Genomic DNA, 117,341 nt, shown 5'->3' with positions numbered 1-117,341 from the left:
TATATATATATATATATATATATATATATATATATATATATATATATATATATTATTAGACAATCTGAGGAGGATGAAATGATATGTTCAGTTTGGTTAATACTGACCCCTCTGGAGTTAGGGGCATTGTTAAAAACTCTTTGGAAAAGTTGTTTTATCAGGTTAAACAAACTTTTGTGTTTTAATGGACTGCTATGTGAAACAAAAACACAAAGTAATGCATAATTCTGAAGTACAAGGACAAAAACATGCATTTTCAAAATAAAACCTTTTGCATGTCAAAATTTTAATTTTCCAGATATGTCCAAATCTCATAAATCCAAATATTCATAAATCCCCCCAAAAACAATTTTAGAAGTCACCTTATTCATAAAGAGAGTCCACCTGCTTTTAAATTAAAGTAGCGTAATTATAACATAAAATATTTTGAACAAATTCAGTGGATAGCAATACTTTTTTTTAAAGAATTTGTAAATGGAATGGTTGCACAGATATGCCACAAAATCACACGGAAGTGTGAGGGCAGAATACAGTAGTGGAGATATGATTGTGGGTAAACACTGGAACTGTAAACCCAACCAATGCCCAGATCTGTAAAATTAAAAACTCTTAGGACATCTACATGCCGTCTTTTGCAAATGTACTCATTTTAAAAATTATTCTGATCATTGTTTGTCTCATTAAGAATATAATTCAAGGCAGTAACAATAGTTTCTTGAAAAGGCAGTCCCAGTCTCAGACTGTGACACACCCCGCATCACTAGGAGGTTTTGCTTTGTTTGCCGTTTAACATGCTTTCTGTCAACAAAGATGCTGCAAGATGAAACATGTGCAACTTAATAACCTTAATACCTGAACTTTAACTGAAACCAGATGAGGAGGGGAGGTGTAAGCTTTTCCACCTTAAATGCAAAAAAAAAAAAATAATAATCTTAAATTTTGTCTCATCTTACATTAAAACCAAAAGAAACAAAACTTTGCTTTTGTTTTCTTAACGTTTATGTGCATTATAGCTTCAGATGTGCACGACATGTTTTGAAAGGAAAGTAAAAGCTTTGACTAATGTGTCTTTGGGCTTATTAATATTTAACTTACCGTTTGCCTTATGTGCAAAAATCCCTGTTTTGGTCCTGCTTTATTCCCTGATCATAAAGAGGAGCTTTGTTGCAAAGATTGCATTGCTATTAAAATGGTTGCAACAACTTGACTTGAAAAAAATTCTGCTAAAAAAAGGGCTCCACAACTCACAAGGTTTCTTCAGGAAGCTACAGAGTATTAAATGTGGAGCAGTACAAGTACACCAACAGGTTAACACTACTAAGCTGATTATTCTTGAATCCCAGCATGTCTCGTGGTTGCTGACACCAATGAAATCATTTCCAGACACTAATACTGACATCATGAGAGTAACCGGGAGCAAACATCCTGACAGCTGGTTTAGTAGACACACTGCAGGCACTTCACATCGTCTTGCTTATTAATGTTGTACTGAGGTTCCTTTAGGCTTTATTTTTATGCCATAAAGGTGACATGAGTTGAAAAGATGTTGAGAATGTTTCCAGTAAGATTGTATTATCACCAGAAACAACTTTTCCTCCCCTAGGAAGTGGTTTTTATCTATAAAGATGTCCATGAAAAATGTGCAGCAAGCCCTATTAGAGAGAAAATAAATGTCACTGCAGGAAGTGAATTCCTCTTTGGGTTAATGAACTCTTTTTGGTACTGAGTGGAAGCCAAAATCTCCTGAAAAAAAGTTGAAGCCGTTTCAACAAAAGAATGTCAGTAACTGAAACATAACTTCGGAGAAACAATGTATTAAATGACTTCAAATTGTCTATATTGTACTTTGTAAGAGAAATAGAACCATTTTGACATTTGCATCTTTACAGTCTTGACAGGAGTTAATGATCAAGGCCTGTTTTACTTCTAAGGAAGCCGTAAGACCATTATAGAACAATACCCTCATTCGTACAATAGTATCTTATCTGTGGGAAAGACTGAAGGCTCTTTATTACATACCTCATAAGTTTGCATTTATTTGTGTTTAAACCTCTGAACAAAGACAACGCCCAGGAGATTATTTGTTTTTCTATCTAAACTGATACCATCACCAAAGCAATAAGATTATCTTGTTTTTCAGAGATAAGACTCCTTTTGATTCTGCTCTATAGTTCCACAAAAAATTATTTCATATGATTAGACTACTGTTTCTCATCACGAAGGGAAATGCTGAATCTGAGTCAGACTTCTATCTGAGACATGTCATTTCTTCTCAGAAGTTTCCTAGTTGTGAATTACTCACTGCATGAGTGAAAGGGCTAAGATTTTGCTGTCTTTCAAAACCTATGTAACCAACCATTTCAAAACACTGAAACAGACAGAAAGAATAACATGTTCATGCCTGTGCAGGCTCATACGCACACAGTGAGCTGACTCATACCATTGCGTATGGGCAGATCCTTGACACACCTGTATGAGTTGTTAGGCAGTGCAATTAGAAGGTCTGAGATGACAAATAATATGATGTCTAAAAGTAACTGTCCAACGGTTGCTGTTTTTTGCAATCATGCAATTCCCTTTGACAATAAAATATGTTACACCACCCAGAAGAATTATATAACAGACAATATTATTTAGAATTATGTTTCATTTTTCAGACATAGCTGATCATTTATTTCAAAAGCCACAACAATATAATAATTTTATTGAATTTCTTTATTCTTTTTTTTTCCAGAATGGCAGAAACAAAAAGCTGCGCAAAATGAATTACCATAGAAAAAGTTCACAGACAAGCTCAATTGGCAAGTAGGAGTTACGTTATTCGCCAGCAGGGGTCACCCGATAATAAGACATGCACCTTGTTGCCAAAGACATTGGGTGATTTGCCTTTGCACACATATTAACGATCCAGTTTTATTACTAAGGCGTTGCTATGGCTTTTGTCTTATCTTTGAAGCTATCAAAGCTATCAAAGCTACCAGGTTCACTAGGAAAGCTCTATAAAAGATTTAAAAGTGTTAGCACTTAACAAAAGTTTGTTAACATTTCTCTGCGACAACATTTGTGAGTCAGGCATTGATCTTTGACTAAATGTCCTGGCTCACAGATGCCTTTAACTTCATCCCAAATGTCTTCTATCAGGTTGAGGTTAGAACTCTTTGCAGGCCAGTCACGTTCTTCCACACCAAACTCACTCATCCACCTCTGTTTGAACCTTACATTGTCCACTGGTGAAGAGTCATGTTGGAACAGGAAAGAGCAATTCCAAATGTATTCCCACGCATTTGGGGAATTAAATTGTCTAAAATCTTGTTGTTTGCAGAAGCATTAAGACTTTCACAAAGGAACCTAAGAAGCTGTGCCCAACTCCTGTAAAAACATCACCAGATTATCATTTCCTTCTACACAGGTTACATGTGACACCATGTAGTCATGCAAGTGCTGTTCTCCTGGCAACTACCAAACCCAGTCTGGTTCACTGGAGTGCCAGAGAAAGAGGAGTGATTCAATCCTCTTGTGAACAGGTCTTCATTTTCCTGGATGCTAGTGGTTTACAGAACTGTGTCTGAGACATTACTTTGAACTGGGTGATGTGAAGGTTGCTTAGCCATGAAAACCAATTCAATTAGACCCTCTAGATTAATTTTTAACCAATCTGAAGACCACAAGCAATCTGAAAATCTGTGGCAATTGAAGTTGGTTATCTCTGCACCTCATTATCCTTTGACCCCTTTCTGTGATGTAGCCTAGCCTGCCGGCTGGGTTGCTATAATCCCCAATGTCTTTACTTTTTTATAGAAACACTGACTGTGAGGAATTTTTTTTACAACTGGAACTACTGCACAGTTGGATTCCTATCATGGTATTTTGCTGGAAATCAATGAGTTGTAGAGAACAACCCATTTTTTCAAAAATGTTTTACAAGCCAAGGTGCTGGATTTTGCACATTTGGCCTTTGAAGTGACTGCAACACTTGAATTCAGGGATGTGGATGTGTGGCGTAATATTTTTTGTAACGTAGAGTAGACTACAAATGCAGCATCTGTTTTTCAAGCACTTGCTCAGGCGGTTTGTGCAGTCTGGATTATAATCACAGAATTTTAGTATTATTATATTATATATATTATATTTATTTTCTAAACGCAATATTTTAAGGAAATTATAGATGGACATTACATTCAGGTTTAGTATTTATACAATCGTGGCGAGTGTTGTTTATAATTGCCATAAAAAACTAAACTGAAAAATAAGTGTGCATTACTCTGAGTGGACTTCAAGTTAAATACATGTAATTACATTCAACGGCCAGGAGGGCGAAGCATTACTAAAAGCATCTTATCCATGGTGAAAATCTTTCACATGTTAAAGCACCGTGATAAAGTTTATTGAGGTTTCAATCAAGCAAGACCATTTTAAAACTCCAGGTTTATATCTTGATCCTTTTACCTATTTTATGTAAAACATGCTTTGTGTTGATGTTCTGCTTATTGGTCTTTCCAAAGCAGTGTATTATAAGAAAAATGTTTTTTAAAATGTGATTAGATAGAACTGAATTAATGGATACAGTGTTAAATTTAAATTTAAAATGAATAAAGTGGTATAATCCTGCAGTAAAAACGATGTAGAGAAACCTGAATATTATTAGGTGGAGGGAAAGATTCCACATAAAAATAAATAAATAAATAAATAAATTAAAAATTAAAAAAAATTTAGCTTCCAATCAAAAACCCTTAACAATTTCTGTAAAGTAAAGGCAATTGAAGCCTCTTTAAATGTGTTATTGTGACCTTTCTTAGAACAAAGTATGAAGAAACTTTTCTTCCTGGGTATAAAAAGCAAATGACAAAGGTCACAAGGCCTTTTGTTCTTTTCCACTCTTCAAATTGTGCCATTCAAGCAAGGCAGATGTGCATTGATGTTCATATGTAAGAAAATGGTTACAATATATTCTTAAACTTGCCCATTTATATGATCAGAACTACAACACAAAGAAATAACGCAGGTGGAAAACAAAAAATGTCCAAATTTCACTATTGAAGTAATTTAGCATAAAATGTCTTGTGGTCACCAAGTGTCCATTACAGTCATAATTTCACTTGTTATTTTGGAAACCTATTAGGGAAAAAGTACTTCCTGCCCTACTGTCACTAACACAAGCAAGCAGATTACTCTAAAAATTACTGAGACTACACCCTATAAAGGTATAGATATTTGGAAAAGAATCATAAAATAAAATAAAATAAAAAACTTGACAGTGCCTTGTGCTAAATATAGTGGAGAATCTATGATGCTGTGGGCCTGTTCATCTTACAAAGGCATTGTGAACCTTAATAAAAGTTATCTTGGAATTCTTTTAAATACCAGGACATTTAAAATAAATGTAGTTTGGCAAACTGCATTATGAATTAAGTCATTGTTCAGCAGTCTGATAGTCCAAAACAAATGTCTAAATCAAGACAGAAATGGTTCATCAGACAAACTAGCGAGCCTTACTTTGTTGTCATTTCTGTCACTAGACTTAACCCTTTAACTGTCATGTGTCCGATTGACCCATTGACCTGCATGTGACAGTATTTGGGGTGACAGTTAAAGGGTTAAGCCCCGTGGAAAACTGAACTGATTAGAGGAGTACATATGAGAACTCTATCGAGGTTGTCCAAAGAGAAATGGTCAAAGATCCCTTTTCTCTGTGTGCTCCAACCGGATGAAATGTGAGATATTCTTGTATCCATCCTCTGACTTGTACTTTTCAATAACTTTTTCTCTGTTTTGCTTAGAGTGTTCTTTTGTCTCTAAGCAAAAGAGATAAAAGAACAGAATGTGGTGAAACCATTCCACCACATGGTTTCAGGTGGTGGAAACCATGAATACTGATTAGTCATTGAAAGAACCTTCTTTCTCGTACTTGGCCATGCCTCTTTAGTGTCTCTTTGCACAACCCACATTGGGGAAATTTCTCAAAACCTGTCAGGAGTGGGATTGTGTTTTCACATGGCGGTCTAGTTACACGCACTCCTTGTGTGTAACTGACCACAGTTGCATGGAGGCAACCAGCCTGAGACATTGCTGAGCACTGGCTCAAGCAGCATCCACCCAAGCTTTATATTGACTTTGCTATAAAGTCTTCCCATGCAGATGTGGCTATACCTGATGTACTTTCTCAACATGTTTTCCCTCCACTCAACTTTTCCAAAAATATGCTTGAATTCAGCCCTCTGTCAACAACCAGCTCATTTAGCAATTATCCACTGTGGCCTAGCTTTCAGTAGGACTTGCTGGTAAAACCACATGACAACACACAACAGAAGAGGGTTATTAAACTGTGTTATATAGTCTCATAAATCACATTAACCACAATTTAGAGAAGTATCATATAGATAATCAATCTGATAATAGCTAATTTATATTTTATGCGCACCATTAAAGCCTCTCCAGTGCAGAAACTGTTGCGTGGGATCAGCTGCTCCATCAACTGCAGAGCTCCACCTGCGCCACCTGCTTGTGATCATGTGATGAGTGATGACATGGTGATGTATAAGAAACTTGCAGCCATAGACTATGTTATAGAGTATGTCAGTTTTTAAGAAAAAAAATTACATTCGCAAAAAAATGACATACTTATGTCTATTTTAAATAGGTAGAATTTCTCTGAAACTGTCAGAAATTGTGTGTCATTTTCTGGGGGCACCTGTATATGTTGGAGAGTAATGACTCCTCAGAAATTTCTGTTGGAAGAGGGTGACCCCACCACGATTACATGTTTTATCTTTCCAGAATGGATATATTGATCAAGCGTTACCGTTGTTTTGCCACAGTTAGTTTTTCTCGATAAAATTTCATCCCCCCAATCAATCATATGATGGCGAGGACATTCTTTCTGCTGCACTTTGTTTTAATGCCAACTGGACCCTGTCATGAAAGTTACTATGTCACCTTTTAATGCACAGCAGAGATGCCCCTGAGGTGGATGTGAATCTATCCTTAACATCAACATGACAAGGTTCTCCTTTGCAGAGTAGTTTGTGTCTCCACCTGCTTTCTGAAATGGGGTTTTGACAGTGAATCTGAAGTGGTAATGTATAGTGTAATGGATTGTTGTTGGTGAGGAGCTTTGGATTTAATGGTCTACTTTGTTTTGACTCCCATAACACATCTTACCTGGCAGGAATGTTGCAGTTTTAAACAGGGCAGGCCACAAGTGGTAAGTTTTATTGACCCTGACAAAATCTGGGTGAAGCCTTGTTGGCCTGCACTAGTACTTTAAAAATATTTAAAATGCCTATTTTGTTGTTGTTTTTTTTCTTTTAACAAATGCAGTTATTGAGCAGCTTCCAGGAACCACAGTTTCTAAGGTGCACTCAGCAAGAAGATGGAAGTGGAACAATGAAGAATTTAACCAAAAAAAAAAATCATAAATACTAACTACTTATTATTTGCATAGATGTTAAATTCATTTGTTTTTATTTGGGTTAACACAAGTTCTAAAACAACTACTGTTTTTAAAAGTAACAGTTCTACATTTTAGCATTCAAATGTTCTATGGAAATGGAAGTGCTTAATAAATTTGTTTTATGGCCTAAAATTTTTTTTAAGCTAATTATTAAAGATTTAGAAGGTATTTTATGAAAAAGACTTGTGGGATATTTAAAAATATATTTTCATTAATAAAAGAAGTTCAAAGTAATGACATACACCAACCTAAAGCACTACTAGTTTCTGTGGTGCACACAGCAATGCAACAGAGGTGCAATCAGAAATTCAACCAAATAAAAGCATACATACAGATGATTATTGTATTTTCACTTTAACTGTTTTATATATATATTTATTTATTTATTTTGAAGTAGCATAGTCTCTTAGCATGTTACATGCAACTTCATTACATAATATATATCAAGTAAGAGCTTCAATTAATGAAGCTCTTATACTAATTATTGACATATTTATAAGGTGTTACGGAAAGAGTTTTAATATATTTAGAATATGTTCCATTTTTAATGCGAGTCCAAGTAAAAGATTCAAAATACACTCAAAATAAGATTAAAATATATTTTCCATCCATCCATCCATCCATCCATCCATCCATCCATCCATCCATCCATCCATCCATCCGTCCATCCATCCGTCCGTCCATCCATCCATCCATCCATCCATCCATCCATCCATCCATCCATCCATCCATCCATCAATTCATCCATCCATCCATCCATCCATCCATCCATCCATCCATCAATCCATCCATCCATCAATTCATCCATCCATCCATCCATCCATCTTCTTCTGCTTATGCGAAGTCGGGTTGCATGGGTAGCAGACTTTCTTCTCCCCACCCACTTGGGCCAGCTCCTCTGGGGGAACCCCAAGGCGTTCCCAGGCCAGTTGAGAAACATAGACCCTCCGTGTCCTGGGTCTTCCCCGGGGCCTCCTCCTGGTGGGAAGTCCTCGGAACACATCATCAGAGAGGCGTCCAGGAGGCATCCTAACTAGATGCCCGAGCCACCTCAACTGGCTCCTCTCGACGTGAAGGAACAGTGACTCTACTCTGAGTCTCCCCAGGAAGACTTAGCTTCCCACCGTATCTCTGAGGGAGAGCCCAGACACCCTACGGATAATACTCATTTTGGTCACCATACGTCACCTCCTTCTTTCGGCCATGATCCAAAGCTCATAACTACACATGAGGGTAGGAATGTAGTTCGACCGGTAAATCAGTTTTGATTCAGCTGTCTCGTCACCACAACACAATCTGTTTTGTCGATCTCCCATTCCATTTTTCCTTCATTCGTGAACAAGATCCAGAGATTCTCAAACTCCTCCACTTAGGGCAGGATATCCTCTTTGTAAAATGTTTTATTCTAGAATAAAATAAACAAAAATCCGAATAAAGACATAAGTTGTAGATTACTTTAAATTGAATTTAATTATTTAACTTCAACTTAAATGTAGCCTACAAAGTATGAAATAAGTTGTTTCAAAATGGCAGGCCTAAAATCCACTAGATTTTTCACATGGAGGGTCTAGTTACACTCACTCCTTGTGTGTAACAGACCACAGTATTACATAGACCCGTAATTTCCGGACTATAAGCCACGAGTTTTGTCTCACGCTTTCGACCCTGCGGTTTATACAACGATGCGGCTTATTTATGATTTTTTTTCTAACGGCCAGTAGGGGCGCTAGAGCAGAAAAGGTAAGAGTGAGACAGCTGGAATATATATGTACAGGAAGACTAATGTAACATCGTGCTTTATGCATGAATAAAATTAGCTTGAACAGACCCTCATCATGGAGAATGCAAGGAGAAATGCATATGATGCAGCTTTCAAGTTAAAAGCAATCGAGCTGGCCGATAAAGAAGGAAACAGAGCTGCTGCACGTAAACTGAAGACTTCCATGGTTTCAGTGCACAGGAGGAAGAGGATGACGGCTCTCCGTGACTTTTAACCGTATGTTATTTAACCAGCCCTGTTAGTGTTGTTTTGCTATATTGCTGCTGTTCAGAAAGAAAAGCTACAGCATATTATTATCCGTTTTATTTAAACCAACCCTGTTAGTGCTGTTTTCTATATTGCTGCTGTTCAGAAAGAAAAGCTACGGCATATTATTAAAACTTTAAAAACACCTTCTGTGTACCATCTTTCTTTGTAAATATCTCATGTTTCAATGTAGGCACATGCGGCTTATACACCGGTGCGGCTTATGTAGGCTATGTACAAAATGTGTTTCCTTTAAAAATGTAGGGGGGTGCGGCTTATAATCAGGTGCGCTCTATAGTCCGGAAATTTTATATATATATATATATATATATATATATATATATATATATATATATATATATATATATATATATATATATATATATATATATATATATATATATATATATATACCCCTGTAACTATATAAAAACGCTTTATGGTGAGAAATAAGTGAATAAAACAACAAATAAAAATGGTGGTTGCTTCTCTCAGTGTATAAAACAGTAGGCTACTTGAGTGAGCGTATTTAGAAATTTGAGAAGAACACCTCATCATTTACTGTTTGTTTGTGATATTGTTTTTCCTGATGTGATTATTCAGATAGTTCTGTCATTCTCTGTTAAACAAGGCAATACTGTATTCTTGTTTGCTTAGTGGGCGGAGTTATTACAACATCCTTCTTTTCGCTCGCCTATTCCTTGAATACATTTTATCCCAGGGCTGACGCGTATTTGGCATGCGGGTAGTCTGAATATTTTAACGTGTTACTGTTGCAAAGTTCCGATTAATCGAACTATTTTGACATGTAAGCCTCTCTCTGGAGTGCTAATGTGATTAATGTGATAAAAAAATGTTTAGTCGACTGACATTCTATTTTTAAAATTTTATGTAATGTAGTCGTTGGTATTTTTTAAAATAACTTTTTTTAGAAAATACCAGCATATTTATGTAGTAAGTAATTATGAAAAGAGTTGAACGTGGAAATTATATTTGAATGTGGCAAGAAAAAAAGACGATTGGAATATTACCGACTTATTTTTGTTTGTTTATTTATTTATTTATTTATTTATTTATTTATTTATTTATTTATTTATTTATTTATTTATTTATTTAGCTGTCTGTTGTTACAGGTAGCCAAGTCAGCGTCAGTAGGACTACCTTTGGCAGGTGTGTTTCCTGTGACTCCCACAGGAAGCACTTCGCTTCACTTAGTCTGCCGCAACTGAGAAGTAGATACTCGTCGGGCGGAACGATGTAAAAAATTGTCATTACCTAATGGTAATCCGCTTTTTATTTGGGAGCTCATAGGTCCCGCACGGCGTACATATATATATATATTCTTTTTAGGCGGCAGACTGACTGAAAGAGGGAAGTGCTTCCTGATAATGAGGAGGTGCGTCTTATTTCCATTCCAGTGATTGACTGCGTACGGCTTCCACCGCCAAGAGCTGCGAGCATTGACGCATTGTGGAGTCGACAACAGGGAGGGGGCGAGCACTGCAAACCCCCGGCTTCGCCACACATCGGAGGCATCTATCGGCGTAACCACCGCGATGGCCGTGGTGCAGCTCGAAACGGGGGACCGCCAGCCGGAGAACGGCTTCGTGACCCCCGAAACAGGGACTCCGGAGCTGCTGACTCGCATCGACGAGTCTGTCCTGCCTTCTCTCGGGGGGTTTGGGAAATACCAGAAACAGCTGATCGTGCTGACATGGATCCCGGCGTTGTTTATTGGATTCAGCCAATTTTCTGACAATTTTCTTCTCGCGGAGCCAAACATCACATGCACCAGCCAGCCCCTGGCTAACGCAACTAGGCACACTGCGAACCTCCAGATGAACATAAGCACCGGGCCAGCTCTTCATACCGGTGGGGGTCCCAGCGGCCACAATGACAGCACGCAGTGTCAGTACAATGAGTCGACATTCGACCTGCATACAGGGCTTGAACAGAACGTGGTTACGAAGGTAAGCTGTTCTTCTTGAGCATAGGTTCCTTTCTGTAGTGTTATGCCATGATTCAGTGATGTCCTACCCTCTTTCCTGTAATTGATTTATACCAATAAGCCGACAGAGCGACATTCGAGCACCTATTCACTCTAATCATAAATAAGCATTTTTACCATCAAGCTGCAGCATAGCAGCTATTGACGCTTTTACTGTGGTGCAAGTGGTCATGCCACCATATCGCATAATTTCCATATATTGTAGTGTGTAGGATCAGGCATTTCACATGCGATGGTATTCACAGAGTACAAGGATTTGTGGGGCATGTGTTTTGCTGACATTGAGTCATCCAAACAGCTGACACAATGAATAATCTGGGGCATAGATATGCTACCACTATTGAGCAAAACTGCAAAGGAAAGTTTAACCTTGTGATTATAGTAATAGCAGACACGTTTTTTGTTTTGTTTTTTTAGAGCAAAGGTTGTGAGTGTTCTCTGTAGAATGATGGAGCTCCGTCCCACGCCAAACATCACCCACCCTTCTGCTAGCCTAACCAAACAACAATTAGATATCCCTGCAGATTTCAGGGCGTATAGGTCTTGATTTTGAAGTATGGGTTGGATTGGGAGCAGTGTTACTTTTTGACATTTATAGGGTACAGCTAGAACTGGAATATCCAGCAATTTTAATACACATTTAAATAAGAATTATAAAGAATGATGATTCTTCTAGCCAGTTTGACAATAAATTATTAGAGATGCACCAATCTTGTTTGCCTTGATTGGCACTAATCCTTAAACTTTAGCAAGTTTAAGGATATATTGATATGCACATTGGTGTAATCTTTTTATACCTTAATTTTCTGCTGCTTTCAAAACTTCTAGCTTTCTCAAGTCTGTTTTGGTTCAGTAAAGCCTTGTGGAAACACTGGCCAAAATGAAAAAAACAAAAATATGACTCATTTAATTTTTATTTAACAAATTGATGATTGAAGTCTTCATATATCAAAACAATAGGAGATTTCAGTTTAAATGCATATGATGGTGAGGACAAGAAAACCTTTTTTTCAGTATTTGAGCAGCAGTTTAAATAAAGCAAAATTATCAGACTACAAACTAACCACTTGGTTTGTGCTTCTTCATAAATAATCAATACAGTTGATATAATAAAATAGCAAAGAGAGGAGTGTCATATTTTAATTTGTTACCTGATAAGAGAATGGCAGATTTTCCACACTTAGAAGAATTACTACATCACTTTTAATTTGAACTACGCAGCCTGGAAAATATGAAGGGTACCTTGGTTTGCATTGAGTGTAAAGCCTATTGTAGTCCATCTGTCTACAGCTGATATTGTCCTTGTTGAAATAAAGCATAGAAAATGCAGCTCTGACATTTTAATTTACTTGTAGGCACTCGCACAGTTTATTAGTTAATTTTATTTACCATCTAAGGGGGATTTTTGCTGGATAAGGATGTATAACTGGCAAGGATTCTAAAGCTCGACAGGTTTTATTTCTTCTAAGTCGCCATTGACAATGAAGTCAACGGTACAGGTAAATTGATTGAGGTGATCTGTATAATTAGCATACAGTCACTTTGTTATGTATCTAACACAAAACAAGATTTCCCTATGAAGGCTGAGGTATGGAAACATACCTGTCACTCTGGCTCCGTAACATGTAGGTACTGACGTTTGTGTTGTGTTTGCACTCATATTGATGTTGACATTGCTAACATTGCAAACAGATGACAGGGCTGAACGGTTTGTTAAATTGTGTGGTACTGCTAGGGTTCCATGGCCCATCGCCTCTGCTTTCTGACAGGTCTCGCTTGGACTTGTGAGAAATGGAGTCGAATGATATGCAGCTAAAATTTATAACAGTACCCTGCATGGAAGCAAAGTTGACTGGTGCACATGTCACTGGCCTTGTCTGTTTGGACAACCTGCCTTCCTCCTGCTGTCTTCCAAGATTCTCTTTTTTTTTGCCCACCACAGCACAGGAACTAGGATGTGATACTACAGCAGGAAGTGATGACCTGGCATTTCCCCTTCTGTTTGGACTACATTGACATAACTGCACATGAGTGGCCTCAGCTCTCAGTGACACACAATCCCTGAAAAGCATAGTGGCTGATGAAATGAGTCAATGTCTGTTAAAGTGAATCAACACATCTAACCTCACAATGATATGTTAATCCCACAGTAAAAGTTCTCTATTAGCTTTTTTTGGTCTAAGGGTGACACAGAAATGAGGTTGGCATGGAGGCAGCAGAGGCAGATCCAATGTGGTTAATGTTGAAACCCATCCTAATTGAGTCAGAGCTCTCCTAGGAGTCCCACTTAATTGAACTGCAGCTAAGAAATGAGAATGTATCATTATCCAGAGTCAGTCTCTGTACAGCCCTGGTGCTGAGCGCCCATTCGGATGGGTAGCAAGTTTCCTGAAATAGTGACCTGGGAATCTCTTGGAAGCCCATATTGACCTCTTTCCTAGAATTTAGTATTTGCCACATGATCAGATGTTGTTTGGTTGCCAAAGTATAGTTATCAACTTTTTAAAGTTATGACTGATATTGAGGAGAAACATTAAAGTTTAGCCTCTAAAATGAAATAACTTTCAAATTGAAAGTATCAGATAGGCATCTAACAGTAACCGTTGTAATTTTGGGGAGGATTCTGTAATGATTAACATCACTTTTTAACTTAAGATTTGTTATAAGTTTGTATTGATTACTTTGCTGAATTTCAACTGATGAACTTGATGAACTTCCATGTTAAGTATTATTTTCTTGTTATATTTATCTGAATGTAAACATTTTGAAGATGCTAGCCTTTCCCTAAAGACGAAAAGAGAAGCTGGCTGACAAATGCACCATGTGACAGGGTTGTCATAACAGCAACACCTCAATGTTATTGCTGTAACAAAGAGAAAGGAGTGAATTCATACAAAAATACTTAGTTACAAGGACTAAAAAGCTAATGTAATGGGTTAAGTGACGTGCCAAAGGTGTGCTTACAGGTCTGAAATGGAAGTAAAACTAAGTAACAGTTAGTTTTCTAGTCATTAGCTATGGATCTTTTAAGAAAATGGAAAACTGCATCTTCTGTGGTGGTTCCGTTAAAAACAATGTGGGTTTTTGATCACCTGGTATTTACTTAGGTGATGTATATTATTAAAACTCTGAGAAGCACTTTGCTGGGAAATGCACTCAGACTTCTGTTTTGATGATGCTAGCCACTTTAAATTTTATCTAACGTAAGATATGCTACAGGCAGTTTTAAAATTGAATACAAATATTTAATCACCACAAAGACAAAGACTCTGCATTAAGACACAATTTTATTGTATACTTTTCAAGGAGAAAGTCAGACAGCCAAAATTGGCTTTGGAATGTCAAATCTTTGCAAAAACTGGATATCTAACATTGTCCACAAAATTCTAGTTGGTGCACCTCTATAATTCCTTAACGTATTTTCCCAATTGCTCTAGCTTACATATACAACTGTGTTTCACCACCATATAGAATTTTGACAAGTTCCTTTCGTGAACATGTTTTGAATGAAAGCATTCAATTACTAGATATGACATGGAGAGGGTCAACCTGTGGCTATATGGGCTTATTTCTTCCAAATATTGTATCTAGTGGACGGGGGAGATAAACTGTGGGAGCGCACTGGTGGGTACACCCGGCCCCAGTAGATTGCACACCCATGGATCTGAAAGATGATACTGTAGGTTGACACCCTCTGAGGCCTCTCCGCTCTGTGTCCCTTGTGCTGTTTACGCAGCTGGTTGACTTCTTTTGCTGACCCTGGATCAGCTGAGACTGAGGCCTTTGAAAAGGCCTCAGTCGTGGAAAGGTGATGACCCCGCCGCAGTTACCCAGCCACCACACAACGACGGACTCTCACTGTGTCAGCTGTAACGGAAAAGGCATTTTTGTGACCAGAAGATAAAACCCCTGTTGAGGCACCATGTGTGTGTGTGACAAGAGTGTGTGCTGTGGGCCTGGTTCTGATAAGTGCTGTTTTGTAACAAGCAGGCATGAACATTGTGGGGTCTGACCCTTGACCATGGTATAAGGTTGTTTTTGAAGATTGTGCAATGGAATTTAGATTGTTTAATTTCTCGTAAATCTTGTTGGTAACAGTGATCTGTTAAACGCAACAAACATCAGCAGAAAGGTCTAAGCGTGGAAATAACAAAGGTTTATTGTTTTTTTTTGTGTGGTTTTTTTTATGCCATCTGTTACAGCTGATAGCAAGAAAATCTAGCTGTCATCAGACAACCTTCTTTAAAACACATGCCTCATCAGATGCTCATGTTTTGTGACAATATACCGGTACTTTCCTTTTTCAAAAGGTAGTGCTCAGGAATAAAAAAGGGAAAGTTTTATTTCTTTCTTCCACTTAATATAAAATTGTGATCATCTTTTTGCTTTGCCTTGCAAAAGCAGTGAACATTTTCTGCATTGTCATACAGCTAGAATCTTCAGTTTATTTTATTGTGCTTTGGTAAATAGTGCTCATGGTTGTAAAATATAAGGAAAATTATAGAAATATATTTTTACAAATAAATTGAAAGATAATTCTGGCACGCATTTGTATTCAGAATATCTTACTCTGTTACCACTAAATAAATTCCGTACAACTAGCCCTCTTCAGAGACAAACTCCTAAATTGTGTACCTCAGTGAAATATAATTATCTATTTGTGTGTTTATGAGTGAGTAAACAAGCCATTTTTGAAAAAATAAAAAATCCATATGAAGTCCTGTTAAACATTTGCCATATCGAGGGCACCGCACACATGTAGCAGAAGGTGCTCTGATCAGATAAGACCAAAACTGAATGTTCTGACCTACATTTAAGACTCTCAAGTGTGACATAGAATGAACACTTAGCATCACGGAAAAAAAAAAAAATCCAATGGTGATGCATGGTAGTCGCAGCACCATGCTGGTTAGATGTTTTTTCTTCAGAATGGGACGGGAAAGTTGAACAATGCAAAATAAAAATTATAATAAAAAAAAAAAAAAAAAACCCGGAAGAAATCTTTTTTTAGATGCAACAAAATACTTGAGACTGTGGTAAAGGTTTACTTTCTAACAGGACAATTACTTTAAACATACAGCTAAAGTTACAATAGAATACTTTAAATCAAGGGTCCTCAAATCCAGGCCTTCAGGGGTGGTGGTCTGTAATTTTTACATGTGTCCCGGGTCCACACACCTGAATCAAATGGCTGAATTATTTACCCCCCTCAGAAGGCAGTCAAACTCTTCAGAGTAAAGACCTCATTATTGTGTTGAAGCAAATACACTTCCAGAACGTCTAGGACACCAAACCTTGAGGCCTAGATTTGAAGACCCCTGTTTTAGATGGCTAGAATGGCCAAAGTAAGCCTTTGATGGATTTGTAAATGAGAAAAAAATGACAGTTGTATTGGTCTACATTCAATCTGACTGCTCAAAATCATTTGTAGATGATCTAGGTTGGTAGAGACGTATGTTCCAGGAGATATGGTTTTATAAAGTGGTGACCCAGGAAGGCTATACTGACTACTTTTGACCACAATTTTTTCTTCTTCATAAAAAAAAAAAAGCTTTGTCATTTTTCTTCCATTTCACAACATTGTGCTACTTTCTATTTGTCCATTCTGAAATCTGAATAAAATATAGTTTGTAGTTTTAATATGAAAAATGTAGTTAAGGTCAAGGGTATGAATACTTTTCTATCTCTACATTGCACATATGCTGCCACCATATTATGGGATTCCAGTCCCTCCATGGCAGCTGTGCTAAAACTTGCACTTGGAAGCAGATTGAGTCAGATAACCTCTGTTGCCAGGCAGTAACTATGCAGCAGTCTCCTCGTTTTCTGCCTTTTCTTCACAACTAATTTTAAGCATCTCTTTTCCCCTCATTGTTTCCTTTTCAAATTTCAGAAGCACTCGCATAATTTTTTACAAGTTACTCATCCTTCTACAAGTTTGTTTGGCCCTTTTTGTTCTCCTTCTTGCTGTGCTTGCCTCTTTTCTCTATCCTTCCTTCCCTCCAGGCCTGCTCTTTCTCTTCCTAGAAACCTCCACCCACCACTGTGTAGTTCAACGAGTGCACAAATGTGCAGCTGTGACATAAGGATTAGGCCTGTCACGAAAACAAATTTTGCTGAGTGATTTATTGTCTCAAAAATTATTGCGATAAACGATAATATTGTTTGATGACTTTTGTACACTGATTTAATGGAAATTATGTAATAATGCATGTGATTTCCTGTCAAAGATAGATACACTTTATTTTCAAAAGAACACTTAACACTGGAACTGATAAACAAAATAAGCAAAACAACCAAAAACAGATGACACGTGGAAACAAAATTAATGTTTATTCAACATGTCGTGCAAAGAATATAGAAATGACAAGGAGAGCAGTTGGAGCGAAATTGTTATGGCAGTTGATAAACCCGGTAACTTTTCAGCTGTTCTTTGTTAACGTGACATAAATAGGTTATAATGTCATTCAGTCAGGACTGACACTAGCCACATGCATTGCAGGTAGATTGTAGTAAAGCATTGATTAATGCCTGGTTTTAAAACTAGTTAACTGAACTTGTAGCCATTATTTTGTGCCCATTGTTGGAGACCACACGGCACAATGGAACAGATCGAACCGTTATACCTAGGATTTCTGTCGGCTAATGTGTGATCTCTCAGGTTTTGAAAATGGGCCGACAATCGGCCAACAACTCTAAGATTGTGTAGTGTGAGCTGGGAATTACACTAAGTAAATGAGGAAGGGCGGGTCAGTGGAGAGCACCGGAGTTGAGCCTTTTTTCATTCTGTGTCATCAACAGAAAGAGAAAATGACCGGTAGAGACGATAAAGCCGATAATTAAAATGAGGTCGATAGTTTTAATTTATTGTGCGATTCCTCTGAGTATTGCTGGCCTAGACTGAGATGGGTCAAAAGAGAGAATTTGTATTGTTTTGCTTCTCTGCTTTCCTATATTTTATTTCAGGTTAGAGTGTAATATGCATTAAAACAACTGAAGACTTTTACTTCTGTTAATTTATTCCCATAATAAAAGTTAAAATAACAATAATAATCAATATTGTTATGTAAGAATTAATCTTTTATGAATTTATGGCTTTCTAAATAGGTTAGATATTTTTCTTCCCCCAGTTTGGAAGCCCATTAAGGTTTTGCATCTGAAATGAAGGGCTTGCAGAAAAACAATTTTGATGGTGCACGCTAATTGGCTGATGCTTATAAACACAGCAAGTTAATGAAGCTCTGCAGTAAAAACCTGCCATACTCTGCTAATCCGGTGACACATTTCAGGATCACTTAACACTTGGGAGGCTGTGGGGGAAAGTGAAACACTGCTGCTCTGAATGTGGCATGTGACTGAGGATTGCTGTTGATGATGTTGTGCCTCCTTTGGTTGTATGTCCATGGTCTGCAGCACATCTGATTTGCACAGTCGGTAAACTTCTAGGGTTACACAGGGCAGCTCCTCATGAATTCACACACATCATTTCATGTAAGTTGTACTACAGTCTGAGAGAAGGCAAGCATCTCTCTCTCTGCATGCTTGGTTGTCCTGTGATTTTGAAACAGGCACTTCTTTTCCATGCGTCTGTCTTTTTATCTGCTGACATTGAAACTGAAACCATGAGTAAGTACCATGCCTGAGTCATGTGAGGGCTGCTATGGCTGTTTGTAATCCTGCAGCATTCCAATCTGTACTTATCACTGTGTCTGGAGGAGGTAGAAAGTTGTTTCCGATGGAAACCGACCACACAAAACCTGCCCACACTTTGTCAGTTTCTTGTGGGACTGTTTTGCAAAACATCTACAAATGTTCTTGTCACATGATCTCTGTTTATGTTTTATCTTCGTCGTGGTTGCGAGGCAGGCCTGAGATTGCTGTTCGTTAGCCACACACTCAATGCACCTGTTGTGGCAGCCACACCCTTGTTTAATTCTGTCTTTACCAGCACAGACATCTGTGAAGCACATGCTACAATAAAATCTGCAGCAAGCATTACTCACTGTTGCTGTGTATGTATGTGTGTATGTATATATATATATATATATATATATATATATATATATATATATATATATATATATATATATATATATATAATGGGTATTTTTATTGGTTTAGTAAATTAGTGGAGAAAATTATTTTAATGCCATATTCTATTTTAGCTTCACATAAAATATCAGTAACTACTTTAATTCCTTGTACAACTGTACTTTTATTGACTGTAGTGTTACTACTTTTTCTTCTACAGTGGTGTCTGGTGTGTGAATTGAAATGGAGAGTCCATATTGCAAAGTTCTCTCTGTTTGTGGGGTCAATCTTTGGATACCTTGTATTTGGGATACTGGCAGACTGGTAATATTTTTTACATTCTTTCTAAAATATCAATTTCTGCAATTGAAGCCATGCTTACAATAATATTTGTTTTTCTCTTTTAGGTTTGGCCGACATCCAGTGCTGATCATATCGGTGCTGTTTATGCTGGTGTTTGGTCTGACTGTGGCCTTTTCTGTCAATGTCACCATGTTCAGCACCTTGCGTTTCTTTGAGGGCTTCTGCCTTGCAGGGATTACTCTTTCTCTCTATGTCCTGAGTAAGTAATTTAATAGATTTTGGCTTAATATGCAAGTAGATTTTTTTTCTTGGGGTAGGAGATTGGTGTTGATTTTTCAAAGCAAGGATGTCATCAATTCAAAACCTGCCCAAGACCTTTATGTGTAACTTTGCGTTTTCTCAGTGTGCATGCATGGCTTTAGTCTGGTTTCCTCCCATAACCCAAACATATGATATAAAGTGGGTGAGTGAGTTTGATTTTTGTCTCGAATGTGTTGACTCGCTGTCGGACCTGCAACCTGTCCAGGCTATAGTCTGTTTTTTGTTGATTTACCCCTGGAGAGTGTACTAGCTTACCTACTTACCTGAATACCACTACTCTCTTATATTCAATTTACTCAATGTGTTCTGTGATTGTAACTTTGACTAACAAGGAAACCCATTCTTTAAACAAGGTGAGATGGATATCAGGAAAGAAAAAAAAAGCTGCTAGGGCACTGCTATGATTAGTTTTTATTTGTTAATTGTTTTGTATGAGATTATGCTGCTGGAATTAACAAATGTTTTTTTTGAAGTCTTGAACAAGTTTTTTTTCCTGGGACGCTAATAAATTTGGTGGATGCCATAGAAGTTTTAAATTGAATAGAAACCTTCAAGAGTAAATATCTCAATGCTAGGCCCTCAAAAAGGTTTTTTAAATAGCATCTCACATCATTGGTAATTTTCTAAATGGCCCCAGTTTTCAAAAACTTTGATTATCCCTCTCAGTTATTGCATTGATTTGATGGGGATACTGACATTGGCAGGAGATGTTAGAGCAACTGCTGTTAGTTTCCTTAAAGGTTAAGAATTAAAAGGAGTCCCAACATATTCTTACTGTTTGGTCAAACAGGGCATTTTCTAGATGGGCATGTACTGAACGTTATGACTACATTGAAGTGCCAGTCCTATATTGTCTTCATGTGTTATCTTCATGCATTGATACTCAGTGGGTGAATGACAGATGATTCAGATTATTTTTCTCCCTGGAATAGCATGCTGTCAATTACAAAGTCAAAAAGGCTTTTGACTGGACTTCAAACTATAATTGATTCTCACTTCTTTTAACAGAATTTCCTGTCTAACCTGCTCACACTGGTAGGGTTGACGATACACAACCAATTAAATTTGAAACGTATAAATGAAAGATCAAACACAACAAATATGAAATGGAATTACATTAAAAATAAATTAGCTTGACTAATTTATACAACTGACTGCCTCCCGTTAGTTTCTTTAATAGCTAGTGGAAGTTAGGTGAGCCCTGAACAGCAAACACTTTCCATCTCCAGCACTAAAAGGCAGCTGTGGAACAGACACTGACTTCTCCAGTCTCATCTTCCAGCTTTCAAAGCTTATTCGCCTTGATGTATATGTCCATTCATTTCTTCAGGACTTAAGATGTGTTCAAACTGATATCCAAAGACAATAATATGCATCTCTCTTTAGAGCCCATAGAGTGCTGCATTTCACTGCCTTGCATATTCCACTGGAACACGACCAATAGCAGTATACGGTAATGTGGAAAAGACAGGATTCCTTGTTGATTGATATCTTTGGATGTTTCAGGATGTGTTTATAGGGACACTGAGTCCCTATAAAGAACCAGCAGATTAAATCAAAGTATATATAGTATATATATATATATATATATATATATATATATATATATATATATATATATATATATATTTGCATTCTAATGGAACAGATACATTTTCTGAGAAGAACCTAAATACTGAAAAGAAAAAAGAACAGAATGATGCCCTGTGATTTCTTGGCTGCATTTGTAGAAATCAAAAGTGGTTCTCATTTAAATTCACCAGAATATTAGGACATGGAACTTGAATAAAAAGACAATTAATTTGATATAAAATGGATGGCAGCACTATATGTTGCAGACATGCAATATTTTTTTTTTCCCCATGATATTCCTACTTTATAATCTTAAACTGTTATCACTCAGGCATAATCAAAAGCAATTCTGCAGTAATTCTGGAGACTGGCTGTAGCACTTAGCTCAGCGACAAGTAATTTTGTTCTTGTGACCTCCTTACACTTAATAGACAGATTTTCTCTATTAATGTTGATGTTGAGGGTTTGTTGTTGCCAAAAGGTTTACACTTGAATTACATTTATTTTCATTTGAGTGCACCAGTATGTCGCGTACTGCTATTATATTTCTTCTTACTGCTAATCAGTAATCTAATAATGAAACATTAGGCATGTCTTGTGGATGAATTGGTAACCAGAGCGTAATGCATGAACCATCTGTAATGTTAATCAACATTAACTTACTCTCTTTATGACCTTCTCTGCTGACAAAAAAGGTTTAGGTGATTTGTTCTGTGTCACAGAAGGGACAGGGAAGGGACTTGTTGATAGCAACCTTATAACTGCTGTTGCATTTGATGAACATTTTGGTCCTGTCGATGGATCCTTAAAAGCCTCTTTGGCCACAGTAAATGTCCATTGCAGAGAGAGGTTGGAAAAAGTGCAGAGCAAGGAGGGGGTGGGATGTTCAGTAAGGACGATATGATGAAGCATGGGGCCCCCAGAGTCCCTGTCATTCTAATTTACTCCTCACTGTATACCTTGAAAGGCTTTCATGATCACCCGAAATAGACCAACTGTTAAGCCTGCTCTCGGGACAAAGGAGCGGCCAGATGGAGGGAGAAAAGATGGAGTTGAATTGTGAAGTGTAATGTTTTAGTAAAGTGATGCTGACATCTGCATCTATTGTTTTCACATTAGACTACTTTATGGTAGAATAAATCATCAAATAAGTTATTAACCCAGAAGGTCACAGAGTTACATAACTGTGCTGAGAAATCAGCTGTCAATACTTTTCAACAAGTATGTTCATTATTTTTTACTAAAAAGATACAATGTGTTTTAGTTATTCAACATAGTTACAGGTTTATAGACTGTGCTCAGCATTATATTTGTTAGCTTATCTAAGTACATTTTCCTTGTTTAATGTTTGTTCAGCACCTCCCTGTACAGCTATTCAGCAGTTATACTTGTTATTTTGTCTGTGTAAAGTGCAGGCTGCCCCAAAGTAATGAAAGATGTCTAAATGGTTTAACAAAATGTTGCCTTTCCAGTTGGTTGAAAGGGAATAGTTATTTAATCAAATGATGAGGGGGAAAAAAAATACTCATCTGGTGACGGGGTTGCTGTGTTTCCCCCCCCAACCCCCCTTTTAAAGCTGTCAGCCTCTGTCTGTAGAGATAGCTTTTTGAAAAAAATTATATGCAAGAATCCACAATCCACAGGGATTTTAACAATGCTAGCCAAGCAAACCGTTCTACTTGCTAAGACGAGAGGCTAAAGACAGTTTAAAATTAGAATTCAAAAATAATTTTGTCTTTGGTTTAAGACATGAACTGGGCTCTCACAAATGCTCACAGACATTGTGATGTAGTCTATTCTGGTAAGGTAAATAATTAATGACTATGACAGGGTGGCTATAACTTCATATTCTGCATATAGTTTATATGGATTTTTATATATGAAAAGCTAAAATTGACCAAAATAAGTGTTGCCAGGTGAGAGCTTTCCTAAAGCTTGATTTTGGAAATCAGTAACAGCTTTCAGATCAGTGCATCTTTGAATTTGTAGCAGGACTGAATTCTGTATTATATTTATATAGTTTGAAGTGTCACTGACATGATAAAACCATATGACTTAAAAAGATGAACTACAGTGATTTCATTATGTGTACACAAAAGCTTTTACGGATAAATAGTTTTTAGATATTATATACTCATAAAATACTAATAAAACAAATTTAAAACTGCTTTAGCAATATAACATAATAAAATCCTGGCTGCTATGCTATATTGTATCTTAATTTTTGTATCCAAATCCTCCTGAATTAAGCAGAGTTTTTCTGCTTATTAAGAGTTTGATGCTGGCATACTGTCACCCTTATTTTCAACCACGTATGACTTCTGCCTTTGTCACATGATATTTTCCCTGTAGGCTTTGTGTATTGACAAAACTACAACTGCACTTCACCAACAAAACAGGAACACTGTGGCCTAATAAGACTTCACTAGAAACGATCTCTCTTACTTTTGCCTGGAAATAGGCCTCAGAGGTTTAGAAAATTGGCTGTTGTCTTGAACGTTAAAAACATTTGCCTCCTTTTATAAAGGAAAGCTAGAGCGAAATCCCTGCTTCAACTGTATTTGCACTGTAGGATATTACCCTAATCCCTTTCTTTCTTTCTGGTCCATGTTCACTGAAGTCTTACATCATCAGCCGTGAAGACTGGGCTCCACTGTAGTCCACATTAAGCTGATGGAAAAAAATGCACTTTTACATACAATTTTATCCAAATTTTAAACCTATATTTAATCAATAGTTAATTTAAGATGGAGGAATAAAAGTTTTTTTCTTCTTTGATGATTTTATTGAGAAACTCACAACAGTTTGAGGTTATAGGTGAGCGTCTAAATAATCTTGAAGGCGAATTGGATGACCAGTCACAAACCTCACACCTAGGCTCAAATAACTGATGTTGTTATTTGAGCCTATAACAACATCTACTACTCCACCGATCCTGAATAGTTTCTGCAGATAAACTACAAACTTTTTTTTTTGTTAAATGGATAGACATTTGATTAACTATTATCTGGGATTTGGGCTTATTATTAGGGAGATATAATTTAGTCCCTTTATGGACTAGAGAAATTCCACAATGGATTTATAGCTTAATAATACTGTTGTCAAAAAAAAAAAAAAAGAAAAATCTTGTAAAAAAGAGAGAAAAAAAAGGAGCTTTTGGTTGTTATGCCCATGATGAGTTTATGTGACATGTGGTTTATATCTGTTTCTTCTGACCTCATCAATAGTGTCTTGTGACTGAAGTGCATGCTTTGTCTGTAGGTGGCATTTTTTGTGGTTTCCTTCAGACTGTTGTGTGTATCCCTACTTTTATTGCAATGTGCACGCAACGTGCATTACATTTTCCAGCACCAAGTCTGCAAGCCCGTTTATTAGACATGGAGGGAATATTTCAAAATGTTACCTACACTTCTAAAATTGGCAAAGAAGTACTAGTTATGAGTCCACATGTTGTATTTATAGTTACATTAGGAATGCATTTCCTCTATAGTCTCCTCCTGTGATTGTCAGTGAATACAGGCAAGTTTTCTGCATCAGCATCCGCAGTTTAAAATAAACGCTGCAGTGAATGCAGCATGCCTCCAGCAAGGGTATTCTAGTCAAAGGGTGTTCTTTGTGTCTGACTTTTCTGAAGTCATCTGGCGCATGAAGGTATACCAGAGGCTTAACTTTACCTGGCCTTCTTCTATGCATTGTGCATGCAGTGAAGTGCAGTAGAAAAATCGTCTGTATGTAAACATATAGTTGAATATTACTTAAAATCTAAAGTGCTCACTAGTTAGTAAAACTATATTAAAAACATATATTTTCTTGTTTTGGACTTAAGTCCATTTCTGTCTGTGAACATGTTACTACTTGCAAATGGAAAAGACTGCTTTTAATTGTGTTCTCTCGTATAAAATAACCAGATGAGGGGGAAGGGAGGGAACATAAATAAAAAAATCATTTCAAACTATGTTTGATGTGAAGAATATTAAGGCTACTGCAAACCAACAGGAACAATGCTACAATTAAAAATAAACTGTATGGCAAGAGTTGGCTGCATATTTGAATGAAGCCGGTCAGTCCTCTGAACAGCATACTGTATATGATACTGACATGCAGTGTGTTTACAGCTGAGTTGGAATAGCTTACCAGATAGTCTTGGAAAGTTAATTGCCACTAGACTTCTATTTATACAACAAGATTCCATCAGTTTGAATTGACCTTTTTTTTGTCATCACAAACCTGAGTGCCTGTAAGTCAGTATTATGGTGCAGTCCAGATTCATTTTATACAGAGAGCACCCCCCACCTATAAACTCACAAGGCACAGTGTAGAGGACTGAGTCATGCTATCCAGAACAGAGGGATTGTGTTCTTTTGCAGGCTTTAAGATCCTTTTTTCTTTTTGGTTCAAAAAGAAGTTTTTATTGGCTTAATTTTTCACGTAGTTCATGTTCCTTTTGAAATTGCAAATGCTGTTTGAAAGGTGGAGAATTTGACTTCAGTTTAATTTGGGGAAGTCATCCTCCGGAGAGGGACAGTAAGCAGATGTGATAATGTGAAGAATACATTTAATAATTATAATGTGAGTATTGGATAAAAAGCCAAAAACTTTTGTAATTTGTTGGGATTCTCAACATTCTTCCCAATAGGAGACTGCAAGACTAAATCGTAGCTAAGAATGTGGAGTGTTAGTAGAAATGAGGATCTCTGAGAATGTAGGATTAGAATTTAAGAAATTAAGAGCCAAAGAAATAAGGACGGAAAGGCCAATATTGCCGTGCTCTGTAACCCTTTATTAGAATAAAGCGGTTAAACGTGGTAAACTTTGCTATATGGCTAATCAGACGAAGGGTTACATGACAGAGAGTGAGCTAATGTGAGATGAGGATCCACTTTGCAAATATTGGAGGTGCACAAAGGAGTTCCAGTTAGCTTTAATAACATTGATAAAACAAAGAGGTTACTAGTTAAACATCATCACATTTACTCTTAGTCAGCCTATTTCAACAATAGTTCTCGGCTGTATGACGTTCATGTCCAATGATGTATTCTGATACCAGGTGTTAACAGATGAGCCAGAGACTCATTTGTTGTTTGATAAGATTGCCTTGGGCAGTAGGTGTGAACATGGCATGAAGTGTAACTTCACGAGAAAAATAAATATTTGATGGTTTATGTTTGCTTTAACTCCATTTTCTTACACATTGAAAGTACATATTCTATACAGCTTTCTTTCTCTTACACATTTTCAGGTTACATTTAAAACACTGAAGGAGTGGGACATCAATGTGTCTGTAAAGTCACAGCAGTATGAACAACTATAAAAAATTATATTGTGAAAAAGTTACAAATTTTCCATCACTCATTTTGAAAAATGAGAGACAAAAAATATTTGGTAGGTCCCTTACACTAAAGTTAAACATTGGAAACATATGGCGTCAGTATAATAAATTTTTTCAAAACTCCTGAAGATTACTTTTTTTTTTATTTTATTTTATTTTTTTACAATATTACATTTTTTTAGATGTACCTCAAAAATTCAGTTCAAAGTGACCATAGGATCCTTTCAGCATCGCATCCAGCTTTGGACACACTGGAAAAACGTCACCTGTGTGCATGCATAAATAAATAGATAAATGTGGTATTATTATAATAATAACAATAATAAAAAAAACTTTATTATTCTGGGCTACATAATATAATGTAGCATAATATGAAGCATTCTGAATCTCAGTTGAGGAAAAAATGCTAAAATAAAAGACTACTAGTAGGTAATACCAGTTGAAAGTATTTGTGAATGTAAAGGGTTTCTGACACACCTTAAGGTTTCATGTTAAGCAGATATTGTCTGCTGTCACTCCTTTTGTACATGTACTTTACGAGCATGACAATTATTTACACAGGTGCAAATGCAACGTGTTTTTTTTTATTTTATTAAATAGAGTCAAGGAGGGGCAGTACACAAGGTTATATGAATGTGCTCAAGTCCACTTCATGCAGACACAAGCACTCACACGGGCATCCATCGAATGCCCGTGTGTTTGCGCCAGGTCATAGCTGTCCTCTCTGCACATAAAAACACAGAAGGTACTAAAGTGATATAGAAAGTGTATATCCTTACACCGAGCTCTGATACTGATCTGAGAAGGCACTCCTCAGAACTTTAAGAACAGCGAAAAGAAAGCCTTGTACTTTCTTTAGTGTTATTTTACACTTTCTAAATTAGGAAAACATCTTTGGTTTCTGTCATGGGGTGCAGGCTATGTGCTCACTGGTCACCCGCCTCTCCCTGCTACTGGCACTGTTGTATCTGCTCACATTCAGAGATTCCTCAGTGTGCTCACATGTTGCTCAGTGTGAACGAATCGTCTTTACTAACTGCCTTATTTTGAGTCTGTTTGTTAGACTCTGCATGAAGAGCCCCATTTGTTAGAACATTCCAAAACAGTAAAGTTTCTACTGTGAAATAATATTGAAGTAGGTCTGTAAACATAGGCTACATGATTTGTTCGATTAGAGAACTTCTTTGCAGAAACATCAAGCTCACCTCATTTTAAGACATGATAATTTCCACATTCTTTTATATAAAAATTTAAATATGGTTTAGCTTTACCCTAACTACATGGAGAATGCTTTATTGCATCGGAGAACAGAAAAGGCTGTTTTAGAAACAGATCTGCCGTTGTCTGCTTTGAAAATAGGAGGGACATGCAAACTATGGTTCACAAACATTTTAGCATATTTAACCACTTAAGCAACATGTTGAACACTGACTTTTTAGAAGGCCATAAATTTACACACATCTAACCTCTTAGTTTTAGGATTGTTTTGAGCCCAGAGCTATAATTATTATTTTTTAAATCACTTAAATAAGAGGCTGCTGTTTTCAGACAATTTCTCTTCTTACCTATTTATTTTTTGTACCAGTTTAGAGACAGCTATGGTCATTTATGTAGATATCCTGCTGTAGTGCTGTCTGGTCTGCTTAACCAGGCCAGTTTGGTTTCACATTTGTCTTCATGGGCCGTAATAAGGTGCTTTCTCTCAGGAGTGCTGTCCACTTACCTCAGGCAAAATCTATCTGCACACAGGTAAGGCTCCAGGGGCATTGTGGAACAATAGAACCTCCAGCTGCTTAGGTCATGTTCCTCTTCAGTAGTCTGAAATGCTGCTTAGACTGCTCATGTGCATGCTGCTGATAGTTGCTGTATATTTTCTCCAACCTTAATTCAGTTTTGCGATAATGTGACTTTTTTAACCACATTGTGGTTAAAAATACTTTAAAGGACTGAGGTAGTGATGCATTATCCAAAGAGTCATGGCACATACATACATACATAGCAAACTATATGCAAATCTTACTCCTCAGTAAAATAATTTCCATCGATGAAGCACACTTCCTCTTCCTCATTGCTCCAGCCGTCTGCTGACAAATGGGTGAAGGTGCAGTTAGTCTTTTTTTTTACACTTGGTAGGGTAAAGTTCTTTTTTTTTTTTGCAATACTTGCATTTTATGTTGCTCACCAAATGTCCTCTGCTAAAACATTTGCATACTTTAGTTCTGTCACTTTTACTATTAACATTCTAAAAGATTTGTTTTAAATTGGAAACTTCTTATAAATTAAGAGTTCCTGTGTAAGTAAAATACATAATGACTTATGCACAAATGATCAATCTATCCCTGTAAATGTTTTATTGACTACTTGTTATTGGTTAAATTATTCTAGCCACCTTTCCTTTTCTTCTTAGTAGTGTTAAAAAAAAAAAAAAAATCTGTCGCGTTTCAATTCTTCAGTTGAAAGAATGTGACGCGGGTTGTTTACCCAGTCTTCATGTCAGCAGTTTGTCAGTTACTCAATTCCGAATTGGGAACTTCCAGACAATTAATGGAGCTGTGCTGATAGGTGTCTGTGAGGGGGGATGTGATTTCCTCTTTTAGAATGGCTAAAAATTTGGGTCATAAAAAGACAATTAGAATAAAAGTGTTTTTGCAATATTTTTAAACAAGCTTAGAGCATATAATTGTAGATTTGGCTATAAGGTTAATTTGATGGTGTAGATTAAGACCGTATTTAAGAATGTACTGACTGGAATATTGTGCACTGATGCACTGATTTATTATACCAACCATAAAATAACCTTAGTCATTTCTGGAATCTAAAAACATACCTAGTGTTTTCTTCTCAATGCTGGTAATTATTATCACAAGCTGGGTCTGAATAATCAAGGTAAAGATTTTCCTCCATGGAAATGGTCACTTCAAATTTAGATTCTTCAGGTGAATTAATCTTGATTTCTCATCTGTTAGCAACAGATGAGAAACTGACTAATCAATTGCAGAACCAACCCTGTTTCAGTTTGGGTGCAAATATAAATGAAAACAACTCGTGTTATTTGTTGTTTTCATCTATATTTGCTTCATAATGGAAAAAAAAAATAAAAATAAAAATATATATATATATATAATGGAGCTTCATAAGGATATATCTGTAAAATGTGTGATTATGGAAATGGACAAAGGAGAAATTGCGCTCTTGTAAAATAGATATTTAATCTCAAGGAGTTTTATCTTGGTTAAATAAAGGATGAAGAAGTATCAATTTCTAACTTACAGGATGTTGCACAGACAATTAGTCATAAAGAAACACCGCTATGTATATACCGGTAGTAAAAAAAAAAAAGAAAAAGTAGAAGCTCATGCAATATATTGTGTGTTTTATTTGCAGAACCAACCCTAACCTTGACTTACTTAATTGACCTGGTAAAATATTTTGACCTTCTCAGCACAAGGACTTCTATGCTCCACCAACACACTGGAAACTTGAAAGTCCCATAAGGGAAAGTCCAAAGTTCGATGGGCACTAATCAGAAGAAATTACTGGTTAGTTACGGTGCCATTTTAAGGAGATTTTAACACACACATGAACTTAGTCTGAAGACCTTATAATTTTAACAATATGTTGAGTTCAGATTAAATGCACTGGAGACAGTTTTAAGTTTCTAAAGTTATTTCAGTATGGCTTCTGTCCCCAAAGTATTCCTATTGCCACAGTGTTTGCAAATGAGAGTATGGAGCTCAGTTTATACAACAGAGTTTAGAAATGCTGTAAAGATTGATTGTATTCAATGCAAACTTGAGTGTCATGTGGTCTCAATAACACTGTCCTGCATTATTTGTTAATGTTTATCAATTTCTGCATGGATTACATTATTTTTATTTTTATTTTTTTTTTGCTCTGTGGTGACTAATCTGTTTCATATAATATTTGGCCTTTGCCACTAGATAATGTAACTTTTTTCTTTTTTTAACATAAGCAAACCAGTATATAGAGATGATGCATTTTCTTGAATGACTGAATTAATCAGGGAAGCATATGCTCATTCAAAGATTATATGAAGAATGCAGTTTACCCAACTGCATTTAAATTTATAAGTATAATTTTATGAGTTATTTGCATGAATTTGCCAGAATCATAACTATAAAGTTAGTTATTGTTAAAATTCTTAATGTATCTTAGTCTTTCACTTGACAATTTCTTCTTCAGAATTGGCAAGCACATTACAAAAATCAGTGGCTTGATAAGGTAGACAAACCATGGAGTGGCTCTATATAAACTTCATGTGACCAGTAAAAGGGCTTATAAGTCTGTGGGTTAGGAGAGTGACTGTTCTGTCAACATGTATTGGTAAAGTCACCTCTTTCACGTGTAACGTAATGAGCCTCCTTAACAATGCCATGTTTGATAGACTGGATGGTTTCATCTCAGAGTGTCACTCACCCTATATTCATATATTGCACAAATCAGCAAACCAACCTAAGCTTCTTTGGGGATTATTATTGTTACTAATTGGCTTTTGGCCTGATCGTTGATGATGTCATTTTTATATCCACAGTTTTCAAAATACCTAAATATATGTATTTGGGTTAAATACCTAGCTTGTTCTTCGTCTCCAAACGCCCCTTCTTTGCAACTTTGGACCATTATTATCTGTAGCTTCAGATAACTTATCGGTAGTTCTATGTTACTGGGTAAGCACGAGCAGTGGAGCGTTAGGGAATGCTGAGCTCGTCATTTGCTAGAAGATTAGGGTCACCAGGAGTAAGGAGCTCTAAGCTCCATTTAAAAGCTCTGGCCATAATTCACTAATTCACTTCCACTGAGTCTTATCTGTAGGTGACACATTACATGAGGAAAGTCACAAGAAATTGTTCATAGCAAGTTATTGAGCTCTACTAGGATACCAGGAGATTTTTACCCAGTTTGGAACAAGATGAACTTCTCAGAGATTGGGGGGGTTATTCAGTGATACATGAGTATCAAATTCAGAGTCCCTTAAGCAGTGACTGGGATGTGCCTTGCAGCAAACTGGGAGCTCTGAGGTTACTTGGTTCACACCCAGCAGGTCTTGCACCCATCGCCCTGCCCTCCGCTCACTGGCTTTGTCATTCCAGCTGTGATCGTGTCAGTGAACAGAGAGCATTATTCATGTCCTCAGAGGGGGGCAAATCCTAATTGAAATTCCAGTCTTTCCTACTGGAATGAAGTTGGTCCCGACAACACAAACTGTATTATCCTGGCCCTGTCACCTTGAAAGGCCCATCTTTGGAGAGTTTCTTGGCAGGACAGGAAACCGATTAGACACAATTGCCATGTATCTGCAAAAAATAGGAGAAATGAAGCAGGACAGGACTTGGTGGGAATTGCAGCATGACAGTGTTAATTTTCAATAGTTTAGTGTGAACTTGTCTTCTGTACTGCAGTAAATAAAGGGCTGGACTGTCTAGGGTTCCTTTCTGTCAGTGTGGTCTGCATGCTAATGACTGGGTGAATGAATCAGTGGCATTCTGATAGTGGAGAAGTGAGTACAAGGAACCATTTTCTTTTTACTGCACCCTCACAAAAGTTTTTTTTGGTCTGCCACTTCAGAACAAGAACTGCAAATATTAATTTGTTTAAGATATTAGGAATGATTTTGTTGGTTAAGTGATGACTTTGTAATATCAAAAATTTGGAGCTGAAACTAAATGTCTATTTTTATTTCATTCACCCATAAATCAGTGCATGATGAGTATTTTTACAAATATTTTGCTGGAACTTACTGTCTAAATGTGCCTACATGGACAGCTGTAGATGATATAAAATATAAAACTTGTGTTGTTTCATAAAAAAATACAGACCTATCTTTGTGTTTTACTGTCGAGCATCTTGTCCTAGCCTGTCAGCCACTCCTTATCAGATGTGTTTCATCCTGTTGCTTGATTAATCAAGGCTGGCCTCTTTGTGTTTACATCTTGCATATCAAGGTACTGTTGATTTCTTGTGTTGCAAAATGCATGGATAGTATTGTGAGTCCAAGGTTAACCTTGTTTTCATGAGGGGAAAAAAAACATAGGAATCCACTGATTAAACTAACCTGAGTTTTTCTGACTTTATCATTGTACCCAGATTGATGTATGCTGTGTTGTTTTTTAAAATTATATTCAGATGTATTGTCTTTTTTTTTCTTTTTTAGCACAAATGAGGTGTTCTGTCTTTTACAGTACTTACATATAATAACTTCCATGGCACTCTGACTCATCTTGGAGTCAGAGTGTGTTTATATTGTCAAGTGGTTGGGAAACAAAAAGTATAGATCAAAAGGCAGATGTTTGGCAGTGTGGGAAGGGTAAAAGTGTAACTCTTGCCATATCCGATGTATCATTTATGGCAAGGATATCAAATATTATTCGGATTTACTGATATGTCAGTAAATTGATATGACATATCGATGTCAGTAAATCATACTAATTAGTTAAAGTTATGTGTCTAGTAGAATTATGTGAACTGACATGCATACACATAAAATGTAATCAGCCTGCCAATACCAAAATAAAAGTTTCTTTACCTAACCTCTCTTTTCTGTCCCTCAGGGATTGAGCTGTGCCTGCCAGCATGGAGGTTTTCCATGACCATGGTGGCCAGCTTTGTGGTTTTGGGTGGTCAGCTCCTGATGCCCGGAGTGGCGTACTTCTGTCACGACTGGCAGGTACTTCAAGCTGTCATCATCTCTCCCCTGCTGCTTATGCTGTCCTACATTTGGTAAGAAAAAAAGGAAAACTTAGCAATTTGATCTGGGATAATTCAAAGCTCTCTGTTTTTGTATTGTTTGTTTTAAAATGCAAAGTTTTATCATATGGTCAGACCAGCAAAATGGAAGAATTCATCCAAGAATAAAAGGACAGGATGGGTGAAGAATGATGTACTGATCTGATGAGGCGCTCATTAGGATCGGATTGAGATTTTGCACAGTGTGTATATTGAAAATCTGCTAGAAATAAGATGTGTTTTCTGAATTTATTTAGGGAGGCTTCTTTATTTTTGCTGTTGCACTCTTTCTCTTTTATGAAGCTTTGAGGAGCGCAGTGAATATGTGAAAGAATAAGAGCTATCACATTATCATATTGAGGATCTCAATAATGCCACACATCTTTTAGCTTAGAAGGTTCAACAAAATACATAGCTGATCACTAATCAGTAATTGCTACACACGAAATGTGCATCACTTTAGTGCAGAATCTACAGAAATTTTCTGTAGAGAAGTGAAACTGTAAACATACGTGACAATAGCCACAGTTTTCCAGCTACATTCTGTAAGTAAATGTTTGCAAATCTTCCGTGGGCAGTAAAAAGGTACACTTGTGTAATGTAATCATGGGGGAAACTAAAGATTTCTGTAAAAATGTAATATTTTATGGGGGCTCCTAAGTTTTTGAATTACTTTAACATTCACTTTTGTCTATTGCAGTCATGTCATTTTCTGAAAGCTTTCAAAATTTAAATACCTGAAACAGTTTGGGAGAGTAACATTAAAATTGAGAAATGTTCAAAAGCGGCCCAGTAAAGTAAATGCAGAAATGGCAACCAGTAAACCTTTAAAAGTAGGGGAATCACTTGAACAGGGTCTTTGGTTGTAAAGACGTGTTTTTTATTGCAAGTCACCAGCCCCACAAATTGACCAATGCAGCTCACTGCATTTGTGCAAACAGTTAATCAAACGGGGCCAAAAAGATTAAAGCTTTAGTGTAGAAAACTCTCCCGTAGAAATTTGGCAACAACCATTCCAGAGATTTGTTCCTCTGCTATATTGAGGGGGTTGTTGTGCTACACTGCAAAAATTTGCAAACCAATTTTTTTGTGAAGCAAGCAGGAAACATTTGACACAAACAAAAACAACTTATTGCAGAATTCACCACCTCATTAGCATGTTCTAAACTTCTAAAAGCGATTGTTTTGGACGTAAGGCATTGTGCTTAATCTACTGGCTGTTTTTGTGTTGAGATGCAATCATTCTACTGAAGAAGCTGAACTTCCCACATGCATTTGTGAAACCCATAGCAATACAAATATCTGGTAATGGCGCATATCAAATGACAGCTGCTCTAGCTATAACAAAGGCTATGAGAGAGTATCACCTGAAGTTAGATAATACTGTCTCGCTGGAAGAAACCCGGTTGTGGTTAAATGGCAACATGTATGACAGAGTGACATTTCAACCGGTCTTTCAACGTAAGGACCTTTTAATTGCATTGATCTTTTTATGCTCTGTAATAACAAAAACATTCCCCACCTTTTTTTACAGGATTTTCCCTGAGTCGCTGCGCTGGTTGCTGGCAACCCAGCAGTATTGCCGCTCCAAATGGATCATGGGACACATAGAAAAGAAAAATAACGTGAACCTGGAACTTGATGCAGATAACATTGTCGCAGGTAATAAACTAACCACATTTTCTAATTTATAGATATCAGATTAAATTTGTAATGTCATAGAGGCACATCTCAATAAATAAAAACAAGATTGAAAAGTTACTTTTTGTGTAATTCATTCTAGAAAGTGCAACTCATGTGTTACATACATATATTACGCACAGTACTATATCAATGGTTTATTTATGAGAATTTCAATAATTATGGCTTACAACCAATGAAAACCAATGATTTAGTTACAATATGTCACAAAATGTCAAGTTGACTGATCACAGAAGTCTGTGTCCAAAGCATATTGATGGAAAACATAGTGGAAGAAAAAAAGTATTTTGGTTTCTATATTTCATTAAAGTTGGGCCACTGTAACGTGTGTCAATGTGCTGTGCAGTATATGCATTTGACACTTATGTAAAGCTCTTTTTGCATGTATTAACACAGTAATGCATTTGGCGTAGGGATTGGCCTGTGGTTTTTGTTTTAAACTGCCATGGAAGTCAAGGTTGCTTTAATAATGACCTTTGGTTTATCTACAGTGTTTGTTCTGTTATCTTTTATCTTCCCTCCAGTAATTCCTCATATTTTGTCTATGGGGTTAAGATCAGAGGGGCAGTTCTTCTGTTGTCCAAAAAAAGTATAAAACTTTGTTTTTATTGTATTGGTGTAGGGGTCTCACTTTTTGAACTACATAAGTGAAATCAAAGAACTTTTCATTGCTATTCTAATATACTGAGATGCACATGTATATTAAAAAGATAGATTCAACTAAACATTTAGTGACAGCATTTTATTTATTGTCGTACGCCAAGCCTGTTCGCTCAGTCTGAAAGGCACTCGTTTCCCCAGCTGTGCTTTCCTAAATTAGACAAATTGACAAGGTTATGTGGATTTCCTGTCTTGTTACCATAGTAACATTCCACTAAAGAGGTGGCAGTGGGAGCTGAACATTACATTATGACACACTCAAGTGTTTATTAATTTTATTGCAGCCTGTACAACTGAGAATGAGCTGAAGCAAATGGTCAGATGGCAGATGGGGGCAGGTCAGGCATTTTGACCCTGTGTACATTTCTCTGTTCTCAGGGGACCAGTCAGAGCCAAAGCAGACTGATCTGTGTTGATGACATGGCACATTGCATTTGTGTCGAGCTGTAAAACTGAATCACTGATTAACATGCTGCCTTTTTGCTCTGTGATGAGCTGCGTGGAAAATCAAGCAACTTTGAAATGTAAAAGGATCTTTTCCTGGAAACAAGCCCAAAGGGGAACCACTGATTGTTAAAGTAGCACTTTTTCTTTTTTTTTTTTTTTTGCTAGACACAGTGGATGTGAGCTGATGCAGCAGTTAAGCAGAAAATCCGCTACCGTATGCTTAAATTTTTCCCCTCTCAGACTTATAGGCTGTCTCAATACAAGAAGAGTTCCTGCACATAGTCGCATGCAATACATACAATGGTGCTAATTACTCCATCTTTGGAAAATTCACTCGATGATGTGAGCAAGAACAACCTTACTCAGTGTTTTGAGTCTTGGACAGGGAATCACCAGAAAGACTGCAGGGCTTCAGCCTGAGATGAATTTCAGGGGGTGGTGTGGAATGCTGAGAAGTTTCTGAGTCAACATGAAAGTACAATGCCACACATCAGAAGTGTGTTTCTGTGGCAACTTCAAATCTGATATCAAAACATCGACTGTGTCCTGTGTCAGCCTGCTGTACAGGGTGTGTTGACTTTTCAGAAACCTGTTGTAGTCAATCAATCGAGTCTCGCATGAAACCTGTGCGCTCAATATTGTGTGGCGTTATTATTAGATCAGTGTCAACGTTTCCTTTTATTGATTCAAAACTGATTTAAAGAACATTTTGCTATTTTTTGTGTCAGCATAACTGTCTATTTGAATCCATATTTTAAAAAAGAAACACTGTCCAACAACTTGTCCACATATAATAAGTTCAGATTGTTTTTGTAAGTCTCTTTTTGGGGACAAATGCTATCAACTGCCCAGAGAAGAATGCTACAAGCATGACATGAAATTTGTATCAAAACAAAATGGGGGAAAAAAAAATCTTTACCTTTTATATATCTGTGGACTAAAGCTCGGATCAGTACAGATGGCTTTTAGGTTTTATGGTCCCCCCTCGGGCTGCCACTAAGTACTAGCTATTTATTTTATTAGTAGTTTTGTTAGTTATTTACCTATATTAGTATTTTTTTTTCTTAAACCAAATACAATTCTACAGGAATAAATTAGGTTTCAGTATATTTTTTCTTTCAATAAACTTCTGCAGTCATTCAACTCATCAGATTAAAATATAGTCAGAGATGTGTTTTCAACTAGACATTTTTTAAATGCATCTACTAGCATCACAAAAATAAACATAAATTAAGCCCTCATTACTTACTTAATTGTAAATTAAAAAAACAAAAAGCAAAACCAGAATATTTAAAAAAATGGAGACTGTAAGATTTAGACTTCAAATTCTATGGAAACATTCAAACTTTATACATTAAATGCTTAACATATGAAACGAGTAGTATGTAAAATTTGTTAAGTTCATTTGGCAGCCAAGGAAAAGCTAAGGTAGTTTTGTTTTTGTTGTCGGCTCATCAGTAGCCTGTGGGTGTTGTCTTTTCAATGGCTCATCATGAATGCTGCTCTCGGTGCTGTTGTTTGGAACAAAACCGTAGAGAAATCTCTGATCAAACTTTTGTGGCCTGGCTTATTCGACAGAACAGATGCTTTTTCTAACAGTGACCAGAGCTAAACATCGCTGATACTCAGCCTGTTTAGTAGTCATGTTCAGCACAAGAACTGCTGCATGCTGCAGTCATTGGTCTCTCTGCATACACAGCAATTTGGACGGCAAAAGTTGCAACATTTGTCATAATCTTAAGAAAACAAAACAAGGTAATTTTAGAGAACTATAAGAACATGTATTGTCTTAAAATACACTATGCTATTGCAATGCTATGTCCTGTCCTTCTGCTTATTTAATTTGTGTTTCAGTTGAAACTTTGGTTTTAAAAAGTAATCAAAACAATGTAAATAAAGAGAAAATAAACAAAAATAAAACAATTAAAATAAATAAGCCAAAAATATTGGGTCGCATCAGCATTCTACTAATTTGTTCTTGAAATACACTCACTAAGAATAGTTTGAATTAAATAATTAAATTGCTGTGATTTCAATATTGACCAAAAATAATAATTATTGGGTTTCTTTTTACCAACTACCAAACAGTTGTTTGAATTAGAAAATCTCAAAGCTTTGCCTTGTATGTTTGTTCCCAGAACTACAAAATGCTCTTCAGAAGAAACCCAAAAGGACATGCATCGTGAAAATGGCTGGTACGAGGAACCTGTGGAAGAACATCTTCGTCCTGTGCGTCAACTCGTAAGTGTCAAATTCATGCAGATGCTGGCGATACGTCGATGTCTCTGAGTTCTAATGTATCTATCTGCATGTGAGGATATGAGAACAATGGCAGGCGGAGCTGCTGCTCACATAAATAAATGGGCAGGGATATTGCCAGTCAGCCGCCATTTGGTGCACTCAAAATGCCAATATAAACCTGGAAGTTCAATACGACATTGATCTTCAGCTCTATCTTCTGCTTTGCTGCTTCTCTCTATTTTTATTCCTGATGGGATTTCCCTTCTTCTCATCTCTTCATCTGAGGTCTCATCTGTAGCTTTATCCATACTTCAGTGCGGTGCCCCTTACTCCCTCAGTTAGCATAAATTTTACATGAGTTCTGCCTGTGGGAAACATTAGACAGCCAGAGGAGAGAAGGGGGATGTTTGGTTTTAATGTGTGTGCCTATGAGCTTTGCTCTTTTGTGCCAGTAAGCCAATGTTTACATTTGTTTTATTTCTTCGTTTTTTTCTGTATCATAAGCTGAAAAGAGAGTCAACAGGATGATATTAAATGCATTATTTCCCACTGTGTTCTCCTAAAAGCCTGCTTTTCTGTTTACTTTTTGATCAGGTTAACAGGCTATGGGATCCACCACTGCTTTGCCCGGAGCATGGTGAGTCCAGACAATGAGGAAAAAACCATATTCCGTGACTTCTATGCAGAATATTACACCAAGGCTGGTATAGCAGTGGCATCGTGCATTGCGTTGTGCCCAGCAGTGGGCCTGATGGGCCGGCGTGGTGGACTTCTGATGTTCATGATCATCACCGCTCTGGCATCACTACTGCAGCTGGGCTTGCTGAATTGTGAGTAGTTCATAAAAAAAAAAAAAGAAAATTCCTCAAGTTTTTAGAATAAGAATCCTGTTCCAACTCTTTTTTTTTTTTGGCAACTTGCAAAGGGCTATAAGTGATAGGAAACTCCCTGCACAGCATCCTGAACACCCTGTCATCACAGAGGTGTTAGCATCATGCTGTAGGAATGTTTTTGTTTGTTTGTTTTCTTAAGTTACAGAAAGGATAGTTAATATTGAGGAGAATATGAATGAAGCAAAACAAAGGGCTGTCCTGGAGAGAAGAACCTGTTTGAGATAAACAATGATTTGCTTTCTTTTTAAACTGGATTATTCAGACCTCTGGATTGGAAAAATTAAGAATATTAGTTAACCTTGGAATAAACACAAAAAATCAACTCTGGCTCTGTTTAAACAAAAAAAAAAAAAAAAAGAAAAAACCTGCAAATTAATGAATGAAATGCAGTTTTGTCTTTCATTTTTTCAAATATTATGTTTGTTCAAAAAAAATGTTAAAAATAGAATGAAGTAAAATGCAGACGTTTTTAAATGATCAATGTGATTTTTGTAGTTCACAAATAAATTCTGGCAGACATTAATCTCTTGTAGCTTTCAGTCACGCCGTTATTGTGAGTTAGAATGCTTTGCAGAGCACGTAGCTTAAATAATCATAAGCACATGCTTTTGAAATGTATATAATGTTCTTCCAAAATATTTGTGTCACAAGTGTAGCTAAACTATTTGCAGTTGAATGTGATACCTTACACTGTTTGGTAGTTTTTATATTCTTATTTCCATATTATAATCCTATTTTTTTGCTAGCAGTTGGTGGCAGGTTTTGTTCTGAGCAGCATAACTCTCCAGTGGGATGGTCTAGTGGGGTTGTTGTCTGCTTCTTGTTTTCCTGTGCACTCACTTTGGAGCAACAGCACCCCCCACTGTTTTGTGCTGTATGAGCACTGTAAAAGAATATGGCAGCACAACACAGCTGCCCAAACAATCTGAACCACAAATTGATCATCTCTGGTTCTTATTCCTAAATACTTGAGGCATTCAAAGCTGAACTGAATCGTTAGTAAACGGCTCAGAAATTCATTATGCACAGTTTAGGATTTGCGAGACCTTTATTCTAAGTGTTAAAACACAAAAGAACTGATAATAGTTACTCTTTGCTGTTCTTAGAATAATAACCCAACATAATTGCATGTTTTAGTCAATTTATGTCTAATGTCCTCCAGATGGTCCAAAATGCACAGCACTGTTTATTCAGTAATAAACTGCACCTAATGTTTTTTTGAATATTTTAATTTCTTAATTGAGTGCTTGTGATTATTGTTCCCACTTTCTCACTAATCCATATCCATTCATCTCTTTGTCCTTTCAGTGCTTTGGAAGTACAGCAATCATTTAAATATAGGTAGGTCCAGATGGTTATTCTTTATATTATCACTAATTGCATATGCTAATACAGTTTTGATAAAATGTTGATCACTAAATAACTGCCTCTGCTTTGATTACTTTTTTTAACCTAATTTGTTGATATAATATATTGAACCGATTTGAAACAGCCTTTCACTTAAAACATATTACACGGGTTAATGCATTTTCTTGACAAGGTTTTGAAAATGACTTATGTGGCATTTTCTTAGCTGTTAGTATTGCAGAAAGGAGGTCATAATAAAGATTTGGATGCAATTATGGTTATCTTTCGGCTTATTTGTTTTGGTTTATTTCTGGGAAAGAAGATCACAAATCTTCTAGGAAACCAGAAGATCACAGATTTCCTAGTTATAACACTGCAGTGTGTAGCTAGATTGTTGTGTAGTCAGTTTAATGTTTAACCAAACGATTTCACAGTTTATGTGATTTTTACCACTTTGTGCAACATAAAATGTCATAAAATATTGAATTATGGCCTTCAATTTCAGTCTCTAACTCTTCAGATTCTCTTGTCCTTATGTAATAAAACACATTTATTGGATTTAAGCTGTCCACATTAGAGCCATGTTGAACAACCTGATCCATCTGGTTATATTCCTGTTGTTATCATGGTTGCAGTGGGGAAGTTAAGTAACTGCGGTCTTTGTTTATGTAATAATCTTCTTTTTGCTTAGTTCTTTTTTAATATTCAACTGGTAAAATGTTTGTCCAAATAAAATTTGTCACTGCCACACATTTTACTACACACGATAGTACTTAAAAATGTATAAGAAATAATGTTTTGTATAACTTCAGATCATGTTTTGTATCCCTCTCATAAAAGCTTATACTTTTACTCATTATCCTCTATTTGTGTGCCTCTCATTATGTAAACTGTAACAACTATAATTTGTTTTTTGACAGAATTACACTTCTCACAAATAAAAAAAAAATATATATATGTTTCTAAAAATGTTTTGAAACATTCCACGAAATACTATAATGCATTTACTAATGATATGAGGTGCTGAGTTAAATTGCTTCATGTGTCTGCTGCTTCTTCAGAACAGAAAAAATCTACGCTGAATAGGAATTTCTCTATTGCCTTCTCCATCATCGGTATGTTCTCCTCTCACGCAGTCAGCAACCTAAGCATCTTCTTCTGTGCTGAAATCACTCCCACTGTAATCAGGTAATCTACACCATTGTCAACATCCATCAGGGTTTTGAAGAATGTGTAAAAGTAGAAAGGGTTGTTTTGCTCCCATTTTATGTAATTTCATTTTGTATTTAACTTTTAAGTTTTTTTATTGTTTGTTTATTTCTTTGCATGCTAAACACTTAGCTGACTTGATGTTTACTGTTTCTAAAGTCACAGTTATGCTACTGGCTCTACCTCCTGGTGGATCTTAGAATTACAAGATTGAACTGCTTTCAGAATAATAATCAGTTCTTCAGATCTCTGTTAAGTATGGTCATTTAAAAGGAGCTCCATTGAAAATGCCTCAAGACCACCATCTGGTGCTGTGTTTGAGTAATCCCATAGGAGACAAAGACTATCTAGAGTTGAGAGTCAGGTGCTGCTGTTTGAAAAATATAACAAATCATAAGAATACATACATCAAACAATGTCAGAATTTATTTAACAGCAATGATTTGAGGGCATACCCAGGGTAGGACTTGCTTTTTAGTGCTAGTAGGTGTCAATGTTTGTGTCTTCTTTTAAGATATGTATATGAGCATTCTTTAAATAACATTGTTAATATCTTTCTTTGTGTAGGGGTGGTGGTGTGGGCCTGGTACTGGCCAGTGCTGGCTTTGGCATGCTTACTGCACCAATCATGGACCTCCACAATCAAAAAGGCTACTTCCTTCACCACATCATTTTTGCCTGTTGCACTCTCATTTGCATCATTTGCATTCTTCTTTTGCCTGAGACCCGTGACCAGTCGCTCCCAGAGACCATCGATGATGGTGAGAACTACACTCGTCAGCCACTTCTCCTCCAGAGGAAACTGGGAGAAGAGCATCTCTTGCTCCATCAACTAGAGCCCAACAGGGACTACTCCAGAGTGCAAGGCACACCACTTCATGAGACAGCCAACGTTGCATTGTCAACAATGGCCTCCACTGCCTCTTCGGCAATTGATTTGACTGCTTTGGCTACTGGAGATTTGTCTGTTACCAATAATTTGAAGGAAGGACCAGACCTGCTTGAGCCACAAGACCCTAGCAGTCACTCTTCTCCATTTCCACTATCAGCCTCTGCAATGACCCGAGGTAAAGACACCATCATACAAGCTAATAAAGAATGCCTGCTGTCTTCCAGTCCTTTACACAAAGCCCCAAGTGCCACAGATCCACTTTTAGCAGATGCAGAAGAACTTTTGGCAGTTCAGGAATCTGCAGACCTTCTAAAAGAGAATATCCATCTTGTAGTAAATGACACGGCTCCTTCTCCCAAAAGTAAGGATGGCACTGGGACTGCTGCTTTGCATGGCTCTTCATCTCCCATTACCCCTCAAACATTGCCGGCTTCCTTGTTGATTTGCACAACCCCTGTCATTGAGCCCCGTCCTAGTTCCATTCTAGAGTCTCCGAACCCACTGGAAAATGACATTGATGAGATCATTACAACAACCAAGCCGCCGGTATCTGAGGACGCTCCTGGTATTTTAGAAGACTTCCTTCCAACATCAGACCTGGACCGACCCGCCCAACCTTCACCCTCCATTACCCCACAGTTTGATAATCCCCTTAAGGTAGAAAAAATATTTGAAACTGCATGTACTCCTTATATTGGAAACTCACAGCCACCTCATTTAGATCTGGCTCCCTCCAATGATAAAGATCTCTCTTCTCATTCCTCTACTCCTCCAAGTTTAGTAGCTGTGTCACCAAGACACACGTGTGCTCCACCTACTGACTCAGATCCCACACTCTTTGCTGACTCTTCCTCCGTCAACGCCACAGCAAGAAGTCCAACTGTCCTCCCCGTCACAGACATTGTGAATACCTTACATCTAGAATCATCCACAGACATTGTACAAGATTCTGGTGTTTCTCTAGATTTAAATTCTGTACAGTCAAATTCCAATGTGGATGTAGTCCCTGCTGAGGCAGCTCCCATCCCTCTAATGGGCAGCACTGTGTCCTCCCCCATAGACTCTGGTACCATAGCTCCCATGGACAGGGAGACTTCCAGCACAGAAAACAACACTGTCAACAGCACAGCATCAACATGATTATGTGTTGCAGCCAAAAGAAAATGTGAAGCTTTATGTGTCGCACCAAGAGGCAGGCACCTATATCCATAAAACAGCATGGAGCTTGGAAGGGGGACGGGGTGGAGGGGGGGGGCAATAACTGCCAAGCCGAGACTTCAGGTACTTCATGAAGACTGTTCCAAACTGGATCTGAGTTGACTTGTCATGCACTGGCTGCTTTATGTTCTTCAGTGCTTCTCCAACCTTCCTTGTGTCATCTTGGATTTTGCCAATAACTGAAGACCACACAAGTGAGAGACTGCAGCACTGGCTGGTTTGTAACAATGTAATGTCAACATCTGCTCATCAGGAACATGACTGGAAATCACCAGCGTATAAAGTACTCTTTTCTTTCTTTTTTTTTTTTTAAATAAATCAATTAATTAAACAACAACTTTGGGTGAGAGAAAGAGGGGAAAACCACTGTCATTTTGAATGCCAATGATTACAGAGATGTCATCAGCTCTGATGAAGAAATGAAAAACCAACGATAACAATGGATACCACCAATGCTTTTGCTTAAATAAAATGTTTTTAATTTGCATGTATGAAAAAGGCCTTACATATGGACAAAGAAATTGGAATGTTACAAAGTATTTTTGCTGTTGTAAATGTAAATTATTTAAATTGGACACCTTGTTTTATTTTTTTCACCAAATACAAATACCAAATACTGCCCCAACCAAAATGAACATTGTTGTAGTGCCAAAACATAAATAGCAGTGCAGTGTTTCTCCTGTCTGGGGATATTTATGGGACACGTATAAAAAGAATGTGAAGTTGATCTTGCACCATGTTGAATTTTGGATGACTGGGTTTGTTTATGTGCCAATTTCTCTTGAGTTCTCATCTCTAAGGCTTTTTTACATTTGGGAACCCAACATATTTCTCTTCAGCTTCATAATTTTAGATTTCTAATGAGGTTCTTGACCCTAAAATTATGTCTCAGCACATTTAATCTCAGCATAGAAATTGACAAATATGCCTATCCACTGCTGTCTAAAAATGACCTTGTTTTTAACCATATGCTGCACCATGGAATCGACAGATAACTTTATTCAGCTGAAATAATTCCAGTTGATTTGCTATCAGTAAGGAGACGTTCAAGAGAATTGGGTCTTGAAGGGAAGGGGATTTCAGTGGGACACTGGCTTCTTTCTTGAGGGATCCCTTATGAGATTTACAGAATGCAGATTCATTGGGGTTCATTTCATTTTATCGATTTCTATAGCTTTTTATAGTCATTTTGGGCTTTTTTGCTTGTTTTTGTTTTTTTTGGTTATGGAATATATTTTTCTTTGAGGAAAAAAACCCCTCTCCCCTTCTCTGCCAACACTTGACAACCAGCCTCTTAGATAAAGCAATCAGAAAAAGGCACAGTTAAAAATAGATGGTACTCCCATCTCAATATGCAAATCCAAATGTGGCATTACTTCAGTCTTTGTTTCCAAACTCTTCTCAGACTGCATAATGAATACTACTATATGTGTTTCATTTTATTTGTTAAAGTGAGCAAAAAATAGGTAAACAGCTTTTTTTTTTTTTTTTAGCACATGGTGATTTCTGTGGATAAGGAGCAACTTTTGTTTGAGAGTTGTTTCAGCCAGTGAAAATAATTGTATGCAAATCCTATTTTTTTTTCTAGTTGGTTAATTAACTCTCGAGCTTGATTCAGTTTAGTTTTTTTAATCTCCAAAGTATTATTTTCACAACTCCCCCTGGTGTGCCCTTAATGTACAGAGCTATACATCCTTATTACAGTATTTGTGGCACCTTAATATGGTGGCACTTTATTTTTGTGCAGTGGGAATAAAGCATGAAACCTATTGTGAAAGTGTCAACAAAACTGTTATAAATCTTTGAGGAAAAAAAAAAACAATGAAAAAAATGAGTTGTCCAAAATGTTTGATGCGATCGCCAATCGTTGCTGCATTGATAACCTATAGTGTGTGTGTGTTTTCTAAATCATGTTATGACATTAACATAGTATGTCATTATTTCCTTACATACATATTCACACATACACATGCACAACTTACTCTTAAAAAATGCAATACACTACACAAAATGACATGTTCCGAATTGACATATTGATTTTGACGAAATGAAACGCTCTTTCTCATGGAAGTACTTTTGCTTCCAAAAGTCCACCTCCGGAGTGCAGCCTACTTGACTTAGACACTTGTGTAACAGTTGTAGTACTTTCATACTTCTTGCTTTTGAAGTTGTAATACTTGTGTACAGGAGGATGTGTGACTGTGGATGTGCTACTGTTTACAACAAGCCTCACAATGACCATTAGTAATAATAACAATAATAGTGCCGTACTGTATACCTTGAAAGACAGACAATGTCTTGTGATCTGAAATGTGATAAAACTCTGTAGATCATTTATCCAGGGATGTGTTAAGGTGATCTGTTAAGGTGTTGTCAGGATTCAATCCATCACTAGACCTATAAAATTCTCTGTTATCATGTGAAAGATCTGTGAAGAGCCTAACACTTTGCTAATTGTTGAAAATGCTACATATCTTTGATTGTCTGAATGATCGATCAAACTCTAAATCTTTCTAAGACGTATGTCTGTTATGAGAAAAATAGCTCACTTGCTGATTGATTAGGGGTGATCTTTGATTGTTTCATTATTGGTGTAACTAAGATGTTCATGTGGTTCATTTTAGATGCAAATAGTGTATGCCACATTCAATGCTACTACACTTCAAAGCACAAGTAACTGCAACCATTTAAAATAGACTGGCGTACTTAAGAGTGAAAGGGAATTTGGATTTGGAACACAATGTAGGGACTACCATTCACACTAACTTTTACATTACATTTCCGTGTTTGTGAGTGGGTGGATGCCTCAGTTGGCTGAGTCTTCAATGTGTGTGTTAGTATTCATCTGGGTGTGCAGCCAAATTAAAGTTTGAATACTTGAAATCTAAATGCAAATCTGGAGTAAGACAAAAAAAAAAAAAAACTATAGTAATTTTCAACACAGCACAACACTGGTACTGTCTCCTCTGACATCTGTTACTTCACTTTCTTCCATGCAGCTATTTCAGTGCAAAATGGAGAGATTATGATTTTTTGTTTATTTTATTTCACATTTGCATCCAGTCCAACTTTTTATTATTAGGTTTTTGGTTTACGTGTAACTTCAAGTGAAATGAAGGCAATGCAGAGCAACAACAGCACCAGCGACCAAGGCTATAGGGCTGACATTTATTGTTGGAAAGATCAGATGAAGGATCACAAATCAAAAGAGCGGTAAATTAATTTTGAATCCAGCTGATAAGCCTCCAGGGGGATAAAGTACCCAATGCGCACATTTCAGGTTTTGCTTCTCTCAGTTGAGCGACTCAAAATCTCTTTGTTGGGAGATTGAAATGAATGTAAAAAAACAAAACACACACAAAAAAAGAACCTTGGATTGTACATTTCTAAGTATCACTTGTGTGATTTCATTTTATTTTAACAGACATAATGCACTTGTACATAAGCCATACATGTTGAATTAAACCACTATTTATTGATGAAATCTGAGCATTTGTTTCATGTTTTTTCTTTTCTTTTTTTTTTTTAAGATAAGCAAACTAGGTTGGTTTTGTTCTTTTCACTGAGCTAGAAATATTGCATGACCTATTTTTCTCAACCACTCATCAAAATGGGCAAGACACAAGAACATTCAGCTAAAGCACAAGTGTGTTGATCTTCATAATTGAATGATGTCATGATGCCACGTTCTTGCCAAATCGTTTTCATGCAATGGCATTTAGCCTGCACAATTACTGAAATACAAAAAAAAAAAAAAAAAGAAAAAAAACAAAAAAAAAACTTTTGGAATAGGAGGAGAGATGCTGGTGGTAATAACCCAGTGTTACACCCTTGGCAACATCAGACAGTGTTTTCCAAAATTAGCTTACACAGCTCTGGAATAAGTTGAGACCACTGCACTGAACCCCATTGGAAACCCAACAGTTATTCCACCAAATATTGATTTCTGAACTCCTCCTGAGTTAAAACATTAGTATTGTTTCCAAATGGATATGAACTTGATTCGTTTCCATTATTTGAGGTCTGAAAGCACTGCATCTTTTATTTATTATTTTGACCATTTCTTGTTTTCTGCAAATAAATAAATGTTTGCCTGGAATTTTGGAGATATGTTGCCAGTAGTTCATAGAATAAAAGAACAATGTTCATCTTGCTCAAACTTACACCTATAAAGAGTAAAATCAGAGAAATTGATAATTTTGCAGTGGTGTCTTAATTATTTTCAGAACTGTACATGACACCAGTAGTTGGAATTAATTGCAGTAAAAGCTGGAGGTGACATTCTAAAGAAGCAATGTATTCACATGTAACAACTTCAGCTTTCCTGAACAACATGTCATTTAAGATAAAATCTAATTTCTTTACAAAGAAATTAGATTTTCAAGTAATTGCTTCTTGTACGTTTATGTTCGATTACAAGCCAATTATTCCAGCCAACCCTGAAGCAGCTGTGTAGCTGGAGTTCTGCAGTAAAGAAGAGCTATACACACAGCAAAGCAGTGTGTCTGACTCTGACTCCTCAGCCCCTTTTTAAACTGAAACCTTTTATTTTACAATGTTTACTTTGTCATGTTAATCTTAAATGTCCACCATTTAACATCCTTGGTGGACATCCAATGGAAAATCCTTTGTCTTGGTATTGCTATTTCCTTTTTTAACAAGCTTAACTTTTTTTACCAGCATCACACTGCAACCCATACATTGAAAACAGCTAGATAACGCACCTCCCCGCCCACACCGCCTGACATAGAACTAGCAAACAACTGAGCTTGCACAGAACAGCCTAAATACAGCAAAAAGAAGCAAAATTTTTCCATGCACGGGACAGGGTGGTGTCACGGAGGGATGATGCAGCATCCCCTAGTGCACTGCATCAAGCCGGGGCGCTCCTATTGGCTGAGAGAGATGCTGCGCCGCGCCTAACGTCATCCGAGCAGCAACGTGTCCGTCTATCTCGCCGGATCGACGCACAGTTTAGAAATAAGGGTGATTTTCAGAAAGACGCCAGACAGGACAGTGGACGAAGCCTGAGTCGAGAAAGCTCTCCTCCTCCGCATCCGCAGCTCACCATGAGGGAAATCGTTCACATCCAGGCTGGACAGTGTGGAAATCAGATCGGGGCGAAGGTATTACATTTTTCATTTATTAAGACTTTTTTGAAAATAAGTTCAAGAACGCCACGCGTCTTGCCTTATTAAAATAGACGCATTTGTTTTGTATCCAAGTAATTAAAACAGAATCTCTATTGAATTTTGGAGAGATAAATATTAAAAATTGACAGCTATTAATGACATTTGGACTGGGTGGGGTTCGGTGGCTGCAGCAAAGTACCCCCACCAGCTGAGTGTCAGTCTGCCACCCTGCAGATACGCAGCGCTAAAAGAAGGCCTGACGCACACGCTTTAAAGTCCATTTCGCGGTATGTTTACGCTCCAAATCCCTAACGGAAAAGTACTTGTCTTCATTAGTTTTGGGAGGTGATTAGCGACGAGCACGGCATCGACGCGACCGGCAGTTACCAAGGTGACAGTGACCTGCAGCTGGAGAGGATAAACGTCTACTACAATGAGGCCTCAGGTAGTAGAAGAACATTTGTTGTTTGTGAAATGCTTCTGAATACGTTGCCGCCACATCAATCTTTTTCTCATCATCAATGCATGGCTTTAGGCTGCACAGATCTCATCTGAATGCCACAATACAGTATGTCCACATTGCAAGTTTAACTGCAGGGGAAAATAGGTTGCACCATGGGTGCAGGAAAAAAAAAATAGGACAGTGATCTTGCTAAAACGTCTCTCTGTGTCCCTCCCTCTCCCCCACCCATCCTTTCTTTTTCTCTCTGCAGGGAAAACAGGTACCTGCAGTGTCTGCATAGCTGACCTCAACACTCTGGCATCTCTTGTGGCATGTTGAACTTCATCCCAATCACATTCTATCTGCTGCTTGTTCTCTGCACACGTCTGTCTGTTTAGCAGAACAACATTAGCGCTTGGGATTTCATTAGTCAGCATGTCTTTTCCAGGTGTTTTAAGATCAGACTGTGGTCTCATCTGCTACAGCTGAAAGAGGCTTGAGCAACTCTGCTTTTGCATTTTCTATTAGTGTGACATTATTGATCCTTTTGTTCCAGTGTAGCCTGCTGTCGGTAGCCTCACCGACTACTGCATTTGAACATCTGCATAACATAATTCTCATGGCTTTTTGATTAGTCAAACAACATTAGAACTTGAGTATTGAGCATAAAAAGAAGAAAAAAATGCATAGGGCATTGCTGTTTTTTTTCTGAGTGGACTCTGCAGAAATTCAGTTGGCAAGCAGTGCAGCATGCTGCAGTATTTTGCTCTCTAGAACGGCCCCAGACAAGGAGGGGGCTGGACAAATAAAGCACCTCAAAGATAGTCCTGATATGCTTGTGGCTTTAGCAAATGACACCTCAGCAGTTTAAAAAAAATAATGGAATGTGTACTGTTTTGTGAAAAGGTATTTGCACCCTTAATGATTGCTTGTGTGTTTGCTGTGGTGTCACACCCAAAACTCCCCTTTCACTGTAAAAGGTATACATGGAGAGCATGTGCTCTGTTCTTCTGCCCTGCTAGATAAAAGGTTTCAGTTTAAAAGGGGGCTGAGGTTCCCTGCTAGATCAGACAAGATCACAACATTGATCTTGTCTGCAATGTTGTGTTGCTGGTTGCAGCAGAACTGCAACACAATGGTTATTACATTTCTTTACATAACTTCTAAATAAGATTATTGTTCTTGCTCAGACTTCTTTGTCTGGTATGAAACTTAACTGATTTGAAATAACAGTGTGACAAAAAACAAAACAAACAAAGAAAAAAAAAACAAGACAAAACATCTTTAAGGGCGGTAAATCACCCTATTATTTTAAACTGTGCCAACATGCAGCATCTTACTAAAGCCTTTTTTTTCTCTTTCTTCTCTCTCCTCCCACGTGTTCAAAGGTAGCAAATTTGTGCCACGTGCCATCTTGGTGGACCTGGAACCTGGAACCATGGATTCTGTTCGCTCCGGTCCATTTGGACAGCTCTTCAGACCTGACAACTTTGTCTTTGGTGAGTGGACGTTGAATTCAAATGCCACGGCTTAATCTGGGCAAACTGGACATAGAACACATGTCAGAAACTGTTTCCTTATTCTGTGAAATCTGTGCTGAGTTTCATGAGAGAACACTCAACAAGTGTGTTATTGTCACCGTACCATAAGCACAATGTATCTGCAGCCTCTCTCTGTGGTGCGGAAAATATTGGTCATTGTCAGAGTCAGACACCTCTTCTGGTGACTTGGCAGGACACAGGATGCTCTGTTACAAATGAGGCTACAGGAGCTGAAACAATGCATCATAGATGGGCTTTTCATTTCCCCGTCCTTGGAGCTAGACATTAATTAACAGTCAACAGTCAAAGGATGGTCGGAGAACTGCTTATATACTAGTACTTTATTAGTCACAATATCAATACATTGCTGGGATTGGTGTGTTTAGGGGAGAGTTAAATCACTTAAATCAGGAAGATGATCAGAATGATACCCAAAATGATCAGAATGATACCTTCTGACTCACTGGCCACTTTATTAGACACACTTTTTTGCAAGCAGTAGATTCAATGGATATCAAGTGTAGATTCTAGAAATTGTAAAATTTTCCTTCAATTTAACATTTTAGAAGTGTCTCTAGATTTGTCGGCATCCCAGCCATGATTTGCTCCACTACATTTCCATGAGGTGGTCCACCTTAGGGTTGGTGAGCATGTGCGAAATGTAGACTCAGTTTCATGTTCTTTGCTGATAGGAGTAGAAGTTGGTGCGTCCTCAGCTGCTGTAGCCCATCTGCTTCAAGATTTGACAAATATATTCAGAGATGATATTTCCTATGCCTTAGCTGAACTTCATCTAGGCGTCTTCACCAAGTCTAGATGCCTAAATGCTTTGAGTTGCTGCTATGGGATTAGCTTCTTTACTATTCCTATTGACATGCAATTGAACATGTGTACCTAATGAAGAGGACACGTCAGGGGGAAAAAAAGCAAACTATGAAGCATAACATGTCATTCTCTTTGATAAATGTGTCAAAGAAACAAAACACAAAAATGTGTTTTTTGAAGTAACCATAAACCAAAAACAAACAGCTTTTTCAGTATAATCACCTTTCACAGGTTTCAAACTTCCATCCATCAAATGTGGGGGGAAGGTGCTATCTCCAGCCCTCTTTGGGTTGGGGGCAGAGCACACCCTGGTCAGGTCACCCATCCATCAAACACAGAGACACACAGAAAAAACAATACACACTTCTGAGGCCGATTGAGAGAGACCAATTATCCAAGCAGTCATGTTTTTGAAACCGGAATAGCTGGAAAAAACCCACACATGTTCAAGTGGAGAACATAGAAACTCTTTGTAGAAAAGTCTAGATTCAAGCCTCGAACCTTCTTGTTGCAAGGCAGTATTGCTTCCACAGCTGCCACAGTTTAAATCAATTAAATAAAATCAAAGCAAAATGTGACAGTCTAAATATTATATGCTTTTATAAACAGTTTTTTTTTTATGTATCTTATTTTTAAAGATTATAATTTGGTGTTTGCAACTTTAGATTGCAAAAATCAGATGCTTAATGATTATTATGTCACTTGAATGTGAAGCCCTGAAAAATCCATCACCAGGTGCTCTATAAGTAAGCCGTTGTAGATTTTGTGGTATGTTCATGATCTTTATCTTATTTTGAGGCATAAAAAAGTGGTACTACCAAGTGAAACTAACACAGCTGCAGTTCTGCTGCAACCAGTAGCACAACATTGCAGGAAAGAGTCTATGAATAAGATGCATGAGAACAGAGCCAAAACACCTTGTGCGTACATTTTACAGTGAAATCATAACTTCATTTGCCTTTCTATAGAGAAAAAAATGTGTTTATCTATTTACACTGTGGATTCTAGAACTTAGACACAGAATTAAATGCAAACTGCAAATGTCAACTTTAGAATCCAAAGCTGATTGAAAGTTGTTTCTTTTTGTATTGGTAACTGGATCATCCAGAGAAAGACATTTTTATTCAGTCAGATTGACTCTACAGCTTTTGTGAACAGCGATGTTCAGACCTTGCCACAGATTCTCAGTTGGATTTAAGATCTGGGTTTTGACTGGGCCAATCTAACAAACCATTTCATTGTAGCATTGGTTGTATGTGGTATTGTTCTACTGGGAAGTGAAACACAGGTATTATCCTGCCTCAAACAGGTTTTTCCACTGAACTACATTATATTTAGCTCCATAAATCCTACTGTCTACTTTAAACATTTCCCCTGTTCCCACAGAAAAAACATGTCCCCATATCATGGGGGCCTCCACCCTGTTTCACTGATGCAAGAGAGTGTTGGAGTGGTATGCAGTGTTGGCTTACTGCCACATATAGCATTTTGTATGTAGGTCTAAATGATTATTTTTCTTTTTCGCATCTGATTATAACCAGAATGTTATTTTCTGACTTTACTCTTTAAAGTGTAATTTATGAACTCTGTCGGATTCCTCAGTCTTGATGAAGCTGTTTATTTACTAAGGTTCTATAACAAAAATGCCTATAGCCTTTGCGGATCACAGGCAGACTCTATCTACTAATTAGGTTGCTTCTGAAGCAATTGATTGCACTGAATTTTACATAGTGATGCCAAGTTAAAGGGGGACGTTTATTTCTACAAATACTGAAAACCATTTATACATTTTGTGTAATTGTAATGTGTAAGTATTGAAATGTAGCAAAGTTTAACGGGTAGTGTTTTCCCACAATTCATAAAAAAGTTTCATCAGCACATTTTTTCCACAAATAAAATTCAGATAAAATAATAAACCTTGCTTTTAAAAGAGAGTTTGGGTGTATGGGCATTTACCAAAGTTCTATTATTAAAAGAACGAATAAATCAAGAGCCTGCAAACTATTTGAGTGCAACAGTGTGGAGATTTGTTCAAAATAGTTTATTGTTAAATTTAGTTTCAACAAGAACTCTCTTTAACCTTTTCTATCATGCAGGTCAAAGTGGAGCTGGAAATAACTGGGCCAAAGGTCACTACACGGAGGGAGCCGAGCTGGTGGACTCGGTTCTGGATGTGGTGAGAAAGGAGTCTGAAAACTGTGACTGCCTTCAGGGCTTTCAGCTTACGCACTCCTTGGGTGGAGGCACAGGTTCAGGTATGGGCACGCTGCTCATCAGCAAAATCCGTGAGGAGTACCCTGACCGGATCATGAACACCTTCAGTGTCATGCCTTCCCCTAAAGTGTCTGACACTGTGGTGGAACCTTACAACGCCACCCTTTCTGTCCACCAGCTCGTGGAAAACACAGACGAAACGTTCAGCATTGACAACGAGGCCCTGTATGACATTTGCTTCCGCACCTTGAAGCTGACCACACCAACCTATGGAGACCTAAACCACCTGGTGTCAGCCACCATGAGTGGGGTGACCACCTGCCTCCGCTTCCCTGGCCAACTCAATGCCGACCTCCGCAAGCTGGCAGTCAACATGGTGCCCTTTCCTCGCTTGCATTTCTTCATGCCAGGCTTTGCACCCCTCACGAGCCGTGGCAGCCAGCAGTACCGTGCCCTTTCAGTGCCAGAGCTCACTCAGCAAATGTTTGATGCCAAGAATATGATGGCAGCGTGCGACCCTCGCCACGGGCGCTACCTTACTGTGGCAGCCATATTTCGCGGTCGGATGTCTATGAAGGAAGTGGATGAGCAGATGCTGAACGTCCAGAACAAGAACAGCAGCTACTTTGTGGAATGGATTCCCAACAATGTCAAGACAGCCGTTTGCGACATCCCCCCTCGTGGCCTCAAGATGTCTGCCACTTTTATCGGGAACAGCACGGCCATCCAAGAGCTCTTCAGGAGAATCTCGGAGCAGTTCACTGCCATGTTCCGTCGCAAGGCCTTCCTTCACTGGTACACTGGAGAGGGAATGGATGAGATGGAGTTCACTGAGGCTGAGAGCAACATGAACGACTTGGTGTCAGAGTATCAGCAGTACCAGGATGCCACTGCTGATGAAATGGGCGAATATGAGGAAGACGAAATAGAAGATGAGGAAGATGTGAGGCACTGATTAGAAAGGGCATTGAACTTGTTCTAGAACACATGTAGTATGCTTGAGATACAGATGTTTAATTTAATATTGCAGAGTGCAGATTAAAACTAAATGCTTATTCTAAATAATGCTGCTGAAAAACATTGCTATTGCCAAAGCTAATTAGTGGAGTTAGGACCTGACAAAACTAAGGGATGATGTATTTTGTTTCCATAACAATGCTTTGCCAATGTATGAACAAGCACAGACATTTGCTTTACAGTTTTGTAACAAACACTTCATCCAGCATCTCTGGTCTACAGTGTACAATAAATGATTCAAAAATAAACTTCATGTCATGTTTACTTTTTCTTTATGAATAAAATGTGTGTGCAAAGGTTTGAACACATAAATTGAAGCACATTTTAAAAGTATTTTTTCCCATATTTTGTTACTGTTGTTATAGCTGAGAACTGGCAGCATAAGCCCTGAATTAAGAATTTTAAGAAAGAAACTGGATTTGGCAAGTTTATCTAGAGTGTTTTGCTGGTTTCACACATTGTTTTGAGAAATGCATTTACTGTTTCGCAAATGACGAAAATGATTCAAGGAATGCACCAAAGCTACTGAGAAAAACTGTAACTAGGTTACATTATTTAGATAAATAATGGAAACAAGTCAAACAGATGGAGGCATTATAATGATTTGTGTTATCCTTACAAACTTGTTTTCCTGTCATCCATGTGAATATTCCCTTGACAAATGCCACCTACTTAAGTATACCAACACACAATAGCAGAAAGTAAGATAAAAAATAACAAGAAGTTGGCATAAAATTTGTACTTCTGCTTTTTGTCTATACAAAATACAAATAATACTTGCCAAAACCAGGGCCATCCTTTGATTTCTTGAGAAATGATGAATCTTTTATTTTTCTGTCACACCTATACACACCTTTTAGGTTGTGTACAAACTTGTCATCTCTAGATAATTTGTAAACCTTTCTGAGAAACACTTGAAACATTCAGGTGTCTTTGGAATACCCTAGAAGTCTGTAGCTCAAACAAAGACAACATTCTGTTGTGTTGCATTATTTTGCAATAAGGTATCAAACTGACTCGATTGAGCAACCAGGGAAGAACATAACAATCTCTAACAGTGTTCGCTGAACTCTGTTAGAGAGTAACAGTGTGGAGAAAGTGAAATAAGCCATGAAAAACTAAAGATGACGATAGATAAAACTGATATGATCAGTCTGTCCTAGGACGGGAACATAGCAACAAGAGCATGCACAGAGAAACGGACAAACAAGCTCCAGAACTGTTTTTGTGCATCAGGTCACACCCATAGATGTATGGTGAAACCAATAATTTTTTTTCATTTGACAGCTGACAGAAACCAAATGCTTCAAGATGAATGATGGCCTGAGAAAATAACTTAGGGGAAGGTAAAAACATAGATGTGAGGCAGTGCTTACTTACAATAGGCCAGGATAACAAATGCAAAACAACTGTCATTTTGGTATTTCCCTGTGAAGAAGTACTGATAAAAATAATCTTGTTAGTGTTAATTAAAGACCAGCCGACCAGAAAAGACGAAGTATGCACATCTACCAAGGGAAACTGAATCCAGTTTTCTGATATGATTCTGTAAAGACTAAGTCTGAGAAAGAAAAAGACAACAGTTTCTTGGGAAGTCCTTGTTAAGTTTGCATTTTAATTTGAGACAATCTTTTTTTCATCTCAAAACAAAACAGCTTTTTATCTGTTCTAATGAAGTACTGCTCAACATAAAAAATAAGTTGTCATAAATTGTCCTTGCATTCACTTTGGATAGCGGGTTGCAAATGTATGCATTTCCTTAAGCTTTTTAGAAATTTTGTCACATAATAAGCTACTATTAAGAAAGTAATATAAGTATTTTATTTGATTTTATTATGCTGGACCAACACAAAAAAGTGCATAATTTAAAAGAGGAAGGAAAACAAAAATTGTATTACAGAATTTTACAGATAAATAAGAAGTCAGTACTTTGCACCTGCAATTCATTTCATGTTAGTCTCTACTAACTTTCTTCTTCTCGCTAACTGCATTTTAATTTTTTTTAAAGTTTATTTGTAGGGACAGACACACATCGGCATAGACAAACTGAACAAAACAGCAGTCCCATGTTTGCATCATAGTGCAATAGCAACAGCTAATTCGCAGCACTTGCCCCTAGGTGGGCTTTTAAAAAAGAATCTTTTTTTTTTTTCAAAAAAAAAAAAGGAAAAGCAAAGGCTTTACCTAGATCATCTGGCACTATTTCCTCTTTTTGTGAAACCTACACTGAGAACCTTTTTGAATGAGCTGTCTCACAAAGCAACCTATTGTTCTACACAAGAATGCTACTGTCTGCTTGGTTGAATGTGAAACGTGAACCCTGCTTAATGGAGAAGGATTTACCCAGCTCCTCCCCAGAGCCTGAGCGTATTTGTCACACAAAGAACATTGCAAATACATTGCATTTAATTCTTTGGGCACTCATAAGAAAAAAAAAAAAAGTATTTCCAAAACTGGAAAGAGATGCAAACATTTTAAAGCTTCCTATTTTCAATTTAATTGAATATATATATATATTTTTTTTTAAATCCTGGAAGATGCTCAATAAAGGTTTAGGAAAATGTTCTGTATGAGAGCTTACAAGCATTTTCTCAAACTGCATAATTCCTCTGAATGTTGCAATTTGATTGCAGTGCATCAAAATAAAATTTATAAAAGAGACACAGAGAAAGCCTTATTGACAAAAATGTTATTAAAAACAAGATTTTTAAAAGTATAACATTCTGTCAAATGTGATCCATACACATCAATCTAGTAAAGTTCCCAAATTAACTCTCACCTTTAAAATTAAAATAACAATCGTTAAGTTAAAGATAAGCTAAATATACACAAACCTGTAGTTGTATCTAAGACAACGTAAGAATTTAGTTGTAGACTAAACAAGTATTGTTTTATTGTTTGATTTTATACTGACATCAGGTGCAAATAACAGAAACAAATCTTCATTTTCAGGCTAGTTTAGCTCCAACGCTACATTCCATCAGCATATGACAAACAAGACAGAAATACAAGCAGCAACAGCAGTAAGTAAGAAACCGTATAACCCTGGCAAAAGTTACTATTTTGCAATGCAATTCTGGATTACCAAATCACTTGGTTACATAAAAAAATAATAATAATAATAAAAAAAAACTAACAAAATGTGAGATACTTAATTAAACAACACAAACAGCACAACAACTTGGAAAAAAACAGGACTACACAAAGAACAGTTTGGCACTCATCAGTTTTCATGTACAAATAATTGCAAAGATACCAATGTGTGATACAAAGGAATGACAATAAAACACTGATTATTAATAACAAATATATATGTTTTTGGTAAGCTGCATGAAAAATTACACCTTCAGAGAAAATAGTGAACTGATGCAACTCTGCCTATTATAGTAGACATTAAGTCACAAATGTACTTAATGTCATTTGTGACTTTTAAAAATATTTTAAAAATGTTTTTCTTGACTTGTTCTTTACCAAAAGTAAACATAGGCTTTTCAGTGTTATTATATGGCATGTATATATCATACTTTCACTCAGTAGGGGGTGAAGAAAATTGTGCATCAAAGAAGTCAGTTAATGCATGCTGAGTTCCAGCTGTTAGAGTTCAGGTTTTATACTGTTTTTTTGTGCAAAAGTGGACAGTATTTGAATAAAGCCAAAGGCCAAGCAGTTTAAAGACTTACCCAAGCTCTCCCTGCTGTAGTGCATTTCTTAACAAGCATATACATGTGCGACCTCAGTGCATAAGCAAAACAAGGCAGCGATTTATGTGCTTGCCTCGATATTTCTCTCAGTCACAGAGACTTTTTTATGCTGAACAACAACCCTCTGGCCTCCTTGGAGCCTGGGTGTGGTTGCTAGTGTAAAATCTTCCTTTGAGCCTGCAGAACCACGTGAGCCTGCAGAAAATGACTTCACCTGAACTCCTTTTCCACCCAGCTCAAATCCTACCTGTGAAGAGCTCTGTGGTACACGACCAGAGCTCTGCAAATAATGTGTACTGTGCTTTCCACCAGAAGATCCATTCTCAACTACAAACATTTGAGTGTTTGTTGTTGAGACGGCTCCCTGGGAAGAGCCCTGTGCCACCTGTCCAGACACTCCAGTCATTCCCACTTGCCCTTCAACCAGCACCACACCCTGAGTACTTTGGATGCCTCCAACTTGTATTAATCCTTGACTGAGCCCAGGTTGACTCACCTGACCAACCACCTGCTGAGTTCCTCCTGAGACAAGAACCATTTGGGGATTTGACTCAACTACATACATGGGGGCAGCTGCGTAGTACATAGCAGGCTGCTGTATGAGAAGTGTTTGGTTAGGGATGACAACTGTCTCTTTGACTTTAGGAAGAGTTGCTGAACCCTTGGAGCGCTCACTAATTCGCTCCTCTTGGATGAGGGTAGAAGACCCAGATGCTTTATTGAAGGTATTGAGGGTGTTGACATTCACAGGCTCTCTGTCCATAATTGTTTTCGTGTGGGTATGGACCTGTGTGTGGGTCGAGGTGGACGGCCTGGCAGCGAACGCGGTTTGGTTTGAGACATTAGAAAGTCCCACATCCACCGAAGTGCTCTCCAGGGTCTTTCCATTGCAGAGTTCAGCAAGGGTTTTGAATTTTGGCCCAAGGTCATTAAGGAATGCAAGATCGTCATCATTTTCAAGGAGGCTGCAGCATCCCACAGAAGCTCCCAGCGAGTCTTCGTCCTCGTATTGATAGATCACTTCCTTGTCCTTCTCCACATGTTGCCGTGGAGCTTGTCTTGATTTCTGCAAACAAATGAGGGTAAATTAGATCAATTACACGACCGAGTGTAATGCACTTTCACAATGCTCTATGAGGAAAAATTGTGATGAAAAAACATGATTGACATGTAATCATGTATCTGGACTTCAAGGAACAGTCTGGTGTACAAATCAGATGTACAAAGCCAAGGCAAGTCTCAGCTCTTCCAGATACAAATTCCAGTGAAGTTTCAGGTCTTTGAGGTGCAACTCCAGGTCAAATGTCAGTTATTTAAGGTGCAATGATTATCCTTAAGCTTAAAGTCATAAACAATTAATTATAAAACATTTTAAAAAAAATTCAGAACATTAATTTGAACAAGCAAAACCACAATTATAACATTTATAAATGGTTTAATGAATATGGTCTAATGTTTACCTCAATAATATTGCAGATGTATCTTGAAGAAACATTATTAGAATGGATGTTTTACTTTAATGGAAACAACACATGTTGCAGAAACACAATTTGATTTGGTTTTTGCAAATGCATCAAATAAGAAGTGCTTTTATCTTTAAAACACAAAACAACTTATTTCTATTTTCACATTGATCTCCTAATCGCTGCAATTAAATTGTCCACTCCATCACACAGAGATGTTTCTTCTCCTTACCTTGAATTGGAGATTTAGCTAGATTAATAGGAAACTGCTTTAAATCTATTTGCATTTCTTGTCTAATCTAAGCAGCAAACAAGTTCCAAAGGACAGAATGAATGGTTAAAAAATGAGTCAGGCATGAAGTAACGAATGAGAATGAACATTGGATTTTTAAATAAACATAAGAAGTGTTTCTAACCTGCCCTGTATTGATGCTAAATAAAAATAAGATATAAGAGTAAAGTTCAGTCTGTTTTTTGTTTTTTTTTAGAAGTTACCCAAAGAGGAATTTCTGTAGGAGATGGGACGTTGCCACACCAAAATAATTGATGGCTATGAACCATTATTACAATATTAGTCAACTTTTAAACCACCTCTGGATAATAATTTCATAATATTTACATCCATCTCAGAATCACATGCTCCTGTGCTCTTGTGGTTGGAACATTTTTTCAGAGGCTAACGGTTTATGACTCATGTTATGTTGTTATTCCAGGGTTTATAAAACTTCACACAATGAAATTACCTGAGCCAGCACAGACCATTTCTGAGCGACGTTAAAGGAACTGCTAAGCACTTAGCAATGCTTGAAGGCTTTTTACTTCAGTGCTTCTGCAGCTGCAAAGTGTTTATGATTTTTTTTTACCCTTCCTATAAAGCTGAAGTAGTTTGCCCTCTGACCGAACTTTACATTGACCTGTTCAAGAGTGTCTGATTTTGTAAGGTCTGATATTCAGCATAGAATATTAATAAACCTGACTGAGCGATGTTTACCTTGGATACGTTGTTTTTTTTTCTTTCTACACCAGGTTTGCATTTACTTGTTGTAAATGCTAGTTAAATGTTAGCAATTATTTAAAAGAAGACAAACCTGGAAACTACTTTTATTCTTTTATTTTTTTTACTGGCAAGTTCTTTTCAATTATTCAAATTATTAAAAGCCTTACTTTTACTTTACTTATGCTTTACATTAAATAAACATTGCTCATGAAACTTGAGCTCTAGACCTCGTGCTCAAGTCAAGTCTGAGGGTAAGTCAAGTCTTAAATCTATGTTTGTGCTAGTTGTGTTTGACTTGGGTCTAGATCATGGGCTTGTGTCCCAATCACTAGTTGACAAACTTACAACTGAATAGTATTGCTCCAGATAATGCTCTGGCAGGGCCATCCCATCGAAGGCCGTCAATCTTTGCTTGGAGAAGCTCATCTCTTGGCCCGTCATAGTGCCTGCGCCCACGAAGCCCATCTGATCTCGGTTTGCTTGGTAATAGTTGTATTTGTTGTCCATCCACATCTCCTCTCCTGTTAGGGTTCCACCTCCACCCATTCCTGCACCAGTTAAATTATCAACGTACGCAGCTCCCGCAGACATGTTGATGTTCTTTGTATTTACGGTGCTACCGTCAACATGCAGCGGAACTTGGAGAAGAGGGACGTCCTGTGAATTAGAAACCTCTGTTAGTGACAATGCATTCTACAATCCAAAAAAAATACTAGCATTGCCTTAGGATGGTGAAATCTATTTGCACCTTGTCTTCCCCCTGCCCCTCAGTGTGATATGAGATGAGATGTTCGTTCGCCTCGAAGGGGATAGCCTTAAAATCTCTTGCAGCACTTCCACACAGGCAGAAGAGCAGCAGAAGGGGAACCACTACAAAATACATTGACAGCAATGTTTAAACAGTGATCATACTTAGTAAACAATTTTGATTAAGATACTTCCTTTGTTCAATGAACAGGTTTAACTAATCAAAAATACAGCAACTTATTGAGTCATAGTTGTGAAATGTAGGCGTAAGTCACACATCTCTTCATAAGCCAGCTAAGACCCACCCTTTTTGTTTTAATCTTTCTGGTCATGCAACAGCTTGTTCTCTTAAGTAATGTAGTGATGGAAAAATAAAGATTCTTATCAGAATTTCCCATAAGCATAAAAATCCCAAATTTTTACTCACACAGAAGGAGCAAGAGTCCCAGCAGCATGAGCAAGATACCGCCAGCTCCAAACTTTACGGTGCTTTTTCTGCGTAAACTGCAGGCCTTTGCGTTTCCATCACATGTGCACACAGTTATATCGAGTTTCTGGAGATCATCGCACGACTTTCCTTGCTGGTCCTGGACATTCAGGGTCACCTTGTAGTTGCCATGCCATAGCTTTCCCTGGTTTCGAAGAATGACCGTGGTTTCTAAAGAAAGACGACACCTGATTGTCAGATTTGTAACCCGGTAGGGAAGCTTATTTTCTACTGCCTTAGTTTAACAAAAGCAAACTGAAAAGGCTCTATTTTATTTCATTTATTTTAAAGATACCGTAATAATTTTTTTGTTGCTGTTTTATTCCTGTTACTGCAACATTTCACTAGTAATTTTACAAAAATACATTGAGTGACATATGCTGTAAGAAAACTGAGTTTGAGTTTTATTTAATCTAAATTACTATGGGATAATCAAACCTGAAAAGAAATTCTGTTTTACTGTAAAAACTAAGAAGACCATTCAACAAAAGCAGACAAGAAAAAAAAAAAGAAGTACCATTAAAGGGCTCCAACATCCACTTGTCTTTGCTGTCCACTTGAATCAAATCGAATGTAAATGGTTGTGCGTTGGGGTACATATCTCCGTCCTTTGCCGTGACATAAATTACATTTTCACTAAAGCACATGGTTTGAGCCGTTGAGGTCAGTTGTGGACAATGGTCATTGTGGTCCTCCACCTGAATGGCAATGGTTCCTGTTGCAGTTTTTGCAGGAATGTCTACCAAACAGGTTAAAGCAGAAATAAGTCATGCTTTTTTGTGCAACACATTGATTTCAAGAAATTAACCAATGTCGTATCTTCAACAACTTACCCTCAGATATGCAAATAATTTTGGCATAGTATGTTCCATTGACCAAATATTTTGACTCTCGGTCGGGATATTTATTCAACCTGATTTCTGCAGTTTTTTCATTAATTGAAAACCAGTTGTCTTCATCAAGCAACTTTGCATACCTGCAAGTGAAAGAGCAAGATTCAGTTTAGATTATTTTGGTTTATTTATGTAGCTCCAATTCATTTCAAGAAACTTTACAAGACCAACAGACCCAGATCCACATTCAATTATATGAAATCAAAATGGGTCTAGATTAAAATTATATCAATCCAACACATAATAATCATTATGTGCTTTTGGATTTAGATCCAATGCCTCAACATGCAATAACTGTGACATTATCTTATAATATTAATACAATACAGCCAAATTCAATTGAATTAAAATTTAATTAAAAAGCTACTTCATAAAAGCTTCTACATTTATGGCCTTCTTTGTTACATAAAAGTTAAGTGCTACAGAGTTTATTGTTGTCTTAAAAATGTTGTATGTCCAGCATTTTAAATGAGGGAACATGGGGATCTAGCCGGTTCTATATGTTTTTCACTCAAATACATTCAAAAACAATGGGATGTGATATAACACTTTACATAATTCTGTATGTCAAGATTTGTTCACAACACTGAAATATTAATAAAAGGCAGGAGAGCTAGTGACTGTTTAGGATGTTCTTAGAATAAAAAAAATGAATAAATGAATCTCTGCAATTTAATCAAATATATGTGAACTGAGGAAGAATTAAAAAAAAAACACAACACTTCAAAGTCAGATCTTTGTGTAAATAGTGTGAGAAGTAATTAACCTTTTCAGCGTTGCTATTGCATGAACAAGCAGGTTGGTGTGAAGAGAAAAGACAATAAAACAGGAACATCTGCTATGTGAAAGACATTACCTCACGTTTGTGGCAGTCTTCAGCGTGTCACTGTCGATAGCAGTGTACGTTGCTATAACTTCGGTCAGGGACGTGGAAGTTATTTTCTCAGAGACGGTCACCACTTTTACACTGGGCTGGAATTGAGCCCCCTCTTTCTGATTGACAACATTTATTTTGATGGGATACGACTTGGATGCAGCGCCTGTAATCACCGTGCTGCTGCCGTAGTTGTACTCTGCTTCATTTTTAACCTTGATTCCAAGATTTAATGTTTGTATTTTCTCGTAGTCCAGAGCCTATTGATAACAACCAAACGATTAACAAGGGATACAGGCTTTCAACATTTAGCAACAAAATATTGTGCTGTAAGATTCCAGGGCGCTATCCAGATGCTGTCAAAAAGAGAGGTTAAAGCCATTTTTGGAAATTTTGGATATTTGCAAGACCTGAACAGATTCTTAGCTTGCCATCTTGTGTTGATGGTGTCAACACATAAGCATTCTCATCAGTTTGGGCTAAGACACTCACAACTTCTAAATTGTTAATGTGGCAGCATTTTGAAAAATGTTTGTCTGTACCAGGTCAATTTAGAATAATTTCTTAGCAATCTAAGAATACCACAAGTGACTAAGAGTTAGCCCCTAATAGCACTAACGCTGGTATCTCCTTCATAACTTCCTATGCTAAAGTAAAGTCTAGTTCAAAAGGTATTAGTGACAGACAGATGTAATGTTTTTGGGTTTTTTTTTCATTTGGGTGTGAGGGGCTTGAGGAGGTGAGTTATTAAATCTTTCTCAGAATCAGATTAATCCTAAAAACTGTAATATTTGTGCCACAAGCCTAATATGATGTGCATTATAAGGTTTTCATTTAAACAGACCTTAACAATCGTGATGACTCCCTCGTTGGTTGTTTTGTCAGTTCTGATATCAAAGTAACCTCCCTCATTTCCGGAAACAATTTCAAACAAAGCCCACCAGTTCGCTGTTTGGTTCATATCCAGGTCAAGTGCTTGTATCCTTAGAACTTCAACACCAACTGTGTTCTCCTCCACTCTTCCTACATACTAAAATACCAAAAAAAACCAAAAGAAAACATACAGATTGGGACATTATCAATACAGTGTTTAATAGAATAATTGTATGCTTGTTGTGTCAAATATACCGTTTCTTGTGCCAGTGTTGGTATATTGTCATTTATGTCTGTGAGATTAATCTCAATTTCACCAGTTCCTGTATGTCCTCCTCCGTGGCCTCCCATGTCAGAAGCCAGAATGGTCAACTTATATGTGCTTTTGGTCTTAAAAAAAAAACAAAAAAAAACATTACATATAATGAAACTGAGTTTTAAATCAATCATGAATCTGTGCTTACTTGTAAACCTCAAATGAAAACTGCACAGTGACTCACCTCTCTATCTAGAGTGGTCTTTGCAACCATGACCTCTCCTGTTTGGGAGTTGATGGTGAACATCCCGCCAGGATTAGTGCGCTCATCTATTGTGTAGGAAATCTTAGCATTGTCAGTCTTTGGATCATCATCATCTGTTGCTATCACTTTCATCACAACAGTACCTAACAGAATAAACATAACATAGTTATAACACTGCAGCTAATACATTTTTTGTAACCTAGATCAAAGTTGTTTTGCGGATCTTTAATACCGAGTTTGCTGTGTTCGCTGACTTGTCCAACTTGCTGCATCTTTATGACAGGAGTGCAGTCATTAATGTCGTTAACTTTAATAACGAGAGCAATGTCAGTCTCCGCACGAGTCCCATCACGGTATTTTGCTACACCAAAAATCTAAAAAAAAGCAGAATGTATTTTGCCATTTCATTCATTCATATTTACAAAAACAACAACAAAACAATTTTTAGGTGCTCTTACATGATACTGTGCAATTTCCTCTCGGTCCAGAATGGAGTGGACCTTAACAAAGCCATTCTTCTCGTTAACAGAAAATCTGCCCTTTGGGTCTTGGTCAACACCAGGACCAGTTAAAGAGTAGAATATCTCCTGAGATCCCTCCTTGTCTGAGCGAATCTGTAACACAGATGCATAGATGAAGATGAAAACCACATAGAAACATAGATTTAGCGTATCTCATTTTAAGTATTTGTAACTGGAATGTCCATCCATCCATTTTCTATACACCCTTCTTCCCTAATGGGGTCGGGAGGGTTGCTGGTGTTTATCTCCAGCTGCGTTCCGGGCGAGAGGTGGGGATCACCCTGGACAGGTCGCCAGTATGTCGCAGGGCAACACAGAGACATACAGGACAAACAAACATGCACACACACACTCACACCTAGGGAGAATTTAGAGAGACCAATTAACCTAACAGTCATGTTTTTGGACTGTGGGAGGAAGCCGGAGAACCCGGAGAACCCGGAGAACCCGGAGAGAACCCACGCATGCACAGGGAGAACATGCAAACAACTGGAATGTCCTTCACCTTTATTTTTCAACATTATTATAAAATACTTCTAATGCAATTTAAAAGGCATGGTACCTCAATTTGTAATTTAGAATATTTTTAGTGGGGTAAATTATCTTGCAATCCTGTAAAACAAAGTGATAGCTTGGATGTTTTTAACTGAAGTTATTAATAACAGTTTACTCACCTTTAGCTGATAGATATCATGTTATTGTGAGTTTATAATGAAGGACAAAGAGGTAGTTGGACAGACCTCCTATTTTAGCCTTGTTTATCTATTTAAACGATCTCATATTAAAATTGTTAATACAAATGACATACAATATGAGCGGTTACTAAACACCCACCCTTTCACACGATAGTGTTGGTAAATTTGTTTTCACTTTTGGGCTTAAGAACCTCAAAGTATTACACTAAAAGTGTCTTTATTGAGGCTCTCAAAGTTACAGTTGAAAAATTTTTAATTTTAGACAGTTTAAAATCTACAGGGCAAAATCAATGAGTGCATTTGTAATAGGGCTGTCAATAGATTAGAAACTTTAATCAGATTAATTATGCTCCGGCACTGTGGTTAATCATGATCACTACGCCTAACTTTGTCAGCTTGAAATATACATATATATGCATATGTGTTTCTGGTAGGTTTGGTGCTCTGGGCAACTTCCACCTTCTCCCACACTCCAACCAATTAAAATACAAGTATCTGTTTTATTTTGTGTATAGGTAATGTAATTTCCCAGGACTCAACAACAAGAAGGGAAATTTGCAGCACTATATGTATACAATTAGTAGAAAACTCAGTTTGCTACAATGTAGGTATGAAACTGGCTGACCCACCCATTTCTGATGCTGTCCTGGTCAATTGCCCAGAAAGCCTATACAAGTTTTCAAGAAAAATGTTTAAGAGAATCTTTTATTGTCTCCGACCAAACACATCTGAAGATTCTCAGTTTTTCAGGTATATATTTGTGTGTTCTGTATTGATTTTGAAGTGTGGCTTATGGGATAGCATTTTGAACAAGATTTTTTAAAGGGAGAACAAATAGGTGCACACCTTAGCAATAGCGTCAAAAGGGGTGTAGTCATGTCCCTCTTCAAGGTTTCTGGGAAGTAGGATCCATTCTTCCACCGTCACAGGAACAAGCTTCAGGAGAACAAAAACAAAAAAACAAACAAAAAAATCATCATAAAAACAAGCGATCCAGATGTAATAATTACTAACTCATAGAAAACCCCACTGCTGCTTTTTAACATTATTAGTACTGCAAAATACTGCAATTCCATTCTATTCCATTTCAGCATCTATCAAATTCCAGCACAAGCGCACATTATTCTACTTTATGAGTTACTGATTGGGTGATTGCTTTAACCCCGCAGCATTGTGAAAGACTGTGAAAACAAATATGGGCTCTTCCACCAGATATAAACTATACAAATTATTGTAGCATTGCAGGAGCTTTGAAAACACAAAGTTCAGGTTATTTTAATCCCTTGTCATTTTGCACAAACACATCCTCAAAATAAAATAGGCATTACATTTTAATTTGTTTTCAGTATTTTGTACAGTGAAACAAAATTTTTAATTTTGCTTACTTTGAAATAGTGCAGAGAAATAGCACAATGACAAGAAATATATGGACTTTTTTCAAGATATGGAACCATCTTTTGTTTGCTTCCATTTATTTAACCAAGGCTTCCTATAAGAATGTGTAATTGGATTACATTTAAATTCCAAATTTAAATGTACTTTTCTATAAGAAAACAATGGTAGCTTGACAAAATCTCTACTCATCCATTTTTTTTCTTTCTTAAGAAAGAAAGTAACTTCTTTCTTCCTTTCCTTTTTTATTTATTTACTTATTGATTTTGTTGCTGAAATATAACACCAGCACCTAATTAAACTTTGCGAAGCTCTAGGTTTTCAACATTCATTATGTATGAGCGATGGCTGGATTAGAAAGAAACAGGGGGAAAAAAACAACAACAAAAAACTAGTTCCCCTTCCAAAACGACAGGAAAGGGAAAAGTGAGATTCTTTGGAAACACAGGCACTTCGCGTTATAATGATTTTACCGAAGCGTATTCGCTGTCATTAACCTTCGCATTAAGAAGAGCCACACCTGTTGAAAGCTCGTCTCTCCATTACGTTATTAAGACATATTTGGGGAAGAAAAAAAACAGCAAATACCGTTACTTACAGTGAGGAAGTATATTAGCAGAAAGGAAAGGCTGCATCTGAGAAGGGGATCCATCTGTTAGCAAAATACAACGGGTTTTTTGTCCTCGTTTTGAAAGTGAGATCGCTGAAGTTTGAGATCCGGTGTAGTCTTTTGTTAGTTGCCGTAGACTTTGACCCGGTGGAGGAGGACTGAGCTGTATATCAGCTCTGGGCGTGTCTTCTCTCGCTTTAGAACACTCTCGATAAGAAGTGATACAAAAAATGTTTTCTACAGTAATGAAAAAATCAAGGTGGGGATGAGGGAGGAAACCATTTAAGGCGAGGTTACAAAATGAGTCAATACTTGTCTGAAACCATCTCTGTGGATCTAAAGAGTTAATGTTTGAAATATCCCCGTATTTTCTTTGGTACTTCATTCTACCTCCTGTAAAACGCGACAGAATGGTGTTTTTGAACAAGTATCCCGTAATATTGCTACATCACTACGTATTAAAAAGGGTAAAGCTATGGAAACACTGTAAAAACCGACAGCCCCAATAAAATGTCAGTTTCTATGTTTTTCAGTCGTTTTAAATTGTCCTGGCTGTTCTTAATTTGTCAGCATTTATTTAGCTCATGTCTGTAAGTAGACTTCACTCATAGCTTTAAGGGTTTGAATTTTCATTTCTACGTTGTTAGACTTAAAGTTTTTTCGTTACTACAAAAATTTAGTTGATTTAGTCACTGGGTAAAAATGCTTTAGCTGTAATATTTTATTTTATTTTTTTATTTATTTATTTATTTATTTATTTATTTATTTATTTATTTATTTATTTATTTATTTATTTATTGACATTGCTATTTTGAAATGTAGAACACAACTCTATTTTTTTTTCTTTCTTTTTTTTTTTTGCTTTTGACAACTGCAACCTTGCAAGGATAAGCAGTGTGGAAACTGCATAGATGGACTGATGAATGGATGAGTGTTTTTAATGTGGCATATTTCATTTTTTTAGTAGTTCCTGGTCATTTTGACCTTTGGTCCTTGCTTTTGATTGCTTTATATTAAAATTTTTTGAGTATAGAGTAGTGCTACGCAGGCATGAATTTGCATCTACGAGCCGCATGTTTGACAGTCACTTTGTCAATTTAAAATAATTTCCTGGCTATATATACCTTGCACAAGTTAATATATATATATATATTTATATATATATTAACTTGTGCAAGGTGTTTTAGGAAGCATTGGGTGAAACTACCTCGAATTATTTCAACAAACTGACAGCTATAGAATTCCAAAGCTCTCCAAGGCTATTATGGCTGCAAATGGAGGATTATTTCATGAAAGCAATGTTTGAAGGACAAAATTATTACTTCAAGTGCAAATCACAATTTTTTAACCTAGTCACCTTGTAATCTTGCCAATATTTTCTTCTCATCTTGTAACTCGTCTGACTAATAAAATGTGTTTTCTTGGAAGAACAAAATATTTTTTTGGCGACAAACTGTTATGTGGTAGTCTATATTATTCATTTCTTGTTCTGTAAATTTACATTTTCAATACCCTTGATACCAAAAACCATCTCTAAAGCTGATTGTCCATTGATTTATGAATACTTTCAGTCGTCTAATTTTTGCGGAAAATATTTGCTCCTGTAGGCCTAGACCGGAAATGAGAATGGAGGGGCAGACAGTATAGTGTATGCACTATAAGGGACAGAATAAAAAAGGAATATAAAAATTTAATTTGCACCCCTTCAAAGCATGTCATTTTTTTCTCTGCAATATCTGCACAAAAATATCCATATAATTATGTCAAGTGAAAGAGGAGAGCAAATTTATAGGGGTGGTTGTTGCCCCCCTTTGTCCACCCTTCAGTTGCCCCACTGACTTCTGGTTAAGCCAAAAGGAACTTTAAGAAATTGTCCATGCTTGATCCTTTCCACTGACACAACTTGAGTTAACGTTTTTTAAAGTAGATACAGAATATGAGAAGTGGTAAAATGAATTATTTTTATATTGTAACTCTATCAACATATCTTTCAAATAGTGAAAGTTTTCTTAGCATCTGTGTAACAAATTCATTTCACAAACTTGACAGCAGAGGGCCTTGGGCTACTTTAGGCCACTCCTGGAATCCTTTGTTGATAAAATACGTTACACAACTTTTTTGTATTGTGGAATATTTAACTACCTCTGTTTTGACAATGGAGCATTGTTTTAATATTGTCCTCTAAAGTCTGAAGGGATTCATAACATCTTTAGAAAATCTTTTTAAACTAAAAAAATAAATAAATAAAATAAAATTGGTCTCATTACTCATATGGTGTAAAATTACATTTTTTGAAAATGAAAGTGAAATTACAGCCTTTCAATTTTTACTTAATATCAGATCATGGTTAAACTAAAAAAAATGAAAAGAGAACTGAGTGTGTTTGACCAACATTTTCTCACTAGTGTGTTAAATGTCACCAGAGTTCATGAAATTCTAAATCTGAGATTCACAGATTGTTGAGTTATCAACTTTGGCAGCGCTGGACCAAGCTATATGCACGTTTGAGCTTATGCAGCTGAGATTTATAAAAAGAAGAGGGAAACTACTCACTAAGCATGTCATAATGCTTAAAAGTACACCCTCCCATGATAAATGGTATGCTATGGGAAATGTAGTATTGGTTTCATCTTGCTTAATTAAGCATGTAGCTTCAGAATAATCCTCAGACATTAATCATTTTAGTCACTATGAAAATTTTGGTTTTCATTGAATTTCTTAGTCAAGTTAATCCCTTGTTGAATGGTGATTTTGGTGGGGCCATAGTGTGTGACAAAGTTGCAAAACAGTGTGAAATAGAAACGTATTAGATAGAAATGAGGCGTATCTTTTAGAATGTGTTAATTAGACGGCATTTAACCATAGCAATTTTAGTATTGCTACTATAATCCAGCTGAGCAAGTCTATTGTATGCAATGGGTGTGTTTCAAGTAAAAGGAAGGAACCAAACCACTTTTTTGCAATGCTAAAACCTTTGAACAAAGCTAAATGCATTCCAAAGACACACTCAGTAACTGTTACTAGTTTGCCTTAAACACCCACTTTATTTTGTGGTTGAGATGGATTCATTATTCTCTACTTTGGCTTGTGGATGCAAATTTTACATAGGCTTTAGCTCCAGTTAACTGGCATTAAAAAAAGGTGGAGCAACTTCACAACACACAATACAAATTTAGGTATGGCATGTACTGGCATGGCATGTGCTCAATGTACTGAGCAATAACTGATTGCAACAGTTGACAAATTTCATTATGATTGTTGCAAAACATTCTTTAAGTAGTACATGAATAGCTGATGAAGATTTGAATACCGTAGTTCCTTCAAGAAATATTCATACTTAATGGACATTTTTTGTATTTTGTCATACGATCACAAACTTTAATATATGTTTTTGAAAGTTTATGTCCTAGAGCAACTTAAAGTGCACATAATTGTAAAGTGACAGAAAATATAATCCCTGTTTTTTTTAAGTTTTTGCAAATGACATTTGGAAAGTGTGGTGTGTGCATTTGTAGGTCACCTTTCAATCCAACTGCAGCAGCAAAATGTGTTTTAAAAAGAAGAAAAAATTAAATAAAGCTTGCAGAGAATGTCCTAAATCATGACACAATCAATGTACAGTAAGTCAACATTTCCACTATTTGCTTTTGTTCATGCCTGTTTGTGCAGACATGCACACAATGCCTTTGTGTATTTAGTCACTTATTGTACTGCACATTCTACACAGTGTGTATACAAATCTTGCATCTAAATTCCACTGGGCTTCACTTTATATTGACAATGAAGACAATTGATTCAACTTAATTTATCTGGTTTCTACTATGTTTCTACACATTTGTAAATTGAATTTCATGGCTTTCCCTCTTTATAAAATAGCTCCAACTGATTCAGATTGAATGGAGCATCTGTAGAGATAATCTTTCTTCAATTGCCATATATTCTCAGCTGAATATGTTGACTAGCCCTCTCTTACCATGAATATACTTTGATCAAAATGATTGCATTGTGGCACTTAAGTGTTCAGAATTTTTACCCTGCTGAAAAGAAAACCTCTTTCACTTTTGCAGCCACGGAAATATTTTCTGCCAGTATTGTGTTTCACTCTATCCATCTGCACATTAGTTACAACCACATCATAATTCTGCCATTAAAGTGACAGTAGTATGTTCAGGGCTATGCACAGAGTTAAGGTTTCCTTCACTGTTATCATATTAGCATGTATCCCAAGAAGTTCTGCTTTAGTCTAATCTGACAAGATGGGGTTTTTCTTGACACTCTTCCGTAAAGGATAGATTTGTAATGGACAGCCATATCTTTGTACATTTACAGTTGATCAATACTCTTTTCATTTTCAGATAAAGCAATAAGCAGTATTGCTTATTGTAATGGACAGCCATATCTTTGTACATTTACCGTTGATCAATACTCTTTTCATTTTCAGATAAAGCAATAAGCAGTACTCTTTTCATTTTCAAAGTTTGGAATACTGTTTTACAGCCCAATCAAACAATAAACCTTGACTCACCTTCAACCCAGACCTGTCTGTTACTTGGTCTACACAATGTTGCTTACTGCCTAATATTATCTGGCAAACTTTAACTCACATGTGTCACAATAGCCTCAAAGCAAATAACCCAGAACAAGGAGTATAGGGTGGTGTTCTTCTCTGGGCGTATATCCAGGAAAAAGAAACATGTCAGATGTCATTGTCAGAGACGTACAATCATATTAATTATTGTTCAGAATAGAGGGAGTTGAGAACAGTCTGCCTTCAAGCTTTTTGTGTCCCATCGTCTGATGTCATACCAACGAGTAAGTGAAAATAATGTGACGCAAGCGCTGACACACACACACCCACGCACACACCCAAACAGCAAGAACAGGTGTGTTAGTTGAAACCGTTTAATCATGTTGTGTCTGCCCAGACAACTGATTCACTGCTCACTTTCTTCAAAGTCAACAAAAGTTGGGATACCTAAACAATTTAAAAGAAACGTGCTTTAACTTTTCTTTTGTTGGTGTTTTGTATTACTCCATGAGTGTTTCAGCCACAAGAAAAACAACTGAAAGACACACAAACAGAATATTGCTCACTTTCTAAACAAGAAGAAAACGAAGAATAGTAAAAACTTTTATTTTAGTCTGTGGCAAACTACAGAAAAGATCATTTGCTCAGTGTTTTTTGCGTTTTTGTGACTCCTTTCATTATGTCCACACCCATGATCCACAGAACGCTGTCTTCCTGACATTTTTCTCACCTTTCCTGTTCTAGCCCCCAACCTCCTCAACTTCCCATGTATTTCTAAACAAGCTCTACCCCATGTCCTGGATTCCCTGGGGATTTTCTCTTCATATAATTGCCACTGGCCCCTTAATGTTATCAATAGTTTACAGAGATAGTGAGCATTTTGTGGTGGGAAAACATCCTCCCTCATGACAGACTCCATTCAACCTCACATTCCTGTGGTGTTAAATAAGGAGTCCAGCACTGATCTCTGCTGCCAGAAAGTTTGAGTGAGCCTGCAGAGGAGGAGTCAATAGGGGTCAAGCTGTGTACATACCAGGGAGAGGTCTTTTAGAGTCGAATAGACTTGTATTTTCTTTGGTTTGTGAGAGGAACACAGCTATTTATACTTTTAATATACCCTCCCTTGAAAGTTAATATATTTAATCAAATATCAAAATTATTTAGTGTTAATATCTGACTTCAAAAATTACCTGTTCGACTTCATTATAACATTGAGAGTTTTAGTGAGTTTCAGTTGCAGAAAGGGGCTTCAGTCTATTCAAAGCTTTGACAATGTTTCCCCCTGCTGGCAAGAAATGAATGCAACAAAAATCTAAAAAATGCCACGACATAAGTTAGTTGCAAAAAGGAGCTACACTCTACCCTGGACTCAATAATACACTACCCTAAGGTGCTACTCTGAGATATCGTTCCGTTCAGGGCGTGTCCCGCTAGGTGTGACTGTCTTCAGTGTGTGCCATTAGTGGCTGGAACGGAACAGAACAAAGCAGTCCGCCCACGCACACTGGAACAAATCGGAGAAAGGGACGGGTAACAAATCAACTAATAGCGAGATCTAAGAACATCTGTCATTATTTGAGCAAGAGAGCAACTCCAGGTGGACTTTTCTTGAGTCTCTCCGGGACAAAGTCCGACTGCCTGTACTCTAAAATGACAACGGTTCTCATTTACCACGTCTTGTCGCTGCTGGTAAGTCTTTTAAGAGTATTTTATTCATGCCGTTACTTAATTTAAGTGCTTGTCAACATTGTTTTCTGAAAAGCGACGCACGAATAAGTGTGGATAACCCGACTTACTTTAAAGCGAGTGCTGAAAGTTAAAAGATCGACTTGCTTTCCTCCTCAGATCCTTTCCTGTGTGGAGTCGTGTTATATTCCTGACTCTCTCTACGTCGTTTCGCCACAAAACATTCCAGTTGGATACCAGATCACAAAAGGTACCTCAGTCTGTCTATAACTACTTATTATACTTTAAATAATGCATTGATCTGGCTTAGTTTTTTGAAAAGAGAGAGAGACTTTCTTCTCTTTCGAGATATTATTTTTATTTATTTATTTATTTATTTATTTTAGTTGAAGCTGTTGGCTGTGACCCCAAGACACTTCATTTAACTGTGGAGGATCCTAGCTTTACGATACAGAGCAATGGGGTAATAGTAGCACTAAGTCCGGTCTCTGTGGCAACCAGAGGGCGGACATTTTCTGTAAGGGCTCAGGACAATAGTGGGCCGGGAAGTGAGATGGAAGTTCACCTTGTCTGCAGTACAAAGCAGAAAACAAATGTAAGAAAGTTGCAAATGTTTTTTTTTTTAAAAATAAGAAATATATAAAATTATATATATATATACTTTAGAATTATAATGTGTATCATTTATTTATGTACATTACAGAAAAATGGACAAGTAATTTTGAAGCGCACAAAAAGACGCTGGAGTCCTCCCCCCATCAACATACTGGAGAATTTCAAAGGGCCTTTCCCGCATCGCTTGGAAACGGTAAGACACAATCATGACACAATCAATATATATATATATATATATATATAGCGAGAGTTTTAGTGTATATATATATATATATATATATATATATATATATATATATATATATATATATATATATATATGAGCTGGATTATTTTCAATGACCACACAACATAATTCCCACTGGGAAACAAATTTGGACAGTTTTGTCCTCCATATGGACTTATAATGCAATAAATTTAAAAAAGACATCTAGACAATTATCACAAGCGTTTTGGCTGTAAATCTGTAATAGCAAAGAGTTCAACAAACAACAAATAATATTTTAAATATTAAATCAGCTATTAGGAAACAAGCTTCAGCTTGCATTCAGAAATGTAGCTTTGCTGCTAAACAGTACACAAGGATTAAATTCGGTCAGATTTTGAAACATAGGTTCAGAATTTATTGACATTGCCATCGAATCAACTGCAAAAACCAGTAAAACCATATTATCACTGAAAATTCTATAATTCTAATATTTTTCTAAGAATTAGCAATACAGAAAGATGGAGCATGGAAATGTGGGTCAATCATTATAAAATTTAACAATCTCATACTTTTCTAATATTGTGTAGTTCTTGTTGTATGCAGTGGTATTTTGGCAATCAATTGCATGTAAAGTTGTTGTTATTTTAAGATATTTAATTTCTTTTCTCTGTTATAGGTTGTTTCAGATAGAAAAGTCAATTACACTCTGCACTACACCATTGAAGGACATGGTGTGAACCTGAACCCAACCGGCATTTTTAGTATTGACAGCTCTTCTGGGGCTCTGTATGTGCACCAGACATTGGATCGAGAAGTGATTGCACAGTATATAGTAGGTTTTGTAGCTAGTCCACACCTCACCTTTATCATTTGATCTCAACCTGCCTTATTTACTTAATTTTATATTCTGTCTCTGAAATTCATTTCTTTTACTAAAACTAGTAATTCCATTTTTTATTATTTCAATAATTAATTTATTAGTTCATTTCAAATTAAATACATTTGTGCAATGCAACATAAAAAAAATCAAATTAGCTTGTTTTTTTGATTTCTGATAAATGATAATGTAACAGTTAAACATGAGTGAATCACAAGAAAATGCACACTTAAAAGTCTCTAATTGGAGTAGTCTTATATATTTCTAATATTATATAAGAAAACATATTCTCTATTAAACCTTAAACAGATGTACAGTAAAAATACAGTATTTTAATTTTCAGCCTTTATTCTTCTTTGTGAACCTTTTTTGGTTTAAGGCATTTTTGTTTACAATTCTGATTGTAAATATTAGTTCAGCTATCAGTTCTTTTTGGCATATTAATATGTGATCATGCTGAAATATGTGCATGTTTACAGCTAACCATTAATGCTTTGGAGAAAAATTCCATGTTGCCCAAAGATGATCCTTTGGACATTATAGTAAAAGTGGACGATGTAAATGATAATGCGCCGGAGTTCCAAGGCAAGCTTGAGTTTACTGTGCTTGAGCAAAGCTTAGGTAAGGAGAAGCAAACACCCAGTGGTCATGACATATGAAACCCGCTTTGTAAAAATCCTCTGACTAAACATGTTATTCACCATAGCTGAGGAGGTGGGGAAAGTGAATGCCACAGACAAAGATGATCCCGAAACAGACCATGCGAGGATCAAATACAAACTCCTTGATGGGTTGGATTTTTTTGCCATCAACGCAGATACCGGTGTTATCACCACAATCTCTAAGAAGCTGGACCGAGAGGTGAGCACTGCCATCGCATTGAAGTTGTTTGGCTTTGTTTCTTTAAATTTAAATCCATCTCCTTTTTCACCACTTGACTTTTTTTCCCCCTTTTTGTTATGTTTTATTTTAAGACAACAGAAACGCATAAGGTTACTATAGAGGTCAGAGATTTGAAGGGGAAACCAAATGGTCTTTATAACACTGCTACCGCAACAATCACCTTGAAAGACATCAATGACAACCCACCAACTTTCACCCAAAGTTCAGTAAGTGCTTAGAACCTAAATAAACATAGTATTAGTAATAGATAAATAATTGAATGAATTATTATTTTCAAAACATGATAATGTGGAGTGAAGACGTCACAATTTAATGTTGCACAAAAAAACAACTTTAAGACAACAATCTGCTGCTGGATTGTATTTGAAACAGAAAAAAATGATTACTCATACAATTATTAAAATATAAACAAATTGTAATTATAATGTTTGATGCTCTGATATATAAAATTCTAACCAAATATATTGGATGAACCCCTGCTGAACAGCTGTATTTGTCAGTTTTGTATGCAAGGACAAAGTATCCAGGCCTTACTATTGTTCCCTGCCATGCAGTGTGCATGACAGAAAATAGTTGTGTCGTAGCCTCATGTATTTTTTGAAAACCTTGCTTTACTTAACTACAAGTAGCCAACTCATGTCTAATTCAAATAAAACATATGGGTTTTTTGTTTTTTCTTTCTGCAGTATAAGACTACAATTCCAGAGAACGAGGGTGAAAAACTTATCCTGAGAATTCCCGTGGAAGACAAAGATTTAATAAATACACCCAACTGGATTTCCAAATTTGTCATCACGAAAGGAAATGAAAATGGGAACTTTAGGATTGACACTGATCCCAAAACAAATGATGGGCTTCTTTATGTTACAAAGGTGAGTTTGATGTCAAACTTATGAATTTCTTAGTATACAATTATACAATTTACTCATATTTTTTACAGGAAATCAATTTTTACTTCTTGCTTTTTATTTTCTTCTAATGCCTCTCTCCATTTTCCAGCCCTTAGATTATGAGAAGACCAAGAATGTAATGCTTGAGATTTCGGCCCAGAATCAGGAAAAGCTGGTTGGAGCCAGTGCCAACTGGATGTCCATCCCTGTGGAGGTTGCCGTCACCGACATCGATGAAGGCCCGGAATTCCTTCCTCCTACTGTTCGCTACACTGTCAAAGAGAACGTACCAAATGGCACAGTGATTGGGACGTACAAAGCTATTGATCCGGAGACCAAAAGCAGCAATGGCATATTGTAAGAGTTTTTATTAATTATTTTAAATAAGGTTTAAGTGGATCGACATGAATACAGAAAATTTATAAGGGTTCCCTAAAACGTTTGTCTCCTGAGCAGCAGAGTTCAGACCTCGACAGGTGACGCTAAATATGTGGGCCAATGATGCATCCTCTGTATTATTTTCCAGGTATTACAAGGTGTCTGATCCAGGTTCATGGGTTGGAGTGAACAGAAATACTGGAGAGCTGACGGTTACGAACACCATTGACAGAGAGTCCCATCTTGTCCAGAATGGAATTTACAACATCACCGTAAAGGCTATTGATGCCAGTAAGTTGTTGCATTGTTCACCATGTAAAAAAGTGGTGTGAGGAAAATCTGTTTTTATGTTATTGTTGTTTTTTTTTTTTTAACTATGCTAAAACACCAGCATTTAACTAAGGCATCAATCAAAGCCTTCCCTGTTTTGTAGTCCTTTCATGAAAGGTATACAGAGACAATGAAAAGACTGTTTGATTGTATGCCACTTATTTGGACTCTAGTGTGCTACTCTAGCCATTATCCAAAGAATATCTAGAGAATAATGACTAGATAATGGTTAACAGAGAAGATTTGAATAGGAAAGTCTGGAACAACTATGACCAGAGAACGGGCCAAAAAGTCAGAATTTATATGTTTATTTATTCTTTTTTTAATTCTGTACTTGATAGTTACAAAATGTGAAGCCTCTTTTTATTTTTTAAGTATATATTTGAACTCCACCCCCAAAAAACAAAAACAAACAAAAACATTTTAGTCCTTAATACAGGTTAGAAAAGAATCTCTACTCAAGTTATTATAATTAGTATGTGGGAGAATTAGTGATGGATGTTTGCCAAAACTCACAAAGAATTGGTGGTTTTGAAGAAAGCTTGTCATACTCTGTACAGGTTGTTCTTCCTTCTAACTCCATTTTGATGAGTGATCCTCAGCCGATAAATACCATTTATGGTTAAAGCCACACCTTTCTACTTGTCTGAACATACCGTCTTTGTTTTACCTGAAAACATCTGTTCTCTATTCCTGGTGAATGACTCAGACGATCTTGCCAGATCTGACTGGTACTTATTTAACAAGGAAAGTTATAATCGGCTCCATTGGGATCACAGAGATAGGGGGGAAAGAAACCTCATGTATGACGTTAGGGGTTTTTGTGCAGACATGTTCATGTTTTTTTTCCATCTGATAACTAATGGAATACCTTTTTTCAGCCTCCAAATCAGGAATAGGAACAGTAATCCTTGTGATAGAGGATGAAAATGACAACAAGCCAACAATCCCAAAGGAACTGATAATGTGTAAAAAACCAGATGGCAGCCGGAGTTCCTTGGTGGTTGTGGCTCAAGACAATGACAGCGATCCATATTCCGGGCCCTTCAGCTATTCTTTGCCAGCAAAACACAATGGAAATTGGGATGTGACAATATACAATGGTTGGTACTAACGCTGTGTGTTTTAAAAAAGTCAGAACAGCAGATGTTTGGGCTGTTTATGTGTTCATCAACATAGCACTGATATGGACATTAGCTAAGGATTCATAAATATTCATGTGGCAGTAGACAAAATTTCATCAAGTTAAAAACTAATTTTAAGTATGTCTGCTAATTAGTTCGGGCAGAATTTTGTAGGATTTTTAAGCAAGTTGTTCTTGAGTATTTATTTTATGCATAAAAGTTGCACTAAAAACATAGTTACACTTTGAAAGTTTCTAAGCCTTTTCCTCATGGAAAAGGCCTATGCTTAAAAGTTTCTTATCAACAAGAGACATGTATGAAATGTCTTTATCCATATGAATGACTCAAAATATGTTCGATGTAGCTTCTGAAATACACCAGAAACAGATTTAAAAGCAGAGAGCATGTAACATTTTGGTTCTAAAAACATTCAGAAACTATTACTCCTACCAAGTTAGAGATGACTCGTACATTGCTTCACATGGGTTAAATTCATAACCCATGAGGGGGGATGAAGGGTTGTTTTTACATTTATCCCAATATAAAAGCTTCTAAAAAAAATTCTGTTTTTAATTTTGTTTCTTCTTAAGGAACGGCGGCTGAGCTGATACAAAAGAATGAACTTCCTCTAGGGTTACACAAGGTCTCCTTCATCGTAAAAGATCTGCAGGGAAATGGTGATACTCAGACTACAACAGTAATGATCTGCCAATGCAGGAACGGAGCTTGCATAAAAAGAAGTCGCTCTATCGAATTGGGACCACTGGGTATCCTAGCCATGTTGCTGCCCCTGTTCCTCCTCCTGCTGCTCGGTGAGTCCTTTACTATTATGTTACTAGTAGATCAGTGTGGACTTCCTCTGTGGTGGTCATAAAAAAATCCAAAGAATGATGTAGTTGAATAGTTCATTCAGTTTTTGTGTGGTATTCTTTTAAAGTTAATATCTGTAAGACATCAATTACCTGATATTGCGAAGCACAGATCTGTGGGAGGTTAGCAGTTAGTGGTTTAACTTGATATAGCTATGTTAAACATATTCATTTGAAAGTGTTCAGTAAACTGTGCCGTTGATATATAAAACATAGAAGTAAAAAATGGGGGAACGGCATCTTTTCTTACTCTCTCGTTGAGGCACCTGTAAAAGTTTTAGTTACTGGCTGTCTCGAGGTGCATAATATTTGAAAATCTTGCAATAGTAATAATATTGGTAAATATTGCAACAATATGAGTTGCGATATATACATATTTATATAGGCGAAATCCGTGAAGTAGTTACCTTTATTTTTATTTTTTTTTTACAATTATTATACTTAAATACTCTACATTGAAACCAAAGAACAAAACCTGTTTTCAGGCTCAAGTGGGTTTTTTAAACAAATATAACACTTTCTTACAAATAACTACAGTAAAATAATCATTTTAATCATCAATACGAAGTACAATAGGACAAATTGTGACTCGCGTATTTCACTGTGCCTCTGACTGTGACGCTGCGGCCTCACTAAGCTCTCTAGTGTCTTTTTCTTCTGAAGCCTGTGGTGCAGGTGTGTTTTTTTCAAAAGAACATAGTTATCGGTATTTGTTGTCACTCATTTTGTCTTATGGGCAAAAACATTTACCAAAATTTCCCATGCTGTATTACGTATATTTAAATACAGTAATGTTGTTGGCACACAGATAGAGATGAAGCGCAGAGACTGTTTAGTCAATCAGGACGCAGAACATAATACACTGTGAAAAAAAACTCCACAAAAAAAAAAAAATCCAGGAAGTAGCGAGGCCGTGAAAGGTGAACTGCGTTATAGTGAGGGTTCACTGTATTTGCAGATCAGATATTTTCTTATCTAGAATAGTTTTACCTGTTACCATAGACGTGAATGTGAATAAACCACTCAGCCACTGTTTTCTAAAAGGAAAAGCTACTACCGTCTATAGCGTTTGTGCACATTTTTTTCATCCTACTTATGTTTATATGATTAATAATAGTGAACAAACCTTCTGATGAATCAACCTTTTATGCTGATATCAACATGCTGAGTTGCTAACGCCATTTTGCCACTCCTTGTCAGGACAAGGAGTGGCAAAATGGACTTCAGAACGTACCAAATGCTGCTATTGTCAATGCTGTAAATATCTGAAAATGGTTAGAGAAGCACCCCTTGTGTACAACAAAATCACACTGTAGCTATTTAATTTAGCATATTGTGGTAATTCATAAATTATGAGCAGAGCCTACAAATTGTGGGTTTTTGAGAAACTTAAAGTTCTCATTAACAGCTTAATATAGGAAAGGTTTACACTATGAAACAAGGTTAAAAACAAAGCATGGGGACATTTTAATAACTTATATTAGCAGCACTGTTGGCATATTTAGCATTACTAACTGTAAATGTAGCCTCTCTAGTTATTTTCTAATTTGTAAACATTTACCGGTACATTGTGTCTGAGCCTTCCGGTGGCCTGCCACTGGAAGGCATTCTATTCCAGTGGCCAGGACCTGCCTTTTTAAAAACAGACTGAGTTTGAAAGTGCAAAAGTATATAAAAAAAAACAATAGCAATGATATGTTCCAGGTGTAATTGCAACAGTTTTTCTGTAGCACTTCAGATAACTTGAAGCATTTCAAGTTTTTGCTAAATCAAATGCTTAAGCTTAAAAGGGTTAAAGTTGACGTGTCTGGCAAGTGCCAAGCCTTCCAGCAATCTAAAGATTTCTTCTGTTTTCTATAACATTACAGGTTTACTGTTGTTCTCTACTTGCACTACAAAGTCAGAGAAGGTTCCACTTGACGATGGAGAATTCAGTCATGGAATCCTCCTTCCATCGAACACAGAGGCCCCCGGCGATGAAGTGGTAAACCTTTTGCCACCATGTTGGGAATTAGAAAACCCACTGCTACCTTAATTTACTCATTTAGCTTTGCATGATTTATTAACTCATGGTTTGCTTTGCTTTGCTTTTCAGGATTCCTTGGCTTTTACCAGCACTTCATTTGAGCAGGCAGTAAAAGGTTCAGTCAAGGGCTCTGTAATGAACCCTGCATGGCTGGGAAACAAAAGCACAAGCACAATTGGAGGCCATAGTGTGCATGAAAATGGATTCCAACAATCCATCGGCCTTAATACAATGACTGCTCATAATATGTCCTCTGGCCAGTTTGATCAGTACGGTCAGCATGTTGAGAGTAAACATTTAAGAAGTGGCATGGAATATGATCAATACAATATGGAAAATGCTCTATCTCGTACTTGGCTGACGCATGACCTTTATCTGAAAATGGTAAGACTTGGGAAAAAAAAAAAAAAAAAACCCTCCAAAATCAGTTTTGATATTTTAAATTGATGCAGGAGTGTAATTTAGCTTTTTTTTTTTTTCAAAAGACAAACTGAAGCTGAACAGAAAGCTTTTACTTTGTAAAATTTAATAAATCTAGCATTTACTGTGGGAGCTAAAGAAACTCCCATTTGTAATATAATTTTGTTCTGTAAGCTGTGTAAACTCTTCGGTGAACTTTAATATTTTTTTCTGTGAAAAAATAATGTTTCTGCAGCTTGTTGGTTGTAATATCAGACTGCCAGTCATATCCTGAGGGCTGTCTTGTTTTATCACTTTGTGTAATATGATACCTCTTATCATCCAGGTTTAGTCCACACACAGTAACACACTACCTCTCACTCCCCACTACTTTGATCTTGCAGAAAGTGGCACACTTGGGAACAGAGGGGGACGAACGCTATGCCAGTGATGTCATCCACTCCTATAACTACGAGGGGAACGAGTCCGTCCACGGCTCCGTGGGATGCTGCAGTGATTACGGCGACAAAGAAAATCTCGAGTTTTTGAACACACTTGGGCCAAAGTTCAAAACTCTTGGAGAAGTCTGTACAAAGAGATGAAGAAAGATAATGAAGTAGTTTAGGTTTATTTTTCATTGTGCAAGATTTAGATGCCTGGGTTATGAATGCTTGGTATGGTGCTGAATGTTTATCGTGTTAGTGTTTCATTATGATATTTTGGATTTTTTTTTATATATTTTTTTTTTGGTAGAAGTCTTTTGCACTGTAAACAAAGCAGTCGTCAGTTTCACACAAGCCATGTGATGCTTTCCTTTGTGGCAATTTCCTCCTACAGCCTTGGTTATGTTCAAATTAAGATGTATATGAAGATAACTTAAAGCTTAAAATCTGTTTATAATGACTTGATTGTTTAGCTTTTATTAATCTTGTGTTCACAGAGAAAATTGCATTTTTTATTGTCAGTTTTATCTATATAGTTTCTGAGGTATTTTATTCTATTTTTTGCTGACATTTCACACAGTGTTCTATGTATAAAAGATTTTTTTTTTTTTTTTTTTTTAAACACGTGCAGACTTTGGGATTCTGTTTGTCTTTTAGTGATTTTCCACTGCAAGCTTGTTCATTTTTTATTTTATTTTTTTTTTGTTTCGTGCACTAATTATGTGTGCAGGCACATTCCACCCGCAAAGGAATGTGTTTACAGTTGTCTGGGTGTAGCTTCTGCTGAGTGTCAGTGGGATTATTGCAACATTCTGAGACAACGAGTTTGCGAAAATCAACGCAAGGGTGTGAATGGGAGGGGTGGGGTGTGACACTGCCGTCAACTGAATCCCATGGTTCAGACACATGCAAGCTCAGACCCTTCAGTAAGATATCCACAAAGCTGCTTGCTTGAAGGGGATCAAATATTTATTGTCAAGCATTTTTTTAGTTTTGTTGTCTAGTTTAGATTTAAATGAGCTGAAAAGAATAAATACAAATACGATTTGAAGCAGAAATAATCAATGTGGTTTCTTTAAAGTTTGGGTGCTCAGTTTGCTCAGGTTTTGTGTGCTTTGGTAAATGATTTACTGGGTGTGGCTCTATGAGCGAGGCAATGTTCTAACGCAGCCAGATCCCATGACAACAAGCCAATATTTACATAGTCTTGCAAATCCAGTTTGTGCACTAGAATAATTAAAACCTCTGCATGTACTTTTGCCACTAGGTTCCTCACTACAGCATAAAAAACAGGAACAATATTAGTAACAGTAATGCTTCTTGTTGCTACTATGGTGAGTAGTAGGTGCTCCACTGTAAGAAAATATGGTAAAATACTGCTGCTAGTTAATGATTATTGCACAGTTCTGGAATAGATATGGAATTCTCATTGATTTGTAAATTTTTCATTTACAAACACAAAATAGATCATCAGGGCAGCACTGGTGACTTTATCAATGCATTTAGGCATCTGGACATGAAAAACAACCAGCTGAAGCGCAAACGAAGCATCAAGATTGGAAAAGGAGGGGATGTAAATGTTTCCAATGTGACAAGGTTGTTTATGCCAGATGGGACCCTTCGAGTACTTCAGAGACAGCTGGTCTAAGGGTATTTATTAGCACAGTAGAACCATTTCTAAGGGTGTGTGAGGAACAACTACCCTAGGGCAACATTGATGCAAGCGCAGCCAACCTAATGTTGAAATTTAATTGAGGAAGATTGCAGGTTACTGACTGCTTCATGCTTGATGTCATACAAAATATGTCCGTGTGAATCACATTTCAAAGTGAAGCTGAGAATGTCATTTATAAAGATCATAAATCATGTAATAGTGTAAAGATGGACAAAGCTGACAAGAAACTAGAAGAAAAAGTGGGACATTCATTAATCTGGAAATAAAACCTCTTGAGTTGATTAAACACAAAAACCTTATTTAAATGCTAAAATATACACATAAAAACATAACTATTTCTCTACTATGCAAGGGTGTAAATCAGATGTATTCATCAAGGGTTTTTTGTTAACCATCCCACAGGGGCTAATTAGGAAAATCTTGGAAACTCACTTAACCAGAAAATGTTAAAAAGGAGCATTTGACCCAAATATCTGACAAAGCTCTTTTGATTCAGATGCACAAAATAACTCCCGGATTTATTTCTGTTTCACTGATAAATCCGGGAGTTTAAGCTATTACTAATTTTTTTTAGCTGCAATGATTCACACCCTTACATTTAACTTTTGTATGTGCAAGGATCAGAAATGTCAAGCTGTTAGTGATGTTCACCTCTGATGAACCCTTGACTCACGGGAATGACGGAATGACAGCGTTGAGACATGAGAACGAAGAATTAATTTGGCGCAATTTATTTTCGTTTTTTCTTTTGACAGAGTGTGAAATTTTTCACTTTCGTTCAAATTGAGAACGAGGGCGGAAAGAGTTTAGTATAACGACGGGAGTTCTCACCATCAGATAGGCTCTCTTTTGTCTCGTATTTTTACACGCAAATAGTAAAAACAAGCAACTTAAACACTGTAAAGCTTTTACAACGTTCTTAGTAGTTAAAATTAAAACATACCTGAACTATAGTTTATTTATGGATGAATAAAATCCTTTTCCACTTTATACACAGTAAAGCAATAACACTGATAAGCCACATAATTCAATATACCACTTTGTATGTCCATTCTTATCGGGACTGCTTGAGCCATCACTTTCCCTTGCTTCTGTAAAGATGCAATTAATTCCAAGGCAGGAGCGTGAAATTAATTTATTGCTTGTAATTAGTTTTCTTCATACTGCGAAAACAATCTATCCGCATAGGGTGTGTTCAGTCTTCACCAGAGTCTGAAGACACTCAACTCCATGGGAGTTCAATATGAGGCGCTGCTTTTAGCTACCAACAACAACAACAACAACAACAAAAAAAAAAAAAAAAAAACTTGATGGAGCAACGAAACTTCTCAACAACCCCTGATGACTCTGACTTCAAGATTTATCATTTTAAGTGGCATGTGAGGGGATATTTTAGTCCCTAACAGCGTATATGACAGATTTTTCTTTTTTCAATGTGTGCCAGTGGGGAGACTAAAGCAGGCCATGTACATATTGAATTTAATCTGGTGTGTGAATAATTAAATCACGTACTGAGTCTGATTACAAGGTAACTTATTAAAATTACTGCACAGAGATCCTAAAAAAGGACTAGAACGGTTTGAACGTCCTACATGATTTAACTGATCTTTCCTTAAACATAACTGCCATGCTGTAATTGCTGCAATAGGCACTAGGTGGCACTCTTACCCTCTCAACTGAGTGTCATATGTGCCAGTGGCTGTGAGGAATATTTTTAGAAGGTAGCTGGCTTCACTGAAGATGTTTTCTGTCTGCCGCATGTGTAATCAAACACCTGAAACAGCTTCAGTTAAAGTGTGAAAGTCACAACAGCACATCTAAAGGGAGAGGATGTGACAAGATGCTTCAGCATACTTTAAAGTTGCACATGTAAGCTGATTATCATATGGGAAAAGTTTAATTTAGTAATGTTTTCTTGTGTAACTTACTCAAGCTTGCGACTGTATGTGCTTCACCTGGGAAGTCATCATGGCTGGAGTGGAGGTGGAAATAATTCTGTTTATATTATCTAAGACCACTAAAAAATGCATTCAGAAATACTATGTACAAAATATAATTATCTATAAAACCATGGGGAAGGCTACTAAAATCTGACTCTGACTTGGCTGCCAAAACACCAATATCAAGTTTAATAACCAAGGTGTTAATCTGGTTTATCATGGTTAATCACTTTTTCACACAAAAATAAACAGTAGAGTGGAAAAAAGTCAGACTTTTAGTGCATATGCTTCACTTATTTGGAGTGAGATTAATTTGGGCAGAGTGAGACATGGAGAAATTCTGTGTCTCTGTATAGTGACAATGATAGTGTATGCAGAGAGAACTATAAAAGCCACAGTAATTTAAATGAAAAAGCAATTTAATGACATTATCTTGAACATGGTATGAGTATTTCTAGTGAAATTATTTTGCGTTACATCTCTGGTGGGTAATTTTGTGCATAATTTTTTGTGCATTACTTTTAGAGTTTATGTCTCTTTGAATCAATCGTTTCTTTCTCACGTTTATCTCAACCTGTTTTACAATTTCTTCCTAAAATTTGACAACTACATAATTTTCTTTTTGTGTATACATGTTGTTCATGTTGTCTGATGTAAAGGGCCATTAATACTATTAACAACTACAGTGTCAGTATACAAGTGAAGGACTGTAAGAAAAAACAAATGGTAGATTTAATTAAAAAAAATTGTACATATTAGCACTTTGTTTTCTGATAACTTGTTCTAAGGACTCATTTGGCAGTATGCTTTGCTCCCTCAAACTTTTCTCAAATTAGCGATTCAAGAACTTACCTGTTACTTTGCTGATTATTATTCACACTCAATAGAAAAGTGCATGCCTGCATTTTAATTAGAAAAATCTGTTAGGCACAAACCCTCAACTAACTCAAAAGGAATCAACTTGTAAACAGCATACAATGTATTTAATTAATTAATGTTTCTGGTTAAATCAATATATGCAAACGGCAGAACACTTACTCATGAACTAAATAGGATTTTCGTATTGATTTTCATATTTTGCATGAGACACAAGCACGGTTTTTATTCATTGAAGGGAAATGAATAAATATCTTTAAACTTAAAGGTCTAATTATATAATAAACATCATAATATAGCCATGCAGCTATACAACTGATGAAAAGGCGTACAGCTTTGTAAAGATTTGTAAAATGTCTTTGCCGTTAATGACATTAAATCTTTGAGATAAGAACTGTTTTAATAAATATGCATATTTAGGAGCTTGATCCATGTTCTATTCTATTCTATTCTATTCTATTCTATTCTATTCTATTCTATTCTATTCTATTCTATTCTATTCTATTCTATTCTATTCTATTCTATGAGCTATATTCTTTGGTCCACAAATATCTGTTTGGGATTTTCCAAACAAAGACGATGTTGAGCAGAGTCTACTAAAATCTTTTCTATTTGAAATGATCTTCAAACCAGCACCCTAACACCCTTTAGGACTGTAAATATTTGGAAGCTCTTTAGAGCAAAACGCTCATCAAACATTTTTGGAGGTTTTAGGTTCACATACAGCTACATATCATACCTAAAAAAGTCACCAGCCTTCATCAGACTAATACCTTTCTTACAGCAATGCATGAGAGAGGTAGCGTCATGCTATGAGGAAACATCATGGTAAGTAACATTAGTTACTTACCTGCACGGAGAACGGTGCAGGAGATGTATTTGACATAGAGAGGTCTTTGTACCATAATATTTGTAAACTAGAGCATGCGCTTTTTGGTTTGGGAAAGCGTCACAAACTTTCTCACTGCCTTATCCAAAAGCTCAGATTTAAAATCCCACATACCATCTGAGGAGCGACCAGAGGATGACATTTCATAGATGCTTCACTTATAATCTGATGAAACTTGACAGGACCTGCCAGAAAGAATTGGATGAATTGTAATAAATATCAGGTGTGCAAAGCCTGCAGAGACGTACCATGAAACTGAAGCTGCAATAACTGCCAGTCCTGTGAAAAGTTTTTTTTGTTTTCCTAAGCTACTGCTTATAAATCATTTAAGTGTGTGTGCATGTGTGTTCATATTAAATAAGGAATCATGGTGAAGTGATGTATTCACTTGAGACAAATAGTAAAACATGTAAAGACTACACAAAAAATTACAATAAATATGGCTTTCTTCTTATTCTTGAAGTTGAAAATATTCCATTGAAGGACCAAACGGATGGATTTATCACACTTGTGCCTCCTCATCAAGTGTTCACCACAGTAACAGTCGGGTGAAGGACAAAGTGCTTATACTCATTACTGTGTCAAATGAATGGCTCAGCGTTCCTGCTCCTGATGCCATTCAGCTGCGTTGTTGCACCTCTGACCTACATCAAAAGCCTGTTAAGGTGTGTGGTAGAGATATCCGTTTGTGTTTGTCTTTATTGAACAGAGGTTGTGAAGTGCAATAAACTGGAGGTCAGAGAGCAACGGCAAGACATAGAAATATATATATATATGAATTTGCAGTTCCTGTTCATCCAGCTGGGGCTTACATTCCTCACTATAAGTTCAGAAGTTTGTCTGTGCGTGCCGGGAGAAAATTCTTTCTATTTTCTAGTTTCTTGATGGTTTCAGGTGCAGTGGCTTGCAACCTTTTTCAAATCTTTTCATGCTGCAGGCAAGTACAAGTATTCCGATAAATGAAGAACAAGTCTTAAGCGTCTTGAGTTATTTACAGATTCTGTCTTTTTCCAATGACAAAGCGAAATCCACCAACCACTAAAGTCTGATGCTACTCCATTTATAACAATTGGCTACATTTGTTATATTTTCAGCTGGTGTAGTTCACTTTCACATAGCACTATGTGAAATGAACCAAACCTTTTGAAAAACTTCCTTACCCCATCACCTATGGTGGCGAGGCACCAGAAGGCACTGATGGAAACAACACAATAACCTCCGAGAAAGACATTGATGTCAACTTCCTTCTTGTTGGAGTTCTCTAAAGACCACAATCCATTTCTCCTGCTTGGGCCAGGACTAGTTTTAGTTGTATTTACTCAAAGGGCCCTGTACTATACTCTTCTTTGTTTGTCTCCGGTCCACTTGGCATTAAATATGCACATCTAACTGGACTTTTTAGTCCAGTTAGATGTGTTTGATCAAAGCAGACTCAACAGTGTTGGTGTGAATGCAGCCAAAGTCTGTCGGGCTTCTCTTTGGCACTTTGACAACAATTCTAATAGATACACTGCTAGACATGGAAAAAGATGAAATGAAATAAGTTAAAAAGCTACCTATTTTGGTGTTCAGCATGTCTATGAAAGTGCAATGCAAGTTCAGACCATTGACAAATTCTAAAATGACCTAAACAATTTCATCGTAGCTCAAGATGTATGTTAATACCCATTATACTGATGACATTTTACTTCTGTCTAAAAGTTAAGTCTAACTCTGACTAGGTTTTGTATCCCTGCTGAAAAAGACCATGCCTACAGCATGATGCTGCCACCACCAGGTTTTTATAATGGACATGGAGAGTTTTTATCTGCAAAGAATATCTCTACTTACTAGATTAAACTACTCACAGCTTGACTCTTAATATAGATTATTCAACTTCTGATGGCACTGGATTTTACTGAGGGGTGTGTGAGTAATGATGGATGAATACTTATAATTACACTTTTTTGAAAACATTGAGTCATTTCCTTTTCACTTTGCAGTAATGGACATAATTTCTTTATATTAGTCTTTCACATAAAATCCCAATAAAGCACATTGTAATTTGTTTTTTGAATGTGACATAGCATGAAAAGGCTTGAATGCCATTCATATTTTTGCAAGTTTCTGGTTATGAATTGCACAGTTCAGAATAATCTTTCTTAAATCCAAAAAAAGCATACCAGAAAAAAAACAACAGCGTTTTGTGGAAAATAGCTACAATTTCACCACTAGTGAAAAAGTAAACTCTAAGCAGAAAGAGAATTGAGATGTTGTTCCCTATCATCAGCCCATTTGCCTGAATATATTTACAGTATTTGATAAAAACTGAAAATGGGGAACACGGGGAGATGTTTCCTCCCCAATGTTATTATAATCAAAGTGAGCCCTCTGCAAAGCCTTACTGTCATGTTTTACTAACTCCTAGAATTTAACAGCACAACTGTGGGGATTTAGCAAGTGAACATGCAGAGATCAGCTGAATGTCAGTTGCTTTAGTTGAAAGATAAGATAGAAATGGTTAGGCAGACTGAGCAGGTGAGGATAAACAGGTAGATTAGGAGTATAAAGAAGAGAGGCAGAGTGCCTGAGATGAACACAAAAAGATGTGATGCAATTCAAACGTGGGTGTTTGGAAGTTGATTTTGGGGCTCTGTTAAGCATTAAGGCAGCGCGCAGATGGAGGTAAAGCCAACTCTTACTGTGTAACCCCTGTGGTGAAGATCTATAAGACTGATCAGACCACCGTCTGTGTGAGCGGCTACCTTCGCCTCATTGCCCGTTTCTTGGCTGGTTGCAGAAGGAGACTTCAGCTGACTACAAAACATATTCTCACTCAGGGGTTATGCCCTGATAACCACACAGTCTTAGTGTGGAATTTAATTGGCCCACAGCACATTTTACTTCTGGGGTTGTTTTGACACCTACAGTGTCAAAACAACACCAGCTAAAGGTTGAAGCTTGAGATATACACTGTGCAGCCAAATCTCAGCCCCCTTAAACCTCTGAGCTCAATGGCCATAACAGGAAAATTTACATGTCGATACGGATGCTTAAAAGTTTTTAATCCTTGAGAAACTATTGGAATTTCAAACAGGAGTAAGAGGACTGAGCAAGATGTAAAAGTCTTCCATTTTCTGAAACTCACATGAAGGCCATTTATAAGTTCCAGTAAAAAAGAATTAAATGAAAAATACAACACAGAACTGCAAACACTGCATGCTATAAGAGGACATATAGGAATTCAACTTCATTATTGTTGAGTAAATGTATCCACAGTACTGTCAGAAAATTCAATACAGCACAGCAAGAAAAACGAATCTGCTAAGGTCTGTGACCACTTTCTTGTGCTTCTCCACAAAAGCCTAGAGATGAAAACTAAACCAAGACCCCATACATGGCAATTCCTTTTCATGTTCTGACTCTGAGTTCAAAAGATTTCTTTTATATTGGGTAACACTGACGCTAAGGGTGTATAATTTATTGATTTGCTGTCAGGCTTGGATCAACTGCATCCAATCAAAGGCCTCTGTGCGTACCAAAACAGTCATCTGACATCAAGCAGAGCCCAAAACTCCCAGCAAATATTGCTGTGTGTTGTGAAAACCACATGGGGTGACCACATATTTCATGCAGCTGGCTCAGTTAACTAGAATCTGACAAATCTCCTCTGCTCCGTTGAGTTCACTTGGCACACATCTTCACTCAATTGGCATCCAAGTGACCAGAATATGCACAGACCTGATGCAATGGCATTTGTTAATCAGATAATCAACAGAAAGAAATAAGAAATCACAGCACTAAGCAACACTTTCCAACCTGTGTTGTGTTCTCGTTTTAAGGAATTGGGAGTCAATCGGTATGTAAAGTTTTAATAATTAAGCTTGAAAACACAAGCACATATTTCACACAGTTCAGTCTTCTTGCACATTCTAAAGTATTAGTTAAATATAGCTTTTATGATCACTGTAAGAACTGCATTTGCAACCCAAAGTAAAGATTTAAAAGTTTGTTGTATGAATAAGTGAAAGACTGCTTATAAAGCAAAGTCATTAGGATTTACTATGTACGCCTTGGGACAGTAATAGTTTTGTTTAAAGCTTTTTGCATTCTATGAAAAAAGTTAGGTTGTTCTGACTCAAAAAGTTTGGAAAACACCTATTTTGTATTTTTTCACTCACTTGGCTGGATTTCAGAAGAGATGTTATAAACCCTCAATGAAGCCATTCTAAAATGAGTTTAACACCTTACACATGATGGCATTACAATAATTTAAACATTATGGTGGCAGCATGGGATACATTCTTTAGCAGGGGCAGGAAATCTGTACAAACTAAGCTGCAAGATGGATGGAGTAAATACATGGCAATCCCAAAATAAATCATTTTGGAAGCTGGAAGAAATGTGAGGGAGGAGTACAAATCTGACTGAGCTTAAACTATTTTGTAAAGAACAGGGGAAATTTTCCATCAAACTCTGCAAAAGAGACAAACCTCAGAAGACTTGCTGCTTTAACTGCAGCAAAAGGCAGTTTTGCAAACTACTGACTCAGGTTGCCTGTGTGCACTTACACTCAAACCTCAGATTTAGTTTTATCTGTGAAAAAAATAGAAAAAAACAAACAATAATTAAGCAAATAAAGAAAGTAAAAAAGTATGATTTTTTTTCCCATTCCAGTCCTGTTTGTTATGCATTAGGTTTGGTTTGGCTACATATTGCTATCAATACCACAGCTAGTATTTATAGCTGATGAGGTGTTGCATCATCACACATGTACCTTTGATACAAATCTTGTGTGTGTGTTTATTAAAGTGCTCTGCATCAGCTCTGGTCCTGGCAGCCAACTTGCATTACTTTTTCTTCATAGATGGGTCTTTTAACTCGGCAATCGAGAACAAGACATTCAGTCCCAAATGCACATAAAATATATGTGAAATGACACACACACACGCAACCTACCCCCCCACTCCCTCACCCCCATCCCCCCCAAGAAAAAAAAAAAAAAAAGGATTGTGTTCTTATCGTAAGAACATTTTTTTTTTTAGGAAAGATTTGGACAAAGAAATAACTAGAAATAACTGTTATAAAGTTACTTTTCAGGAGTGTCAGCACTATGATTCAAAGTAAGGCTAAATCCAATTCTCTTTCTTAAAATTTCCTGGTTTTTGTCTAATTTGTAACAACAACTTTTTCACATCAGTATTTATTTTAAGATTTTTATAACGTGAATATGTTTTCAGTTTTCTTTTGTTGTTTAGTACCAATGCAACATTTCCAGAAATCCTTTTAGTCTGATCTGTTAAGACCAAAATGTCAACCAGATGGTTTGTTAACTGTACCTGCTTGCTTCTAAAAATATTTCATGAAAAACTGTACAGATAGTTCAGTTAGGCATGTGGTAATAAGGGTGGTAATAGTTATTCTTGCTCTATCTAAAGTATGCTGACAGTAAATGAAAGTACCATAGACAGAAACATTTGGGAATATACAGGTCTTTCAAATGCGGTCTTACCTTTTTTGATGCCCATTTTAATCTCTACCACACACTGAAAAAAATACCTTATCTCCATCTCTCATTGAATGTCAGGCCAACATCCCAAAAAACAACCTGTCAAATGTTAGTGGAACTAGAGGAATAATAAAGGAGGAAAAATCGATGCGTGTACACTTGGCAGTCAGTCCTTTCCTTTAACCTTTCCTCCTTTCTACCAAGAAGTCAAATCAAAGCCATCAGCAATTAGTTGCATTAATTCAATTGAATAATGTAAAATGAGGTATGTAAATATTCAAGACCTCTGTTTCCTTCTTAGTACCAGAAAGCTGGATTTGGACAAAGCATTTATTGCCAACACAAAATGTTATTTATTTATTTGTTTTTAAAATTAAAACATCTGAGTCATATGCAGCAGAGCACAAGAACAAAAAGCAAAATCAAAAATTTTGCCAAAACTAGCCTCTTAATGTGAAGATTTTGGGATACTCTTTAGAAATAAAGTAAATATATATTTTTAAAGACCTTACAATTCTGTCCACGCAGGGACTTTGTCTAATATGTGCACTGCAACTAATTGGTGCTGGCTGAGGATATTCACCATGCATCTTGCGAATACAGGCTACCTGAAGAGACTGACCTTAAAAGGGTCACTGTCCAGTATGATTAATGTCTCTTTTATGGATTAAATGCAATAACCAGGTGCCTTTGATTAATTACTAACATGGCCAACAGCAAATTGCTTCTAAAAATGACGGTGCAGGTAGTAAAATAGTTTTCCTGAACTTATTACCCTCCTCCTCCATCACAAACAAAGCATTTCACGTTGTCTTGGACCTTCGTTTTTATTATTTTTTTCTCTTTTATTTGTTAGGAAGATTCCTGTGTTAGTTTTTATTTTTCATTGTTCATTTTTTGTATCTTTTGGGCTGCACAGTAGTGCAGTTGGTAGCACTGTTGTTGTACAGCAAGAAGGTCCTGAGTTCAAATTCTGGCCTGCATGGAGTCTGCATGCTCTCTCTGTGCATGTGTGGGTTCTCTCCAGGTACTTTGACTTCAAAAGTGAACATTACCTTGTTGAGATAAAAGAGCAGAGGTGACTCTAAATAATCAATCAGAGCAAGAACATTTTTTTCTGCTCACACTCAAATTTTCAGACTACAATACCGAAACAAATGACAATATTGTGAATACCCCAACTGATATTTAACATAACAAAATACCTCTGAATGGTACATGTCACCCTCCAAAAACAATGCTGTAGAGAACTAAGACAAAACAAAACACTTCCATGGCAACCACACTTTGAGAAATCACACATCCATTTATCAAGCCGTAACTTGTTTAACACATAGTTTTAATATTATGGAGCAGTGTGTGAATGAAAAACATGGCATAAATTCTTATCCGCATGCAAATAATAATAAAAAAAAATGTTCTATGGACACTAATTAGCTTCTCAAATTTTTACGCACCTGAACATAGAAGTTTTAGGTATCACTGTGCTTGTAATTGGATTTCCAATTAATCTGTTTACTTTTATCTGTATTTTGCATTAAAACCGGCCTTTCTTTGAACTGAGTGCCATATAAATAAATTAAGTGGAAATGTATTCAGTTAGATAAGGCACTCATCTGTAAACACATATCAAATCAAAATTATGAAACTGATACGTAATAATTTCTTTTCTTAGCATAGCACCTTTTTTAAAGCCAGTGATTTAAAAAAAAATAAAAATCCACAAAGTATCAAAATTAATTTTGGCCACAGAGTAATTTAACTCAAAATATCATTTTAAATTAGGATAAAAGATGACTCAGTTTCTCTGAAGTCTCAGGCATATCAGTGGCAACATGAGGTGAGTTGCTCTATAGGCTGAAAGTAGTCGTAACAATAAAGAGCAGGGCAAATGAAGGTTGCTTGTAATTACACCCACCCTCAGGTCTAATTAGGTTAGCCCTTACTGTAAGTGAGTACGGTGTGATAACGTGCATGTTTAAATTGTTTGTTAGAATTCTCTCCCCTCACAGAGCAGACGGTTAAGATCAAGAATTACAAGAGCCAAATTAATCTATTATTGCCAGTATACTGCCTCTTTTGACAGATCATCGAAGAGCTAATTTGGAACAGTATGTTTGTATTATTGCATGCAATTAGTGTGTTGTCATAAAAAAAAAAATACTTGTTGGCAATCAAATGTGTGCCAAAACACAAGCTGCACCTTCTTTAATAACCAGCATGTGTCCAACATAAAGACTGGTAATTACACCAAGTGCTTAGCAACAGACTACTTGGCAGTAGTTGACAATTTTCTTCTTATTACAAAAGAAGAAGTTATGTGTGAGCAAGACAGTGATAAAGTAAATTAAAAAAATTTAATACAGATGCATATGCAAACAGTAAAACATGCAGAAATAGGTAACATGCTGTCAATGTTACATTTATTTAATGCAGTTGTGTTTTCAATTGTTTGGAATTGCATGAATTCGGAAATGTTTTTGGAAATGCATGAATTTACCTAAAGATTGACAGAGTTCTTCTTCACAGTACTGGGTGGAGTTTTAATATCAATCAAACACAAAACCATCAGCCATGGAGAGTGTGATTTCTGATCTGTTCCATTCCAGGGTTTGTTGCTGCCTAATTTTCTGATTATTTTCCCTTTACTTTTTGACTTTTCACTTACCCCAGCATTCCTTCCTCTTCTAAGCAGTGTCCTCTCAACCGGCGGTCAAGAGGGCAGGGTGGCCATCTATCAGCCTCTGACATCAGTCTAATCAAAGTTTCCCACACTCCTCACTTTCAGCTGCAAGATGTTTGAGGGGTTTCTTGCTTCGACAGCCCATTTCAGGTCAACCCTCAGCATATCAATGAGTTCAAGATCTGGGCTTTGATAAAGTCCATGACTTTCCATTTTCCAGCCATCAATGTTTCAGGCCCTGCAAAGAATCTCCAAACCATCACATTTATGCCTCTGTGCTCCGCAGTAGTTAGTTTAGTTTTAGTTTTTCCTCTTGAAATGCTATATTAGCTGTAGATCAAACATGTTCTCTGCCACTTACCGTGGTGTTTAATCTCACTTTAACAGTCAGCATTATACATTTGAGAGCATAAACTGCACAAAATATCTCCAAAATGCTGAGCAATGACATTTTAATCATGTACCTTATAAAATACACTTCTGTATAATTTTAGTCATTTTATTCAATATTTTGTCTTTCTAATACCATAATTGTAAAGTGAAAATACACAGGTTAGGCAGAAAAATACCTCGCCACACTGATAGGAAGCAGTGCTGAGCTCCATAGATACAATGGGTCAAAGGTGCACATTGCTATGTACCCTTTTTTTCTGGCTAGAAAGGACTGATTGTTAAAAATGAAGGCAACAATCTTTACAACATGCGACAAAGATATATATTTGGAAAAGATTAAAGCACAACTAAAAGCTTCCAAAAAGTTTTGGATTTATTTGTATGTAAGACCTCTAGAGCGGTCAGTGCCTCCCCAGTCATAAACATCACTGCTGTCGTCACTGGAAAATAGTTTAAGTTACTCATTAAATCATGCTGAAATTATTCCAAGGTGACATTTATGTCCACAGTCCACATGTTTTGCAGTTTTTTCCTTACTGCTTTCATTAGTCATTGTCATTTTAAACCATCAACCTTTAGTCCTGTGCTCTCCGACTCTGTGCCCTTGTACTTGCTGTTTCTGTCTCCATTATTGCCAGGCATGGCTGTTTGCTAGGGGAAAAAAGAAGAGAGAAACGCTAATGATGTTGGCTTGAGCTCAAAGCTAATTAAAATTCTATAAATATGGTAGAGGTAGGTGGGGGTGATGGATGCAGTGTGTCAGTAGTCTGGTGAGCAGGGAGGTGCACAGAGATGTCCGGACAATCAATACTAGCACACTGAATGCATGACACTGCATATGCATTTAATGAACCAACAGGTTTATCTGTTAATTACACGCCAGGACACACCTTCGCATTCTTCACACTGTGCTAAATCTCTCTGTGCTGCCCAGATAATGGCTACCTATTTCACACAACAAATCTGCAAATGGTGAGCACATTTCTCTATTTTTACCTGCTCACTTTATCTCGTCCTCTCCCGACTGTGCTTTCATTTATTGCTGGTAATTCTCCTTGCACACTCTACTCTATATTGGCTAATGCAATACATTTATTATCCTTTTTTTCCCCTTTGACAAAATAGTTTAGAGGAACATCTGCTTACTCTCTGCAAGCATTATATCTGGGAATATTCCAGTATTTTTGAGTTTGCTAGGATGATTGTGCAGATCAGTCGGGTGTGGGCCAACTTGCAAAATCAACAAATAAGGCTCTCATGTTAAAGCAAAGCTGGAATTCCTTTTCAACAACTGACACATATATTTTTGTTGTTTAACTCCCCATTGTCCAAACTCCATTAAAAGGTGCTACTTATAAAATAAATAACGCCTGTGTAGTTCTTTTTACCCACCTCAACACTGACAGTGAGAAGGAATGAAATCCATCAGTGTTTACACAGCACCCTGCTGTTTCCTCTGTTTGGGAATCTGTTATTACACTTAATGCCTTTTTAAAATGCATAGCTATACTTTAGCATCCTACAAGAAAATAAAAAATAACAAACAATGTAAACAGAAAATTATTTTGAGTATCACTTTGAATTTCATGTTGTGCAAGTAATCTTTTGTGGGGTGAAAGGTTATTAAGCAAATACAGTGTAATAAGGCAAGGGGAAATAGAAGCCTAGTGCAATGTTGAAGTACTTTCTTTTCTTTTTTTTTTTGGATTTAGTGAGCCTTTATAGGTAATCATTTTGGTATTACAAGTGCAAGTCCTTACATACATACGTGTATGTGTGGGTGGGTGTGTGTGTGTGTGTGTGTGTGTAATCTCAGCTTTGTGGCCATCAGCTATGGAATTTTGTTGACATCTCTAAAAACTCTGTAGCAACCTTGCTAAAGGTTGCATTGTGAATCCTACAGTAACAGATGCATACTAGCACAATGCAATGCTGGAGCAGTATTTACCAGAGGCAGTCTATCTTCCAATACTGGTCCAAGAAAAAGCAGATACTCAATAGCTTATTAGTTTGATAGGTGTGCTACTCTGAAAACGCAGAAAATCAACAGAGGTGCATTGACCCATCTTGATGCTGTCAGGCAAATAAAATATAAAAAAAAAAAAAAAAAAAAAAACCACCAATTGAAAGCAAAATGTCTTGTGAGTGGTTGGAATGAAGTTTAAAGTTTCAGACTCAACCTTTTAAAAACAGTGTTTAAATTGACAAGCAGAACAATTCATATTACAACCTGGCTGTAGATTCAATTTCAAAAAGTAAAAGTTGTAAAGTGGAAAGCATAAAAACTGAGACTTTCTGCAGACAAAGACCAGGGATCTGGTGCTCTCGATAAGTTACTATTGTTAGAGCAAGTCTTTCAACATATCTTTCCCTGCTTGCCTGGCTTACATTACCCAGCGAGTGGCTTGACAGCTGCCAGCACTCCCTTGTGAATGATATGAAAATTTTATTTTACTTCATTTTGGTTTTCATATCAACACACGGTTGGCTGAAACAGAATCCTAATGAGATGAGATAAATACATTTTTCGTTTATCATCGAGGGTCATTTTTTATTTTTTTATGCTGAAACCAGTCTCCTTTACATGAAGCTGCAGATAAAATTAATGAATAAATGAATCACTATTGATAGTGTTTTCTAGAATCAGAGAAGCAATAGGATTGTGTAAAAGTTAAATGAGTTAAACTCACAAGATTTAGTTTTTTGTGGTTTTAACTGTGGAGACTTTGCAAAAATTGGCATTTATTAGTAACAAAGCACAAACCTTGCTCTTCAATATGTATAATGCAGATCACTCCAACAGGGTTTGCAGGGCTGCTTACCTGGTGATCACATTATTGTGTAGACTTCTGAGTCAAATGCGTAGTCAGGTAAGAGAGGAGCATAATTTGCACATGGCATCAAGTTTTCATATGTCAATTGAAGAAAGAGCACACAGTGTGATGAAAATCCTCTTCTTTTTATTGCTTTGTTTAAATAACCTCAAATAACTCCTGATAATTCTTTAGTTTTACTATTCTATGGTTTGACTATTTATTGGTCATTAGTTACGTGTTTGATAAAATAAGGATTTATTCATAGTTATTTATAATTGTTTTGCGTTTTGTCTTTCATTTTACTTCAGGTCACTCCAGTTCTTGTCAAATTTTTTTATTTTTATTTTTCTTATTCAACTGCTACTTTAGATTTTAAATATAATTCAAATTGTGAAGGACGCAGACTGATCTCACCATTCTTTTAAATATGCTGTAATATGTATTTTCCAGGCACATAGTGCCATTTCATCAAACAATCAAGTAACTATGTTACTTTCAATTGTTAGAAAAAAAATACTCTATATATATCAAGAAATTTGACTTTAATTTAAGGCCTTGAAATTGAGCCTCTTGTCTTTAAAAACTCCTGCTCTTTTGGAAGGAAGTGATCACAGCATCACTCCTCTTTGACAATGTTTAACCATTGTTTCGCTTAGAAGTGCTTATAACAAGCTCAGCTAAAATGTAGTTCCTCCTGGTGTTTGCTAATTGCTGCTGTCTAGTCTTAAGGGTCACAAGGGAGGGCTGTTCTGTGAGGTGGAAGCTTGGAAATTTCAGCTCCGAGGAGAATCTTCGACTCGAAGGCAGCCCTCGGCCCACCCAGGATTTTTGCACAGCTGAATGGCCGCCACAGGAGATTAAAGGAGTTCTCAAACATGCATGAAAGATTCAAGGCAACGCTCCAGGTATGTTTTTGATGCGTGCATAACCTTATAACAAGATTTAAAGCTTAAAAAAAGAGCCAACTTTATATAGCACTACTCCTTAAAGGTAACTACTTAAAAATAAGCTTTAGATTGACATTGAGACAGATTTACATATGATCATCAAAATAATTTCATGTAGCTTAACTTTCTTGGGAAATGTTTGCTCATGCCCAGCAGAACTCATACAGACTGTCTAAGCCGGTTCTCCCACGCATGTCCTCTGCATGCACATGCTCAAACACACAGGGCGACCTTTGGCCCATGAGGACAGCTTCTTGGAACTGCCTCTAAGCTCTCGCCAGCTCCTTTCCTGTAAGTGCCGTTTCTGTTTATTTTTAACTCTGACAGATGAATCTTGTCTTTCCGTTCACTTTCTTTTGGACTCAGACATGTTTTCAGAAGGCGCTTAGATGTAGGAGGCAAAGCAAACACTCCTCTTCTTGCTCATTTTTCTCATTCGCTCATCCATCTCCTCCCTTAAAATGAAAAAGTTAAAATTACCAGCCTTATGTCTGTGCGGCGCTTTCAGTAATGCTACAGGCATTAACAAGTGAATCAGCAGACTACTAATGATTTGTATGGCTCACTACCTTCTGCTTGTAACCAGCATACAGCAAAGCACACAAAGTATGGCTTTGTGCAAAAACAGATAATGCATTGCTAAGCGTGACTGCAAGTCAACATTCTCACTTACAGTAACACCTATAGCCTTAGGATGACTGTCTAGTACATTATGATCAAGCTGCAACACAAAAGTAGAGCATGATGCAGGTTTTGTGAAAGCTTAAACATACAAAGCAGGAATGTTGCGCTTGCAGTGGAGAAACAAAAATATTTAGGTGAGGGGGCAGAAATGTGAAAAAGGGTTGCCTGATGGTGGCTGAGATGATATTACTTCAGCAGGCATTGCACTATAGAGCGGGCATGGGCATATTTCTACCATGCTGGAGGGATTCTGCCTGGTTGGCAAGTTGATGAGAAATATTTCTTTCTTGCACAGAAACTACACTTGGTCAGCAGATTTTTCTTTTTCTTTGTGTAGTGTTTTTTTTTTCTCCTACCATTGTTCCATTTGTTAAGAAAAGAAAGCTTCTTGAACCTTGCTCACAAGGAGCCTCACTTAAAATAGAAGTCATTTTCAGTTGATAATCTGTAAGAGAGTAAAACTTCCGAAATAAGAAAACCACAGACCATTAGGAGCGGTGCCAAGGAAAGCTTACGGCACCCCATTATGTGTGAGTGTGGTCCAAATGAAAATCTAATTCAAGGTGGCACCAAGATAAAAAAAAAAAAAAAAAAAAAAGTGTGTTTCATTTTTTTAATCTTCACAACTATTCCATTCCATTAGACGTGTAATTTCTGCTCATCAGACACCGGATGAAATTAGTGCCCCAAAGGAAAGCTCTCTCTATATTTATTTTTTTTTTTTTGGAGAAAGTAATTAGTCCTTGAGAAGATGTGCAAGTTTGGATGTAGGCATTTTTATAACTATAGGGAGCAAAAAGGACCGAGAGAGAGAGAGAGAGACAGTGAAGGAAATGAGCTGGTGAGATTGTGGAAAGAAGGTTGTTGTCATTTAATGATTCGGTTTTGATCTGTTGAGTTAGTGCACAACCTTTTAAAAACTAGTCAAAAAAATAAATAAATAAAATAAAATAACTCCTGATGATTGCCTTAACGGTTTTCCCCAGACAAACATCTCTGCACCTCCAGACTGCTTTTATTGATTGGCATTATGATCTTTCAAAGGTGACAGTTACAAAGTGTTCATCTGGCGCCTTACAATCTGTATTCCCATTAAGACACATGGATAAAAAGGCTGGATTTTGGAGGCAGAGATGAAATATTTTCAGACTCTGCTGCAAAAAAATTACATATATATATATATATATATATATATATATATATATATATATATATATATATATATATATATATATATATATATATATATATATATATATATATATGATAAGATAACCCTACTGCTGCCTTTGCACTTATGAAGTTTATTAAACTGACTCACCGTGAGGATGACTGAACTCACACCCATTTGCAAGTATCCAGAGGCCATATTCAGGCAGGCTGAGCATGGTAGGTGGTTGCAAACCCACTTCCTCCTTTGTACTCAGCCTACAAGCCCTGACTCTGATTGGAACAATTGTGCTGGACTCTGCGTGAGGGTTCATTCATGAGGTCTTCTGACTCACCATCTTGATAGGATGAAAAAAAAAAACAACCTTAAACAAGCTTAAAGCTCATAGGAAAACTGGTGGTTTGGCCAAAGATACTGTATATTCAGAGAAAGGAAGTGTACGCTTAAAACATAAATTTAAGGAAAAGCTCATTAGAATCCTGAAAATACTAGTGCAACTAAAAAAAGGGCCTTTTTAGTTTTAGGCCTTGAAGTTGTTGTCTTCAAAGCTTTGAAGACTGTAGGTGTTTTAAGTGTGGAAATATGGGCCTCAGCTGTGAACACTTCATTTCATGACAAACAAATAATAGGTTTGAAATGTTGCTATTTCCAATTTTCCAAAAAGCCTTGGATACCCTGCACAGGCACTCGCTGTTTTCATGGTAAAATTGTACAATTTATAGAAGCACTGATAGGTATTTGCAATCTTTTGAAACAAATTTGCGTCAGTGTGTTCAGTGCCATTAAAACATGTTTTACACTTCTTCACTTTTTCCACATTCTAAAAGAGAATCTACACCTAATAGCCATTTTCAGATATTTTTTGTAAATTTTATGAAAGAATGTAGACATTCAAGCTTAATTGATACAGAAGTATTCAGTGCCTTTGCAGTGTAACTCAAAGCTCACCTCAGGATTTCTACTGATTGTAGAGAAGTGGATTGACGCAACACCTCAAAGCTTCATTTAGAGATCTAAAGATAGAAAACTAAAACAGCGGTTAAGATATTAAATATCCGTGAGGCTAGATACCCAAGTTATCTAACCATCAGATTGGTGCAAAGTGCTATTATACCTACTCAGCTTTCAAGAGGTTCAGTTTGCAAACAGTTTCAGAGTGGAACTGTTTTATTAACGGACAAAATATTTACCACAAAATGTAAAAAAATGTTTTGTCTTTTTGACCTCTTGGAGTTTAAAAGATTCTTTTCTCTTTAATTTATTTATTTATTAGGAGTTTAAAATGAGAGTTTATGAACAAAAGCCCTTGGTCACACAACCTTGGTTTGCTGTTGCTATATATTTTAGAAGCATAAGTGTAGAGACAATAAGTTGAGCTGGAGCAGACAGAGCTGAAGTTTTATTCAGATTGTCTTTATGTATGACCAAAATAGAATTAGAAATATGAGTATTAGAAAGACAGCTCAGGTTGAGCCAGGCCAGGCAGAGACGTCTGAACATGGAGAGAGGAGCGATAGTGGGAATGAAATTGGTTTCAGTTGTCAAATAAAGGCTTGGATTATATATATTTTGTGGATTTTAGAAATGTGAATAACAAAACAATACTCTGCTGCTGACTGCTCTGTAAGATCTTTTATTATTTTTGTTTTTTTTAGAAAAAAACTGTAAAAAAGCATATAAAAACATTGTTCTTTGAAACTCACAAACTTCTTATAGCAGATATCTATCAAAAATTATAAGATGAGTTTTTCAAAGGTCACATAACATTTGTGGTGTCAAACAAGCTTTAAGTAGGTCGACTGAGGGTAAAGTGGCTCTTTGGAATACAAACATTGCAGACACCTGCTCTAAAATAAGAAAGGTTGAACCTGATCAAGTTCATGGCTGTCAGTGTTGGATATAGTTTATTAACTCACAAATGCCAGGATCCAAACTCTGAAGACAAATTATAGTCAAGTAGAAAACTCCAACTTGGAAATATGTAGTTTCTCACATTTGTGCTGCTCTCTGATCAAAGTGCTGTGCCATGTTTTTTGAATTTCAAATCAAAAAACGAGGCACAGAAGGATGGTAACTTTATTGTGATGCTGCTGGTGAATATTAAGAGCAAATAATAAAATAACTGTATGAGGTTTTACTGCTGATTTCATACAGAGGCAGAGCAGCAGACAAACTCCACGCTGGTGACAGACCAGTGATAAACAGCTTTCTTTCACCTGCCAGCAGTAAACTTTACCAGAAGGTTTTAACACGTAAGAGGTTATCGTTGTGTCCCACAGCTCTGGTCCTCGCTGCAGCACAACAAGGACATCCACTTGTAAATATGGTCAAATGTTTCTGTCTGAATGCTCAGGTTGCTATGAGCACTGCCAGCAGGAATCGTGTCATTCTAAATTAAAGTTCTTGGCCACAGAAATATTTCCAGTTAGTGCCGCAAGACAAAATGCTGCTAACAACACAGTTTTTGCATTTTTCATGTACAAGATCAACTACATGTCTGGCATTTTGAAAATAAATAAATAAATAAATAAAATAAAAGATGATGAACAAGGACAAATCATCAAGTAATGAACAGATAATCAATTAATTCAAAATCAGCAGCGCCTTTGGAGAGTGCTCTCGATTATGTGAGCGTGGGAGTTGCTGATGCACAGCAAAACATGCAACGTGGTCTGACACTGTAGCTCTGATCGCTGATCCACATTTTATGGGGAGAGCAGGGGGGATAGTGTGTGGCAGCAGCTGCAGAGTGTGATGTGCTCAAATAACGCACCCCGTCAGCACAGGCCATCCTGCCAGTTTGATTAAAGCATGTACGCCAAGCAGGCCGTACCCCAGAGGTCCTGGCTAACGCAAGGGCAGGCCTTGGCAGAGTGGGTCAACAGAGAACGCTGCTGCCTCTTACCATCACTTTTCACCACAGGTTAGAGACAGGTAGAAAAAAAAAATACAGTCACAGGTAAGGAGAAGCGGTGATATTTCAAGTGCAATTCTGTGCCATCAGTAGCTGTGAGAACACACCATCTGGACTGTGAACGGCTTCAGCCCACAGGGCCGCAGCTGAATCTCCACTTGGCTGTCTCGCCAGGAAATGTTTTATCTGCTATACCACACCTGCAGAACGTGATGCCTCTAAAATCCATCTCCTTCTTAGCATCTCCTCCTGTTAAAAGAAGAGCTCCCATGTGGGACTGCAGATGAAGCCCCAACCACGCTGCAAAGCGTGACCCAAATATGGCAACTCCGATGTCACTCGCAGCAACCAGCAACCTGCAGAGACTAACACCGCTCACTGCAATCAAATGGACAAAAAAAAAAAACAAAAAAACATTGGCAAGTTCATATCAAATTTCACTTTTTAAGCGTCTTCTTGAACACATCATCCTAACCATGAGACATAGTTTCAATAGCCTTATTTACATTAAGGTCACCTGAAGCTAAAATGGAATGGTTCAGATATATTCACCTGTTGGAATGGTCCAGTCAAAGTGCAGACCTGAATCCAATAAATAATCTTAGGTAGAACATTAAAATTGCTGCTCACAGATGAAACATCTCTGATCTGACTGGAGCTTGGGTTATTGTGCAAAAACAAATTGGCAAAAATGTCAGCGTCTGGAGGGTAGAGACATACATCAGAAGATTTGCAGCTCTAATTGCAGCAAAATTTAGTTCCACATAAGGTAAAATGTGTTTGAAAGGCACTGTTTAACAGCAAAGTAGGCTTGATACAACCGCTGTTAATTATTTTTTTTTTTTTACAGAAATAATTATGGGAAGGAAAATTGTGTTCTTTTACATCATTGGCAATGATTTAAAGACTCATGTCTCAAAGGTAGAAATTAGCAGCTTGAGTTCAGTAATAGCTTTAAGTGGAAAAACATCTCCTGTGTTTTTTGTTTTTTTTTTCAAACTTCCATAGTCTTTATTTTTTTACACTGCTTTGTATGTTTAAACTGAAATGACCCACTTTTGAAAAATTAGATAATTTGGTGAATGCCCTTGAAGAGAATTACACAAAAAGCATGTGTCTTTTCATGTCCTTGTAACTTATCCTATAACTAAAGAAGGGCAAAAGATGCCATGGTTTAAATCTAACTGAGCTGATCAGGATGAGAAATGGATGAGAATCAGCTCATTTATCAGCATTAAGTCAAATAAGAAAAAGATGGGAAAAAAACATGGATAAGAGGAAGATTGAAGCGAATGGGAAAGATCGTATAGACTGATTACGCATCAGCAAAACTACAGTATTTTAAAAAGTCATCAGTATATAATTCATCATTCACCAATCCCCCTGCCACCCTTCCTTTTGTAAAGCAGCCTGAGATTCTTCATTGGCTGCCATGGATTTTCTTTTTCTCTCTCCCCTTTGGGCTGGTGGTATTTTGGTCTTAACTCCTGCCGGTGAGTCTGACACTATCGAAGCACGGTTTGTTCTCCTGCTCAATAGGACAATCACCTCTAAAATCAGCAGTGCAAGCGTACAGAAATAAATCACTGTTTCCAAGCCTGGGGACACACACAGGAAGGTTCCTGTCAATTTCAAATGGGGATCTAGGTGCTTTACAAAGTGGTAAATATCTATTCCAAACAAAGACAGAGTAACAAATATATAATTATTAAGATAGATAAAATATAAAATATCTCATATTTAATTTATTATTATAGGGAAGAGGAAGTTCAGTTAAAATTAAAGGAAGGAACTTGTAAACTAAATCTCTAGGAGAGAAAGCAAACAAACTCTATTAGCCACAGCTGAAAAAACATGTCTAACCAACGTGAAGAAAGTTACAACTGGATTTCAACTGAGGATCCGGCTGAGAACAAAGAAACTCAACTATGCATGCACTGGGAGGGCCAATTGAGTGAGTGAATAAGAAACAGAGAACATATGGTAATGTGAGAGTTTGGAGTCCATATTAGGGTAACTGAGGACATCTAGGGGTAAGTGACAGGCAAAATCTGATGTGTCTAGTATTTTAGTGAAAACTCACTAGTCCTGTAAAGGAATGCTCAAACAATAAAGAATTTGACAAGTCAAACAAACCTTGATTGAACATTTATCAAGAACCAAGTTAAATGCACAAGTTAGACAAAGAACACTGAACCTTACACCTAAAGGTGCAAGGAATAAATTCTGCATACTCAGATCTGATACAAACATGAGATTAGAGCTAAAACAGCTTTAGAGACTCAAATTGGTTTTTCCAAAAATAACTATTAAGGAAAAATCTTTAGAGTATGTGATCATTCTTTAGGTGGATTTCGAGTAAAATGTGTTAAAGGGAGCTAAAGATTAGGACGATAGCAAAAAAAATTTAAAAAGACAAAAAAAAAAAAAGCTACCATTTGGGACTACCTGAAATAAAAAATAAAGTCAACATATGAGGCACAAGAGCAGCGAAGTTCTTATCAACAATAGGACCCTTTCTAGCCCAATTTCACGGTACTATGAGTTTGTAGAAAAAATTTATTTATCTTCAGAGCAGCTGAAGGCTGTCAACTCGATATTGATACCACTTTAATATTTTCGGGGGCATTTTAAAACAAACAGAAAATGTTCACATCCATGTGATAATGTAACACTATATTTATTTGTTTTTTAACATTTACGCCTTCACAAGATACTATTGCTAAATGTGTTGTGATATTAGCTGGACACCTTCTGTGGTATCACTCTAATCAGTTAATTGTTGCTTTACCTCAAACTGAGAACTAGAGAAACCACAGGAACATATTTTTAAGACACTTCAAAGGTGATTGTCTCAGCAAAATGAAAATATATTTTTTTTCAGCACACGTTGCCCTCAGCAAAGCACCATATTAAACACATCTAAAACTCCTACTGAATGCAGTCTTGACACAACCACCAGTACATGCTTATACTAATTGTTAGGGTGAATTTAAAGTTAACAGTAACAATTGATTACTATGATAATAAAGGTTTATAAAAAATAAAATCTTCTGTTATTCCACTTCCATTTGGCCATAACAATCAGCTGCTATGAAGTGGCTAAAAAGTGTTTACAGATAGAAGCACATTTTTCCAGATATTGCATTGATGGCAACTATTACTGCTTGTTCCTGAAAAAAGGTTTGTGCTGGCTACAAGCAGTTTGAACGTTTTAACACTGTGTAGTTTCAGTGCAAATTCCACTCCACTGTTTTGTTAGAAAAGCTGGAAGAAAGCCTCAAGAAACTTATTGTCCCCTTCTCATTGTAGCCGTAGCAGTTATTTATCACAATGGAAAGTGCTTGAAAACTAATTTTCATTCTGCATGCATCTCCCATCTCGTCTAATACCCAGATAAACATTTTTAAGACATTGCATATTTTTTTTTCTTATCAGCATAAAACAGTAAGACAGTCAGCGATAATTGCATGCCACAGCACTTGATTCTCTGCACAACAAACTTCTTAAGCTACTTGCAGTTAACATCAGTTAGGATTAAAGGGATGATCAGTTTCCACTAGTGGCAGCTTTGTTCTTTACAGCACAGAGAGGCATAATTGTTTTTCAAACATGGGAAATAAAATTGTAACATGAATGTATTCATGTGACACACAACCTTCAAAATCTTTGGTCAACAACTTTTGAACAAAACAATGCCGCAATGTAGCATTCTTACTAGTACTTATATTTTGGTATGATTACTTACTTTTATTTTCTTAGGCATTTGTACCTCTAAGTTGAAAGTCCAACTTTGTGATCCAAAGGAAATTTAAAACATCTTTGTGGTTTATGCTACTCGCCTCCTTAAAAACTTCTGGATCAGAATCAAAGTATAAGTAGCAGAGAACGAATTGATTATTTTTATTTTCCTCAAGGTTAAGAATTTGTGTTGAAAGATTTCTTTTTTAACAGCTTATGTGCCTCCCGGTGTTTATAGATGTTTACTATTTATTATTATTTATTAATGTAAGTAAGTTGGCAACATTCATATCACACTCAGCATAGAAAACATACATATTTATAGATGTAGTCTGCACTCTGACATAGTTGAAAGTGTGACATTTTCTGCCTTTAAAGCAAAACATTGACAATAGTGGTTCCAGTTATTTTTTGTTCAAAATCTTTTTCAAACATTCATTCTCTTTTTTTCTTTTATTTTTTAAAATCAAGTCATTAATGTCTCCTACTTTGCTTTCCTGTTACATTTAGCATGTTATCATCTCAGTAATGCCAGACTATATAGACTCTAGGGACAGTTATAAAGGCAGGCCTAAGCCTTTGAAGACAAAGGATGTGGAAGCGCTGACAGATACTTGAACAGATCTCACATATAGGTTTCCATTTGATGCTGCAGGAAAAGGCCTCTTACTTTGAGAAGAAGAACAATTATATATGCTTGAGCTAAAAGCAAATCAACTCGAGAGTTAATTAAACATATAAAGTGGTGTTTTGGAAGAAAATGTGAAAACTGCCTAAACTTTGACATTTTTTTAAGAGAACATTTGCAGTGCTTCTCAGTTTGCAGATATACTTGAGTATTGCCAATAAATCAGCAGCTGAACTTCGGCTCAGCTCATCTATAAATAACTCAACATGTATACAAGCAATTACTGCTGACATTTTGGCCCTACGATTCAAGTAGAATTGAACCAAGAATAAAGAAAAAAATACATGTCTGGGCTTTTTCCTTTTCAAGCTATGACTTTCTCACCTATTGTTTCTCAGGTGGTCAATTTTCCGACTCAACAACCTTTCCAAACTCCTCTAATTCTGAACAAATGTCTAAGTACCTCTAACACAGTCTGACACAAGGATAGGGCTATTTCATTAGCAATGCGACCTTATTAATTCATGATCAATTTGTTATCTCATGGTGTGACTGAACCTGCCAAGCCTACTCAATACCACCTTACTCGTAAGGCAAAGATGTCACGGTGGCTTAGAACATACGCTTTTAGTGGGCAACGCTCACAATCTCAACTTGATAGTGACATGATCAATTAATCAATATTGACTCAAGCAATGCACTTTTGATGTCTTGTCAAATTTTACTGACAAGAAGTGGACATACATTTGGAATCCTAGATGTATAGGAGAATCATGGTTCTTCACTTGATTTCATTGGCAGATTGTGCATTAAATATCAATGCTGGTCATAGAGTGACATTTAGCAGAAATAGTACTTACCACTGTGGAGTGGAAGAATCCAATGTGACAGACTGCCAATACCCTGCATCTTGTCCGATGACCACTGACCATCCCGTATTGAGACCCTGCAAGGGTAAGTGTGTTTAAATAAATTATGAAAACAACACACATTTTTAATCTACAGTGCAGTTAAACATTCTATGTGTACAGAGTGTTTTATCAATATCACCAGAGAACAAAATCAGTAGGTTGTTCAGTATGATTTGATATTTCCAAACAGAACATCCCTCTGATACAGAGCTGACCAAGTTTAATGTACATTTATGTATTTCTTTACTAAATGTATACTGTCAGATAGCTAAAAACTCCTGGATGGAATTTGTAATGTCATTGTTCATGCAGGGGGATGTCTGAAGAAGGTTGTGCCAAATTTAGTTTGTTGTTTTCGAAATATAAATTTCTAACATTTAGCACATTTAGGTATGTGTATTTCACAGAAAAAGCAAAAACCAAAAAAACCGTTGCAATCTGCGAATGGAATTATTATTGGATCTATTAGCATCGGCTGACCTCTCTAAGGACCAGAAAGCACACCACATGCATACCTTGTGAAATTTGAGGTAATGTGAGCTTGGCCACTAGAAGTTGCAACCCATTTTATACAAAGAAGATGGCCTAATGAGCAGACTACTTACAGAACAATGTTTCTTCTTTTTTTTCTTTTTGTGGAAAAAGTCTGCAAATGATTTTGGGTCATTTTCATGATAAGTGCTCCTTGGGTTACCAAAAAGATCCTGAGGACAAGGTTTTTTACTGTAATGGAAGAAATGGGTGAAAGAACTGATGCTTTTGAAACCAAACACTGATGAAGAAAACATGAAAATGAAGCAATGGATTAGGAATAATGAAAGTAATACGACTGATCTGCCTCCATGATAATTGCGAAAACATACTCCTGAATAACACCATTCCATTTGAGGTCCATTATTTCTAATTTTTGGGACCTAAGATATATTTTCGCACTATGCTGTGATTACTCCTGTTTCAACGTCAGTTTTTTCTTTGCTGCACAAACATATTTATACAAGAACAAGAAGTAGGGATCAAAAGAATGAGATTACATTCACCTAAAAAATAAAATGTAATTTTGAGTGCATATCCCTGAATCACAGCCTTCATCTCTACATTTCTACGTGATTCAAAATGCTTTGCACTCATGTGGTACACACAAAATGAAGATAATAAATAAAATGAATGCATTTACATGGATGACATATGTTGAGTTAGAAGTCAGCAAACAGCATTGGTAAACTATTTGCATTTGCACAAAAGGCACTCTGGCATGTTATTAAGATTTAGTGAGTGTCACCAATGTGTTAAAAGCCCTCTGACCTTTATATCCCATAATTGCAATTGATGCTAGATATAATAATAATAATTTAAAAAAATGTCCACGTGTGTTACTGGAAATAAGAGGTAACAGCAAGTCTTGACAAGAAGCTTAAACTATCTTTGCAAAACTAGCTGGAAAGCTATTATTGCGACAATTTAATGAACGTTAAGGAGATCTACAAGTTGTTGCCGGCTTTACACCTGAGCTATATTGAAAAAGACCTGACTGGACGAATGGCAGAATCATTTCGAGACATTTTCATTGCTCAGGACATCAAATTACCCTCTCACACACAGACAGGCAAATTTTCAATCTGACATCATGATGAATAGCATTTCTCGTCTTGTCCTTGGATATACTTATTTTCTAAACTGGATAAATGATTTTCTAAATTTGCATTGATGCTGAATGCGACAGGGAAATGTGATCAAACTGCAATCAGGTACAAACCCTTTTTGGGGAGCAGTGAGTGATGAGAAAGGTGGCATGATGCAACTTTAGTCATTTCAAATTACTTAATAGAATATTTTACAGGAGTCAAAAAAGAGGGTGTGTTATCAAATAAATAAATATGTATATTTCAATAAATAGTTCAAAAGTAGCATTTAAAAAAAATGATTTATTGGATTTAAAAACCTTTCAAAGATTAAGGGGAGTTTTGAAAGCCATCACAACGCAAAACACTAGGAGGGTAAAGATTTATTTGCTATTTCAGAGTTCTGAAAATCCAAGTAGCTCTGCACCCATGACCATAAAATTGAAAGCAGCAAATGGAGCATCTTTTAGTTCAAGACACACATTCAGTTTTGCTTTGGAAAAGCTATTAATCTAAACACTGATAATAGCTTCTTACTGATGAACAGGGGCCCACAACATGCTTTTCTACAATAGCTACACCATCCAATTACCTACAGATGTTAGCTTCACAGAATAGTGGCCCACCACATCTGTTTGGTTGTAGGAAATCTCATTATAGTAGTGCGCCTGTTTTAAAGCACGGCTTCAAGCGCTATTTGGCTCATTTTACCACAGTGTGCTGAGCATTAAGAACAAACATTCTTGACTGCTGTGGAAGTTTGCATGACTTTCAACTGTTTCTCATTATTGCAAAGTCAACTGATTCCACCTTTATTTTATGTTTTATGTTCTACAATACTGGTGCTCAATAAGATAAAAATCATTTTGATTGGGTAACGTGTGAACTAACTGCTATCAAATTAACAGTGGCCGATGCCTCTTATTGCCAATTCACTGTAGGATCAATGCATTGAAACTGAAGATTATGCATAGTCATCCTCACTCACTAGCCAGTTTAAAATGATTAATTTATCTAACGTGTCTTTCAGAGAAGTGGGAAAAAGCTTGAGTGGAGAAAACCCATGCTTTCAAATTTAAGTTATCCAAACTCAATACAGAAAAGAACATTCTTTGATGTGAGATGAAAGTGCTCAGCAAAACACCACTGAGATTACAGTAAGTCTGTCTGATTTTTATTTTTATTTTATTTTTAGTAAATTAAAAATCATGTCTACCCTGTTCAATATCTCTAACTAATGCTTCATAATCACTTACTTCATCTGGGTCTCCTTGACTTAAATGCACTGGCTTATAAGAAAACTTGAACGTTTTCTTCAAATGATCATATTAGAATGATAAATTCCAATGTGTTTTGCTGGGATATTTGTGTGACAGATAAAAATAATTTCTGTCCACTAGTCAAGTGGAAATAAATTTTTCCACTGGATTTGTAGTTTTTTACTGTGTTATGCTTTAGTTATTATCTTCATTATAAATAAAACATTTCTGTTTCATTTTAAATAACTTGTTCTAGATTATTCTAGTCCATGTTAATTATTTTGATAGTCCTTCTTGCTCCTCTGTAATCTTTTTCTTCATCAGTTTGCTTGTCTGGTCCCGTCTCTCAACTGTACCCCATTAGAGATGGAAAAAAAAGAGACTTCTCTTCTTTGTGAACAGTAAAAAAAAATAAAGTTTGAAAACCACACTTTTATTTATATTTATTTAAGCCAGAAAAAGTGGCTAACCTTAACCCCTCAAATCAAATCTTGAGCAAACCTCAAATCGTTATTACAGATAAAATATTTTGGAATAGTGGTAAAACAAATAAGGAAGCATTTAGTTTTAAACTTTGACTCAAAGAATTATCTAACACTAAGGGAAAAAAAAGGTTGCGATGTGTTTTATTTTTACTAATTAAGGGTGTTGGTTATTGTGGAAGTTTTTCTATTCATAACTATTTCTGTACATTTTCAATATATCTGCAGCTGTTTTAGTATAGTGGATTACTGTTGTAGCATATTTCAAGCTTCTGTGAAGTGATGTCTGAATTTAAGATCGACATATACCCTGTACAGTCACCAATATGCAGAAGTAAGGCAGACGTACCAGCCTTAAAAACTGCAAGGTTCAGAAAAAGTCACAAATGGCTGGTATTAATTATGGTTTACTACACATTTTTATTTAACGGTACATGGCCAACATTGTTCACAGTTCCGGGGAAATTCTGAAACAGCACTTTAAATAAAATGTTCTGGTTAAAACATGTGTGGCATGTTGTAAAAAAGAATCCCTGTTTGCTCACTGCATGTACATATAAACAGCATGGGTGGTCAGAGCTCAACGAGGAAGCTGGTTTCAGAATGATGGTGAATATTTACGGTGGGGGATTAAAATGGTCTTCCTTTGTTTTCAAAAGAACCATGGCTGACTATAGATTATTCTAGGCAATCGTCTCCTCTCATTTTTTTGTGGGCCAAACATCTTTTATGGAGTGTTTCCAGATGCCATAATTTCACCGGGGGATTTCATAGATAAGATTTACAACAGGGGTAATGAGCAAAAACCTCTGCTTGTGAAGAACCTGTAATAATGCTTTCATTATTTCAGGGAAGAGTAGTGCAAGACTTCATATAATGAAAGTAATTATTTATGTCTTTGCACTAAAATAGAGCACTAATAAATTAACAATAATGGCCAGAGAGAACCGCCATCTGGAGATTTAAGGATTTTAGGCAAATTTTGCCAAAAGTGTCAAAAGAGCTTTCCTTTCTGGATGGAGTCGCCCCTTGAAATGGAGGATGGGGCTTCCAAATCCCCCATGGAGAACATTCAGCCCTGTGGCATGTTTGGGAATCCAATTCTCATCCAAATTACAGAAACTGCAAAGTAGACATTTCCAACCGTCAAGGACACAGTGGGAGAAATGTGTGTGGAACCTCTTTTATTTCATTACACCACGAGGACACGCGATGTCAAGCCGAGGTCCCACGCTGATAATATAATTGGCTCCTTGTATGGCAGAAGCGAAAGCATGACACCGTGTGTCCCGTGAGGAGATGAGCATATTGAGAAAGGAGTGGAAAATCCTTGCTGCGCGCATATGAATGCATTTGTGACAAGTTAGCAAATAATTACTTTGTGTGTACAAGAAAAATAAGGCATGTTTATGCAGTGAAAATGCCATTCTGGAGAATTCAGTAATTTAGGGGGAAAAAAAAGAAACTCTGACATACTTAGAATGTTGGTGTAGATGCTTGACAGAGCACAGACGACACAAACAGGGCCTTGGAGATGCAATTCTTACATTGTGTACTCTCCAACTGAACACCAAGACCTCTTACTGTAGCCTGCCATCATAAATCACTGTTC

The 117,341-nt window shown here is 36.7% G+C and overlaps 4 protein-coding genes across 6 annotated transcripts; 3 read left to right on the top strand and 1 right to left on the bottom strand.

The window, feature by feature from the left end:
• Positions 1 to 10,635: 10,635 nt before the first annotated feature.
• LOC122841226 (solute carrier family 22 member 23-like) lies at positions 10,636 to 48,690 on the top strand. Of its 2 annotated transcripts, XM_044134355.1 has the most exons (11): positions 10,636 to 10,757; positions 10,895 to 11,446; positions 19,736 to 19,839; positions 19,923 to 20,077; positions 33,610 to 33,778; positions 35,319 to 35,446; positions 38,731 to 38,833; positions 39,428 to 39,663; positions 41,035 to 41,067; positions 42,135 to 42,261; positions 42,850 to 48,690. In XM_044134355.1, the coding sequence occupies exons 2-11, from the start codon at positions 11,033 to 11,035 to the stop codon at positions 44,312 to 44,314; spliced, it is 2,934 nt and encodes a 977-aa protein (XP_043990290.1). In that variant the 5' UTR covers positions 10,636 to 10,757; positions 10,895 to 11,032; the 3' UTR covers positions 44,315 to 48,690. The 2 variants fall into 2 exon arrangements, with proteins under 2 accessions (XP_043990290.1, XP_043990288.1); XM_044134353.1 differs by having other exon boundaries at positions 10,636 to 11,446.
• A 633-nt stretch (positions 48,691 to 49,323) lies between these two features.
• LOC122841227 (tubulin beta-2A chain-like) lies at positions 49,324 to 55,812 on the top strand. Of its 2 annotated transcripts, XM_044134356.1 has the most exons (5): positions 49,324 to 49,518; positions 49,861 to 49,969; positions 50,238 to 50,246; positions 51,355 to 51,465; positions 54,429 to 55,812. In XM_044134356.1, the coding sequence occupies exons 1-5, from the start codon at positions 49,462 to 49,464 to the stop codon at positions 55,499 to 55,501; spliced, it is 1,359 nt and encodes a 452-aa protein (XP_043990291.1). In that variant the 5' UTR covers positions 49,324 to 49,461; the 3' UTR covers positions 55,502 to 55,812. The 2 variants fall into 2 exon arrangements, with proteins under 2 accessions (XP_043990291.1, XP_043990292.1); XM_044134357.1 differs by lacking the exon at positions 50,238 to 50,246.
• Positions 55,813 to 57,738: 1,926 nt separating this feature from the next.
• Positions 57,739 to 69,539, bottom strand: LOC122841225 (desmoglein-2-like). Its single transcript, XM_044134352.1, has 14 exons — positions 69,326 to 69,539; positions 68,182 to 68,271; positions 66,578 to 66,733; positions 66,352 to 66,493; positions 66,099 to 66,262; positions 65,854 to 65,988; positions 65,570 to 65,755; positions 64,708 to 64,985; positions 63,792 to 63,934; positions 63,476 to 63,697; positions 62,899 to 63,129; positions 62,473 to 62,594; positions 62,070 to 62,381; positions 57,739 to 60,330 (listed from the first exon to the last, which is right to left on the bottom strand). The coding sequence occupies exons 1-14, from the start codon at positions 69,377 to 69,379 to the stop codon at positions 59,326 to 59,328; spliced, it is 3,240 nt and encodes a 1,079-aa protein (XP_043990287.1). The 5' UTR covers positions 69,380 to 69,539; the 3' UTR covers positions 57,739 to 59,325.
• Positions 69,540 to 75,232: 5,693 nt separating this feature from the next.
• Positions 75,233 to 85,674, top strand: dsc2l (desmocollin 2 like). The gene is made up of 16 exons (XM_044134758.1): positions 75,233 to 75,554; positions 75,711 to 75,801; positions 75,938 to 76,146; positions 76,255 to 76,359; positions 77,051 to 77,206; positions 77,731 to 77,872; positions 77,958 to 78,112; positions 78,226 to 78,360; positions 78,841 to 79,026; positions 79,154 to 79,401; positions 79,571 to 79,713; positions 80,634 to 80,855; positions 81,467 to 81,688; positions 83,614 to 83,729; positions 83,841 to 84,155; positions 84,575 to 85,674. The coding sequence occupies exons 1-16, from the start codon at positions 75,516 to 75,518 to the stop codon at positions 84,770 to 84,772; spliced, it is 2,682 nt and encodes an 893-aa protein (XP_043990693.1). The 5' UTR covers positions 75,233 to 75,515; the 3' UTR covers positions 84,773 to 85,674.
• Positions 85,675 to 117,341: the final 31,667 nt, after the last annotated feature.

Source organism: Gambusia affinis, linkage group LG12 (assembly GCF_019740435.1).
Source record: "Gambusia affinis linkage group LG12, SWU_Gaff_1.0, whole genome shotgun sequence".
In the NCBI taxonomy this organism is placed as follows: Eukaryota; Metazoa; Chordata; class Actinopteri; order Cyprinodontiformes; family Poeciliidae; genus Gambusia; species Gambusia affinis.
Note: the sequence above shows the minus strand (reverse complement) of the source record. Positions and strands in the feature narration are given on the sequence as shown.

Coding starts and splice junctions, on each gene's coding strand:
- LOC122841227 (XM_044134356.1), top strand. CDS start 49,462: ATGAGGGAAATCGTTCACATCCAGGCTGGACAGTGTGGAAATCAGATC. Junction 49,519..49,860: donor GAAATCAGATCGGGGCGAAG/GTATTACATTTT, acceptor TGTCTTCATTAG/TTTTGGGAGGTGATTAGCGA. Junction 51,466..54,428: donor ACCTGACAACTTTGTCTTTG/GTGAGTGGACGT, acceptor TCTATCATGCAG/GTCAAAGTGGAGCTGGAAAT.
- LOC122841225 (XM_044134352.1), bottom strand. CDS start 69,379: ATGGATCCCCTTCTCAGATGCAGCCTTTCCTTTCTGCTAATATACTTC. Junction 66,734..68,181: donor CTTTTGACGCTATTGCTAAG/GTGTGCACCTAT, acceptor TCTGTGTTACAG/ATTCGCTCAGACAAGGAGGG. Junction 64,986..65,569: donor GAGTCATCACGATTGTTAAG/GTCTGTTTAAAT, acceptor TGTTATCAATAG/GCTCTGGACTACGAGAAAAT.
- LOC122841226 (XM_044134355.1), top strand. CDS start 11,033: ATGGCCGTGGTGCAGCTCGAAACGGGGGACCGCCAGCCGGAGAACGGC. Junction 39,664..41,034: donor GCAGCTGGGCTTGCTGAATT/GTGAGTAGTTCA, acceptor TTGTCCTTTCAG/TGCTTTGGAAGTACAGCAAT. Junction 42,262..42,849: donor ATCACTCCCACTGTAATCAG/GTAATCTACACC, acceptor TTCTTTGTGTAG/GGGTGGTGGTGTGGGCCTGG.
- dsc2l (XM_044134758.1), top strand. CDS start 75,516: ATGACAACGGTTCTCATTTACCACGTCTTGTCGCTGCTG. Junction 75,555..75,710: donor ACCACGTCTTGTCGCTGCTG/GTAAGTCTTTTA, acceptor TTTCCTCCTCAG/ATCCTTTCCTGTGTGGAGTC. Junction 78,113..78,225: donor CTAAGAAGCTGGACCGAGAG/GTGAGCACTGCC, acceptor TTTTATTTTAAG/ACAACAGAAACGCATAAGGT.